The following is a 143578-nucleotide window of genomic DNA, read 5'->3' as shown; positions in this document are numbered from 1 at the left end:
TAATGAAAGAAGACGAGTATGATATTGCATTATGGATTTAAACTATCATACTCGTCTTCTTTCATTAAGAAGATATATAAGATATGATCTCCAAGGTGAGCACTCTACTTGGCGAAGGAAGATTAACACTCTATGTATGTATATATATATATATATATATATATATATATATATATATATATATATATATATATATATATATATATATATATATATATATATATATATATATAGTTGTCATACGAGATCACGCTGTAAACTGAATTCCTTACGTAAGAGGAAAATCAGCTGTTACCTTTCTCATCCACATCTGTGACAACTGTGAAGCATATAGAAGCATTTTCCGTCAATTTGCCTATTTTGCACCCTCTGTTGATATATGTGGGAGCGGGATATCTATGCATATCTATATAGCTGTATTGAGTATTCTTCTTTCTAGCGTCAAAAGTCTCTTCTATTTATTATGTAAATATTCTGGAGGTGGGAAATGATCGATTTACCGTACATGTAGTCATGGTAATACGATTTACTCCTCAGCCCACCAACTTAACACCAGCCAACAACATTTACACAATTGATATGTACACATTGTACGACTTTTGTGTGATATAAGTGTTGATACGCAGTATAAATGTAACGATTTTTTAATGTTTGATTAGCACTCTGTGATACGATATGGTGCTGGACGAATTATGGTATTCTATCCCTTCTTTTTACTCTGTAGGGTAATATTCATTCGTATGTAGTAATGAATACGTTTTGAAAGTGGTAGCACTACTAGTAGTGTAGCATTAGTCCTTCAAGTCCACATATAGGCTAGAGAGATGTTTAAAACAAGGATAATTTTTATAATCTTTAATATTCTTTATTGGAAAACCAGCCTTGCAAATACAGTTTTTAGGTTCTTATTATAGCACTTTTATACAAAACTGTGTCTGTGTCTGTCTGTGTATGTGTCCGTGCGTGTGTGTGTGTGTACATGTGTGTGTGTGTGTGTGTGTGTGTGTGTGTGTGTGTGTGTGCGTGCGCGCGTCAGACGTTATATAGGATATCAAAGAAGATATTCTGATCTGAATATATATTTACATTTATTGTGTCGGTATTATAATGTCAATAACGAGGGTGTGTTTCCTTCTTTATTTTTATTGTTATTAGATATTTGAATACAAAACTAGTACAGATGCATACTCTATTATATTTTATCATTTGTTGTCTTTTTTAAACCTTACCCACCCCCCACCCCCCCCCCCACCCCCACCCCCCCCCACACACACACACACATAGGTATACCGAAAAGCCGGGAAGGGACTTCAGGCTATCGTAATGTACGTATATCATAATTACGTATATGTTAATCACCAACTCAACGTTGGTGGCGCGTATCCGTTGATATCAATCTATATTTCTGTATAAACTGAAGCAGACGTTGAGAAATTCTTCATAATGGCAGTTTACGCTTTACTGTTAGCTTTTAACAAGAGGTGAATGCAATTTGTAAAAACGGATTAGGCCTAAAAAAATAACTGTTTGGTTCCGGTTACCCGACCCCACCTAACTTTTCACTGCCGACCCTAAACTTGTTTTTATCGTATTCAATTCTAGAAAAATATAATAAAATCGCAATAATTTTCTCACGAGAAATAGTGAATGCGAAAACTGTTTAAAAGACAAAATAAAACTGTTCTTCCAATCTGTAATGGCTGTACATCTGATAGGAAGAAATAAACAACACAGAGACAATTTGGAAAACAATGGAAAACATGAACTAGACACTCACCCAGAAAAATACATAATTACATAAAATAAAACATCTACCTATTCTAAAATTGAGCGTAATCGGAACCACATTGTTAGGCCCTTAAGTCACACAACGTAGGAAACTTTGCGTATACATGTGTTGATGACTCCTTTTCCAGGTATTTAGCAGCGTAATGGGATTCAAATTACCGGTCAGAAGTATATATTTCAGCCAGAACACATTAGTTTAATGTCTACAGTCATTCTGTCAGTCAAAGACTCGGAAAATTTGAAAATCGGCGAAACTACATTTTCGAAAAATCTCGGGAAAAATTGAAAAGCGGCAACTTGGAAACTACGTTGTACCAAATGTGGGTCAAAGGTCGTAAAATGCGTTCAAAGAGGGGATCCAACTTCTACATATAATGCCTAAACTTAGTAAAGAAAAAATCAAATGTCTACGACTCAAAAAAGGGAGATCAAACCGTTGAAATATACCCTTGCTTTGTGAGTAATCCCCACTTTTATACCGAATTTACCTTCGAAGATTTTGAAAGGATAAAAGATGCAGTTGACGTACGTCTTCAAAAGCAAAGCATTCAAAACATTTGTCAATGGAAAGGAGAAGTTTAAATACCCAACAGGTAGCAGTCAATTTGCTAAATTGCAAAACAGGCTAGTAATCACGACGATGTACTCCATGGGCATAAAGTGTTAACCAATCAATATGACAGGCAATCAGTTGAACCGTTTGAGGGCGATCTTATATGACTTTCCTTTCCTCCTGTTGACGAAGCGATAGATCGTAGTGCCTTGATTATTCAAAATGAAGACAGCTGAGTTGTCATGTTGTTTGTCTTTAGTTGATCATTACATGCCCCCCTCCCCTTTTTTTTACCGTATCTATACATTGACCATACTTAAGTTTCAACAAGTGAAAACTAAAGCTAAACTTTGGCGTTTAAAATGTGCATTTCATATTTTCTAAGAAAACTTTAACTTGGCAACGTATAACATATTTATTGATAATTGTACACAAACGTGTCTGGGTTTCCGGTTAGTAGATAATTTGTCTATCATCATGTTTTTACATTTGTATCATGGTTATAAATAATATATCATCGCGTTGATGTCGCACTTGTGAACGTTCGTTTAGAGGGAGGGAGGGAGGAATTTCAGTACTACACGAACGAAGTTTGTTTATTGAGCTCATGTGAAATTGTGCGAACGTCTGTAAGAAAAGATAGATTAGGTGACTAATAATGCTTCGTTCTGTAATCAGATCAATGTTAAGATTTTAAATGGGCTTATCAGGGAGCCTTCAGTAATTACACGGGCTGTGTACTTATTAAAAACCTTAATTATATAAATGTATAACTAATCTTCATTGGATTTCTACCAAAATTTAATCGGTTCTTGTGTTTAGACAAAAGCATAACATAACCTCTCCTTACGGAGGTAAAAAAGGGATAACAATTTTTGCAGCCAGCGTGACACTCAACTAAGGGATGTAACGGAGTATTGTGTAAATGAAACGATAGAGAATAACGTATCAGTTGAGAATACTGTATTTCACCAAAATAACATTACATAATTTCATTTGATACAGAACTTGCATTAATTCAGTGATACATTCGTCAATTTTGAGCGAAATAAACACAGAGCTTCGATACGTAATTATGGTGATGACAGGCCATACTACTAAATCATCTATCGAATTATAGTCCACGTGGCAGCAACTAGTTATAGACGCGAAATGTGGTTCGAGTGGTTTTCACACTATCCGTATGGTATTGTATATCACTTGTCCGCAAGACGAAAATTCACCTTTGTACATGGTAAGTCAGGAATCCAGTGAACCATATTGACAAATTACGTGTAGTGTCCCGTTGGCGTAGTTTGCGAGTTCCTTGTGTCGAATGCAATACTTGTTCACACAGTACATGGATGGCCAACTTGTGGCATCTACCAAGTTCGCCCTTCTCAGGGCTTGATGTTATAAGAAACACATGTCCACTTATTTAGAGAGTATTTATAGGTGTATGTTTAACGCTGATTAGGGTGTACACAAAAACACAAGCAGATTTTTGTAAATTACAAGCCTATCATCACAAAAAACGCCTCTGACCTATACCTGCCATCACCATTGATCAAAAGGTCACTAGTATAGTAAACTTAAGAGCGTATTTATTTAAAATCACAATCCCGTAAAATTGCTCCCACATTTCGAAGCAAAACATGGGGACCATTTCTTTGTCTTATATTACCGATTTAGATAGTGTCACATTTACTTGATAATCGTCCAGAAATGTAAACACTATTGAAATCAAATAAGTAAAACTATAAAAGTATAAGTTGTAGTCTTATTGTAGGGGATTTCTAACTTCGAAATTCTACACTACCTATCTGACATTGAATTTCGGCTTACAAAACGGGCTCGAATATTGTCTTTATTTTGGATTGCATACATACATACATACATACATACATACATACATACATACATACATAAAAAACATACATATATACATATATGCATACATGCATACATACGTACAGACAGACAGACAGACAGGCAGGCAGGCATGCATACACACACATACATACATACATACATACATACATACATACATACATACATACATACATACATACATACATACATATACTTACAATCTTGAACACGAGTGATATAAAGTTTGAAAATTCAGAATTCTTAAAATGATTGACTTTTTTCAGAAAAATTACTGATAAGACTGTAGTCTGTAGTCTCTAACTTGAAATTCCAATACAATGATATAGTTAAAGCAATAACGGTATTAAATCTACTTTGGGCAATTATCAATTCCATAAATCATTAACACACAAATGATTACAGTAACAGCTGTCACCAACTCACAATTAACAAACGCCTTATTTGCTTTGTGCCATGAGGATTTTTTCGCCATATGTGCTCAAATGTTCCTACAATTTGTTTCTTTTCTTTGTGACATTTTTGCTCAGTACACATTACAATCCAAGTTATCTCTAATAAACACATAACATTGTCAAGAAATTGTTTCGCATAATACATGGATACTATATTTGAAAACTTTCCCACTTTGTTCTACCTACACACTCCAATAAATGTATATGTAACCCTACCAAATTTTCAAGAAAGGATTCGTAATTTTGAATTTAATAACTATAATTCACGTCTAAATTGAATGAATATAATAATAATAATAATAATAATAATAATAATAATAATAATAATATATATATATATATATATATATATATATATATATATATATATATATATATATAGTGTGTGTGTGTAATCAAGTGTAGTTGTGAGTGCTTGTGTCTTAAAGAGTCTTTGAACCACGGCACACAAATATTTGCATCCCCTCAGGTGGTCATCCCACGTGTTTTCTTCTGGATGTCATTTAACTATTAACAGCTGTGAGACTACGTCAGACGATTACACAGACACAGTGTTGCTTTTGTAACCAGTTTAAAGAGAACTCTGTGAATGAAGTAGAGAGTTGTTACTTAATGTAGGATGGATGAGTAACCATTCTACGGCAAATCTTGAGGGAAATACAAATAACAGGCAGAGAACAAAGTTTCTCCGTTCACTCAAGAAATAGTTTAATGGAATCTGCTTAAAATAAAATATACAATAGACAAAATAATATATAGACTTTACATAATGAATCTCTCTCAAAATAAACTTGATTCATCTTATAAGTACAGCTATGCTAAATTAAGATACAAGTAATGGTGTCAAACTTATATAATTGACTCGCCTCTAGGTGGCAGTGTAACAGTACAATGATTCAGACAGTCAGTATGCTAGGCAATGTATTTTGGCAAAACTGACAGGAAACTCTATGCAAAAATACAATAGACGCTCTAAAAGTACTCATTACAATGAAATAGAAACTCGTAATCATCATTTGGAAACCATCGCTAAAGTTACAAGTACAAAGTGTCTCAAACTACAATATGCATCAGTTGACTCGTGTAACGGCTATAAATAGAACACATGTAAGAACTGCATGGCGTCGCTAACTTTTGGAGGCAATTCACACGATCAAGTTCTAGTTCAAAATGCTACACAATAAACACTATAGATAATGTCTAAACATACCTGTGAATGAAGTAGAGAGTTGTTACTTAATGTAGGATGGATGAGTAACCATTCTACGGCAAATCTTGAGGGAAATACAAATAACAGGCAGAGAACAAAGTTTCTCCGTTCACTCAAGAAATAGTTTAATGGAATCTGCTGACGTAGCAAGACCCCACGCGTGGTTGTCCTCTCCCACCCTGTCACCTGGTGGCGTCACACAACCCTCCGTTACAGGCTTGTACTAAGCAATACTTAACACATGTATACTTAATAACAACTAAACCTTATACTCAAAAAGTGAAAAATGGAGTAGGTTACACCCTCCCCCTCTTAATGGAATGGCGTCCCGACATTCACTTACAATGGTGTACATCACATACAATGATTATCCATTGGAAACAATACTAATGATAGCACTACAAACATTATGCTTTGACTCTTCACCTAAATCTTGTGTTAGAGATGACAAGTCTAGAGATGACAAGTAGTCTGCTTTCACCATCCAATCTGGTTTCACACAAACCTGGGTTAAATTAAGGCGATCAGGTGGTTTAATCGTTCTTTTCGATCGTCGTAAGGGTTCTCTTTCTGGTTCCTTGTTGGGTTCTTCTTGTACTTCCTTTTCAACATAAACACTACAATCAGGTTGAGCTTCTTCCTGTGCATCCGGAATTGGAGACGTCACCATTTCTGCAGTAATATCCTGCACAGATGTTTCCACTGTAGACGTTGGAATCTCTTTCTCCACAACCAATGTCACAGAAGGTGTCTCAACATCTTCCATAGGAATGGTTTCATCAATGTGTCGGTGTCGTATAGATACATTACTAGGATTTACTTCACCTAAGATCTCGATCTTCTCTTCTTCACACAATTGCTTGTGTTTATGGGAACTCACATCATGTGGTTTACACTTAGTAGATACACGGACAAAATCAATATCTTCACAGCTATCAGAACCATCATCGTCACTGCTGTTGTCACTTGCTTTGTAGCTTCTTGTCTTTATTCTTGATCTGGTTCTAACAGTTTCTTTGGAAATGGCTGGTTTCATGTCTGGTGGTCTCGGCAGAGAAAAGCATGGCAACAGCAAATTTCGATGGAGTGTCCTCTCTCGACCAGAACCTGTTTCAGGGCGAACTACATACACTGGTATGTCAGGATTAGGTTTGTTGATGACAGTGAATACATCTTTCTCCCATCGATCTGCTATCTTGTGCTTACCTCTGATGTTGACATTTTTCACTAGCACTCTATCACCTAGCTCTAGAACTGAATCACGAACCTTACAGTCATATCTCCGTTTGTTATCTTTAGACTTTCTAGTTGACTCCTCCGATGCTAGACCATAGGCATAATCTAGACGATCCCTTAACAAGGCTGCATAGTCATGATGTGTGTTTTCTATACTGTCTGCAGGCTCCAATCCCAGATAAACATCTATGGGTAGTCTAGGGTGACGACCAAACATCAAGTAGTATGGTGAAAAATGTGTAGAGTCATTTCTAGTACAATTATAAGCATGTACAAGAGAACTCACATATGACTTCCAGTCCTTCTTCTGTTGTTCACTGAGTGTACCAAGCATATCCAGAAGCGTCCTGTTGAAACGTTCGGTCTGCCCATTACCCTGGGGATGATACGGGGTTGTTCTAGACTTCTGAACTCCAGTTATCTTACATAGCTGCTGAATAACCTCTGATTCGAAATTACGACCCTGGTCAGAATGAAGTCTGGCTGGGAAACCGTAGTGAACCATGAAATTATCAAACAGATGCTTTGCTGTAGTCTGTGCTGTTTGGTTACTGGTGGGGATAGCAACCGCATAACGTGTAAAATGATCTGTTATGACTAAGATGTTTGTTATACCTCCTTTACTCTCCTCCAGTGTCAAATAATCCATGCACACCAATTCCATGGGCTGACTGGTCTTGATGGAAACCAACGGGGCAGCAACTCTGGTACCTGGTGGTATCTTCCTTCTAGTGCATCTCTCACAGGTCTTAATCTTGACATCAACATCACGAGACATGTATGGCCAAAAGAATCTAGCTCTTACCAAGTCCAAGGTGCGTTCTTTACCAAGATGACCTATCTCATCATGAACACCTCTTAAAACCATTTCCCTGTACTGCCTAGGTAGTACCAACTGGTAGGCTTTGGTTCCCTTGTGCAAAGTTCGACTTCTGTACAGCACACCACTCCTAAAACATAGTTTATCCCATTCATGTAATAAACGTTGTACCTCAACACTTTCATTCTGTCTCTTAGTACGAGATAGAGACTTTCCTTCCTGTTTCAGGATAACAACACGTTGGATACTTGGATCTCTTTGCTGAGCAGCTATCCATTCCTCCTTGGTCAGTGTAGGCAATGATTCACTCCCTGGCAAAGGTGGTGGTTTGTCTAGTGTATTAGGAATTGCCGTTGCACTCACACTTACGGACTCTACCAATGGAATAGAGGTCTTGGCTAGGTAAGACTGGCATACTGCTTCAACACACTCTGACGACATTCTATTGCTGTTAGCCTCCATCCGTTCCATGAACTGTCTCACATGGTCACTGGGTCCATCATCATCATTTCCATCGTGCGGTCTGCGTGAAAGACCATCTGCATCCGCATTCTGAGAACCTGGACGATATGCTAGGCTGAAGTTGTATGTGGAAAGTGCTGCAAGCCATCGGTGACCGGTGGCATCTAACTTGGCACTGGTGGTTACATATGTCAAAGGGTTGTTGTCAGTAATTACCTTGAAATGGTTTCCATATAAATAGTCATGGAACTTCTCCGTCACAGCCCACTTAAGTGCAAGAAATTCCAGCTTGTGAGCAGGGTAATTTCGTTCACTGCGTGATAGTCCTCGGCTGGCATAGGCAATCACTCGTTTCTTACCATCCTGTTCCTGATATAGAACCGCTCCAAGACCATCATAGCTAGCATCAGTGTGCAGCTCAAAGGGTAGATGATAGTCTGCATAAGCCAGAATAGGTGGGTTAGACAACTTCTCAATGATGGTATCAAATGCCCTTTGACACTGGTCAGTCCAAATGAACTCTGGTGGCTTTGCTGGCTTCGAAGTCTTCTTCTGTCCTTTCTTCCTTTTTGATGGCATACCAACAGTCAAGTCGTTAAGTGGTCTAGCGATATGGGAAAACCCTTTTACAAATCTCCTATAATACCCAGCAAATCCCAGGAAGGACCTCAGCTGATCTACATTCTTGGGTACAGGCCAGGACTTCAGTGCTTCAATCTTGTCAGGATCTGTCTGCACACCATCAGCTGACACCACATGTCCAAGATACTTGACTTTGCTTTGGAAAAACTGACATTTGGAAGCTTTCACTTTCAAGCCATACTGTTGTAAACGGTCAAAGACTGCTTCAAGCCTCTCCAAGTGTTCCTCAAAAGTAGATGAAAAGATAATTACATCGTCCAAATAAACAAGACATATTTTGAAATTATAATTTCCCATACACTTCTCCATGAGCCTCTGGAAAGTACTGGGAGCATTGGTTAAACCAAAAGGCATCCTGTTACACTCATAGTGACCAAATGGTGTCGTAAAAGCTGTTTTGGATTTGTCATCATCCGCCATACCAATCTGCCAGTATCCACTTTTCAAATCAATACACGAGAACCATTTCGCTCCTTTCAAGGCTTCTAAACTTTCCTCTATTCGTGGGATTGCATAAGAGTCTCTGATAGTCTTAGCATTTAGTTTTCTGTAATCAATACACATGCGAGTAGACCCATCTTTTTTCTTGACCAGCACTATGGGTGCTGCCCATGGACTATGCGACTCACGAATAGCTCCACATGCCAACATGCCTTCAAGAAGAGATCTGACTTCATCATACATAGCAGGGGGTAGACGTCGATGTCTCTCACATACCGGTTTGTCATCAGTCAAAGGAATCCTGTGTTGCACAGCTGCACAGAAACCAAGATCATTGTCATGTTTGGAGAATATCTCAGACTTACGAGCAAGTAAATCTTGGACTTGTTTACACTGTGATGTAGTAAGTGGAGACTTACTCAGATCTATCTCTGGCAACAAAGAGTCAGATGTGTTCACTTCACTAGTAGGAGTAGCTGTTGCTAACTGTTGGTAGTTGTTTGGTGATCCAACCCAAGTCACGGCACTCACTTCACCAAGTACATCACCAGGACGAATAGTCACTGCCTTGGTTGACAGATTCTGCACCTGCACTGGCAATCTACTTTTTCTACCATTACACTGTAACTCTGTTGCCAAGGGGCTGACAATTAAATTACCAGAAAATCTTCTTTTGGTAGCCTCACAAGTAACCAGGTACTCATCACCCTTTGGTCCAGGTTTTGTCTTACCAACCAGGTTCAAAATAGTGTTTGGTTCTATCTGTACTGGTCTACGCAACTGGGCTCGTGCTACTCCAATCTTGCCATTTTCACCACAGAACTTTTCTCTGGCATCTAGATGGTTATATGCAGCTTGAACAGCAGCTGATATTCTCAAACTCTGTACATTCTTTGACTTTTTATACTGTTTGGTCTGTCTCCGGCAATAGTTGATAAGATTTGTACCAACACAGAGGGGAACTTCCCTATTGTATGCTGTATCAAGAACAACTAATACCAGGACATCCATTCCATTAGCAGTACCAAAGATCCTGCTTGGAAAAGAAATGTTTACTTCAATATAACCAAGAAATGTGACTGTCTGTCCCTGTGCACCTGTAATTGTTAACAAATCTTCAATAGGCTGAATGGAGCAAGATGATGAAAGATGTGTCTTATAGAATGACTCACTAACAGTTGTTACTTGTGATCCTGTGTCAATCAAACTGCGACAATGAACTCCATTTATGACAGCATCTTCCTCATTAGGATCTCCAACAATACGATCAAGGACGGACTGACTATGTACAATGATGCTGTTTCGGGCTTTCTTGACTCTAGTGCCTACCACTTGCCCACTAGTGGAGGCACGTGGGTGTTTAAAGATTCAGTACTGGCAGTACTATCAGTAGTGGTTGACTGGTTGTTATCAGCTTTAAGGTTTCTACAGCCTCTTGCTATGTGACCATCTTGACCACACTTGAAGCAGCGAATATTACCATGAACACGACCTGCTCCTTCAGGACTTCTCTGTTGTGCACGAGGTGACCGTTGTGAAGTTGTTCTGGTTCTTCCCCTTCCTCTACCACCATCTGTATACTCTGTCAGCTGTTGTTGACCATCCACTGTAGTTGGTACCTCTCTTTTCTCTAACTCTGCCAATTTGGCTGTCAATAACTGTACACTCTGTTGTAATTCTTTTACCATGGGATCAGCTACCTTTGTCACATTAGACTGCTCAGGAACTGAAGACTGGTGAGTAATGCCTGATCTGTGCGGCTTAGAATAAATGGCAGATTCTCTTACTTCCTGTTCAGCCACTCTTGTGATGCGAAGTAATTCATCGAAAGTCTTGGCTTGATCATACCTATGTCTTGCTACATTCTTAATCTGCTCACCAAATAAACCCTTCCAGAAGACAGTCTTTAATGCTTCATCTACAGCTGGTGCAGCTAATCCACCTCTTTCTCTGGCTTTATTGATAGCTACTTCCAAACGACAACCATATGCAGCTACACTTTCTCTTTCCTCTTGTTTGCTGTTGTAGAACTGCTGCAAGAGAGAAGCTCCAGATTCTACCACTCCATAGATACCAACTAGTTTCTCTACAATTGCCTCTATTGATGTATCAACACCCATATGCATGACTATTTTACTGGCCTCTCCACGCAATGACCTTCTGACAGCCGTCGTAAGAATTTCTCTGCTATGGGATCCATCTCTCAGAAGACAGTCAACTTCATACTTCCATGCCTCAAAATCAGAATCACCCTTGTTTTTAGGATCACCCGAAAATGTGACAATCCGTGGTGGTTGAAACAATGATGCAGGTAACATAACACTTGATTGATCAGAAGACATTGGACATGTTACTGATGGGCCACTGTACCCTGTTTTAGTCGAAGTACCGCTGGGATTGTTGTGCAATGGAGTGACATCATGACCTGCTTTTCTTACAACAGATATCATATGATCGAGATCTGCTTGACTTACTACATTATCATAGTCTAATGTAGGTGTAGACATGCTAGGACCTATAACAGACTTGGTTTTACGTCTATAACTAGGCATCATGAGTGGGCTTGTAACATACATAGGAGACATACAATACCTAAGTTCATCCTTCATGTTTGATGGGACAAGTGACACTTCGACTTGCTTATCCATAAACATTTTACCACTCAATATTCCAAGAGCAGTTTTCGCTGTTGCAATATCAATGAATTGACAAAATGCATAATCTCTATTACATGATAACTCTGGGTCAAATGGTCTTTCTATTCTAACAACTTCACCAGCAGATGAACAAAAATCTCTCAGTTGCTGAGAGGTTGCACTAATAGCAATACCCTTAATGAAAACTGTACTGTCTATTGGGTTATGACTAGGTGTACACGGTGGTGTATCCATGTTTAGTTTCACTTATGATTAAAATGTTATACAAAAGGGTGAAATGTAGCAAAGAAAAAAAATATTACACATCAAACTTCAACCAAAATTATTGTACATACACTAGATGACTAAGAAATCTATATCAATGTTGTAAATGCAGCAAGGGTTCAAATCTGTGTCACTATTTATCAGGGTCCTTTTTAAATTTGATAATATTAACACAGTATTCAGCTACAAACAGCTAAAAAGATACAGGACTTCTTGATCGCATCAGCTTTTGGTCTTCTAGCTCCAGTGTAGTGGTAATACAGCTCCACAAAATACAGCTCCACAAAATAGGAATCTGGGTTATCATGCAAGTATCACTTGGTCAGTAGCAGCAGGCTTTACACATCAGCAAAGGAGTACTGCTAATATAGACCATTCAAACTTCCAGTTCTCCAGTTAACTAACAACAGTCTGTATCGAGGCACCATCAGCTTAAGTATCTTGTCTATACTTTAGCATTAGGGCCCCACGTTGGGCGCCAAATTATGTAACCAGTTTAAAGAGAACTCTGTGAATGAAGTAGAGAGTTGTTACTTAATGTAGGATGGATGAGTAACCATTCTACGGCAAATCTTGAGGGAAATACAAATAACAGGCAGAGAACAAAGTTTCTCCGTTCACTCAAGAAATAGTTTAATGGAATCTGCTTAAAATAAAATATACAATAGACAAAATAATATATAGACTTTACATAATGAATCTCTCTCAAAATAAACTTGATTCATCTTATAAGTACAGCTATGCTAAATTAAGATACAAGTAATGGTGTCAAACTTATATAATTGACTCGCCTCTAGGTGGCAGTGTAACAGTACAATGATTCAGACAGTCAGTATGCTAGGCAATGTATTTTGGCAAAACTGACAGGAAACTCTATGCAAAAATACAATAGACGCTCTAAAAGTACTCATTACAATGAAATAGAAACTCGTAATCATCATTTGGAAACCATCGCTAAAGTTACAAGTACAAAGTGTCTCAAACTACAATATGCATCAGTTGACTCGTGTAACGGCTATAAATAGAACACATGTAAGAACTGCATGGCGTCGCTAACTTTTGGAGGCAATTCACACGATCAAGTTCTAGTTCAAAATGCTACACAATAAACACTATAGATAATGTCTAAACATACCTGTGAATGAAGTAGAGAGTTGTTACTTAATGTAGGATGGATGAGTAACCATTCTACGGCAAATCTTGAGGGAAATACAAATAACAGGCAGAGAACAAAGTTTCTCCGTTCACTCAAGAAATAGTTTAATGGAATCTGCTGACGTAGCAAGACCCCACGCGTGGTTGTCCTCTCCCACCCTGTCACCTGGTGGCGTCACACAACCCTCCGTTACAGGCTTGTACTAAGCAATACTTAACACATGTATACTTAATAACAACTAAACCTTATACTCAAAAAGTGAAAAATGGAGTAGGTTACACTTTGGTATTGGATCTCGGAGACACCTACAGAGTAAACATAAATATTTATGCATTGAACATTGTCAAATGCTTTTTTAATATTAAGATGTGAGCCTGTAATGACATCATGATTTTATATTTTAAAAGTTACATAAAAAGCAGAAACATAATAGGCGTGTTTTATTTCATGTGTTTACTTTTGATTTTAATATCATGAATAAACTTCGAGATGTATTTGTCTGCATGCTATGCAGATTATTGACATACAATTTCACTTTACGAACACATTATTGCAGATAAATGTGTTATCATCTCTTACCTTGCACACATCATGTCTCCATCGTCCTCCATCGTCACTCCAATAGTCACATCTATGCTGAGTCATATCTACAGTAAAGTTGGTCTGGATGCCTGTAATAGTGAAATTTGGTGTTATTTCAAAATCGATAGCTTTATATATACAAACAGAGGATGGACTTAATTATGTCGTGGTTGTTAATTGTGAAATACAATTAAAGAATCAATTCAAGTTGCATCATGAAAGAGAGCGAGTGAATGAAATTGCAAGTTTAAATTTCAACATTTAATGTGTTCTATCATCACTTACTTGCTGGCAAGTCAAAGTTAAATGTATAGTTTCCATTATACCAGATTTCATGTTCTGGAACGAATACGTCGAACGCTGTACCATTTATCTTGACGGCAGTCGAGTATATCCATTCACTGCCACTGGTGTTTCTACCTGTGTTCTCATAATAGACTGTAACCATTGTGTTTTCAACAATGTTCGTTGAACCAACAAGAGTCAGTTTCAAGGCGGCGAATGGTTGGGAGACCTGCAAAAACGTATATACTTAGAACGAAAATTTCCAATAATTGAAAAAAAATAATATTATTCAATCAACACAATCAATTTTGTATCTATTGACACAGTTACCTGTCCACTCCAGGTGTAATTCTTCCAATCGTCAGAGTGGTTTGCCATCACACTTTCACCATGAAATATTCTAGGAGTCTGTCTTCCTAACCATACTCCAATATCTTCCTTTGTGTCAGTTACTGTAATAGCAAGGCAATTTATTATCAATCCGAATTGTATTTTGTATTTTAAAGAGCAAGTAAAGGTTGATTATTCAGGATGGTCGAATGGTTAGAATACAAATCTTCGAGTGGACATCCACTGTGGACGGCTTTGAATCTGCGGGTTGCAGGTTCAACGTGCTTTGATTCTTATGTATTTTTGATGATGTTAATGTGAACTTTATTATTGTATTATATGCACATAAGCATTTTCAAACATTAATGCATGTCTGCAGCACGCTTAAAAGAGAACAATTATGACACTGATTTCTGGGCCCTAAAAGGGCATTTTCACCTATCTTACATCACGTGACCTTTCTATATACAGATTTATAACATGTGCAACCCCATTCCAGCATTGATCTGCCATAGTAAAGAAACTAATGAACAATTTGAAATGACTGTTTCTTGGAGCCTTGCCAAAACAATGATGATGCAATTGTTCCCTTCCTGACAGTTTAATTCCCAGAATGCCCTGCTGTAGTACATGGGAAGACTTGGACACTTATAAATATAATTTAGAAAGGTTGCATGATGCAGGATTTGTGAAAAATGGTCTTCTGGGTCCCAAAGAAAATACAGTAAAGATAAAATCAGCGTCACGGTTAAAATAGATCTTACAGTGACCATTCTATAGCAATGCTGTGTGTTTGTGATGAGTATAGATTCCATGACTGATTAGTGATGCATACAAGCAGTGCCATTGTAAAGTTATACTGCGATACCTCTGACGACACAGAAAATGAAACTTTCAATATTTCTTGTAAATTGGCACTATTATGCACAAATTGCATATGAAGCTTTTTCCTATAACAGTTGTTTGATTTATCAATATATTTCGTGATTTTAGAATTTCGACCAGTTTTGAACATATGCACGTCTACAATACGTAATTTTAGTCACGTGACAAGTGTAATTAACTCTGTAAATGTGCACATATATTGTCATACAAAGTTGTGTACCATTTATCTTTGTCCCATTGGGGAAGGTGAACGTTAAACCAAGTACATCATAGATACACTCCTGACCACTTCCACTGAAGGGGTTGCCAGTAATTCGGTAAGCCTGTGGTATAACAACATAAGATGCTTTAGTTAGTCGAATTTTGTTGTCATTTGTCGTGCTTTGTAAAACAGAAATGGGGGAAACGATTTGTTACAATCTCACCATATTTGTAATATTCTTTGTTCACTAATAGAAGGGAATGATATTCTAGAACTTTTAAGTAATTACACAAGATGGTCACCTACTCGGTCCACAGGGAGTTCAGGCTCAGTAAACAAACAAAACAAAAACAAATAAATAAATAAATAAACAAACACACAAACAAACAAACAAACAAAGCAAACAAACAACATAACAAATAAACCGATAATGAGTAGATAAATACATTTATCAAACAAACAAACAAACAAACAAACGCAACCCCCAAAATAGTCATCAATAGAGATACCCATTAGTGACTATTTCAGGGGTAGTGTTTGTGTGTTTCTTTGTTTGTTTGTTTATTTGTTATTGTTTATTTTAATGTATTTATTTGATAATTTATCGGTTTATTATTATTTTTTGTTTTTTTGTTTACTTGTTTATTTATTTATTTAGTTATGTATTCATTTATTTATTTGTGTTTTGTTTGTTTACTTGTTTGTTTGTATTTGTATGCAAAACTGAGCCTGAGCTCGATCTTTTGAACGACTCATACATCCCGACAAAGACCATATATTACCAATCATACTACAGTGATGTCGTTACAACATAAAAGTGGAACACCGCTCCAGGAATTAGACACATTTTGATAAACTATATGGCCGGGATTTGGAGAGTCATTTCACGATTTTACATCAACTTCAATTACTTTCGATTTCAGAGAAACATGAAGTCGATCTTATGTATACATCAGGATATTTGCTATAATAATGGGCCATTGCATCATGGGAGTCAGCAGACATAAGTATTCATGTTGAACACTGAATATTCATGACTTGTAAGAGCTTATTTCCTTCGGTGTAAAAAATCTCTCGAGAATAGTTATCATTCAACAATGAATATTTTTTCTGCTCACTCTCATGATGCAATGACCAATAGCAAAGATACCCCAACTTTACGTTCCTCTGAAAACGCAAGTTTTCACCGACGTTCAAAATTAATTTATCTCTTAGTTTGAATTTTGATAATTACCTTCGTATATATAGAATTGTCGTTTCCAAGCTTTGGGAATGTTGTCTCAGCAGATGGCATTTCGAATCCACTGTTATGGCCTAGGTCAATCTTTTTGTAACCTGTAGCTTCAATAGACCCGGACTCCATATACAACACCACACTTGTAGTGTTGATGAGTACAGTGGTATTTTCAAATTCCATGTTATTCAGAACAAACGAAGCTGTCTTCTCCATGATGTTCATGGTTTTCTCAGTCAAATCTCTGACGTCCTCAGGACTCACAGTTTCGTTGTCAGGTGATGATATCATAGTGGTTGAGCTGGTATCCATCAGGTTACCAACAACTGACACCAGGGCTGGACAAAGAGTACACATGTATTTAAAATTCAGAATTTGTGAAAGGGTATTTATTTACTTTTGGAAGGAGTCAAACGCACAGATGACATGATGTGTTGCTTTCTTTGCAAAATGAATCAACATAAAATATGACATTTTGAAATGCATTGCTCTGAGGTCCTTACCTTCAGCGATTTGTTTACTTTCTTCTAAAGTTACAATGAATCCTTGAAGATTCTCAGTGATATTGTATAAGTCATCCATTCCTTCTTTGACCTAAAAAGTAAATATGATGACAACGTCTTCTGGATATTTTTTTTCACCAAAAGGCGTAGTTTATAAAGAGGTGTCATTAAATAACAATGGTAATTTTGGCTTACTTTTTTAAAAATACGCGAATTTATGTTCATTACTATTATTTATCAACAAATTTTAGTCTGATCGACGGACAGCTTAATAACGTCACCACATTTCATCATTTGACAACAATTTTCTACCTATTTTGCTACATTATATTTGCATTATTCTTCAAAACAGCGAGAAAAACAGTCCTGTTGTGTATAGCATTAGGTTGGTTAATAAATTGTTTAGTTTGTTGACATTTTTGTTTGTTTGTTGTTTTTTATTTGTTTTTATCATTTATGTATCTCTGTTTCTGTTACTTCTCTTTCTTGTGTACCTTCCTTTTATTTTGTTCCTCGTAAATGACATTTTAATTTTAATCATTGTATTTTGTATTTTATTAGACTTGCACAACTTTTAGGACTTGTTTTATTCATTAACTTTGTTTTTGTTTTTTATCATGCTTAATTTACTGATATGTTGACTCAAGCAATATGACCATTTTACTCTCAGACTGGTGATAATTTTCTTTTACTAAACCACGTATTATTATTAAATCAAGCTCTTTGATAGACTTTCAGACTTCGTGATGGATATACAGTGTAATAAGTTGCCATACCTGTTGTTTTCAAACTGCTTCAGTAGAATTGCTAGGTACCAACGACAGTATGTGAGAAATCACTTCTCCAGTATCCATTGCTAGTTTCGAATTGAAATTACGATAAAAATTACTCGTCCATCACAATACACCAAACGTAAATGCTCAATAAGGCATACAGGTAATTATCTTCTCTTTTTTTAATTGTGTATATGTAGATAAATATCTTATGCTATGACTCAACACTTATGAAGCCAGTTATAGTGGAGATCACAGAATAGTTGGAAAAGAAATTACCCAACCTTGTAATGGAATCGCAAAAAAATAATGCAATGCTACCTGCCTGGGATGTTGCAGGCATACTACTAGTCTGTAGTTTTAAAGGAGAAAATGAACATCTCCTGTACAAGACATTCATAAGGCCAAAAGGTTTGATGGGGCTCAGCGAATTGACCTTTGAACCTACAATCGACGGTTAAGGTAAAAGGTCAGTTTCTAAACAGAATGGTCACCTCTAAAAGGATGTATAAACTTGAATTATGTCTATACGGGGAAAACTTCATTAGTATGGTGTAAATTGATAATTGACCTTGAAAATGGAGCTCAAGGTCACGGGTTAGTTTATTACTAAAAAGCTCACGTCTGGTAATATTGGAGTACTCAGTTGAATAATGATCTTTTGAACAAAAATACTGATGTTGTTGGGCAATGGGTGACTCCTTTATCCCCATTCGTTCTATGGGATATTATAACCCAAATTTATGGAACAATTTCCTGATAATAATAATGAAGTTATGCATCTCCTGATCTACAAACAGGATTCTGTGCTTTCACAGTCAGAAGGTGATATTGGCAAAAGGCTGGTTAAACATATTACATATATATGTATTGACAATGTGATTAAATTCTGAACAAACATTAAAGAGTATAAAATAGACACTGAAAACCTCACAAATTATGCAATTTTATTTCATCGAAACGTTTACTAGTTAGCATCTAAACCGGCTTCACTAGGAGGTAGTATGGTCAAGCACAAAGTGTTAGCGAACGACAGGGTAGAATTCCAATCGCCACTGTGAAAAGCTGGATAAACTGATGGAGAACACATGGGCATACTAAACATCAATTGTAACCAATCAGATTTTCTTTTGGACCATCAAAACCACGACCACATGCACTTAATACGTAGCGATGGACTTTTGTTTAAGAAAGATGTCATCCTATTGGTTGCTTCTTAAAACATACAATCGATCGTTTGGCTATTTGAAGGCCCATGTGTAATTTATTTCCATATATGCTAAGAGCGACTGAATATCTTCAAATGAAACGTTGGGTGATATTAACGGCCAAGAACCCATGACCCGGCCCTTATGTGTCCGTACATTTAAAGCCCCACTCAAGTAGCGAAAATATTCCGCTAGATGCCAGATAACGAAGTGTGTTATCGAAAATTCCAGTTATCAATTGTAAAATTTGAGATCAAATACAAACTCTCTATACGATATGCATATTAGTTATTTTGAGAATATATAGTTTGTAAAGATAAGGTCCTAATTATGTTAATTTTGTGAATATTAAAGCAAGTAAAATCATATAAATAAAATACCATAATAGATAGCTATAAATGTGATTTGAAAATAAAAATAAACAACATTACGTTATACTTCAGTTTATGTATGTGTGGGAGGGGTGTATGTGGGGTGAGGTATGTTCATTTTTCTTCGTAAAGTATATAATCTTCTTTCGTATGCGTTTCGTAAATTATATTAGTATATACGTCCACTGACCTGTCAACACTTGTAATTCACATAGGTAAATGTTCCTGGTGCAACAGTTCCTCCCCTTATACACTATGACATATCTTCCGAAGATGGCACCATTAATACAGTTTGCGGATAATATTCCCTTTGGCTGCCCAATGTTGATATTCAAACATACCGTGCTACTCATAGCAGGATCTGTTGTGTTACCCACAACTACATAGCTGTCAGCAAAACCACCTTGGGTAGAAAGAAGAAAACACGTGAGTGTAAATGTAAGGACAAATGAAATGTCAAGGATGGCATTATAATAATGTCGTCAAACGTCGAATATGAAGTTTTGAAAACATCATAACAAAACTTAAACTGTTCAGTTCATATAGAAGTTGCATGAAAGAATTATAACTTTTATGCTTCAATTAATTAATTCTAAGTCTATACATTTCAGTCTTTTTTACGAGAGATATCTTTCAGTTGGTCTTCATTATCAGGTATTGAGATATATCTCGATTCCAGGTATTAAGCGGCTAGTCAGATACCGTATATTTGCATAGGGACGTGTAGTATTTCTTGGACTGTTGTTTTTCTTGTTATTTATATAGGCTCAAAATATAATGGTATAGTGTTGGTCTTAGGCCTTTACTCAAGTCAGACTGGTTGTTTGGCATCTACAATATCAGCATTATCAACTTAACAATCGTTCAAACACGCCCCACCTTCCCCTCGCTCCCCATCAAGAAAATAAACTTACATCCTTCTTTACAATCAGTGCCAAAATCTAACACTACGCCTTCTACAACATAGTGTGCCTGTAGATCGATAATTAAACCGGGTTCACGATGAGAAACATCCGTAAGGACACAAGTTAACGGATCATTGTCCACAAGCAATTGGTAATTCGGATAGTCGGGAATGTTGTATCCTGTGACAGGTTTATTCAGTGCGATATTAACTGTAAAATAAGGACAAACATCACGTTCCAGATTAGTACACAGCATTCCGAATTATAATAACTGATGGTATTTTACTATAAAAAAGTACAACCCCCAACTAACGAACAACAAGTCTTCATCGAAGAGATCATACAAAAGAGAATGAAGTACGAATAAAATTTTCTATTCTGTTAACGGCCGAGGCCGATGACGGAGCACGATTCAAATTTGGGCATAAAAATATTCTGACAGTGTAATTGAAAAGTGATGGGTAAATAGGTTAAATATGATTATTTTTCAAAAATATTCTCGACAGCTAAACGTATTTATAATTTCATGCTCTCCACTGTTGTCCTTTCTCATCTATTTAATTAATTATCCTGACATTCATTCCGTGTGTTAAACTATCGGGTAATTTCAATAGTATGTGGACACTGACACGTTTCAATTCAATGGTCAATTAATCACACATCTAATCAATATTTTGTATGCATGGTTGTATGCGTTACCAATGGCAAAGGACATCGGCGCCGGCTGACAAAAGAAACATGATATATTAGTCGTGTTCTTGCTCAAACTAGATATATATATATATATATATATATATATATATATATATATATATATATATATATATATATATATATATATATATATATATATATATATATATATATAACACATATTGCCGGGTCATGAGGGCTATAGCACCCGTTTATTACACCCGAGGGACTGAGTTACCAGAATCACATGCTATTTCCCGAGGCCAAAGGCTGGAACTGGGTCGAAATCTTTTTTATATGTTTCACAATATCTTCATCATTCAGAATGGAATTTCAAATTGCATGCCTGTATTGGAATAGTTTGGTCATTGGATGACGACCCGTTTTGTTGTTAACATGTGTTTAGGATAGTATGTAAGTTGCTTGTATAGTTAGACGGGTTACAGAAGTAGTTGTTAATCATTTACATGCATATAAAATATGGTCTTATAATCATTTCAGAAATAATGTTACCCTTTATGATATTAGTGTACACAATGTAGTAACAAAACATTCAAAGTTATTGAGCAAATGGAAATGGAAATTGACCAACATCAAGGTCAAAAGTCTGTTAAAATGGTAAGCTTCCTGCTAAGAATGTGCAGGTAGATAAAGGTCAAGGGCAAAACTTAGTGTCTGGCTTGAAACTTTACCAATTGTAAAACACAGATGCAAACATATGAATGTTTATAAGCGATTTGCTATGATTGGATGTTGAAGGTATAGGTCAAGGTCAAAGTTTCATGGTGTAAAAAGAAAATTTACTTTTAGTAATCTGGGTGTAGTTACTTAATGGAGTGTATATGTATCTCTTGAGGTATGGTAGACAAACAAATTTTGGCTATTTTACCTTGAAAATGTTGGTCATGGTCAAAGATCAAATGCACATTACTATTGATAATGTGGGGTAGACACATCAGTGTTATCTGTTTGTGTCAAAGTTTTGTCATAAAGATCATAGTCGACTGATTCTAGCGAATCATGGCACAGCATTATCACTGGGTATATTATAAATATATATATATACATACTCAATAGTTTATACGTCCCTCCTCAAACATACCTTCTTTAATTGATGGGACAAGGTACGATGATAAAATAAGCGTCTATTCCTATGCTAATAATAAGCTATTACTAGCACTCAACGGTACACTCCGGAGGGGGTATAGGAATGATGGATGTCCGTCCGTCCATCCATCCGTGCGCGTGTGTCCGCCCGTCCGTCCGCCCGCAGGCAGCCATATCTCTGATGACCATGACGTTTTTCAATCACCCCTATCTCAAATGTCAGACACTTTCAAGTGCATTATGCACGTCACTCGCGACTATGATCTTTATGACAAAACTTTGACACAAACAGATAACACTGATGTGTCTACCCCACATTATCAATAGTAATGTGCATTTGATCTTTGACCATGACCAACATTTTCAAGGTAAAATAGCCAAAATTTGTTTGTCTACCATACCTCAAGAGATACATATACACTCCATTAAGTAACTACACCCAGATTACTAAAAGTAAATTTTCTTTTTACACCATGAAACTTTGACCTTGACCTATACCTTCAACATCCAATCATAGCAAATCGCTTATAAACATTCATATGTTTGCATCTGTGTTTTACAATTGGTAAAGTTTCAAGCCAGACACTAAGTTTTGCCCTTGACCTTTATCTACCTGCACATTCTTAGCAGGAAGCTTACCATTTTAACAGACTTCTGACCTTGATGTTGGTCAATTTCCATTTCCATTTGCTCAATAACTTTGAATGTTTTGTTACTACATTGTGTACACTAATATCATAAAGGGTAACATTATTTCTGAAATGATTATAAGACCATATTTTATATGCATGTAAATGATTAACAACTACTTCTGTAACCCGTCTAACTATACAAGCAACTTACATACTATCCTAAACACATGTTAACAACAAAACGGGTCGTCATCCAATGACCAAACTATTCCAATACAGGCATGCAATTTGAAATTCCATTCTGAATGATGAAGATATTGTGAAACATATAAAAAAGATTTCGACCCAGTTCCAGTATATCTCCTATATCCTCTCACGGCTTATTTTATTAACTGTAAGCCTTGCTCTTATTTTCGACATTAGATAATGTCAAGTAGTTTGATATCCTTGGTCTCACATTTAACAACGAGTTGTAGACATGTTCACCTTGAATAGTTTTAAATGTAGACACTTCCAGGAACATCATTTAAACACCAAGCACTAAAAGGTTTTAACCACATAAGGTATTTCCGGACTACTGGACAAATTTACTGTTCAAAACCCTTTATCCATTCCAAAATCCAAAATTCCTCATCTGAAGCAATGTTTTTAAATAGATATATTGTACTTATTCTGATGGGGATTTGCACAGTATTTGACAACTGATGGGAACGCAATGGACCTTGGTTTTGAAATCTACCTGAACTAGACAAAAATGAATGATCTAACATATCGTTATGGACGCCATTGAATTCGGCTTTCTACGGGTATTTCGACCAAACGAAATGTCTATCGGTCAGTTTACCCTAAAACATACCAGCGCTCGGATGGTAAAGGGTTCAAAGTATTTATCAAAGGTATGTCAACGCCGAAAGTGATTGTTGAGTACTTCTTAACAGGTGGTTTTGTGGAGTGACAAAATCGTCCAGACAAATAGTCTTGTGAGACACTTTATATCTCTACCACAACTAAATTCTAGTTCAATTAGAACTAACAATGATGTCATAAGGCAATAACATTTTCTACAAATATTTGCCTTTTATTTATTATGGTATAATATTGATGACGGAAGATCAATAGATAAGATAAGACTGCATGGTCGTTTCTTAATCTAACTAGCTTTTCATTTACAAAATGATATATTAGCTAACTCATCACAGTGACTATACCTACCTGACCTGTTATCTCTATACGAAAGGAGGTGCAGCCCTTGAAAAGAATATACAAGTTTGACTTTACCCATAGTTGCAGCTCCATCCGAAAGTAGGTACACACATACAGAGAAGAGAATGATAGTCTGCGTATTATAAAGTTCCTTCATATTTCAGGAGAGTTGGGTCTTGAAGCATCCTCTGCGTTCTCTTCAGATGGTGAAATAATGATGACGATTGAGCAGTCAGGCATTATATTGCGTTTTTATACATGACAGCTCATTATACGTTTGAAAATGATATAAGGGACAGGTCAGATTCTTCAGCCTTGGGTAGGGCGGTGGATTTGTAGGGGGGTCAACCTATTTTGAAATTGGCAGTAGGGGGTCATGCTGTTTTGAAAATTCTGGATGGGGTCATTGTGTTTTGGATTGTGAGGGGAGAAAACAAATCCTTTAAATTTGTACAGTGGCATATAGCCTTGTCTAAAATGAGGTACATGTTAATATTTGTTGTTGTCCATGTTTCTTACATGAATTCTTTAAAAACATAACTGTACATAGTATACATTTCACTTTTTGCAAACCAGTCCTCAAGGGAGGGCCATATTTTAGAAAATGGAAATTAAAGGAAGGTCACATAATACTTTGACTCTTTTGACTTTTTTTATCTAACTTTTCATTATTTTGTGATTTTTGCATGATTCCATTGCTGCCACCAGTTCCAAATCTTACAGCTTCCACAGATCCTCCTGAATACTAATATTGAGGTTTAACAACTGCGCCACATGGAGGCGGTATTAAAAATGCTTTTCATTATTTGAACAGGGGGATGGTCATATTTAAAAAAAAAAAAAAAAAAAAAAAAAACGGGGAGGGTTAAATTTTAGCACAATGGACTGGAGGAGGGTCAAAGGTTATGCCACAGACCGGGCTTGATTTTACCCGCACCCTGTAATTACTGTAGGCCCCTAAGAACAGCTGTATGTAAGAACACCTTCGTTGACTACAGTTGTATATGGTTGGTTTCATATATTAGTTGTATAAAGATATATTATAATACAGTTCCAATGAATTAAGCACTTTTTAAGTTGGCAAGATATACCATAGCACCTTGATAAGTCTACTACATACTTAAGACAGCCCCCACAAATGCTAACTTGAGGGGGGGGGGTATCTAATGTTAATGTAACCCTCCTCCAATGTTACTCTCTCTCTCTCTCTCTCTCTCTCTCTCTCTCTCTCTCTCTCTCTCTCTCTCTCTCTCTCTCTCTCTCTCTCTCTCTCTACTCCGTACACGGGATCGACTTGGACTTTAAAGGGAATTAGCTCAGACTACACACAATGTTCATGGTTAACCTGGATCATTTAGAAGTGGCCCAGTCAGGGAGCAGATGGACGCTCCTGGCCACAGACCGTTTCTTCCAAAGAATGAATCCGAACTTTATTATTCCATTAAATTCTTATAAACATGAAATATACAATACTCAAATGATTGGGTGATAAAATAATCAGCACCATAAATGAATAAAACGGAAGTGTTGCCGTCGCCTTAATTCAATGCAAATGACATTGACAAATATGAAAACTAGTTAAACAATGTGATCACGTCATTGTTCTTCCAGCTGTTTGTAATCTGTCATTATTACGTCCCCGTCACACATTAAAATATTCAAAATAATTGCCTTTCATAAATGAAATACTTTTATGATTTTGTAAATCGATAGAAAAGGAGAAAAGTACAAGCTAAGAAATTAAACTTGGAATAGTTATGAACGTGTGCTCATTTCTTGATCAACGGTCTGGTTTCGAGATATTCAGTTTACTGTCAAAGATTGGAATTGCAGCGATTATCGTTTTCATCATCGAATAAATTTTGAGGGGTTATTCAAGAAGTACCTTTAGAGTCCTCTATCATACAGTGTCTGGCCAGACTATACATTCACTCACACAGTCATGCCTATCTTTTTCCCAAGATAAAAATAAATCCGTTTTGAGTTTTGACTTGCAAAATCAATCATACAGGTACTCTTCAATGACAACTCAAAATCATGAAATAGCTGATAATTGCATTAAACAAGTGATATCATTCTTCTTTTATAAAAATCCACTTTACGATTGAAAAAAAGTTGGACTAGCAGTTTATCATACGGATTTTTTAGCATTTGAGGCATTTCAGAAATTCTTGCGGAATTTGAAAGTAATTTGCATAGGCAATAATACAGCTCATTTCGGTCGGATCTCTGTTTTACACTCAAATTTGAATTCAAATATTTGTCTTGTACTGCAGATTCAATAAAATACTATATCAACATGGTTCCTTTCTATACCGTAGGAATTTTACATCACATAGTCCGACTCAACGTGTGAGCAACGCATCTATCTGTAGCGTTTCTGCTCACTATAACTCAGAGTCAGTAAAACTTCGAGGAGTTTCCAATACTCCATACTTCGATAAATATTCGTTTTTAAAACTAATTTTTTTTTACATAGATAAATCATCATTAGTATTCTTTCTGCTTGTACGCGACCGTTGAGATGTAAAATAGCATCACTGAAATGGTTTTGATAAGAAAATAGATTTCAAAATTTGTTCGTCGTCAAAGTAAATCGCGCATACAATTATTATTTCTTACACATTTCTCTGTACACACAGTAATCAAAATGCTGATCATGAATAGAAATGAATTCGAGGAATAAAATAATGTCAATCTTTAGCAAATCTCTACTACCGTATGATTAATGAGTTGTTTGTCCTTCAAAAGTCTGAAACATGTATTTCACATGCGAACTGCTTCGTTCTGCATCAGCGTCCGATACGCGATATCTCCAGTCCTCTGTCAACTGTTCGGTCCCCATTAAAGGTTTCACTGCTACAACGTTTATCATAATCTCTATTGCTGTGTATTTATTCACAATTCCACGCTTTGAAACACGATCCCTCCTTGTGCGATGTCTTAGTCCGTCACTGCAATATTTTACCAAGTTCTAGTTCGAGTTGAATACCCACCATTGTAACATAATCATTACATGTAAAAGTTTCCTTTCGAAAAGTTCTCGAGTCATCGATTTGTCACTCACCCAGCGAGCGGCGTTGTTTTTTCTTCTTCTCAAAGGTTGTCAATTATTCTTCGTAAAGTTTAAATTTGTCTCATTATGCACACAATGGTCCTTCTAGTCCAATGCCCGTTCTTCCACCAATGTTACGACGCTGAATTAGGCTGTTGTGGATATTGACCTATATTCAGTGGTAATCACAACGCACACAGTCTATCTCAGAGGTACCAGATCTCAGGACACGTACTCTGTGGAAAAAACTCACAAAGCACTCAGAATATTACTTTTGGATCGGATAACTTATACGGTTTCCAGCAGTAAGAGTCATTCAATCGAACTCCTTGCGTTGTTTGTAACCGGGAATCAAAGTTCGTTGTGATGTCCTTGTCTCTGTAAAGTTCTCCTCACGGAGCGCATTCAAATCCCTGCTCCTCCGTGAAGGCCTCCCAGCAATCTCACAAATATGTTTGAGACAAATTCCATTGTGCTTCAACCGTATACGTCACCAACATTTTATTTAAACTAACATTCATTCCGTAATACAAATATGGTTAACAAACAAGTTGTTTACAACAAAATTCACTCTCTTATCCTTATTTAGAAAGTATTCATCAATACAATCAATTCAGTTCAGAAATAGATAGTTGAAAGAACTCTCTAGAATATTCTTACTTAAAACAGCTGTTGAAATCAATTGGGGTACAATTTATCACTTGTTGTGACACCTACGGCCTCTACTTATTAAAATAGAATAACATGACTTGACCTATGGCTCTGTCTCATTAATCAATGTGACCTTACATGCGTCTTCTTGTCATTGCAAGATAATATTTACTTGACACAATTGTTTACAATGTGTGACTCGTAACACTTGAATAGACAATGTAATCGAGCATGTATGTATTAGACATGTTTATAGATGGGTGGTATTAATAGCTTTGATACGGATGGTTGGTTGGTTGGTATCGATAGCTTTGACATGTTTACATGCCAGTATAATCATGATGAAAGCTTGTCATTGGGATTCATTTTTTACTTTTAGCAATAATGATAGTAGTAATGATCATTAAGCGAAATTGAAGAGACGTGACTGTACTAACACTGATATGGTTTGATAAATAAGCCATTCTCCATCATTGTCACCTTGTAATAGTAGCATGCATAAAACGTACTGTTATACGGACATGACACTCACACACACACACACACACACACACACACACACACTCACCCTCACACAAACATGAACATGAACACAAACACACACGCTCTACCACAACTAAATTCTAGTTGAATTAGCATTACAAATTTGGTGGGAATGTTCTTAGGGGTGTGTAGATTAAGATTTGTTCATGGCATGATGTAATATGCAAATAGGGCTAAAATGTGTCTTTTTGGTCAGAGAGCTTTAATTCCAAAACTCCTGAGCAGATTGGGTCAAAATTTAATGGGTGCATCTGGGGGTGTATAGATTAAGAAATATTAAGCATATACTGAGCTCATCAGCGATATGCAAATTAGGTGACATGTGAAGTTTGGTTGGTGGGTGGGTTGGTTGGTTGGTGGGTGGGTGGGTTGGTTGGTTGGTTGGTTGGTTGGTTGGTTGGTTGGTTGGTTGGTTGAATTAAAAGTATTATTTTGAGATTGAATGTCCTTACCCATTTGATAAATTTAACAAGACACCTTTTGGGCAAACATTAGGTTTTTTGTACGAGTTGTGCATAATGAGCTGACTATATTAAAACCTGCACTAGCTGCAACTGGGATGTTTCTTTCTCCATCTAGTAACCAAATATATATACCCTTAAAATTGGTCAATCGTTTATAAAAAAAAATACATTGTTAATTAGTGGTCACTATTATCCAAAGATATTGTAGTGGCAAGTTTAAACCTTGACCGAAAGCTTGGTTTTGAATTTGTCACATGATATTAATATTGCACTAATTTGTAACTGGAATAGTATATTTAGATCAGACAACCACAATATATTCACTGTAAATTGTTAAGTTATCAATAATTATAAATTTTACTTGTTACATAATCAGAGGTTGTAATAAGTAAGAGGTTGAAATTGTTATCACAATTGGAGCTCTAATTGTTTTGTGCTGACCCAAAAATCAGTTAGATTGAATTTGTTATGTACACATCTGCACAAATACAGGTGATTCAATTACTAATTATTCATCATGTACGATATTACAAGTAAATCATTGTATCTAACAAAATATGACGACATAACTGATGTTTTCTCCAAATGTATCCTTTCTGATAGAAGGCGTTCTATCAATATATAGTATAGATATTGTGTATTTGCTGCTCAAAAGGTTGATATTTTTAGTCCCTGCAACGGACAGTTACATTTGGTTAAGGTTTTCAATGTTCAATGTTCAAAGTTGATTTTGATAATTGTTCTATAAGCCAGTTCTAGCATAATGGTGAAATATTGTGTTGTTTATATTGTGTACGTTTCTCCTTTCTGTCAAGGGACATTCATATCTTGAAATAAACCGCATTTAGTCTTAAAGTACAAGATCTTTACGCTCAAGTCATCACACAACACTCAAGGTTCCCAGAACAAGACTTAAATGGTATGGATACCGATCTTTCATCTACGTTGCCGCAATTCTGTGGAAGCAACTATCCAACACTGTCCGCTCTGCACCGAGTACTGAGACTTTCAAATTAAAGACTAAAATTTTTGAAAGAGCTTTTTTAAAGTGAATCATTTGTTTGTGTTGCTTTTGTTGTTTTTTGTTAAGGATAAAAAATAGAACAAATCTAACTGCGTTCACTAGTCATTTTATGGGTCTCGCCACAGAAAATGATTGTGGGTTGGACCAAATACTGCCATATATACCCATGACTGTCTACTTTTACTATGTTTTCTATACAAATAGAAGCCCTACAGATAATTCAGTTTTACCTATTGTAAATTTTAATTAGCTTTCAGGCAATGTCTATTGCAAACAATTTAATATATAGAAATTGTCATTTTTATGCAGCAGGTGGCTATGTTCAAATTGAAGTTCAAAGCAAAGACTTAGGTTTCAACTTTAACAGTTAAAAGTGGTGTTTGTTCTCATTAATGTAATATCATTTTTAAGAATATTAGACATAAATGCAGCATTTGTAGTGTATGGTCAATTGATACAGATTGTTTGTATATTTCCAAAATAACTGCAGTGACTATCTAGAGGAACTAAAGGAGTCTTCATATGCTGAGTCTTTATTTGTATATATTATTTTCAAAACACAAGTTCACTACATGGTCCTCTCATCGATAGTAAACCTTGTTTAATTTTTTTAAGTCCTTGGAAAGCCTGAAATTCGGCCCTAACACTGAAGTCCTCTTTTCCATAGGCTGTAGTCAAAGTTTATATATCAGGAATTCCCACAAGCCCTGTAACCTACAGTAGTCTAGGTATGCCAAATTATCACATATTAATAGCTCATGACTATAGCCCATCCTCAAATTGCTGTTTACAGTCACATTGAAAAAAGTCCTCGTTATGGGAGCAATGTAAGTATGTGTGTGTGTGTGTGTGTGTGTGTGTGTTTGTATCTGTATCTGTATCTGCATCTGTATCTGTATCTGTCTCTCTGTCTGTCTGTCTGTGTCTGTCTGATTGATTGTGTACGCATCTGTGTATGTGTGCTTATTATCCTATGTACAGTGTACGTGTATATATGTGTCTTTTCACAAACATGCAACAGATAATACGGCGGAGTGTACTCTGCAATGATTTGGGCTATTAAGCATAGATGGCAATCATTTTATCTCCTACGTTACTTCCCAAACAGACGGTTTCCCCAGGCAATGCAATGAAACAAATAAACATGGTATTGTGTATCGGTTGTAACAATTAACATATTCAATGGTCGGGACTGGTTAATATGTGACAAAGGTGAATATATGATAAAACAATTAAGAACATATTAATTGACGTATAAAATCGATCCAGGTTTAGTTTGTCTCATTTTATTTCTAAATTCGTCTTAATACTTGTATGTCATGTTATTTTAAAACAATTTACAAATGTTATAGTACAGACGCAATGTAATATTTGTTAGACAAGGGGGGTTGTCCCATAGGTGGAACAGCATAGTACAAAAGTTTGAAATCATTTATGATCTTTCTCCACACAACCTGTCGACATTTTTCTCACCTTGATGCCCTGGTATTCGAAGTTATACAGTTCACATATTTCGAAACTGTGGCCTTGAGGACACAAAAAGAATGGCAGACGACCATGTCAATGTCACTTCGAACCGAACTGGGCTACGGGTCCGTGGAAAGATGGGCTTCGGTACGTACAATATGAGGGGAAACATATGGCTTCCGGAGAATCGACTTACACGTAATGTTCTGGGCAAACTATTTTGTTTAGACCCCAAAACAATATTCTTAAAATCAGATAGAAACAACGCATTAGTTGGTCCGGAGAGTGGTGGGAAATTCCCACTTGAAAGATTGGAGTCAATGGTTGAATATGATGTGGAAGGAGAACCGGCCAGGAAGGTAAGATTATGTCTAAATACTAGCTGAAAGCCAAAATATTAAGCAAAACAAACATCTACGTCAAAATAAGAAATCATTGTGTGTGTGTGTGTGTGTGTGTGTGTGTGTGTGTGTGTATGTATGTATGTATGTATGTATGTATGTATGTATGTATGTATGTATGCATGTAACTATGTATGTATGCACGCACGTACGTACGTACTCTGTGTTTGTTTGTGTGTGTGTGTGTGTGAGTGTATGTAGATGAATGGATGTAGCTACATATTTAGATAAATATCTAGGATTGTTATTAGATATCAATATCTAAGTTGGTTGGTTGGTTGGAATACGTATGAGTAGGAAGGTAGGTAGGTAAGTAGGTGGGAAGATGCCTACATGAATGTTCATATATATTGCTGTTCTGGGCATCATTGTTGTCTGAGTTATGAGTTTTCCTGATTAGATATTATGATAAAAGACGTTTTTCATGAATACGGAAATGTTGTTCGTTCTACTCGATGACATGACTACACATACAATAACAATACTGTTACTATTTCCTCATAATATATATACGCATGTTGAATGACCTTTCAACCTTCAGGAAAAAACTTCAATAAGCAGAACCAGAAGTTATTGCATTACATGTTTATGATCTGTTAATTAAGTTGAAATGTTCAAAGCCTATATTATCCATATATGTTACAACATCGTTGATGTGATCTTCCTTTCTAACAGTATGGTTCATTTAATGCTTACACCAGTGTAAAAACAGCAGCGGTTGGAATCATGGATTTTGGACTTTTCGTGACTCACGTTTGCCTTTTGATATCGCTTGTCATCTATACCTACCCTGGTGCAGATAACGGACTGAGAACATTCACCCTCGTTTTGTTTAGTATCTGCCTTATATTGGAGCTCTATGCCGCCGTCTTACTCTACATGGTGGGAGTCGTCGATATCGACCACGGAGAAGGCCAGGAAACGATGGTGACTATGTTTACATGCGGCAGTCATAATGTGTACAGGAGATCCCTCCGATATTGGAATAACGCCGTGACATTTGTTATTTGTGTGTTGACTGCTTTTACCTTAGTGTCTACGAACTGCTATATCGTTATTTTGGCCCAACAATCGGCTTATGCCAACAGTGTTCTACAAGCCTTAAATTATACTGTTGCTGAGTCATGAAGAAGTCGTGACAGAACTAAAAATGTCTCCCATTAGAGTAATTTTAAACGTTACACAACCTAAATAGTAACTAGCTAGCTAGCCATTCATATACGTCAATGGTTTTGAGATAATGATTTCACTAACACAGACAGACAGACAGACAGACAAACAAACAAACAAACAAACAGACAGACAGACAGACAGACAGACAGACAGACGGACAGATAAACACACACCCATACACACAGACGTTGCTATCCCAACACCTATCCTTAAGGTAATAAACTGTATTTCCAGCAAATTTTCTTGTGAGCTCAGTTAAGGGGGTTTAATTTTCAACAAATACAAACAGATGATAAAGTTTTAGTTTAGTTTAGTTTAGTTTAATTTAATCTAGTTTAATTTAGTTTAGTTTAGTTTAATTTAGTTTAATTTAAATTAGTTTAGTTTAGTTTAGTTTAGTTCAGTTCAGTTTAGTTTAGTTTAGTTTAGTTTAGTTTAGTTTAGTTTAATTTGGTTTAATTTAAATCATTTTAAAATTTAGTTTAATTTAAATTAGTTTAGTTTAGTTTAGTTTAATTTAAGTTAGTTTATTTAGTTTAGTTTAGTTTAGTTTGGAATACATTTCATGGAAAGCTCTTCACTATTGCTATCACTGTATCCATGGCCTACATTCCTACGGAATGAGAATTTATATTTTCAATGGAATCGAGTTTCTATACATATCTAGCATATAATATTTCACAATTTACCATGTCTGTCATCAAATGTCACTATTTACTCTCTAATCGCACATCGTGCAATTATTTACATTGTGTTTTCATCAAACTCTTGTTGTTATTGTTATTGTTATTGTTATTGTCATTGTTATTGTTATTGTTAAAGTATTTCCAGACTGACAAAGCTGTAAAATTTATCTCAATCAATGAAGATAAAGTAATTACAAGGTGCAAAACAGTTCAAAAGTCATGTGCTTCATTTTCATCGAAAATGGTGACTAATTATAAAATTGTGTTCCAACCTAAGAGTGCAGTTATTTACACCTGTGCCTTATTTGTAAAAAAAAAAAAAAAAAAAAAAAAAAAAAAACCTATTTTATCCAAGATTTCAGAGCATTGTTATTTTAAAATTGTGTGTGGACACGTGTGTATGTAGTGTGTGTATGGATGGATCGTATGGGTGGTGTGCGTGTGGGTGTGTTTAATGGAGATATATACATAGCATAATTGTGGCTTGGTTGTAAACATACCGGCCTGTATATGCATGGATTCCGAAAATGGAACACCAAATTGCCATATCGGCTATCTCCTTCTATACATACATGTAACTTGAAATTAATTAGTCAATTTCATGTATATTTATCTCTCAGATAGTCTTAAATACAAATACAATATTCAAACTCATTCATTAGAAAGGTTTTTCATTACAGTTGTTTTCATACCTTCTAGTGTAGACTTCCTACATGTGCTTTATTCACGTTTACAATTGTGGATGTTTTCATCGCAAGGCAAGACTTTAGCTATCCCTTTATTACCAGTAAGAAAGATAGTCATTCGGAGGGTGTGAGGACAAATGGTGGATCATCAAATTGTTTAGAGCACATTTCGGACATTGGATCTTGACGACATCACGTACATATCACAATATAGTATAATAATAGTATCACAGTGTAAAAGGTTAACTACCGATCTGTTCAAAACAATACAGTACTTCAGTGTTACAAGTCATCTCTGCCAGTATGAGAACTCCGTATGCGAGATGAAGTACGTGAGGTGTTAGCTAGGTAGGAGGACTCGGCGGGGCGAAAGAAGGGTGATTTGCTTTGGAATACAATTTATGATGATCACTCTTAGTCTTAACGAGAAAGTCTTGACTGGCTTGAACTGGGCCGGACTGGACTCCAAGACAGAACTATACTGTACTGTACTGTACTGTACTGTACTGTACTGTACTGTACTGCACTGCACTGCACTGTACTGTACTGTACTGTACTGTACTGTACTGTACTGCACTGCACTGTACTGTACTGTACTGTACTGTAATGTACTGTACTGTACTGTACTGTACTGTAATGCACTGCACTGCACTGCACTATACTGTACTGCACTACACTGTACTGTACTGCACTGCACTGCACTGTACTGTACTGTACTGTACTGTACTGTACAGGACTGGACTCCAAGACAGGACAAAACAGAACAGAGCAGGACAGGACTAGACTGGACTGGACTTGACAAAAGTGCACTTGATTTGAACTGGGATATCGATTACTGTAAATAGTTTGTGTACTTCCTCGACACAATAATGAAAATAACGCCACTGCCATCTTCAAATATGTAGACGGAGTAAAGTTCATTTGTTCACTTAGTCAGGGCCCCTACATATACGGGAGAATAATATAAATCACGCATAGTTTCATCAAAGTTCATTTATACTTTATTCACAATCGTTCCATATATATTATAAACTTGAAATCCATAGAACTTTAGGATGTCTCGTATTACATGTCTATTTACAACAAGCATTATAACCCAGAGACTTGTCTTGGCGTTACTATATATCCAGAAGCGCTCTACACGAAGCCAAGACAACTGTTTCGAATTTGAAACTACCCTCAATACTTCTGCTAAATCTAACTGGGTCTTATATTAACTAAGTCTAGATATTGTGTACCCAGTCTCTCACCGCTGGAGACCATCTAGACGTAGTCTCGGTTACCCAGACTCTCGCCGCTGAGAGCTCTGCCTATGAAACATCCCCAACCTCTGTGCTCTTCTGGGTGGATTCGTAGAAGAGCCCCTGGCGACGAGAGTCTGGGTAACCGAAACTAATAATATTAACCCAGACCACTCTCCTTTTCAGACACATGTCGCTATATTGCATAATACTAGGGTTTACATGTAATTAATATCACTTTAAGTTTAGCAGTGGTCCAGTGCTATGGATGGAACTTTCAATTTAAGGGCCCGGGCACACGGTCTTGGCTTGAATCTCCAACCTATTCAGTAAACGTACGCATTCAGTTTTTCTCCCCTAAATAGATTGCAAGGATGGTGGCTAATTTGCATAACGATTTACATATCACTAATATTTTAATTTGCATAGTCGTATACATATAACATACATGTCTTAAACAATGAAACGTACATGGACATTGAGATCAGCCATTTTTCTACGTGAAAGTATTTTCATAATTTTGTCATTCAAAGATTACTAAAGCTTAAGGGCAGTGGGACACTTTTGAAGCACATCAGAAACCTACCAAGCATGTAGTGTGGCCTGAGTGGTAGGTAGTGTTAAAACTGTGTTTTCTACATAGTGGCAATAACACAGCTGGGCCATTGAATCAGTCTATTTTACTATGGTTAATTTCCATTTTGTACCCCGTCGGATTCAGAAATCATTTTTTTAAGATCGGGATTATCGTACACATCCATGTCAATCTGAATTTCCTGGTCAATTGTCTTTGGATGATCGTGATCCTTAGCCCAATCTAACTCGTCCACTTTCAAGGTAAGTAGAACCGCTATGCCACCGATGACGTATATCGCAGCCGACAGCCAAAACACTTTTTGCCATTGGGCCCGCGAATTCTGTCAAAAGAATGAAGACACGTTACCATTGATTATTATTGAATATCATGTTAAAGTGTAGTCTTGCTGACCTTCAGACTTTCTTCCGATACGATAAGCAACCAAAGGTCACTTTATCGAAGTGGCTTACCACCCTCGATAAAGCTTGTCGTATCAGATCGGAAACAAAGTCCAAAGGTCTAGCAGCGAGTTAAAGTGTTGCTTGATAATCAAGCTGTTCAATGTACTAATTATGTAGTTAAGTCCCAATATGAAGGTAGTTATGGATTTGTCACCGAGTGGATCATTTTTCGGTCAAACAATTCCCAATACACGTAGTCGACAGAGATGGGTACTATCGAAAGATGGCATCGTGTCGAAACAGCCTTGAAAATCTTATGGGTGAAGTGGCGAGCAATGACTACAAGATATTTCCAGTGTATAGCTCCCCCAACGACTGCTTCCCACCCTTGATATGCATGGGTCCTGCCTGTTTCACCAGTGACATATGTCGATCGAGCGACCGACCGATCGATCGATCGATCGGTGAGCCAGTCGGTTGAATAACTGGTTGACTGACTAACGGACGGATGCATTGATGAATGCATGTATGTATGTATGTATGTATGTATGTATGTATGTATGTATGTATGTATGTATGTTTGTATGTATGTATGTATGTATGTATGTATGTATGTATGTATGTATGTATGTATGTATGTGTGTGTGTGTATGTATGTATGTATGTATGTATGTATGTATGGATGTATGTATGGATGGATGGATGGATGGATGGATCTTCTTTATTACCTACTTATTAAATTTTACATTTGTAGAAAAAATAAAATAATGTTTTGAGGTAGGTAAAAGGAGACCATAAAAATAGCTACTTGCTAATCAAGTATGTCTCCTTAGACACTGTAAATAAAATTTATAAATAAATAAATAAATACATGACAAAGTACAAAGAGGGCAGTGAAAAAAAACTAAATATCTATGAAATTATATATATTGTACATCAACATGAGTTGCAGTATATTCATATCAGGTGAAGAAAATCTTTTAGTGAGTTATGAAAAACATTGATAATTTGGATCTAGCATCAAGAGGTAAGTTGTTCCAGTGTATAGTATGTGTGTGTGTATGTATGGATGGATGGGTGGATGGATGCATGGATGGATTTAGGTGTGTGGAACCGCTATGTTATGTCCATGACAATAACTGTAGGGTTGGATGTATTTTTTGCTTTGCACGGTATTACATAATTGTATTATGCTCTGTATTTAAGATATATTGATAAGACCACGTTTTTAAACAAGACAACAACAATAACTGGCTGTATGAAACACACAACATTACAAACGGTCATAATTTAAGCATAGAATCTTCAAAGTCTCCATACATACCTCTATTTCAGTTAGAAGTCCAACAAATGCCGGTGCCATAAACCCTGCTACACTGCCCGCTGTGTTGGTAATAGCAAACAAAATGCCTCCGTACTTAGGAGCAATCTCAACGTGGTTCACCTTAAAACCGGGAGTCCCAATGCCACTGAATCCTGCAGCGATTGTGATGAGTGTCACTGCCAACGCTCTATCACATCCAATATATCCACCCATTATCAGAAATACCGCTGGTAGAAACATACCTGTGAGTGGAAGACAAATACATGACAAGTCTTTTTTTTCTAGATTAATTTCAACCACGAGATTTAATCTAACTTTTGTGTTTTTAATGCATATGGATGTAAGAAACATTGTATCTGGTGTTAAATATCCAGCGAAATTGGTGACATTGAAACACTTTATAATATGCCAAATGCCAAAATAAAAAAGTGTTATTATTCATAAGTATCTCAACATGTATAATATGTGTAAAATGGCATACTCTAAATTTACTCACCAAGGCTTGTCAGGAGCCTTCTGACTGTCAATGTTGACATGATTTGATTTCTTCTAGCAACATCAGCAAGCCAGGCATAAAAAACGGTGAATATCCATATGGCAAGGGATGACAGCGAAGACAGAAATCCACTCTATCGATATAATTACACGAATGTATTATTCAAGTCTCTCTCAGTCTGTCTGTCTGTCTGTCTGTCTGTCTGTCTGTCCTTGAGCATCTCTTGCGCTCCCTGTATCTGTCTCTCTCGTAGTCTGTTTCTTTCTGCCCTATGTTTGCCTGTTTCTGTCTCTCTTTCTCTGTCTCTCTCTCTCTGTCTCTCTCTCTCTCTCTGTCTCTCTCTCTCTCTCTCTCTCACTCTCTCTCTCTCTCTCTCTCTCTCTCTCTCTCTCTCTCTCTCTCTCTCTCTCTCTCTCTCTCTCTCTCTCTCTCTCTCTCTCTCTCTCTCTGACATAATGTCATGCGAAGTATCTTACCGCTCCGATATCAAAGCCAAGTATTTGATCCATATACAAAGGAAGACTGGTTAATAGTGTATAATTTCCCCAATTGTTGCAGAAATGTCCAACCGTCAAACCCCATACTTGTAAAGACGAAAATATGGATTTCCAAGGAACCTTCCAACTCTAGTAGAGAAAGACACAATAAATGTAGTAAGAAGGTTGAATATTTTCAGAGTTTGACATAAGACCAATGTACAAAAATGCTAAAATCAACAACTTTTAAATATATTGAATGCTTCAAGATACATTGATAGTTAGACTTTACCCATTAGACAAAGACACTTGTCGAGAGAAGGCAAACATTATTTATATAAATAAACATATACGTATGTATGTATGTATGTATGTATGTATGTATGTGTGTATGTATGTATGTATGTATGTATGTATGTATGTATGTATGTGTTTATGTGTGTATGTCTGTCTGTATGTATGTATGTATGTATGTGTGTATGTGTGTATGTATGTATGTATGTACGTATGTATGTATGTATGTATGTATGTATGTATGTATGTATGTATGTATGTATGTATGTGTGTGTGTATGTGTGTATCTATGTATGTATGTATGTATGTATGTATGTATGTATGGATGGATGTATGTATGTATGTATGTATGTATGTATGTATGTATGTATGCATGTATGTATGTATGTATGTATGTATGTATGTATGTAGGTCCACACGTAGAAAGTAGGAAGGTAGGTACGTATGTACACACATGTATACATTGTAATTGTGGTAACATATGCATATCTTATAATTTGATTATTAATTTCTCTACCACGTACTGTCTGATGGACGTCAGTCTCTATTGAATCCACGATGTGTCTTCGTTCTTCCTCGGATATTCGAGGATGTTCATTTGGACTATCCCATATCAACCAAAACCAAAACACACACCATATCAAGTTCAGCACTCCTGGAATAAACAAACGGTGATACGTAGAAATAATGCCAATTGGACAATCAAAAATATAGGAAGTTTTGGTTTGTTGATGTATTAACAACGCTAAGACAGGTCAATTTGTTGTGCTTGTCACGCAAAATTCAAAATGTAATTTTATCCTTTAGGTACTCTTGCTGATAACGATGGAATTGTAGAGTTACCAAAGATATAAAAGCAAGACTCCCATCCGACATCAGTAGCCAGGACTCCAGACACGGTGAGCGCTATAATACTGCCCCAGTTTATACCTGAAATAGGAATTGGAATAAAATGAATGTCAAATTTCAAATATTTAAAATCTTAAATCTGACAGGATCTTAGCCTAGCAAGGGCAAATAGAAAAACACCAACACTACGGACAACAGACTACTACCTGTACGAGTAGGCTAAATTTGCCTAGAGTGATGAAATATCGTGTTCCAGTGAGTCAACCATACAATCCGTGTCTAAAGTTATGTGAACTTCCATGAGCATGGCTGAATATGTGTGGCGTTACGATTTACAAATATAATAGTGCTATATATCAGTTAGAAACGGGTTTGCATGCATATCAGAATGCTATAATGTCGTTCTGTTTGTCCGTTCCTTGCACACACACACACACTCTCTCTCTCTCTCTCTCTCTCTCTCTCTCTCTCTCTCTCTCTCTCTCTCTCTCTCTCTCTCTCTCTCTCTCTCTCTCTCTCTCTCTCTCTCTCTCTCTCTCTCTCTCTCTCTCTCTCTCTCTCAAATCATTTTTGTTTTCTGTTCAAAGTACATTTCTCTAAGCGTCTGTGAAATCATATATGGCTATTACTAACCTGACTGGCTAAATGAGATCAATTTTGTTCTCTCGAGTGGCGGTGACCACTTTCCCCACATACCATGATGTGATGGAAACAAAGGTCCCTGGATGAAAAAAAGGAATTATAGATTGTGTACATGTTCAGACTTGTTTTATGATGTCGAATATGCGTCTTCGGGACTTCTGAAAGCATTCGAAAAAGGTGATCGACGTAGCACTAATATGCGTCATGTCACGTCACGGTCATTCATAGCAATTTACACTTTTCAATATGCTAATTTTGTAACTGTTAGGAATCGGTAGGAGTAATGTTCAGATAATTCTAAGCTATAGCGACATATTACTTATCATTCGTTCACCTGGAAAAATCCCTGCAGAACTCTGCAAGTAAAAATGGCCCAGAAACCTGCCCACGCTGCTGCTGGATTCAAAAGATTCAGTAATGCTCCAAGCAGCGAACTTATTCCATACACCATTCTACCACCAAATTTCCTTTCCATCCAACCACCAATAATTTGAGTCAAGGCGTAACCGTAGTAAAATGCACCTAGAAGGAGACCCTGTTGAGTACTGCTCCAGAAGAAATCACCGTACTGTCAAGAGAAGGTGTTGCGTTGGTAATCAAATAATCTGATACATACATTTACATAAAATAAAAAAAAATCAGACAGAATGAGAAGTATTGTAAGATTCATTGCAACGAAAGTTAGAAATAATAATGGCGTCAACTTTATTTATTGCTGAAGCCAGTGATATATCCAATAATAGTTGAGGAAACTGAATTGTTGAGTGCAACTGCAATTATTTTTATTACTCATGATATCTGGAATGATGGCATCCGATGCCCCACACGCGGGCGCGCGCGCGCACTCACACACACACACACACACACACACACACACACACACACACACACACACACACACACACATTCAGATTCATGCCCCTTTTCATCTTTCCTGTACATTATGGTAAGAACTGAAAACGTATGAAGATTAGACAACTTACTTCATCTACATACTCATATTCTGTTTCATTATCCACCAATCCACACTCGTACGCAGTTTGGTATCGGTCTTCACTTTGTCCAGTGGTGTTTACCATGGCAACAATTGCTACATTAATGTTGTTTCGAATGCAATGTGCATTAACCATTCCAAGGAAAAACCAAGTTGCAAGTACATGACGAGCATCCATCAAGTCAGAAAACTAAAGAAAAAAATTAATTTACCATTTTTACTACATAAAACATTACAAAGAGTGTATGTGTATATAAAAAATATATATATTTTGTCGACCAGTCCGTCTATCATTCACTTGATCACTCATCAAATTTGATTCAACCACTTCCACGTTTAATTAGTCGATCAATCAACAAATTGATCGATTTCAGCCGACTGTTCGTGTGTAATCCAGTAAATCTTAAGGAAGATACTTAAAATGTACGTGTTTTGTATCCAATTATAAATACCCACCTATGTATGTATGTATGTATGTATGTATGTATGTATGTATGTATGTATGTATGTATGTATGTATGTATGTATGTATGTATGTATGTATGTGTGTGTGTGTATGTATGTATGTATGTATGTATGTATGTATGTATTTATGTGTGTGTGTATGTATGTATGTATTTAAGTGTGTGTATGTATGTATGTATGTATGTATGTATGTGTATGTTTGTATGTTTGTATGTTTGTATGTATGTATGTATGTATGTATGTATGTATGTATGTTTGTATGTATGTATGTATGTATGTATGTATGTATGTATGTATGTATGTATGTATGCATGCATGCATGCATGCATGCATGCATGCATGCATGCATGCATGCATGTATGTATGTATGTATGTATGTATGTATGTATGTATGTATGTATGTATTGAATTTGAATTTGAATGTGTACTTATTATATGTTTATATACAATATATTGCATGTGTATATGTACACCCAAATGTTTAAAACATATCTCACTGTAATATCGTTATCATATAGCACTGTAATTTCTTTATCATATAGCAATGGTTGCTAACAATCCCATTGATAGAAATATTAAGATAAACTCTACCATCACTATAAGTGATTAGTCATGCATGAAATATAAATCCTTATCATCTCTGCTTGCTTAAGCTTGTTTGTTCGGGGTTTTCCGACAAAACTAACAAACATTCTGGATCCCAACAAGCAAACATTTAATACTATAATTTGCTTAGTCAGAGTGTATGTTTACTCTTAATGACATGTCTAGTTGGAGAATCCAGAGTATCATAATAGCATATACAGTAATTTATTGGCATTTTTGTCCCACTACTAAGTGGCTGTTTACACTGCCTGTTTGCAATTGTTAATAAGTCAATATTTGAGTACAAAGTTGAACACGTTTGTTCGAAGTTTTTAACCCCTTCAATGTACTGGCTCATAGAGGTCGTTAAATTACTAGTCGACCAAGCAAGATTCCACGGCGATTAGTGTTTAGAAACTTCGTAAATTTATATCAAACGATGTAACATCTGGCAATTGCGGTCAAAATCATGAATATTTCATTGTTTATAAATAAATAAATAAATAAACGAATAAATAAATAAATAAATAAATAAATAAATAAATAAATAAATAAATAAATAAATAAATAAATGGACAAGGTGTCGTTATTTAGTCAATAAAGATAGAATTGTATACAGCTGAAAGAGAGAAAGGTAGCCAGGGCCGGAAAGAAGTTTTATGTCACCACAAAACTCGTCAATTGATCAATATCACCCACAAAATAAGTCACATATTACACCACAAAAATTGATCATTCAATCGGTCAATTATTCAACCAAATAATGAATCAATCAATAAATCGATCGATCGATCGATCAATCAATTACATGCTCGCTGGGCCCTGTGGTTATACACTAGTCGCTCCACTAAACTGCAATCTGTGTTGATATATCCCGTTTGTTCACTTTTTCAATCAGTGTAAGGTTGTTTTGAGGAAATTTAAATGTTCAGTTTCAAAACATTGACACCACAGTCAGTTGCAATGATATATTAAACCGCTAGTTAGCATATTGCATTACATATAAGATACACAGATCTAGAGTGGAGACCCCGGAATGTAACAAGTGGCGGCCCCGCGTAAAGTTATGATATATGATATAAACCCAAAAAATATTAATGAGATTTTCATCAGTTCTCATGTATATCAATTTTGAGGGCATGAAGGGAAAGAAATATTTCAATTACCTTAATACAATAACGCTTACATGTATTTGAACTACCCTGGATGAATATATTAATCTATATAGTGTTACTGTTAGGGGCAGGTCTCATAGACAATTATTATTATAGTGGTCTGAGGCGTACAAGTATGGTGTGTGTGTGTGTGTGTGTGTGTGTGTGTGTATGTGTGTGTGTGTGTGTGTGTGTGTGTGTGTGTGTGTATGTGTGTGTGTAGTATAACTGGGTTTTACCATGTACATTTGATCGTGATAACGAAGTCAACCGTACTCGTTTCTGTTGTACATGATTGTATATGTGTCTGTGTCTGTGTCTGCGTAATACTGTGTAAACATCCAAATACAGATTATCACATATAGAGATACGCAACAGGCTGCTGAGAAAGACTTAAGATTCTCTAGATCTTCTTATGCAACATGTTGCGATCTAGTTTGCCCATATGTGAGAGTGGTTATGTATAAGTGTGTCTAATTCGTGTATGGCGGCTGTAGCGACTGCAATTATGGTTATATACACGTCATATAAATTGTTGTAGATTGTCACTACATTTACATTTAACAGAATAGTTAATAACCCAAGTCAAATTAGAACAATGGATTGAATTCCCTTTACATTATTGTATATTGTATCTCTTTTTATTCGGAGATCTTGTTTTGGAGACAATTTGAGTTTAAACGGGAATGGGCTGGGATGCTGCGCCCTGTTCGAATTCGTCTCCGACTCCGCCGGACCCAGCCTAAATGTAAGACGTTCTATCTGCGGTAATATATGAGACATGACATTGTATGCAAAAAACTTGGCATATAATATATTGTCTATTGTCTTGACACCCACGTGAACTATCCAAATAAAAGATATTCAATATTTAACTATAGGTGTTTGATGACATGTATATAAACCGCATCATGTCTGAACCTCTAGTAATTACAAATTCATAACATTGTTTTTGTCTTTATTTCATAAAATTACTGTTCTATACTCTTACCGTTTTAGTTTTTGTGCATCCTCTTTCATTTTTACGCAGGTTTATTATTGGACTCGTTTTAGCTTTTTGTTCATTTTCTGTATACACATATAATTTTATGTACTCCAATATCCATATTTACTTCATACTTGTTTGTACTTTAGCCTTTGAAAAAGACTGATTGTGACTAGTCTATCAGCTAGCCCTCGGATGTTCTTCCGATAAAATACAACACACCGCCGAACAACGCTATCGAGGATGGAACATCCGAGGTCTAGCGAATGTCATCAGGATATAAATAACTGCCAATCAGAGAACCGTATTAGCGAGAAGCACAAACAGAGGACAATAGCTAAATTTTCATGCATATTCATCTTAAGGAGGGGCTTGTATAAATAACCACCAATGCGTTAACTGAAATGTGTGAATGACAACGTCTACACACTCATCAAACTCACAATTACCATAAACCGATAAGCCATAGTAATGACGTAAATGTGTTTGTCAACACTTGCATGCAGAGATTCCCCGAGGTCATAGGTTAAAGAATATATTAAAGTATATATATATATATATGCATAGATGGCCCAACCCACCGCTCAATGTAATCTCAATGGAATGTCCAGTCTGAAAATGACATTCGCTAGACTGTTCGGGCAGGCCCTCACATGCGAACTTCGTTCGCTTATAGTTATAGCATCGAAAGAAAGCCCGAACGTCTAGCAGCAAGACTAGATTGTGACGTGCACAGTCGAAACGTCGGGATTCAAATAAAACAGAAGTACTCAAGTCCATCTGTGTTGAAATGTTTATCGTGCCATATCACTTTAGTTTGACCGATACTTATTTAGTACTACGAACTCGCTGTTCTTTCCCCTCCAAGGCTTGCCCCAAGCCGTATAAATACAAATGAAAATACGACAATATTATCTGGTGTGTTTGTCTTGGATCCTAAATCTGTAAAAAGATCTTCTGTATACATCAAACAGTAAATCATTTATCTCTGACTACTACAACGAGTGCCTTTATGCTTACAATTGGAAAATTGTTTGAATAACTTTGATTTCATACAATATACAAAAAACGACTTACCCGAGTACGTTTAAACTTTCTGATGTTCATGTTGAAAACCTTGCCCGTCTATAACCCTGTAGTTGGTAACAGATATTTACACCTTGGTCGATGGCAGACTTGTTAGGTAATGCTATAATCTATAGCTACACGCAAGACTAAGGGAGCGATCAGTTTTTACGGCCGGGGTGGGCCGGTGACTTCTTGTTCGTGTTGTACTTAAAAATAGTGACCCCCTGCTATTCATCCACAAAACAATCCCCCCTGACAAATAAAAAACACTGACCCCCCCCCCCCTCCCCCTTACACATCTGTTGACAAGAAACATTCTTCTTGATCTTGCAAAAGACACTCTAGTTTCTCAAAGCACAATACAGCACACTGCATAGTTAATTTTACTTGTTACATTTACAGTAATTTTAAGTGTATCTGGTAAATTGCTATCCCAAATCCATTGCTTCGCATGTATAAAGCTCTTTAGACAGGAACCCTATGAGAAGTATGATTGTCTGTTCATGGACAAGCAAAATTCATGGTTTAGTAACCAAAAGTTCTAGGATATCTCTTAGATTAAGTGAACTATTACCATTATAGATTAATTCAGCTAATTATAAAGTACAATATTAGAAATGGAGTTAATATAATTGTAAACCTAGGTTTTTTTATAAGTTTCAAAGTAGGGAGAGAACTGGAAAAAGTATGGGGAGAAGTGCACGCTACGCGTGTGCGCGCCTACAAGCGCGGTTTTTTTTGTGAGGGGGTGTCCCCTTCCCAAGTAAGAGCTTTTTGAAAAATGAATACCTTTTGGAGCCCATTTAGAGCACCACTCGAAGTAAAACACAACTTAGTTATATCATAAAAGTATCACTAATTTTAGGGTTTCAAATGTTTAAATCATTTCAAGTCGTTCCCCCTATGCAGGTGTGGGGGAGGGGTGTCGCCCCTCCCATGGTAAGAGCTTTTTGAAAAATGAACACCCTTCGGAGGCCATTTAGAGCACCATTCTGGCATTCAGAAATAAAACACTATTTAGTTATATCACAAAAGTATCACTAATTTTAGGGTTTCAAAAGTTTAAATCATTTCAAGTCATATTGACACTACTACTAATAAAAAAAAGATCAAGTAGAAAGTGAGAAAATTTGGGGAAAACATGATACAAATTCAATAAATTATTTGAAAGTGTGTCTCTATTGGCTATGTTTGTGTGCAATTCAACATGTTCAGGTCAATGGAGGGACAGATTTTAGAGTCAGTCCATCCAGTAAATTTCAAGGTATTTCATTTCTTATGTGTTACGTGTACAGTTACACATGCAAGTTTTTTTTATACCACATGATGACACAATGCAACTAATGGCCTGCAATATTGAGAAGTCATTTCTACAAAATTTTTGCTTAAAAGGTGCAATGTTATGACTCCATGTCATATGTTTGGGATGTATCAAGAGACAAAGAGTTTATGTTACATTTGAAGGTAAACTATAATAATAGCCATTGTTTATCGTGTATTTTATGCACATGTATTTGTTTATGGAAATTTAAGTATATCAGGGTGGTTCATGATTTCGTTCAGCTGTTGAAAATAAGGTGACCCCCATGTATGCACTTTGTAAAAATGATGACCCCCCCCCTCATTGAGTCCCAAAATGAGGTCCCCCCCCGCCGTAAAAAATGATGGCTCCCTAAACTAATCCTCTTGGCTATCTTACCAGGACGGGCTGATGTCAATGGCCTCAAAGACGCAATCGTATGTAAGTTACAATGTGGAGAAAAAGCTCAACCTGTCGAGTGCTACAAATATAACTTGAGACCAAAGTACTGTGTTTACACCTTTGAGTTGAGCCGTGTTAAACATTATCTTCTTTATAATCGGACTAAAGATAAGTTGGTCGAATCGTGTCACTTTGTTCTTATCGAACAATAACACTCGACAGATAGAGGGGTAGAGACGTTTCGACCATTCGGCGTTAGTTGTTAACGTTGTCTGTATGATACAACGCGTTGAGCCGCTCAATCAGTCAGCACTCATCATGCATCACCCGTTGTGGGCCGAACGACACGACGTGTATAATCAGTCTCGTATGAGAGGGTGAAGAGGCGATACGAGGGCTGGTCAGTTTTAAATAGCTGTTGTTGTTGTTGTTGTTGTTGTTGTTGTTGTTGTTGTTGTTGTTGTTGTTGTTGTTGTTGTTGTTGTTGTTGGGAGTATCATGAATTTGTAATTACTCTGTTTGGGTTCAGACATGACGCTATTTATACACGTCGCTAAACACATAGTTTAAATAACTAAGTGACTTTCATTGCAATAATAAGAAAAGACAATACTAGATATAGTATTGTCAAGACAATATATAGTAGCCTCGTTCCTATACGTACAACTAAGATCATCTCCACACCGTAGTAATCGTAACGTGTACGTATAGGAACTAGACTAAGACTATACTATACGAATCATTTAGTCTACAAGTAGCATCTTTGAATATTATTAAAACATGTAAAAGATGTACACAGCTACAGGAGCTATTATTGTCATCAGACGTTTGATGATCGTAACGGCCACACACGCACGCACGCACGCACGCACACACACACACACACACACACACACACACAAACACAAACACAAACACAAACACACACACACACTCACACACACACACACACACACATATATATATATATTAGATGAAAGACAGAAAAAAGGGGAGAATAACGTCTCCCCAATCCCTTTCTCTAAAATATTGAAATCTTATCTCCATTTCAATTAAATAATTATTTTGTGTATTTCAATTTTGAACTTGTAGAATGTTTTATAATAGCACAACCAAATGTTGTTGTGGCCACTATATATAACATTACAACTTGTTTTGTATATTTACAGAGACTTGTACCAATTACGAATATACTTGTAATAAAGTTGTTGAAAACTTGTAACAAAATTGCCGACCTTTGTAATAAACTAACGATAATTGTAATAAAATTGACGACATTTGTAATAAAATTGCCGACATTTGTAATAAACTTTGACATTTGTAATAAAATTGCCGACATTTGTAATAAACTGACGACATTTGTAATAAAATTGACGACATTTGTAATAAAATTGCCAACATTTGTAATAAAATTGCCGACATTTGTAATAGCATTGCCGACATTTGTAATAAACTGACGACATTTGTAATAAAATTGCCGACATTTGCAATAAACTATCGACATTTGTAATAACATTGACGACATTTGTAATAAAATTGCCGACATTTGTAATAAACTAACAACATTTGTAATAAAATTGACGACATTTGTAATACAATTGATGACATTTGTAATAAACTAACGACAATTGTAATAAAATTGACGACATTTGTAATATAACGTTGCCGACATTTGTAATAACTTATTAACGACATTTGTAATAAAATTGACGACATTTGTAATGACATTGCCGACATTTGTAATAAAATAATGACATTTGTAATAAAATTGCCGACATTTGTAATAAACTTTGACATTTGTAATAAAATTGCCGACATTTGTAATAAACTGACGACATTTGTAATAAAATTGACGACATTTGTAATAAAATTGCCAACATTTGTAATAAAATTGCCGACATTTGTAATAGCATTGCCGACATTTGTAATAAACTGACGACATTTGTAATAAAATTGCCGACATTTGCAATAAACTATCGACATTTGTAATAACATTGACGACATTTGTAATAAAATTGCCGACATTTGTAATAAACTAACAACATTTGTAATAAAATTGACGACATTTGTAATACAATTGATGACATTTGTAATAAACTAACGACAATTGTAATAAAATTGCCGACATTTGTAATATAACGTTGCCGACATTTGTAATAACTTATTAACGACATTTGTAATAAAATTGCCGACATTTGTAATAAAATAATGACATTTGTAATAAAATTGCCGACATTTGTAATAAACTAACGACATTTGTAATAAAATTGACGACATTTGTAATAAACTAACGACAATTGTAATAAAATTGCCGACATTTGTAATAAAATTGCCGACATTTGTAATAAACTAACGACAATTGTAATAAAATTGCCGACATTTGTAATAAAATTGCCGACATTTGTAATAAACTAACGACATTTGTAATAAAATTGACGACATTTGTAATAAACTAACGACAATTGTAATAAAATTGCCAATATTTTTGATAAACTATGACATTTGTAATAAAATTGTTGACATTTTTTATTAAACTAATGACATTTGTAATAAAATTGATGACATTTTTAATAAACTAACGACATTTGTAATAACATTGCCGACATTTGTAATAAAATTGACGACATTTTTAATAAACTAACAACAATTGTAATAAAATTGCCGATATTTGTAATAAACTAACGACATTTGTAATAAAATTGCCGATATTTGTAATAAACTAACGACATTTGTAATAAAATTGACGACATTTTTAATAAACTAACGACATTTGTAATAACATTGCCGACATTTGTAACGACATTTCAAGTAAAACTGACAGTAAAAATTTACAAAAAAAGTGCCTCATCTTCACCAATCCTAGATTTCAACAAATTAAACACCTGGATCTAAGAAACTTTATCAAAATTCCCTGTGTAAGAACTTGTTCTACAAGTTAAGCCAGGGAAGTTTTGCGCCGGTATTTCGCACCAAAAATTGATACAGAACTATATTGTTATGTATTTACTTCTATGATTCAAATCCAAAATTCTTCCTTTATATATCAGAGTTTATCGTTGGTTGGCCTGTCATAGGTTTGTGTTAATAAAACCATCAGGCAAATATTGGCAAGCGATTATGTTTCTTTTTATACATAAGTACAATTAGTTCACAGATAGACCAACAATAATCGAAACTGGAAACTGGTATGTGTGTCGCTAGATTTTGGTGAGATATAGTGATATACAGTATCCATAACACCAAGTGTCCGTAATGTATGATGTCTGAAATATTCGCCTTTATGCATATCAATCTCTTCACACTCACGGACAAGAATATGTCCCTCTAGACTTATTGATATACTAACTAATTTGTTTTTAAAAATTACTCATACCAATTACTTCTCAAGCCATTATGAAGCTTTCAATTTTTGCCCCCAAATGCACTCTAAAATTGGTTGTGAAATCGCCGTTTCTAAGATTTCTAGAGAAATCAGTTTGTTGGTAGTCAACCGACCAGCTAACCAACCAACCAACCAACACTTTGTCCGCAATGATTAAAATATATACATTCGATCATACAACCACGAAGTGTTCATCAAGTGATGGATTGATGATGCTAGTTCGTATATTCACTCATCACTCAGAAGCCTTCACAATCACAAACAACTCATACATTCGCCGCTTGTACACTAGAGGAAGTAAGATTTAAGAACTAGATAAAATCAGGTTAGAAAACAGATTGAAATTACTTTTTAGCTACCCTCCACACGCCCGTCTTTCCATCCCTCCGTCAGTCAGTCAGCCAGCCAGTCAGTCAGTCATTCGGTCAGTCAGTCAGTCAGTCAGTCATCCAACCGACCAGCCAACCAGCCAACCAACCAGCCAGCCAGCCAGCCAACCAACCAACCAACCAACCAACCAACCAACCGACAAGTTATCTTTTGACAAAGTCAATTTAACAACACGTCCGCCAATGATCAAAATTTACATTCGTTCAATAAAGCACGACGTGTTCATCAAGTGAATTATGATTTGAACTGATGGGTTGGTACATGAGTACTGCTGGGTATATAATGTAGGTACTAGTAGGTAAGTAAGTAGCTAGGTAGATAAGTAGACTTATTATTGACTGATCGCATGATTGATTGATTGATTGATTGATTGATTGATTGATTGATTGACAAAGACTCAAAGATCCAAGTGGCTGACATAATTGTTGTAAATTAATTCTAGGAAGCCTGTAATGACGATATTTTAAATCCCTTCTAAGTTTAGAATGAGTAACTCCATTTCTTTGAAAGTCAGAGAGGAACCCCCTTAACCTTTTTTTTATTACAAATTTCGGCAGGTTTATTACACATTTTTTTCTGAAATTTATTACAAATATCGGCAATTTTTATTACAATTGTCGTTCACAGAATTTATTACAAATGTCGTCAGTTTATTATAAATATCGGCAATTTATTACAAATGTCGGCAATTTTATTACAAATTTCGGTTTATTACAAATTTCGGCAATAGGTTATAGTTAGGTTTGAACTAATAAGTAATGTTAAAGAATTCATGTAAGAAACAGGGACAAGAACAAATATTGACATGTACCACATTTCAGACAAGGCTATATGCCATTGTAGAAAGGATTTTTTTCTTCCATCACAATCTAAAACGCAATGACCCCCCCTATCCACAATTTTCAAAACAGCATGACCCCCCTACTGCCAATTTCAAAAACAGGGTGACCCCCCTACCAATCCACCGCCCCCCCCCCCCAGGCCGAACAAACTGACCGGTCCCTAAGGTATCTACCATAACATGCATAGTGGAAAACGTGCCACAGGGATCGATTTTAGGGCCGTTGTTTTTTCTACTCTTCATCAACGACCTCCCTCTAATTTCTGAAAGAACAGATATGTACATGTACGCTGACGATACCGCAGCACAGGCTATTAGTCCTAATGTTTCTGAAATTGAAACCCGACTCAACCATGATGTAAATTTAATCACACAATGGTGTGAAGGTAGTAACATGTGCCTAAATTTGCAGAAAACCAAGGTGATGGTTATAGGAACATCGCAGAAAAAAGCGAGGACGAATAACTGTATCAATGTTACATGTGGCAGTACCAAGCTAGAATGTATCTCAAATGAAAAGCTTTTAGGTGTAAATATTGATGATACACTGACTTGGGAAAAACAAGTGAACACTGTATGTAGTAAAGTTGCTTTTAAACTTCATCAACTTAAACGTATTAGAACTTTTTTAAATCAGAGAGCAAAGATTACTTTTTACAATTGTTTTATACTACCCCACTTTGACTACTGTTCTAACATATGGGGTCATTGTTCAAACACGCTTTTACTCCGCATTGAAAGACTTCAGAAAGCTGTTGCAAGAGTGCTTTTAGACACTAATTTTAATACACCTAGTACTGTTTTATTTGAATCTCTTCAATGGCTTCCTTTCAGAAAACGTATCATTTACAATGAAGCTGTTTTAATGTACAAAGTCCAGAATAGCCTGGCTCCAAATTATCTGAATGATTTTAGAGGCATTCGAGAAGTGCACACTCGTAACACACGTGCAGCAGACAGAGATGAACTTTACATCCCAAAACATAGAACACAGTTTTTTAGGAAGAGTTTTTTATATAATGGTGTTAAAACCTGGAATGATTTAAGTATTGATATCAAATCATGCTCCACTCTTCAGTCTTTTAAACGTAATTGTAAATGTCATCTTTTAGAAAACAGTTAGTTTAGTAGTCGCCTGGCTGTTCTTCTGGCTTTTGCCATTTTACTCACCCTTGTATTTGTTTTAATGGTTTAGTATTTTTAATGTATATATTGTATATTTTTATCTCGACACTGTGTGAGAAGAGCCTTTGGCTCAACAGTCTATCGAGTTTAAATAAAGTCTAATAATAATAATAATAAAACATAAATCCAGATTTGATAAATTCATGGCTACATTGCAGTAGAGTAGAGTTCTAATTGTTATATTTTCTGACAACTGAGGCAAACAACTAAGACAGGGAACAGTCAGTGCATTGCGTCCATACATAATTTACCTGTGTTTGTAAACGGGACTATGGAAAACCATATGCAAAGACTAGCTGGGTCCATGAGACACCCATATACAGTGGCCGATGTAAAAAGACATCTGAAGGCGCTGTACAACACAATCATAAAACATACAGTAAAACTCACTAAAATTAAAATCAGAACCCAAAAACATAAGGGGGAATGAACAGTACAATTTCAGAATGCTAAAAATCAATTACTAAAATGTCTTGTTGAAATACGAGTAGCTGCGTTGCACAATATGATCTTCCTGAAAAGGTGAGTTTTTAGACCAGACTGAAAACATTCAAATTACTAGTGCAACGCATGCGCAGTTCTTGTGGTAGCCCTTTCCACAGCCGTAGAGAAAAGAGCGAAAGATCTATCACAATAAAATATGGAATTCCCAACGGCTAGTGTAAACTGAGTGCACCCTCAGACCGAAGGGTGCGGCCAGGATTGCGAACGCTTTAAAAATCCCGGGGCCTTGCACCACATCATTTAAAACCTTATACAAGATGTTGAACTCTGGTTCGCTTATATGAACAAGAAGGCAATGCAAACTACGCAGTACTGGTTGGATATGGTCAGATTTCTTATTTTTTTGAAACAAGACGTACTGCAGAATTTTGAATGAGTTGCAATTTCTGGACTTGATAGTTCGGAAGGTGGAAGAGTAAACTGTTACAGTAATCAAGTCTAGATGCGAGGATGAACTAATTTTTCCGTTGAACTCTGATCAAGAAGGTTACAAATTTTACCAATTCTCCATAAAGCAAAAGATGCGGATCAAGTGTAACACCAAGGTCACGAACTGCAGAAGATGAATGGATGCCGACTCCCTTAACCTGCACATTACAGGCACGTTGCCGACCTGAACGTTAACCCCATCACCAGACTTCGAGGTGAATCTTATACCACCTCAGTCTTACTGTCATTCAGTGCCAACACATTGTCATACATCCACTATCGGAGTTCCTCAATACAATTCTCTCAATTTTTGCAACAAGGGCCGATTCACTAGAGCAAGTAACATACAGCTTGGAGTCATCAGCAGAAGACACACCCTAAACCATGCCTAGTTCAAGATATGTGTTGTGAAGTAGACTTAGCAGCACAGATCTAACGGCAGTATTCGTTAATTAAGAGTAACGCACAAACGCACAATTAAAAGAAATATAAGCCATACCATACCTCTTTCAGGTGCAGCAGTTTGTGATTGCATCAAAACAAGCGACGGTGGTGCAATAATTTTAGAATCTGAGTAAACCTAGTACCCGAATGATTAATACTGCAATTGTATAGAAGCCAACATTAGGTATTTTTTGCAAAATTAAACACAACTGACAGTCTCATAAGAGATTGGTCGCACACTATGATACTAGTATTTTGGTTCGAACCGTTTCGTTCTTGTGTCTAAAAATTATCAACACACACAAAAAACAATTACTGTAAAAGCCGAGTGTGCATAGGACAGGTTCCAATACTGTGCACTGCATTTGCCTTGAGAGACTGATCGCGATACATAGCCGTAGTGTGGCGAATTTCAACCTGTTTTTGTAACTGGAAAATAAGTCGATCTACTGGTCAATTAAAAACGATCTTATGGTATGATTTTTATGATATACGGTAGGAGTTTCAGTGTGTGATGTGTTTTAACACTAGAGATGTATGAATTTAATACAACGTCACAACACCCTGCTTGCAGACGGTTGCAGTGTCGCCAAAAAATCTGCAAGTCTGTCCACTCTGTTGTGACGCCAACGATAATCAGACTTTGTGTATCGTAACAGCCCGTCTGCAAGGATAACAGAACCCAAAGTATTCATGAACGATTTATTTGATTTCATGATACGTTTTACCACTTATTAATTCAGAAAGTATACGAAACGAGGTTTGTTTATATTAAATTTGGTATAGGACTATTAGTACATATGCATATAGGCCATCATTTACTATTATTTCACTGAGGACTTGCGTCGCGTCGTCAAATAATGTAATTGTATTAATCTTACGTGGTCTGACCTGCCATCTCAGACCACATAGAGATTTTTAAAAATATATTTTAGCCAGAGATACAACACAATGAACAGTAGTTGTTGAAAACGTCACGGTTCTTTACTATGGCTACCTGGTTTCGATACGTGACTAGCATGCGCCTTTCAGGTGATTCCGTCGATAAGCGCACAATACGTTTACTCAAAAATGTGTCATACAAGATGCATTTTATTGTTGTCAGGTATGTGGTCAGGTTGTGATCTAGGTATTGGTCAGAATAATCGAACACGGAAGGGTTCTCAGTTAATCTCAAATTCAGTAACGGTGACATAGATTTATGCGATAAAGTCAATACTGCTGAATGTATGTATGTACATATTAAATTTACATTTGAGAATTTGACATATTTCCTTTAAGCATAGAGAATTATTCTCGCAAACCAGAGCTATTGTTTCTTCCGCGATGACATTGTGAAATTTATAGCGGTGGGTCTTGGACGGTGCCGTAAAAGAGGCGATGGTTTACGACGATGCGTAGAATAGGAAACGATCAATATCGACCCCATATGTTTTAGGAATATTTACGCGGAAAAGTGAACCTATGTTCAGTGGTTCATTTGAGTGAGACATCATTGGCCCATCGTCATAAACTACAGCCTCTTTTACGACACCGTCCAAGACGCCCTGCTGAGAGGTACAGTTTTAGAAATACGTGCTCTGGCTTGCGAGAATATACCGGCCCCTTATGTCTTTCTAGGAAGCCTCGGCAGGTTCAGCGCTAAAATTGCATTGGCGCCCGAAGTGCTTAAATCTCTGGAAACTATTGGAACGATGTATTCATATATACGCATACAAGGCATATTAAATGCTGCAATAACCATATATCGCGCATCACTTAGTTCTTACTCGTCTGTGGTTCTATTCATGGGGGACTGCAGGGTGTATGTTTAGTTCCGCGTCTACCTATCTGTGAGCTGTCATGTGGCTCAAACTCTACCATACACAATTTTTTAGTTGTTTGTCAAACGATGTAAATAACCACAACTCTTTCGATCAATTTAGTGCGAATATAACGCAGATACAGACGTAGCGTATCGCGTGTGGCGAGTGAGTGATTACCGCAAAGCCTGACAGTAAAGTCCGTGAAAATTTGTATCGACTGCGTAGCAGGCTATGGACTTTCACGGCAGATATACACACGGCCGTGTATGTAGTTGATTCAGGGTAGTTTCAGAAGACGAGTAAAGCTACGTTGTCAGACAATAATGAAAATTAGGTGATCATTTACACTTATAGTAAAAGAAAATAAAACTTACCTTATATAGTCGCCAGAGATGGCCTTTTCTTTCCCCATATGTCTATTGCAGCTCTCATTAAAAGTTCCGACTTAGTTTCACCTAGCCTCGATTCAACAGGTCTCATTAAAATGTGCGCGTGCGAAATGATTAGATATTAACATACTCAGCTGGTGGCAGCACAGGGAGCCAAGGAACATGTTACAAACAACAAACAAACAAACAAACAAACAAACAAACAAACAGACAGACAGACAGACACAAACAAACAAACAAACAAACAAACACACACAAATAAACAAATATATAATGGGTAAATGGATAACCACAGGGGGCAACGAGCATGTGATCGATCGTCGATTTACTGATTGATTTATTATTTGGTTGGTTGGTTGGTTGGTTGATTGATCGATTAAATGATTAATGTTTGTGGTGAAATAAAACTTTTTCTTCTTCTTTCCTGTCTACTTTTCTCTCTTTCAACTGTATGTAATTCTCTCTTTATTGACTAAATAAAGACATCTTGTCCATTCTTCTCTTCTTATCTATATTAAATTTAATTTAAAATCAAAACACCTTTAATCATGTTAATCTTATAATTAGCATGGATGGATTAATGTGAAATTTTGTTTTATGTCTTATCTTCTGGGAGATCATCACACCAAACAAACAGTCAATCATGCACAAACTAGTATCTTTTACATACCAGTTAATACATGAATGAGTATGATAATCTCCCAGAAGATAAGAGATAAAGCATATTTTCGCAGTAACTGATCCATGCTAATTATAAGATCAATCAATCAACCAAATACTAAATCAATCAATAAATCGATCGATCGATCAATTAATTGATTAATCTATCACATGCTCGCTGCCCCTGTGGGATAACTATCAGTTATACTCTTTTCAATCCATCCCCATTTGTTTCAACTGTGCTCTCGATTTCATTGAGCAGAAGACCAATGGTAGCAAGTCCCATTTACAGGCTCCTCAGTAAAAAATGAAAACCTCGAGAAAAAGACAAGAATACAAAACACACAAACATGTCAAACAAACAAACAAACAAACAAACAAAACTAACAAAAAATGCACATAAAACCCATTACAAAGCAAATATATAGCAGATTTAAACTGGATGTCTTCCGTAAGGGCAAAGTTTTGAGATTCTCGTTCTTACAGACAACTGCTGGAATACAACAGAACATATGCAATAATTTTTTTTCCTATTGATTGCTGTTTGCCCCTTGCTGTAGCTATCTCCTGGCCAACCAGAACATGTAGTGTGAAGCTTTGTAGAACGCTGCAGCATAGCACTCACTGTAGAAAGAGTTTTAAAGGCCAAAAAAGAGAGAATTGTTTCTGGTCAGCGCGAAACTTAAATACTTCTTATTTGTGGCCTACTGAAAATATGCCAATAACTTATTAAAACTAAAAGCTACATCGATAATATTTTTAGGACAGATGTGTTTAGGCATCGCAAATGTATGTTTTAAATTATATTGAATTTGAAGTGTGCATTCATGAGATATACTCTAATTACCGAAAACCATTAATTACGTAAATTGCTCATTAAAATTCATGTTGTTTACCAAAACCTAATCATTTCTTGCCATTACCTACGGAATACGTGTGCCAAATTTCGTTTGAATTGAGCCAGCCGTTTTTCGAAAATGGTGATAGATACAGACAGACAGACAGACAGACAGACAGACAGACAGACAGACAGACAGACAGACTCACACACACACACACACACACACACACACACACATACTTTTCATCCCTAATATATAGCCGGGCTTGATCCCCCCACCCCTTGTAATTACTGAAGGCTATCTTAAACCACCTTGTATATTATATTATATTATATATATATATATATATATATATATATATATATATATATATATATATATATATATATATATATATATATATATTGGTTGCACTATGATCCTTGTGCTGGCCATCCTCATCAAATATTCAGCATGGTGAACTACTCCCCTCCCCCGTAAAGAATAAATGACCCGAACCTAAACAATTTACAGCCTCGAGGCCCTGCAGACCGGTGAGGACAGTGACCTGCGACTTGCAAAACTGCTACCTGCGACATGCGATTTGGAAAATTGCCACCTGCGACTTGTCAGCCTCGATTTCTCCTGCAGTATTCATTGCTTGGTGATGGTAGCCGACAAGGAAGTAAGACAACGCGTCCGGTAAAGTTTATTTTTTTGTAGAATCAATACTACTAAATCATTGTTTCTATAAGAAAGCATCAAGAAATGTAAGATCACAGCCATAACTCACTAACAAACTCATCTCCCCTCCCCCCAAAACTGTTTTCAATTTCGTGTTTTGTTGTGTAAGCTTAAGGTCATGATAGGTCGTGTTTGTTGCATACAATGGGTATTCTCACGTAATACAGGCGCTCGTAAAGTTTTTAGCTCACATAGAACTACGAAAATATCGAGAACTACGACAGTGAGACCGCCAGGCCGAACATCGAGCCCGTTAGGTGCTCCATGTTCGGCCTGACGGTCTCACTGTCATAGTTCTCCATATTTTCGAAGTTTTCGTCTCTGTGATCTAACAACTTCACGAGCGCCTGTGGCCGGTATCCTGTTCCGATAGTCTGAGACTGGCTAGTTGTATTGCCATGATAAGGATAGTTTGACATCTGTGTGAACTGAAAACTGTTCTTACATGTATATGGTAGATTTGGTTTGGCTGTCAACACTAATTTATTTTCATCACAGAGATTGAAGACTGAAGAAAGACACTCTAGCGACGTCGATAGTATATACACGGTCTGAATCTGTCAAGAACGTGATTTAAAAATGGGGGCAATGCTGTGGTTGTTGAAAGTAATACTCCTCCTGCTGTGGGGCCAGCAAGTAAGAACTATTTGTAGTACATATGTACAATGTGAATATATATCTTGATGAAGAAGGTAAAGTTTCGGAATAATCGAACGATGTTATAATGTATTTTTTGAAAGTGCAAATCCAGGAAGATGACCATGTAATTTTGAATGGTAATTTGAACATTGTTACTTTATGTCGGCAATGTGAATGATGATATTCGGGTGCATATAAATGGAATTGAGTGGTGGTGGTGGTGGTGGTGGTGGTGGTGGTGGTGGTGGGTGGGTGGGTGGGTGGTGGGGGTATGACTAGTTTATTTTGTAATTCTGGTTTTTTTTTTAACAATTCCATTTTGATAGACATTAGCAATCGATATTGATAACAGTGTTAAAACATTCCTTCTGTGTGTGTACGTAACATGTTGACCTAGCTGGTATGACCTAGCTGGTATGACTTAATTACAAGATCTGACTCTTTCCCCAATAGGTCATAGCATCATCTGTACACAAGGAAGGCTACTGTGTATGGTATGGCATGGATGATCTTTCCGAATTCGTCCGTGCTTACAATGGTCCCGCAAAAGAACTTAAAGAAGAGCAGGGAGTCCAGCTATTGGCGCACCTTTGTCCTGAGATTGCAAACAGTACAGATGAATTGTCATCAGACCATCGATATCCGCTAACTTGCTGTGATTTTGGTCAACTGAAGTTACTCCAAGGAAAGTTAGGGGAAATGCAAACCCTAGCTAACTGTCCAGCATGCTATTATAATTTCCGTCGACAAGCCTGTAGTGTGATGTGTCATCCTTCTCAGAGTCTGTTTGCCAATGTTGTAGATGTGGAGCGACGAGATTCATCTGGTCCCCAGCCAGTTTCAGATCCAGCAACCTCTAGTAACATTGTTCTTCCTGAAGTGAAAGCCAAGACAACTACAGCTCTTTATGTTAACAAGATTGATTTCTTTCTCCAAAATAAAAGTGCTAATACTTTGTATGCCTCGTGTAAAGATGTCAAAATGTTAAGCAGTGACATGACGGTATTTGAAATGTTTTGTGAGATGGCATCCATCAAACAATGCACTCTTAAACAAGTGCTTGATAACTTCTGGTCATCAAACTATAGCCATATCTTTGCAAACTTTACCCAAGTTGAGGAAAGTCCATTTGGTGGTATAAAACCACTAGATATTGCCAACATTCCATGCAATGACACCCTGCAGTGTTCTCATAAATGTCTATGTACGGACTGCCCAGCTTCTTGTACACACCCTTCATACATTGTAGAGGAAGCTCTCATCTTGGCACTGAATGCATCGTGGACAGTGTATTCGCCATATCCATTTGGATACTTGATCCCCTTTGGACCAGTGCTTTCCAAGGACATTCTTCACCAGGTATGGATATAATAAGATCACACATTCATATTAAAAGTGCACTTGATGTCCAGATGAAATGATGATGATGATGATGATGATGATGATGATGATGATGGTGATGATGATGACAGTGGTGGTGGTGGTGGTGGTAGTGATGATGATGGTGATGATGATGATGATGATGATGATGATGATGATAATGAAGGTGGTGGTGGTGGTGGTGGTGGTGGTGGTGGTGGTGATGATGATGATGATGATGATGTTGATGATGATGATGATGTATGTATGATGATGCATTTACATATCAATCTAAACTCCTCCAGATTAAGTTGATTAGGTTGATGTTGGGTAATCTAAAAAAATGTAATATATACACACCATTTTCCCAATGAAATGACATATAGAGGTATAAACATGGTACAGCTTGGAATTGATGCAAGCTTCAGCCATATTTGGTATTAGTTTATCAGAGCTTGATACATAAAATTACTGACTCAAATACAAACGCTTTCATTTTCACAGCTTTCATATACAACTTTATTTATGTTACTTTAGTGTGTAGTTATGAGCTTGTTCAAAGGAAAATGACCATATTTGTTACTGGCTTTACAGTTATGGTCATTCACTTGAGATAAAAAAAAATGCTGATTATTTGGAAAGCAGAATTTTAGCCCATATCGAAGTAACAGGCATTATTACAGCAGATTTCAAAATACAGTTCAGTGGCTCTGAATGATGCAACCATGCAGAAATCAAGAAAATAGCTGCATATGCTATGCTTTAATATAGTAAGATCACATTTTTATTGCTACATTTAGTCAGAATGAAATTAACAAATTACATGTAAATGGAATGTAGCATGAAAGATCCAGGTGCTGCTTCCACTTATACATAACTCACTCACTCACTCACTCACTCACTCACGCATGCACGCACACACACACATGCACGTACTCACTCACTTACTCACTCACTCATGCATGCACGCACACACACACGCACTCACTCACTCACTCACTCACTCACTCATTCATGTGGGTAGTGAGTAGTTCCATAAGCAGACCAACAGCTGGACCTTTCAGACTTAAACCAAAGTACTGTAACAAGATGCAGAGTGTTTTAATGTCTGCATTTGATGTTTGCATGGTCACCATGGCACATCAGTTAATTTCATTTTGACTGTTGCCAGAAACTATGTTCATTCAATCTTGCTATCTTAACATGTAGAATGCATAGTTTATGATTAGTTTCTGCATGACTGTATCAACCAGACTAACCACTGAATGGTCATTTTTTAATCCACTGTAAGGCGTAAAAACATTTTTTTTGGTTCCGATTACATTCAATTTTAAAATAGGATGGGGTAGGTAGATTATCTAGGTAGAGTGTCTAGTTCAGGTTTTCCATTATTTTCTAAATTGTCTCTGTGTTGTTTATTTCTTCCTATCAGATGTACAGCCATTAGAGATTGGAAGAATAGTATTATATTGTCTTTTTAAGTTGATGTCAGTTTCTGAACCCACTATTTTTTGCGAGACTTCACGATTTTATTATTATTTTTCTCGAATACATAAAAAAAAAGTTTAGGGTCGGCGTGAAAAACTAGGTGGGGTCGGGTAACCGGAACCAAACAACTTTTTTTATTTGGCATAATAAGAATCTACATCAATATTGAATCCAGTCTAAATCAGGTAACTTTGTTTTCAGGTGCTGGATATTCAGGAATTGATCATGACGGAAGACAATTCAAGTCAATCGTACAACAAGCTATGTTTACGTATAAATGGAAAGTGTGTAACGCACAGTGTACTAAACTATTACCAGAACAGTCGTGAGAATTTTGACAAAGTGGTGTATGACAGAAGTGGATTTTGGATGGTGGCTGACTATCACGACCATTTCATGTCCTGTGTCAGGTAAGATCATGTCATTCTAATTATGTACATCTCAGCAACCTAATTAGTCAGAAGATCAGAAGACTTAGGATGAAATTTATTTTCAAGGAGAGAGTTATATTTTTGAATTGATACAGTTCAGGGAGGTATGATTAAAAAATTACTCATAAAGGAAAAACCAGTTTTTTATAATGGAAAATAAAAAAAATGACTATCTGATGGAAATAAGTACTTAGGAATCATGAATATTCAGTGTTCATCAAATACATATTCATGGATGCTAGACCCATGATGCAATGGTGCACCACTGAAAGAACAATAGAGTTTCAATTTGGTGTTTCTCGGCAACCGAGTGAAATTTGTATGATGTGAAATCATGAAATGGCTATCCAACACCCAAAGTATATAACAATACCATTACTTCTTGGAGTTGCATTCCCTTTTAAGTAATTATAAGCTTTTAGCATATCTGAACCAGTTCAGTTACTAGTGCTGTATGTAGGTGTATTAAAGTGTCTGTTTATCTGTGTATGTATATAACTCAGAGTCCACAGCCACAGGGCTAATTATTGATATCAATATTGATATACCTTCTGATCTATTTTGGGTTTTTATTTTCTTAGTACTAAAATGTGATAAATTTAACATCATAATCTTCAAGTTTTGGTTATCTCCTTCTAAACTTACACTTCACAACTGATAATACTACAAAACAATAATTGTTATCAAAGGTTTTTTGACATATTGCATTTTTATCAATAAAATATTTTTTTTTTAAAAGTGTAAGAAAATAAACCCACTATAGATTAGAACATACATGTGGATGTTACTTTTAGTGTCTAATGATCAGATTAGGTCTAAAAATATAATTTTTTGTGGAAACACTTCAAATAAAAAAAAACACAGAACAAGATAGTCACACATTTGCATATGGTTCCAGGGGTTGCTAAAATATTAGACTTATGACTTCTCCAAGATGAGATGATCACATTTGTCATATGCATATAAGGTCTACAAAATTTAAAATCTGAAGCGGCTTATCAGCTTGGTCAGAAAATTAGAAGGGATGTGTCGTGATGAGGAAATCATATCATCATCATGATGTAATCAGTGCACTGGGGGACAACCTGTTATACCCTGTTATCAGGGTTTGATGGAGCTAATTAATGGACCACTAGGTAACAACCCATTGCCCTGTTTTCAGGGTTTGGTTGGGATAATTAATGGACCACTAGGGAACAATCCCAGTTATCAGGGTTTGGTAGGGCTAATTATTGGACCATTACACAATGTAGGTAACAACCCCTGTTATGCCTTAATTGTTATCTGGGTTTGATGGGGCTAATTAATGAACCACTAGGGAACAACCCCAGTTATCAGGGTTTGGTGGGGTTAATTAATGGACCATAAATGTTGCCAATGTACACGATGTAATCACAGCTTATAGATTATTGTGTTGACATATAGTTTTAAACATCCTCAATCAACTCCTGGCTCTAACTTCACTTTGAGCAATGTTGACATAAGAATATAATCTGATTTGTTTGATAGCAAATGGGGCAATGATTGATATGCATGTTATCATAAAGTTATTAAATTGTCTAAGTATACTATGAGTTGGTTTAATTCTAAGACAAGACAGGTGGGGTTTGAATACCATTCTTTTACAGGAACTGTTAGCTTTAAAATGACAGTGGGGAAAATTGGCATGAAATTTAATTTACATGTTGTTAGGGGTGAAAAGAATCAGGTAAATGAAGCTGAAATTTGGTGCTTTTTAACAGCATTTTCCTGGCCACATATGGTACAAAGCACTTATTACCCCAGTACAGAGCAATAATCGCACAATGTTCCTATATTCGTCCTCTGAGGCCTCAAGGAGTATACTCTAGAATATGACTGAACATTCACGTAGAAATCTCTATTTTACCAGGTCCACGGTTGTAGAGTGTTAGGTTGACTGCAAAATCATTTGAAATAGTGTGACATTCTTAATTTCATTCTTCTACTTTTCAGAGATCCTAACCAGCATGATGACCACACTGCACTTAACATGTCTTGCCTTGGTGACTTTGGTGGCCCTATTCAACCATGGAAAGTACTACGTGGCTATAATGGTAACTTCTAAAAAGTGACTTTAGAGGCATGCTACATACAGTGACTGTCACTCTCATTATCTGAAATAAAATTACTACATAATATTCACGTCTTTAAGAACTATACATTACCTGGCCTACAGAGAACCCTGCAGATGGCAGTGCTTGAGGCATATTTTTCACCAACAGCCATAATTTGTGCATGCTGTATCACAAGGTCACTTCAATTCGCCTTGTAAACAAAGCTCACAGACAACCAGAAATCCAGCCAAAACCATCATTTTGAATGCAAAATTTAAGCTGTAATAAAATATTATCGTTTTATACATTGTAACATGTTTTTGAAATATCACAGGGAAATCATCAAAAATTCAACCACAGAACAGCAAAAGTGTGGCGACAGCGGATTCATGGTTGTCATGTGGTCATAAATGTGAATTCCTAAATTTGAATTTGTGCCACAGAGGGTGCAATTTTTGTTTAACTAGAACAACAAATTGAAAGCATATTATGAACATTTCTGTACTTTTGATGGAATACAGGGTGCAGTACAAGGACGCACACATTTTTTTTCAGCTGAAGTTTGACCTTAACTATGAGTGATACGCAAGGCATTTCATTATATTTCCTGATTATTCATAAAAATTATACTTGGGGTGGCATGATTATTATTCTGCATCATTTTTCTTTAATCATGCATCCTAAGTGTTTTGTCACTGGGAGTCTTTCAGTGAACAGTGACAAGACCCCTTAGGCCACTCATATTTTCCTTGGCTAAATGAGGGGGAAATATCTGGGTTATATATCTAGGGGACCATTGCAAAATGTCGCACAAGCTCAACAAACGAAAAGCGTTTGTTTAGTATAAAACCCCCTTCCCTAAATGAATGTTCACAAGTGCGACTTCAGACGTTTACATATGATGTAAACCACAATGAAAACTCACACCACTATGATCGATGCAATTAATGTAAAAACATGATGGTAAATATGAAGTTCCGACCTTATGAATCTGTTTACTGTGGTGTAAACTTATCAAAATACTACCAGAAACCCAGCAATATATATCACATTAGAAGTACATTTAATCAACTTATCAACATCTCGGTCATAAATACAGAAGCTGTTATCATTGCAGGTGTGAAAGTTTGCAAAATTTGGTTAGAAGTGTGAAAATGAAGTTCAGCAATCACATTGACGCCAGATCCCCTCCCCCCTCATAAACCAACAAAGTTCACTTATTGCGCTTGTGTGACATAGTGCGATCATCCCTAAGTAATACTATTTTGTTCTCAGATAAAAGCTACACAAATTCAACTGCATTAGTCATGTCCTTCCTGATGAAGACTCCAAATACCAGTGATGAAGAAAAGAAATTGAGATTATGGGAGAACGAGTAAGTACATCAAAGTAAATGTATCAAGAACTTTTCCTTCTGCAACTGGAACATTGTTTTTTAATGTGTTTTTAAGGTACAGTAACTTACTCTTAACACATGATACACTTGATAACGTATTTTTATAGCTGTTTATAGCTGTAATAAAGAATAAATCAAATCAAATTGATTTTGCGTTCCTCACCCAAAAATCAGCACCCTCAATGGCGATCACAATTTCAACCTGTTTCTGTACTGCTTATGAATAATATTAACCACTGGTTAATATGTACAATGTCTGATTATTGGTATTTTCACAATTTTCAGTGAATATATTGTGTCTGATTGAAAAATGATACTCCAGTTACAACTTGTACAGTTTTGTCATGGTGACATTCAAAACCAAGCTTTCGTTTCAAGATTAAACAATGCCACTAAACTATACCAACAGATAATATTGACCACTAATTAACATATACAATGTCTTTTTTCATAAGTAATTGACCAATTTCTAGTGAATACATCTTTGGTTATTTGATGGAAAAATATCCCAGTTGCAGCTAGTGCAGATTTAATACTACAGAAAGCAAATGAAGATAAACAAATGCTATGACTATATTATTGCAATGTGTTAATAGACCTGTTGCCATCTCCAAGATGCATTGTGCGTCTCTCCATACAATGCCATGTATTGTGTACTCGCTGGGAGGTTTGCATGCGCTACTCAGGGGGATGGTCATCACCTGACAGTACCCTGGATTCACCAGTAAAATCCCCCTCTGTCATTGATGACGTTTAGTCTTTTTTCTATAAAATCACTCATAATCAAATAGGTTAACGTGTCTTTCCATCACTTCCTGATGAAATGTTATTTCAAACGTAATAAAGACAAAACAAGGCTAAATGTAACAACATAAGCGACGTCGTCTCACGCAATGCATTTTGGAACCCGAAAATCGACTATATCATGAGCTATTAATTAATGGACATTGATGTAATAGGGTACACTTACAGAAGGTTGGTTTCTCTGATAGCAAGTTTTCCTAAAGTACATGGCCACATATTTAATTTCATTTAGTGTTTACACTAGTTTGATTAAATGATGATTATACATGTATATACCACGGGGAACAGGAGGAATAGTCAATTTTGTTCTCACAATTTTCCAGATTTCTAATACTATTTTCTCTATATTTCAACCATCATAACTATTGTTTCCTCTCAAAGTTTTTTTCCTATTTCCTACTTTATCACTGTCTTATCAGAGTTTATCAACTTTGCATTAATTAGTAGAATGCTAATCCGAGAACAAACTCACAGGTTATTATGCAGTGAGTGTAAACATCTACTGATCTGACTAATGAGTCCTTGTACTTCCCGAAAACAAAATTGATTATTCGTCCTGCACCCTATGTATATACACTCAGACCACTAAAAGTGTCTGTCTGTCTGTCAGTCTGTGGACATGCATATCTCAAAAACTACTTCATAAATTCTAATGAAACTTGCTACACCACTTCCTTATGTTGATAGCAGGAACTTATAGATTTGTAAATATCCTGTGAATATTAATAAGTCATTTGCATAAACTAACAGTTTTGAGTAATCAGACTATGTCTTAATAATGCAAGCTTCAAATTCTCTGTAATGTATTGGTACTGCATGTATCAACAATACCAAAGCACATGGGTCCTGTAACAGTGTAAAGCTTTTATGTAACTTTTGGTTTTTACGAGTTATTTGGAATGCATAATTAATGATTTTCAGTAATTATTTGTTTTACCTGTAGATTCCGTGAGATCTTGCAGAATATTTCAAGTCCAGATAATTTGACCTTCATTGTAACAACTCATGTAAGTATCTAGCCTACAGTTCAATATACAATATGCATGGAGTTAACAGTGTATAATTAAATCAAAGGGTGACAGCATGTACATGTACTAATATTATGCCATACACAAGCCGACTTGAACAAATAATATGGAATATATACTCTGGTTGTTCTACGTCACATGACAACATGCATCTATGTCACTGGTTCTGCTGTGTTCAAAATACAAGTCAAAACGTTCAAAATTACCATTACTTTCCCCAATTTTCCTTTGATATTACTGGTGCTGGTATAGTGATGTCATTCCCCAATATTTTTCTTCATTCAGCCAGAAAATACTTTTGATCTAAGGGTTGTTACTTAGTAACTCATCTCGTGACTCGTAGTGACAAAGTCCCCTTAGGTCACTCATATTTTCCTTGGCTGAACAAATAAAAATATTGGGGCAATAACATCTAAGAATTTGGAGTGACCACTAATTAACAGCTACAATGTCTTTCTTATAAGTAATTGACTTAGTGAATATATCTTTGGTTTACTTGAACTTGAAAAAAAAATGTTCAAATTGCAGTTCAGTGTAGGTTTAAGAATAGTAATTACGTAACATTTATCCAAATTCCCAAGGTAATTTATCTGAGAGTTGTTGATCTTCACCAAAAATATAAATAAAAATAAAAATAGGGTACAAGGAAGTACATGTATGGCAATCTATGGAACTTTTACCATATGTAAACCCCCCCCCCCCCATCCCATTATAGGGGTTCCCAAACCTTAGCAAAAACACTGATTTTATTGATTGATATTTATTTTTCTACAAGATTGCAGCAGGGAAAGATGGACATTTGCTTGACCCAATGGTAACCAACTCATGTTCTGCCTCCTTAGTTAACACAGAGGATAAACCACCACTTGTCAATGTGGATAAATCGGTAAAGGATCACGATTCAAACATACATCACATGAAAGTGAAGGCAGAGAAAGATAAAGGTATTGACAAAGGTAGTGTTCTGAAAATATGTAACGTTTCATTTCTGTAACCACAGTGTAAAATTATGGTTGATGTGAACTCTGACCTGACTTGACGACCTATTGCTTAGATTTAGTGGCATGAGGTTCTTTGGACCATATGTTATAACCATAGATGATAGAGGGAGTCTGAGACTCTCCAATGTCTTGCTATGCATTTTAGAACTGTAACATGAATCTCTATAGTGATTCCCAATTATTGCTGTGTGCAGACAATCCACATGTAACTTATATCACAGTGATATCGAACTCAAAAGTATATTAAGCAATATTCACCTATACATGATTTTCTTGTGATAATTAATTATGCCACACAATGTGAGACTCAACAATGTTTCTGAACTCTTTGAGTTCATGTCAAACATAAACTATCGCTATACTCAGTCGGAAAATTATTGAAAATAAGGTAGAAATAAAAGAAAGCAACTGTAAAGTTTTTACTGTATCCTTGGTAACAGTAGAATCGTTATTTACTGATGTATGTTATTGTTTTCAGGTATTGAGGTAAATGAAGTGATGAAAATGGACGACAAAAAAGATTGAAGCCTTAGCTCATTGCAAAGTAGTTCAAATTAAGCATATAACATATCTTATCCAGAATATCAATTAACCTTTCTCACTGTTGGAACTTTTTGAAATTTTGGGACCATAAGCATGTGTATGTTCTGGTGCCATATTGATGTGTTCACTTAATTTGATTAAAAATACATATTTCTGATGACATTTGAATATTCATTAATGAAGAAAACTCAGAAAGTATTACATTGTATAATTCTGTATGCCATACCTAAAGTTTTCAAAACAAGAGTGAAAGGCAGGCACCTACTATAGTTTCAGTAAACTCACAAGAGCATCAATGCGCAACCATTACAAAAATTAATAGGATATCAGAAATGTTAATAAGTAACTCATATATGCCATAATACAAATGTACTTCAAAACATACACATGCTCCATCATTCCAAGCTATTGGGTGATGCATACTATATCTGCTGTTGTACACCACAACGTACGGATGAGACCTGTATTTTTGCCCAACACTGGAAATAATATTATTCAAGAAAAATATGTACATGTACTTATATACTATGCTTATGCTGACGATTTCATCTTTGACCTGTGACCTGACCTCTCGTCATTATATTGCGCTTCTCAACATATGTCAAATAATTAATCATACCATTACATCAATTTTAAATTTGTATATCTAAATATCGTGGCCAATTGTAAATGGTCAAACTTTTTTGTTTGCAGATATTAATCAAAGCTAATGCACACTAAGTAACCCTACACAGAAAATTATGTTTGCTGATGGTGTGAGATTTCATGGCTTTTGGCAATTAGTCACCTCACCTGCAAAAAAACTGACAATTAATCGTTCATGAACAAACGTTTCAATTCATCCATGACCATTTTTGTCTAATGAATCACCCCAGGATTTACATCAGATTACCTAACTGTTATACTGCTTTCTATGGGTGCATGTATGTCAGAATCACATATATTCTAGAATTTCCAAATTTTTAACTTTTAACCATAAATGCTTCAACTATACTCTGTAGTTATATTATACAGTGCACAAGAGAACATTTGTACGCACGGTCAATAATCAATAACAAGAAACACAGAATATGTCTATATTATTATCCGCAAGTACATATGGCAGCCTGCATTATTACTATGCTGGCTAAGGTATACAGATCACACCATAGACCCTCCACGTATGCTCACACTACATGTGGTATATAGTGGGTTTCTTGGAGGAGGTAAAATTCTGCAGGATGCTCGAGACAGAAACTTTTTAACGTATCAATTTTTAAAATCATGACATCCGCATACAGTAAGTGTTGCACAGGAAAAGGACGCATGATAACTCATGGCGAGTATTAATATGTAGAGATATTTGCTTTTGTTTGTTTTAACTGATGATTTTAATTAGCATACTAACAAAATATGATTAATTTCAGTTTCTACTTTGGCATTTACTATCGCAATAAAAATTATTAACTCAAACTGCCCTTGTCTGATGATTTGGATGGAAGAAGGTGCAACATGGATGAAAAATAAAGTTTCTAATTAAAGAATAAAACTTTTGACAGAATGACTCAAACTTCTAATAATACAGTTGTAAAATGGGGAGAGATTTTAATGCTTGTCAATTTACTGTAACAAATCTGAAATTTGACTTTCCAGGTAAGAGAGTTGGCCTGAACACATATGCTCCAATTTCCAACATATAAAAAAACCAGTGTTTATGTTCAATCAATCAATCAATCAATCAATCAATCAATCAATCAATCAATCAAATCCAATGCGACGTAATGTTCTATGGCGCTGAACAGGAACAATAGTAGATCATTGTAAAAAGTTAGAGAAAGCTGTTGCAAACATGTGTCTTGATGTCCTTGAATTTATCAACAGCTGACGAAGATTATGCAGTTCAATACTGACATGCTTTTCTTTTGTGTGTGTGTGTGTGTGGGGGGGGGGGGGGGTAATTAAAAAAAATACTTGCATGATATTGTAATCAATGCAATTTTAGCAGATTTCCTTCCCTCTGTTACTAAGGTTTCCCATCAACATTTATGTTCCAAGATGGAAATCTATGCAAGACTTCATAGATTCTCCCTACCCCTAACTGGTGTTCATCACCAAAATTATGAAATAAGATGGAAATCTAAGCAAGACTTCACAGACCCCTCTCCCACCATGCTTACTGGGGTTCCTTACCAAAATTATGTTACAAGATGGAAACCTATGCAAGTTTTTACATATTCCCCCCTCCTCTATTGGTGTATCATTCAAATCATTCATATAAACATACTGCTGATGCAATGTGCACAACTGAAATCTGATGTCTGACACACATGCAGTGGGAGAAACACTCTTCAAACATAAAGAATCCCTACAGGATAATAGAACATGCCATGGACTTTAGTCAAGTGATTATGTAACATTATATGTGATCATACCTCATAGACTATTTTGATACAGAATCACTCTTTTGGTTCACAGGGGCGTGTAATATTGCATAGATTGTTGTTTTCCATGTCTACAGACTAAATATAACAACCTTTGAATATATATTCCTACCTGTATAGGGAAAGAGTACGTAGTACTATAGAGATTGATACATTTGTAGCAGCAAAATTTGTATGATACCTTCCTAAGAAAACATAAATGTAAGCAATAATACACGCCCCTGTGTTTTGGGTGTAACTTGAAAAACACTGATTGGATCACTTCAATTTGAAGAATTTTTCATCTAGACATCAAAAGTAATGTCTCCACCAAATCTCAAGGTAATCGTTCAGCCGGTTTTTAACTTTAAGTCATTTACACACACACACACACAACCACACATACACACATTTTGTGATGGCTATATACAGCCCAACTGAATTACTAAATTAGTATTCAGTTGTGCTATAAAGTGAAAAATAATGGTCCCAACATTGACCTAAACAAAGCTGGAAACCAATATCGTCTCCATCCACTATCTCAGGAAGCACTGTACCAACACAGGTCAGGTCCCTGTAAACCAATATCAGCCAGCTTTTGTAACAGAATTGTTCGGTCTAATGCTTCTTGGGGTGAGGTAAACAACACCTGTAAACAATCTGTCTATTCATATTAGCACAAAAGGTACAATATAACAAGCAGTCAACCTTAAACATACCATTATATTGCATCAGACATTTCCTTTCCTTAAAAGTATATATTGAAAGAACGGCATAAGAGATAGATTCACAGATAGCTATTTTTAAAAATGGTATTATACAATGCATTTAGAAAACAACCAATAAAACAGACAAATAAATTAAATGTGTTTTTTCCAACTATTCTTGCAAGACAGAGCACACATTTCTTCTGAAGCAATGAAATATGGCGGCAACGTTTTGGACAGTGCAAACAAATACCCCCTAGTAGAAAGTGGATTAAAGGTCATGTTACCATGACTACTGCAATGGATGCACTCGAAGCATGACCTCATCAGTAAATCTTATTACAAATTGTTTAAGAAAGCTATTAAACAGCATTTTAAAATGTTTAAATTTCAATGGGTTATGTTCCTTGATATTGAACAGACTTTTCTGCCATCACGTCATCACTCTATTCGCATGCGCACATATTAAATGAAGCGCAATAGGGGTAACCCTATTGACACATTCATTGCAACCAGGGCATGCAAGCAAATGAGCTGTGAAAATCTCTTGCATCTTAAAAAAATAAAGGGTAAGTGCACATACAATGTATATACCGTACTACCTATTTATCTACCTAAACTTTTATTGCCACATATTTTCCTTGTAGTATGTAGTAAAGTTACTGTAGAAAATTCTGACTTGTCAACCTTCAAATTTGAGTCTGTAGACAATAATGGTCCCCGCTATATTGTAGTGGTACATTGTCGTTGCTGGCAAATTCCAATTTCATTTAACCCCAAAACATTGTTTAATAAAGTAAATTCTGCTAGCACATATGTTGCAAAAGTAGTAGGATGATGACATGATTATTCTATATGCTTCACCAGAGCATGAACAATAAACAGGCCATGCAAACGCCTTGTCTTCCTTTACAGCTAACATGGCCCACATGGAAATCAGCTTTTATTGTTTCCTGGTTACATATCCTGTTTATAAATCAATTTTACTGCTACTGCTGTTACTTCTGGTGACCAGGTGCAAGATAACAGACTAAATATAATAGACTACGTACAAATTGTAAAGGAATAGAGGAAGAAGATTGATACATAGCAAACTATAAAACAAAGATATAAACTATTTAGTGTCATTTATAATATCAATTCAGAATTCAATAATATAAAAAAGAAAGAGCAATTTCAATTTATAATGCAATCAAAACAAAAAGAGATTATAATTGCTCTCTTTATATCTAAACTCATGTAAAAATCAAGAAAATTGTTTTACATAATATATATATAGAGTTATATTCTTCTTTCGCCAAGTAGAGTGCTCATTCATAGTGTAAATCCATAATGTAATATCATACTCGTCTTCTTTCATTTTTATATATATATATATATATATATATATATATATATACTTATTTTATATATATATATATATATATATATATATATATACTTATAACCGTAGTGTTCTTTATATTACACTAATGTATCCAAATAGAATTTGTCAATGTTCAACACAATTGTAATATAGCTGTATCACATCTTATCTTATCTATACACATTGTATGATGTATTTTAAACCCTTTTGTACTACAGTACTAGCAGTGACTGTCTTTGATACTTGAGCCTAAAGATAATAACTGACTTTTTGGCATACTATTACTAGCATTTTAGAATCAACCTAATACTATATCTCAGCCTATAGTTGAAAGTGGGATAATTTATCATATGGATTTGAAATGACACTGCAATGCATACTGTCATGCCATTCAGTCAACAGATCCAACGACCTTAAAATGCCATATAGTATTGATACAAGATTTTAATAGTCATCCAAACGCAAGAATCAGATATTGACTTGTTTGTATTTTGCTCTTTTTGTATATTAGACTCACTGAGTGACATATAGTGGATTATGGCTGAAGGAGGGCAAAGCATGAGCAGTTGTTGTGATAATGACCTGCCTAATACAGGACGAGAATGGAGACAAAACAATCCATATCGCAGTGATAGGACTTCGGATATCCCAAGGTACATTTGTGTGATCTTTGAGAGTTTGAAACTTACTTAGATATCAGCAACTTGTTCTCTTGAATGAGAACACTGAGTGACCCATTTCATTATTTTCATCAGGTATAAAATCAAGCAAAAATGTATAAATACTATTGTACCATAAATCTACAGCTTGTTGTAGAGTGAAACTCATTCCAGTACAAATGTTCTCATTCCGGAATGTCCTTACAGTGGCCATATGGATGGCAAAGGGTACCAAAAAAATGTACTTATTTTTGATTTTCAATTCATAAACCAACTCTACTATGTTTTTAAACTTTTGGAAAAAACAATGTGAAACAACATATACTAAATCCTTGTTTGTAACTCAATAAATTGCAAAACATTTCAAAATATGTAAAATATTTATTAAACGTAAAATAACAAACTTTTAACACAATTTTTAGCTTTTTATAATTTATTGAGTTACAAACACAGACTTGGTCAATGCTATTTCACATTGTTCTTAAAAGTAGGGAAAAATATTACAGATGTCATTCAGCCACTAAATTCACCTGTCTTTATATTATGCAAATTAATTGACTGGTACAGATTACACAATATTAACAATAATTATATTATTAGCTCGCGCAGCGGCAGCAAAGCTGCCGCGAAGCGGCTCAATGACTAGTACGCATGCGCGTCGTATATACTATTCAAAAAAAATTGGTGGTTCTCCCAATGATGCATTGCGGCGCGCACTGACTATGCATGCGCCTTCCATATACTACGTGCATTCTCCACGCGCTACCGTATCATCGTATATCATAGGCGACATAACATCACCATGCATTGCAATATTGTAACAGTAGGCCTGTTGGCACGATTATCGTAACATTGTAACGAGTATCGAGGCATCACTGTACCTCAAGGAGAAATTGTTACACTATTTGGAAGTTTGATGCAAGGTGGTACGCGATACGGACCACTGATGACATAGCGCAGTTTAATTTCCGGGTTGTGGAAGTGTGGTTTTGATATTTATATTGTCGATATTGTTTTTTTTACATGTTTTAAAAAGAATATCTACTTTCCTATGTTTGTTGGTACAGTAACATTCCTAAATCATCGAGTTGAATTGTCCAAAGACCAACGTACGTTGGTGGATGGTCTATGATAAGTTGGCTGATTGAAAATGAACAATATTAATCTAATGGCTATGATGGTTTTTGAAACCAACAACTGCATAGAGTGTTGACTTGCTTTACTAATTCTCGTCCATGTCAGAGAATTAGATGTCATTCAATAAAATAAATTTTGATGGTCAATACCCCTGGAAAATGACCCAAATCAAGTGTATCAACCCTGGCCCAGGCAGCCGGTCACAAATGAATCTACCCTGCGCGAGCTTATGGGCTTTGCCTAGTTATGATATTATTTTTTTTATCATTACAGATTATCAGCTCTCTTACCAGGTACAGATGATGAGACACACATTGGTTTAGAAAGCCCTCACAGTACATTCAATTCTGAACACTGTCAGGTAATTATGACTGTTAAAGGATAATAAAGTGTGGCTGGAACTATCATACGACTGCTGACATCAGACTGTGGACAGACGTAACCTGTTACAAACAGGGAAAGTAAACAAATGAATTGGATTAATAACACTTGGCACAACATGTTGGAACAGCAGAGACTTATATTACACAACATGGTTTGATAACAACAGTTTTATGACCTCTTTATGTGTACATGAAATGCCAGGGGTACTGGAAATTGTTTGTGAACATGACTATTATGTAATGTGGCCATAAAACTGTTCTTATCAAATGATGGAATGTAATACAAGTCTCTGTACTTCCAACATGTTGTACATGCCAAGTGTTATTAATCCAATTTAGTTGTTTACTTTCCGCGTTTGTAAGCAATGTTCCATTTGAAAATATAAACGATTTTTAAAAAGGCTTTTAACCATATTATGGAACATACCATAAGTACACCACTCGAAATCACACCCATCTTGCTATTTTCATTCATAAAACAATAGAAGTGATAAAAACCAAATTTTAAGTACATCGCCTGAAATCACGTCTTTCAATAGCACTATAGTAGAAAGTCGTGAGCATCCTTGGTCTTTTCATTTGTAATACAATAGAAGTGATGCCTTTCTTGGTTGAGTCGTGAGCCATAGTCCATAGTCCGTAGGCATTTGTTCGGGGGGCATTTGTCCTACGGGGGCATTTGTCAGGGGGGCATTTGTCCGGGGGCGTTTGTGCGGGGGGCGTTTGTCCTGTTACCATATAGCATAACCAATTTTGCTAATAATTCTTTGCTTCATTTGTCATGTAGGTAAAAGACAAGCCCTTTCTGCCTCATCACCTTCAAAATGTGGAAAATCGTTCACATTTCAAGGGACTGAATGATCAATCACTTTCCAAAGAGGTTGAACAGATGGAGAGGTGGGTAGCAAAATTACGGTCTGAAATGGATGCAAATGAGCAAACACGAAGCGACTGTGATAAGGCTTTACGAGAACTCCAAGGCACAGCTAAACATATATTTCGGGTGGTTGATGCAACCCTTAATTTGTATACTGAAAGTGCAGGAAAACAAACTGAAGGAGTGACAAGACTCCATGAGCTGTGTATTGATTTGCAGATGATGCAATATAGGGGGAATGAAGCAAATGACGAGGTGAAGCAAGAAATGAAAACTTTAAGACATCGGGTTGGCAAGTTAGACAATTTGCACCAAACTGAAGTTGAAAAATTAAAGATGGAAAACAAAGATCTGAATGACAAGTACAACAAGTTACGGGATGAGATACCAGCCATGATAACACACGCTACACTTCCCCTTACAACAATGTTAAACATGACAACTGATAATCTCCAGAGACAGATGGATAGGATGAATGATATGCTAAGAGATAGTCCGAAATCATCTCACGTGCAACCAAGTCCACCGGTAAATGTTCACATCGAAAACAAACCAAATACTAGTGTCTCTGTTCCTGTAACTATACCCTGTCACGGTGCGTCAAGTTCTGTTACACCCCAGCCAAACTCCTTGGGCATGCATGTGCCTGCTGATAGACACAAGGTATCGAAAGCTGAAGAGCCTAGATTTACAGTAGATGAATCAAAGCCTGCAAACGCCTCATATTTGTGTGCACAGTCACACTCACAGCCAGCATTCACGATAACAGATGAGGCAGGCATCAGGGACTCTCTCACAGATGGAACCCAAAGTAGGTGAAATCTTATTTGTTGTATTCAAGGTATTCAAAAAGTGGACATATGGATGACAAGTTGATAGTTATTTGGGATTTTTCATTCATAAAACAACTCTATGTGACACAACATATACCAAGTCCTTGTTCGTAAAATTGTACAAAATATAAAAATATAAAGATACTACCAATGGCAATGTGCGCAACTGAAATCCAATGTTTGACATGCACATAGTGAGAGAAACACACCTCAAATATGAAAACACCCCTACAGGATAATGGAACATCCCAAGGACTTTAGCCAAGTGATTATGTAACATTATATAACCATACCTCATAGACTCCATCATAATTTATTATGATGAATTATTTTGACAGAAAATCACTCTTTTGGATGTGCATTGAAAACCGCTCATTGGATCGGTGTGAACAATTTTTCATCTGTACACCATAAGCAATGTCCCTACTAAGTTGAATCGATCCAGTGGTTTCTCACTTTAAATTGTTCATGCACACACACACACACACACACACACACACACACACACACACATACATACACACACACACACACACACACATACATACACACATACATACATACATACATACATACATACACACACACACACACATACATACATACATACATACATACTACACACCCACAAAACTTGACATCAATAGCACACTGAACCTCATGATCAGTTCAGTTGTGCTAAAAAAATGGGTAAAATGCATGTTAATGTACGTACAGTAACAATTTTATACCCATTTTTTTTTTCAATTTATTAGTTACACACACAGACTTGGTATATGTTGTTTCACATTGTTTTTTCAAGTAGGAAAACATAGTAGAGTTGTTTTATGAATGTAAAAGCCAAAATAAAAACCCATTTGTCATCCATATGGACACTTCAGTGGTGTCAAGAATAACATCTTAACCATGGAAAATCATATGCATGATGTACTTTTACTCCATCAGTAAAAAACATGGTATAAATTACATTCCAATCGAATACCTTTCAAATATAGGAAGAGGTGCACTGTGTGGGGATGAAATCTGTTTGTTAGTTTTATTCTTAGGAATTATTACATCTGAAAGTTATTTCTGTTCTATTTTATATATATATTTTTCACACAGTACAACTTCTCAACCAATGTTCCCCCTGTAATCTTTTTGCAGGAAAGTCACCAGTGTGCATGTCATCAGAGACAGAAGACGCATCAATAGGCAAGCCACCTGATCTTCTAACTGACTGACATGACAACCAACCATAACTTTATATTTGAAACAAGATTTTGAGTTATGATTTTAGATTCATTGTGAACACCTATTATGAACAGCTGAGTACACGCAGAATGACATAGCAAGTACGGCACATTATGTGGTAATCGCTGCCATCTTGGTTTGGCTTCTGCCTTCCATCGTCCTGGGTAAGCCACAGAAAACTATGACAAATATCACTTCAAGAACAACGCATTTTAAAAAGTGCCCCATGCATTCAGTTCTTGAACATGCAGGTGAATGTCCACTAGACTGTAAGGTACGCCGTGACGGTGCGCCTTCAAACATCGACCAACCCCTATGAGGAGGCCGGTGAGGGCGAAACGTCACGACGTATCTTACAGTCTAAATGTCCACCAGCATCACATATATTCTAGAATTGCCAAGTTTGAACTTCAAACCACAAATTATATTACTTCAAATACTCTGTAGTCATATTACAGTTTATGAGAGAAGATTTTATAAAGTGAATAATGAACAAGAAACACAGAATATGTAAAAAGTACCTTTTTTATTTCTTGATCAGTTGATCAGAAAGTATGTATGCCAGCCTACAATATTACGATGCCAAGGACTATGGTATACGAATACAAATGATTGCCTCATTTCAACAGTTATTCACACTGCATTACTAGTACTGTGGTTATAAGTGCTTTAACTGAATTTACATGTAAAGTATGATTTAGTTTTAGATTCCATTTTGACATTTATTATCGCCATAAATGATTAATTCAAAATATCCTTGTCTGATCATTTGTGAAAGAAGGTGCAACATGAAGAAAACAAATTTTCTAATTTGAGAACAAAACTGTTGACAGAATGACGCAAATTTCCAACGGAGAAGTTGTAAACGGGGGAGAGATTTGAATGCTTGTCAATTTAATAAACAAATCTGAAATTCAGACTTTCTAGCTAAAAAATTTGGCCTGAACACTAATGCTAAAATTTCCAACACATACAAAGATCAGTGTTTTTGTTTTGTTTTGTGTGAGAAATAAAGAAAGCTACCTAAGTATGTTCCTGAGGTATTTTACTGAGTTTCCCGGGAAATTATGGTACATGATATGGAAATCTATGCAAGGTTTGCAATATTTCTTTCCCTCTGTTACTTAGGTTCCCCATCAAAAATACAAAAAAAGATGGAAACCTATGCAAATCTTCACTGATCCCCCAAACCTTACCAAGGTTCCCCACCACAATGATGAAACAAGATGGAAACTTATGCAAGTCTTCACAGATTCCCTGCCCCACCCCACCCCTTACTAGGGTTCCTCACCAAAACTATGAAAAAAGCTGGAAACCTATGTGGGTCATCACTGATTCTCCCTGTCCAACCCCACCCCTTACTAGGGTTCCGAATTCCACACCAAAACTATGAAACAAGATGGCAACCTAGGCAAGTCTTCACAGATTCCCCCCACCCCACCCCTTACTAGGGTTCCTCACCAAAACTATGAAACAAGATGGCAACCTATGTTGGTCATCACTGATTCTCCCTATCCCACCCCATACCTTATTAGGGTTCCACACCAAAACTATGAAACAAGATGGCAACCTAATACATGTACAGGTCTTCCCAGATTCCCCCTGCCCCCATCCCACCCCTTACTAGGGTTCCCCACCACAATGATAAAACAAGATGGAAACCTATGCAAATCTTCACTGATCCCCTACCCCTTACTAGGGTTCCCCACCAAAACTATGAAACAAGATATGATAATCCATTCAACTTTTACTAAAATATCCTTCTCTCTATTACTGGGTTAACATGGGTTCTACTGGATATAGGTTGATTTTCAATCAGATTGATACCTAGTGTGACATCACTTTTTTCGTTTCTTTGTGACATACAAGTGCTGTCAATCTTAACAGTAGAACTATAAACATTCTCAGTACAAACATATACACATACTACTATGCTACCAATTACGTCACGGTATCTATGACAACTGACTGAGATTGGTCTTATTCCTATGTTTCAAATGTTTGGTGATAATTTCTCCAAACACATCACGGCGTAATAAGGAGTAGGCCAAGGGTAGTAAGTTTTCAATCACTGTATGAAATATACTAGACCCATAACAAAACAAATCTATGCCTAACTCGTAACCTTCGCCGTAATCACACTCATCATTGGCAAACTGTACTAAAGTAATGATTTCTTGCAAATCATCAAATTTCATGGTTCTTTCATCATCTGTACTGCTGTCAACTATAGCCTTCAAGATGGCCTTCAGAGATGCTGTGAAAAGAAAAGGAAAGGTAAAGATGTCATACACATATTATTTCTGATTTCTCTAAGGATGTATGTTTCATATTTCTTAACATCCAAGACTGTAACATTGTCATTTAGTGGTGCTGTTAATGTTAAACTTATCTCACTACATAAACATAACATGCAGCAGTGCAACATCCATGATGTTTTCACTGAAGGTAATAGGTATTTACATGTAGCAGTCATGAATATACATTCATTGTTCACCTACTACATATACACTTTTTCTGACTCCCATGAGGCAAACATAACATGTGTAGCACTACATCCATTATGTTTTCACTGAAGGTAATACTAGATACTTAGCAGTCATGAATATTCATTGTTCACCTATTGCATACACGTTTTTGCTGACTCCCATGTTGCCCAAAGGATAGACAACTTCAACTTGAGGTTTCCCTGAAATCGCACGCAATGTTGGTGATACAACACCATGAAATGACACTCCAGAACCCTAAGTTCATGAAAATTCCTATTTTTTCCGGGAGTGACATTCCCTTTCAATATTAATACAAATAAAGTTTTGATATATTAAGTACTGAACTTACCATCAGTTTCTGGTAATTCTCTGTATCCGATATCATCTACAACTGGAACAACAATACCAGCTTTATGAAATGTCTTTGTCACTACCTTTTTGTCTCTGGCTTTCATATTTTTCGTCTTGGCTTCTAGAGAATACTTTTCTTTCTTGGCCCAACTCGATAATGCCCCATCTAATTTTTGCAATTGGGTTTTCTTTTTCTTATCCTTGGTTTCCTTGGCGAGCTTGTCAAGATGGATTCTGTTTAAAGAAGAAATTTGATGTATGGGAAAGCTTGATTACTGATTTATAATAATATATGATGTGATGCAATATACTGTGATGTAATGCATCATTTAATAAATAATACAATACAATACAATATCAAATACAATACAATACAATTACAACACAATACAATACAATGCAATACAATACAATTGCAACACAACATAATAATATATAATGCAATACAATACAATATATGCAATACAATAAAATACAATTACAACACAACAAAACACAACACATTACAATACAATAACACAATACAATACAATACAATACAATACAATAACACAATACAATACAATACAATACAATACAATACAATACAATATAAATATATAAACGATAACTGTTGTTTGCATGTAGAAACTAAATGTCTGCAAGGTATGCTATGACAGGGCGCCCTCACACATCGGCCAACCCCTTTCATGTCTACATCAATCATTATCTTTGCTGGTGCTTTTCCAACCAATTCTGGTTGGAGCCAATCAACTATAGTTCTGTGATAAAAGGTGTTAAAATGACAACGATTTATAGCCATTTGTAGCTAATTTACAGCCAACTTGCTTAACTGATACAAACATAACTTTCCATCAACTCTTGTATCTCATCAACTGCAAACAATTGACAGATTACAATCAGTCTCATCACCAGAGTCAGACACTGATATGTGATTTCTAATCAACATAATGACCTACAGTTATGTTTCATCTTTTAGTCACTAGTTTAAGGCAGAGCTTCAATCTTCTCATCTGTATGCCACAGACCTATTAAATAGTAATAGGAGCAAGGCAAATAAGGGCTGAGCAACAGGATGTATCTTATATTCTAGAGTTGAAAGTACTTTTAAAAAAATGCTTACTTGACAGCAGCAAACAGATTCTCCCCCTGTGGTTTAATGGTACAGCCCACAGCTGCTGAGTTAGCAGCGACAAAGACAGGCATCTCATTGGGATCATCTCTGTAATATCCAAGATGGTGTTGGCTTGTGTCATCTCCCTTGACAACGGTCAAAAACTCGGGTGGGTCATAGTAGTATCTCCAATGAAGGACGTAACATGGTCTCTTGCCTTTATGACTCTTAAATTTACCAGCTAATATATCAAAGGGTCCCACCAGCTGTAGGCCTAGTGTTTCCATTAATGCATCTGTAAGAGTAGACAAAGAGGCCTATTAGTAGTAAATGACCATGCATGTCCAATAATTTTTATGGACTTTTGCATACCGAGGTTGTACGGCATTAGGGCCTGACTGTAAGCCGTATTGCTGAGGTCCGCAAAACCCATATAAGGTCTGTAAAGATTTTATCACATTATACCCTATGGAGCATTAAAATACATTTATTTAGAAAACATTATTTTGCTTGTTTTTGGAGAATATAACAATTCTCACAACTGATCTTATTTTTTTTTACAATGTTAAAACTTTAACCTTTAAATTTATATTTGTTTAAATAGAAGTTATGTTTACATCTGCAAATATATCATCTTCTGAATTGGACGTTTGGGGTACCAGTCAGTGTGAATTTCCTATACACATTTGTATGTAGACAAGAGCGCCACCATGTGGCATCAATGTAAAAGGTTAACTTTACTCCACACACTACTTTTTTTGGATCTTGAACGATGGAGCTATACCAAGTACCACTACTTCCATTCGAGAAATTTCATGCAAAAGTAGCATGAAAACTAAACTGAGAGACTAAAATGAGAGTGTCCTAAGTTTACCTAGACACTTGATTGATTGATTGATTGATTGATTGATTGATTGATTGATTGATTGATTGATTGATTGATTGATTGATTGATTGATTGACTAACTGACCTTATTTGGGTAAGTATGCCTTGGTGTGATATAGCAAATTACTGTAGGAATGTGAGGGCTCTGTTGCTCACTGAATTAAAATGGAGGTGACATGTATGTGACACTGGGTATATGCTATTAATGACCAATAAGAAAATTTAATGTATTTTCACATATTACATGAATTCATTGTTGAGATAGTCAAATTCACATTGCCCAAACTGTATGTCACACACATATTTTCATCTTTAACAGTGGTAGATATAAGACATACTAAAATAAATAAAATACTTTGTCAAGAAGTCTGGTGTAAATGGAAACTTTACGCATGTATATAATTATGTATACTGAACTTTACTGACTTCAATGATTACAATGTGTTAGATTACTTACATTTTGCTTTCATTTGTAATGACTTATCATGTCTGAAAAGTTGTCCTAAACTACCTGTATATATATATATACAGAAGTATCAAAAATAAAATGTGTGTGACACATACTGCAAAGTAATGGCAACGTCTGATGAAACTGATTCTTTTACTAAACATTCACCAACGCTAAAATTGCCAAAGTAATGATCTCATTTCAGGAACATTCCTATGCACTTACATATGTATTGTGAGATTTGGATGATGAACATACACACCTTTTCTAAATCCTATTTCAAAGTAATAACATGATTCTAACTTGGCAGCCCAATCCAACAATGATAAACTTTAAAAAAAAAACCTATTTAAGACATGAGACCTTACAATGTTGCATATGTACCAGAGATTACCTGCACTGGTGTGCACACATACTAGTGGTAGTTGCACTGCTGAACACATTATTGCGTACCTGCATGCAAATGATATGCAAACGAGTATGCAGTCATACGTTCTACACAAATGCGCATGATGGGCATAGTGTCATTTTTATGGAAATTTGTTGTTTCGGATAAACATATGTAGTTATAACATAACCCCATGCCATGTGAGTGCAAGTGTGGATACTTAGTATTTGCACTCATGCTTGCAGTGGTTTCTGCTGCACTGTCACTCACTACACTCAAGAAAGTACTGTCGCAGAGAACACTGCAAGCATTCATGTAAATACCCTGAGTACACCACACTTGCACTCACACATCATGGGGTGGTTCTGTCATATGATTACATGTAGAATTTTATTTAAACACACACTCTAAAACTGTATTAATTAACCATAAAAAACTGATTTTTCATGAGGGGAACATTGCCTTTACCAGCAAAATGCAATTCTTGCACTTTCTTACCAATTCTTATCAGCTCATTACCATAACTAAGTGTTTGTTTTTTGTAATTACATCTGATAAGCCTGAGTTGTAGCTGGTACAGGTACTAGGTCAAGACTAAAATGCTGTCGACCGAATGTGTGCAAGTACTAGTGAGTGTGTTATTCCGCTGTGAGGCACAACTGGCTTGGGTGAAAGGTCACGATTTGGCTTGGGTGAAAGGTCACGATCCGATCGCGAGCATAACATTAGGATACATTGTGCACCGTACATTGACGATGTTACATGCGGTATATGGACATCAGATATGGGAATTTGCTATTTAAGTATCTCTGTGCTTAATTTTTCAAAAAATTATTTAACTAACTATGGAACGAGAAAAACTGTAGTTCCGAGTGCAAGGTTACTTTCAAGGAGTGAATGTTTGTGTCAAGGGACGTTATCAGCTGTTACAACCTTTATAATCCTATTACAGTTGACATTGCAAACAGATTAAGAGATTGTCAACAACCCGACTTGCCCATTGATGAACTCGGGTTATCCGTAGTTTGTTTTACTGAGGCATTTCCGACATGTTGAGCAACCCTTCAAAACTGTACACGGAATGTAACAATGGGGAACATAAAGTCTCACTATCCAAGAGATTTGGGCATATGCTCATGGAAAGGTGATTGGCAAAATGTACATGAACAACCTAACCATGACAAATGCTCAATCAAATTATTTTCTTTCACTTTTCTTATGTTATTATATATTCAAATATAATATTAGTGCATCATTGTGTATATTAGCAATTTTCCTCACCTGTTGGTGTTTTGGAGTTGAGTGATTTACAGAATTCCCAAAATTCATAGAAGTCTTCTGGCATTTCAACTTTGAACTTCATCTTGATTTCTTCCCTGACATCAGATGGTGTTGGTGGTAGATCATCATCATCTTCTGTAAAGATTATCAAATACAGTACTTTATTTAAATGTTATCTTCACAAGTGAAAATCTACCAAGAGTATATCCCATATCATTTCCCATGAGGTTTCTGTACTGGACTTTTATCATATACCCAGTATTGCCTTCCAATATAACCCAATGGAGAGCATGTGCATCAAACCATGCAATAATTTTCTGTATCACATCCAGCACACTTTGCCCAATATGACAAGTGGCACACTCATCAATATCCATTTGTACAGTTATAAGTAATACATTGTACTTTAGAACCTGAGACATACACATACATATACGTATACTAAAGGGAATGTTATGATCCATATATTCACAAAATGGTATATACCAAATATACTCTTCAGGCTGTGATTATATCAGGCTCTATGGTACATGAATGCCCCACTTTAAATAGCATCATTCAAATACATGTATAACAACTTAGTGCAACTGTTTCTAGGACATTGCATTTTGCAGCCTCGTTCCATTTTGAAGCCTCTGTTGAAGGCTGTGTGGTCAGCCTTGCAACAGTTCTCTACACTCAGTATTTGAAGGCATTATCAAAGTCAGTACTTTTGGCCATACCTCACGTAAAAAATGTACCTCATTATGCAGAAAATTTGGCATAAAATTAGCATATCACCTGTTGGCTATCAAGGTTAACATGTATTTCTACAACCACATTTTTGTTAATTTCACACCATTACAACATGATATATACATCATGTGGCAAATCAATAATTTACCTGTATTAAATAATTATTCTTTTGAGGAATACACAATAAACCACGCTGGAGTCTTGAGAATTGTAATAATTCTGCTGGAAGTTTTTCTATTTGTGGCGTGAACGCATAATGGATATTCTAACTTTTTAAACTGTGAAGATATGTTTTCTTTCCGCAAGTGTAATGCATTAGAATTGTACCATTTGTATCTGCTTCTGTGTCCTCCTCTTCATTCACCTCCTCAATCTTCTCTCCCTCCTCCTCTTTATCATCTACAACTACATCTTCAAGTTCCACGTTTGTTTTCTTTTCTGTTGGACTTGGTTCATCTTTGGTATCAAGGGGTGTTTTCTTAGCCTTCTTGGCAGGCCTCTCCTTAGAATCCTGAAAGACAAATTCATGTAATCTTGGCTTTATACAATTACAATTTACATGATGTATACATTACTTATTCCCACATCAATGACATTGGGCCATGTACTACCAATGACCGTCAAGTTAAAAAGTAGGACGTTGTCCCGTGGAAAATTTGCGAAATTGTAAGTTCATTTTTACTGACCTCATCTTCTGCACTCTTCCTTTTCGGATGACGGAACCCGGACAGATGTTGTTTATTCTTTCTGTAACATTTTTCTCCGTACTTACAGACTGGTTTGGTATCATCTTCACTTGAGCTTGAATCAGCCATATTTCGCGCGGTGGAGGGACAGAGGTCATGACCTGGAATCATTCATTGTCATTTGGGTTTATTATGTTATTGTAAAATCAAAGTAGTTTTCAGGCCATTGTTGGACATATTTTTAGATTTTGAGTGGTAGAATAAGATAATAGAGTAATATCCTAAGAAATCAAACGTAAAAAATAACTTTTCAACGACTGTTGAAATTATTGAGACTTTTGAAAGTTTGTACCTATGGTATAGTAGTATCGCCTGAATTTCCCATCAACCTCCGCAAATAAAAAATGGCGATGAGCAGTAAGTGATTTCCTGTGTAAGAGTATCCGTGAAGAAAACAAAATTTCGGTGAAAATTGTGGACTTCCTGATTTTCTACAAATAAGCAAACCAATAATCTGTGTAGTGTTTATAAAGATGAGCACGGAACGGCTGTGAGTATTCGAATTTATCGGTCTCTTTTTATTGGAGATACTGGAAATCTAAAATTATGCAGAAAACGCAGACGATATATAATATGTACGTGTACGGTGTACGTACGTACGTTGGAGTAACAACGTCAAAATATAAGTATGATGTCCCGGAATTAATATAGTCGACGCCCCCATCTATCGCTCTTTTTAAAACTCTAACAAAATGTCTGGAATTTCCTCTTTCATAGTATCTTTATCGGCAGAAACATGAGACAGGTTTGGGGACACACGTCGAGTATTACATAACGTTTGCCTGTGTGGAGTTGTGTTCATTCATGAGTTCAATATATTATATTACACTTTCATAAGTAATTCGAAACTTTGTGAATATGTGTGGCAGATATGACTTTATGAATTGGGAAAAACAACTTATGCTCATTGTTTCAGAATGATTCTGGAGCTAGTTTACCTCCTGGTAACAGTTGCCAAATATTGTCATTTGGTTGTGAGTCATATTTTTTCAATAAGTTAAACTTCTATTGATATGTATCATGGTATCAACAAACCAGACTTTAAGTTTTCATTACAAATTTTCATCACCGATTTTCACGATTTTTGATGTTTAAAGTATGAACAAAAATAAATTAAAACAAATTAGATGTAAACAAGTACATGATGTACATTTTGTAGTCCATACTCAAACATGGCATAGGAAGAAATCAACTACATTTTTGTATTTTGTAATAATAATAAGTGGTTTATTTACCTGAATGTATAAATGATTAATTTGACAAAACCTGGGTACTAACAATGAATCAATGATCCTCCCGAACACAGTCAAATTTTAGTCTGTTCACGTTCTGTAGATACATAAACGTTCAATTGACATACATGTATGATTTACAGTAAGATATAAAGAGGTACAAGCTAAGGTTATATATTATAGTATACAGTTTTCAGCATCATTATTGTTGCATATTCATTGGGTATAGTATACTTAACAATCCCTTGCAAGTGACTGAACTCAAGTCTGGTATTAAGATATCATTTATAAATAATCTGTCATAACTTATTACCTGTATATGATTTTAAAAATGTTGCGGAAATTCCTAGTACCTACATAATCAACTGTTCTAACAGAATACAATTGTAATGTGAAAAAGGAATGCATCGACATTAACATTACATTAAAAGTTTAATCTGGATTTACATGTATGTAAGTATTTTCACACAAGTAAAATGCTTATAAACTAAAGCTGGTGCCAATTTGATGTACTGGTATTAATATGTGCACAAACTTAGTGCATTGTTCATATACATATCAATACTGTAAAGTGATGTTAGAAACATTTCATGTTTTGTAAAATATATGCATCTTTACATGTATGTGTGCCAGAGGTCATATATGTACATATCTGTTTGGCCTTTTAATGAAACTTTTGAAGATAAGTCATTTATCCCAATTTTTCATTACTGGTAAATTTGGTTTTATACATGTAGAACAGGTTGTAATGGTTCAAAGTCATGTACTTTAAAGAGATGTTACATTTGATTGTTTCAGGTTCTCTTCATCAAGTCCATGTGCATATTATACCACATTTACATTGCAGTTACAAACCTTTACATGTTGTGCTAAATTCTAGCTTTTTATTTTCAATTTATTTGTAACTTTATCACCTGCATGGATAAGTCTTCATTATAATTACATGTACACTGTACATGTAAAGTGTGGATTTATTTCATTATTTCGTCAGTGCATGCAGCAAGCATGTATACATTACATATACACACATTTTCCTACCATGATGCAAAGGCTAGGCTGTTTTCTATCAAATTTGGCACAAAGGTTATCAGTTAAGATCATTCAAGTTTGCGACTGTATTTCTTAAACTGATCAAGCATGAGAAAATGATAGCAGTACATGCATAAATTGGAAAAAATCTGTACTGTATTAGCATTGATTGTGTATGACATTTTTAATATGCAAATAATCATGTTATGCCTATTCATGAGAGTAATACTTTTCCTGGCAGTGTGAGTCTTAGTGGATTGACAAATTTGTGAAAGTGTTTTACTAGGTACATGAACTTGTCAACTGAAGTTAACATTTCGTGACTTGCTGCATATGATATGAATCTGGTACCCATAATCCTCCAATGTTATGATAAGCATGAACATGATGTTCGCAACATGATGTAGTTTCTTGACAAAAACTGTTACATTGCCTGAAGCTTGAAATTCACCCAAATTAGCACAGAATAAATGGCCACAACATTTCAAAACTTAGCAATAAACTTGCAATTGAAATAAACTTTTGGGAGTTATGAATTGATATTTAAGAACCTAGAATTGTGTGATTTGTGGCTATAGACCAAGACTAAATTGTACATTACATGTATTTTGGTATCAGGGGTGACTATTTCACTGAAATTTACATGTATGTATGTATGTATGTATGTATGTATGTATGTATGTATGTATGTATGTATGTATGTATGTTTGTATGTATGTATGTATGTATGTATGTATGTATGTATGTATGTATGTATGTATGTATGTATGTATGTATGTATGTATGTATGTATGTATGTATGTATGTATGTATGTATGTATGTATGTATGTATGTATGTATGTATGTATGTATGTATGTATGTATGTATGTATGTATGTATGTATGTATGTATGTATGTATGTATGTTTGTATTAACTTTTTAAACTGATTCCAAAGGCAAGTATTTTCTTTCACATGTACATGTACATAAATGTATATACATGTACTGTATGTACTAATCATTCATCAATTGGTAGAGTTTATGAAAGAAACTTAAAATTGAGCTTTACCTTCAAGGATAGTGTACAAGACATTACTGCTTGCTTGTCATAGACATTAGATTCTGTATCTCTGTATTTATTATTTGTACAGTTGGAAACCAATATGACAGCACACAATGAAACCATATGCTACACAATAAAAGGCAGACTTTTGTTTTCTATTGTACTTCTATGATAGATATTAATAGTCCTATTTAAAGCTCTCACACTTACATTATACCAATACCAGTAACTTTATTATTGTACATTGTGACTGTGTACCATAACTCACTCATCTGCCCTGATATCTCAAACATTCCCATTTTCTGGCATTAATTCCACCTTCTTTGAGAAAGGGCTACTTATAAAGATAATGCGACTATTTCCATTCCTTTAAATTTCATAAATTTTAATTTGCAATGTGTATAAAATTCATATAGATTTGCATGCTGTTCAATCTATGCATACTTGTCAATTGTTCATATACATGTACATGTAAAAGGAAAATACTTAATAGTATTTGGTTTTAAAGCTCCACTACTGAGCTGAATCTGGAACCATTTTTGAAACTGTTTTGTTAAATATAATGACTTACTCAATGATTTTTACACCCTGCACAGTATTGAATCACCCACCATGGGTAAACATATTTGTGTAGCAGTACGTATAGTATGGGGCAATATACAATGTATAGCCAATCAAATTTATTTTTGTGTCCACACCCAAAAATCAGCTCCCTCCTTCATGAATCACTGTCTCAACTTATTACAATACTACTTATAGATGAAAATAGACCTGTAATTGATATGCACAATGTCTAATTATTGGTATTTTAATAATTTTCAGTTACATGTAATATTTTTTGGGTTATCTAATTGAAAAAAAAATTCCTCAGTTATAGCCAAGTGTAGGTTTAATGGCTCAACATCATATATTTTCACTGACTAATAAAATGAAAAATCAATAAATGTAATCTCTCAAATAGAACATAATTCTTCATTGCACATGTTCATTTATAAAAAGCAACTTGGTCATCACAAATGTAGCTCATATCATGTCGTTCTCCACCATGTACAGTGTACAAAATGTAAGTTTGTTAACCTCTTTGTCAGTGATGCTTATCTTCCTTCACCTTCATACATGTACAATGTATGTATGTCATTTCAAAGACCTTCTACTGTGATCGCTTTACTTCATGGTCATAGTTCTTTCATGGTGTACATTTATTTAGAAACATAGGGAATCCTGGTTGATATTCTACAGACTATACTTTCATTCCTTCTCCCATTTACTTCTTCTTCTACCTTTCTGCAGCAGGAGCTTTGAATAGAAAAATGAATATGGAACAGATTGAGTAAGTGCATGTCCAAATATTTTCCCCCGTGGTGAATCATTGTAATGTTGTAACTGTACATGTAAGTGTCCTATATGATATAAATGGTAGTTGGATCATAGGTGCTAGATAAACTGTACAAAGACAATAAACATAATGTCATACATTGTAAGTGCATGTAAAATGGATGCCCATAGTTTGCATGCATAGAGGCTTGTATGTACATGACTGTACATGTATCACTAACATTAGATAAAAAGTGAACCTGCATGTTTACTATCTGCATGTGTTTTATTATACAGTATGGTACCAGGTCACATCTTGTTGTATGCTTGTTAGAAGTATAATAATTGTTCTTGGGTCTGTAATCAACCTTAAGTTCTTGCATGTCTGTTGCTATCAATTGTATTTCTAACATGAGTTTTTGTGTATGTAATGATATATTGTAGGAAATGAAATCCTTTATGCCAGTGTCCGTTTTTGTATACTGGTACAGTCAATGTACATTAATTAAGTTGTGTGTATGTTATGGATGTCTTGTAAGTTGATACACAAGATGTTGGTTGTAACATGTTTATCTACATGTACATATCATGTTCAGTGTTTCCTGTGCTGACACAGCTGGAAATGAATTTTGTAGATTTTTTGTGAACTTTGCTGAGTTTGCATGCATAGATCATTGGATGCAAAGGAAATTGTGAATATAAAACCCAATTTTGACCTCTTTGTGCTTGTTTGGGGTTAAATCCATTGAAGGAAAAACTGTCTGTGTATTGAATCTGGTTATATGTACAATGTATATACATATATTTATTGCTGTTACAAAGGCCACCAGCCCAAATTATACATTTACAGATATGAGCGAAATATAAATGGTTACAGCATACAGAGAGAAAAGGGGAAAAAAATACATAGATGAATGAATAAATAAATAATTAAATACATTCTTTTCTTAACTTGAATTATTTGCACACAAAAATTGCCAAGTTGATTATTACAGAATCCTTATTAAATGAAATGAGGGCATAAATCTCTCTGTAGTAGGTTGTCTATATGACCACTTTGGTAAGTATTTTTCCCTAGATTTTGGTACAGAGGGCAAACTGAAATGAAATGAAATTCGTCCTCAACATCTGTTGACATACAAATTTTGCTAACACGGTTTTCAAAATCGATGCCCAGTGACCTGCCTTCCTCAACTGCCAGTCCAAGGCCAGAGCATCTCAACTGGCTCATATACCCTACGAAGTTTTATATCCATACATGTATTTAAAGTCAAGTACATGTAAGCTTGAAATTTTGATAAAAATGAATCAATTCATACAGTACATGTACATGTACACATACAAAAAAATGTGATCACACAAGCTCCATTGTAGAGGTGTCTTACATCTTTGTAATGAATTGGGTTGAGCATCATTTCCTTTCAACCCATTCCTGAATTGTAAAAATGCAAAACAAACTAAACATTAATTTAGATAACTTCATTTGACTGTTTTTGTTATGAGGGGAAAGTATGTAAAGTCTGTGGGAGTTCATCACCATGGTTACTCATCAAATGGAAGAAGTTTTACCAGGTTTCTCTTACTGTTAGTGTTACCAGGGTTATCAAACTATATTTAAAAATGTTCACGACTGTGACACAGACACGTTTATGTATGATGTAAACCTTGATTAAAATTGTACATTTTGTAAAGGTCACACCACACCAGTCGATGCAATGTAAAATCATGATAGTACAATAAATGTATTAAAATACTAAAAACAGAAACCCAGCATTATATATCACATTGGAAGAAATAAATTTTAATCATCTCATCAACATCTCAGTAGTAAATACAGACTTGAAGGCCTGAAAGTTTTCAAAGTTAAGTTAGAAATGTGATAATGAAGTTCAGCAATCGCATTGATGCCCCCCCCCCCCCCCAACCCTAGCTTTTGCAACACTGTGCAACTGTCCCTTAGTAAAAACAAAGTAACAAAGTACTTTGTACTTACATGTTGTGCATGTGTAGTATAAGGAATCAGGATAGATTATATTGTTGCTCTTGTCGGCCTAGTTGTGTTTGTTTATTGTAATTTATAACTTAGCTGTTATTAGGAAATGATTTATACTGACACATATATTACTTTTGGTGAACATTTCACATGCCACTCATTGACAAGGTAGTTGTTCTTTCAAACACCACCAAACTATGGGCAGTTGTTGGTACTCTACACATATGGTATACAATGTATCAACATATTACAATACATGTGCCTTTATCAGTCTGTGTGGTAGTATTATAGGTTAGTGCTGGACAGATTCTTAATCTTAGGGTTACTTCTGTTTGATAAAATTTTAAAGTGAGATGTCTTAAGTCCTTTTGGTGGTCTCTCATAGCCATTGTTGTCATGCCACATGTATGTTTTAGCTCATAGACTCTTATCCTTCTTAGCTGTAATTGATATGATATGTTTACAGCAAAAATGGCATGATGTATGTGAATGTACATGTACTCTAAAACACCTGTTAAACCAACAGTATTACATTGAAGATTTTGTCACAACAAACACCATTTTATTTGCTCGAAATATATGCACAATTTGTATTTTTGATAGGGAATTTACTTTCTGTAATGACCACTTCACTAAAACAAAGCTTTTTTTATGTCGTTCAAAAAATCCCAGTTTATGAATTCTGAAGTTTATTTGTTTAAGTTTTAAGTGTAAAGTTGTCTCTGGGTAAAGCATCCACAAGAGTGTTTTAGACAAATTTAGGTTCAACATATCATTAGAACTTAGAAGCATCAGTTAGAATGAATTCTATTGTGTATGATTTTGAATGTAATATGTACTATTGTAGCATGAGCATATTACAACGGAAATCATGAGAACTTGTCAAACAGGTATATTGTCGTGGTGGTAATGAGATTTCAAAATTGTACTTTTGGGCACTGTATACTAATTTACACCATCAGGAATATGCATTTTGCTTTTGTTCACACTGCAGTGCATGACATGCATTCAATCGGTAGTACAAAATCTCACAATGGTACTTTGGTTGTTAGTATCCTCTATATATGTACACAACAAGTGGTTTGCCTACAGATTTTACACTGGTATGTCATAATGGTATGACACTCTAATATAATGTTGTTAAGTGTACAAGTGATAAAAATACATTTCTATATAAATCACTGGGTTAGCCAGCATTGATAGTTAATATACATAGGATGAACTTTACACCTGATGACTAGTGAAGATACAAATTGAACTCTAGAGGGCGTCTGTTCATGTTATCAAGAATAGGATTGTCAATTTGTGTAAGGCTGAGCAAAAACTTGTTTCGTTACTCGTCCTATAGAAAATGGAAAATGGTTTGTTTATTTATTTATTTATTTATTTATTTATTTATCTATTTATTTATTTAACTTTGACAATAGTCAGGCAGTCCACACAGGTGACGAACACCTATAAATATGGACCGCATAGAAATGAAAGACAACTGGCAATTGAAACACTACAGTTTAATACAAAATCAATGAGAACAACTGAAAGATACCTAAAAAAGTACAGTAAACGACATTTTGTACAATGACAAACTGACACCCAGGTACAGGGATTTTGTACCATGACAAACTGACACCCAGGTACAGGGATTTTGTACCATGACAAACTGACACCCAGGTACAGGGATTTTGTACCATGACAAACTGACACCCAGGTACAGGGATTTTGTACCATAACAAACTGACACCCAGGTACAGGGATTTTGTACAATGACAAACTGACACCCAGGTACAGAAATTTTGTACAATGACAAACATACACCCTGCTAAAAGGATTTTCATGATCAAACTTGTTCACGAGTAGCTCATGGTAATGGTTGCAACATGAGTATTAAAATTCTGTAAATCCTTGCTTCTAATGACAAGTGAAGTATCAAATTAGTTCCAAATAGAATAGATTGTGTTAAAAGTAGAATGTCCAAATTCTTGGTTTTAAAATAAGGAACTTTCATTGTTAGGATGTCATTATGCCTAAAAGAAATATAATTATCTACATTAACATCATATTTACCATGCTGCAATGATGTGGTAGGTTTTTTTTTAAAGTACCATCATAGTGATCATGAGGATTATATTCAGAGATACATGTACATGTAAAACGAAAGATATCACAGGCACAGAGGCTATCAAAGAGTTTTTCAATTCTTATTTGTTGAATAGGTATGTGTCTTATTACTCAAACCTACATTTGTAATGTTAAACTGTACCTGTGATATTCTTAGGGTGCTGGTGCGTTTCTGTATATTAAACTAAGACTTTGACAGTATCACAGAAGCAAAAAAAGCACTGACTGTGTTTTTGCTAAGTGCAGTAATTAGATAAAATCTACTAGGGTTCCATGTCATTTTACCTGGGTTCCCATTGACATAAAATCACCATAGACTCTATGGAGAAACACTGCCATTTTTACTCCTTTCTCCCTTTCTGTTACCGAGGTTCCCCAACCTTTGCAAAACACTGACTGACAAGAATCCTGTCACTTCACAGGTGATATGTGCAGGGACAAGAAACAAAGCAGTATTTTTTCGTGGCATAGCTTGCTTTACCCTTGAAAAACATGTACATTGTATTTTAGAAAATAATAATTGAGTAAAAGTGAAAGTGAAAAAAAATTAAATTGACAAAAATGAAACAAAAATAATTGAATGTTATCCAACATGCATGTCACAACATACGTTTACTTGAATTAGATTAGAATGTCTTAGAAATATTTGTTTTTTTAACACTTGTACTACATGAAAATGATCATTTTATAAGCTGTGATTCAGTGTGAACAACGATATTGCATTTGTTTCCCTACCAAAACAGGCTACTTATCTTTGTTATTTACATTTGTAATTATGTGGGTTTTTTATGTAAAATTAGAAATGAAAAACATTTTGAAAGACATCAGTAATGGATACAGGAAGTGAGGAAGTAAGAAGTAGTGTAATGAAGATCTCAATCCATAACTCCTCATTTTAAACAAATTAATGTTTCATTAATATGAAACATGCTAGCAAGAACAGTGTGCCCTCAAATGAAAGCCATATATTTTTTGTTGTTGGTGGAAATGATAACAACTGGGTTTTCTTGTGAGTCACCACATAGTAAGGGACAGAGGAACACCAGATTTTAGCATGGTACAAGAAATCACTTTGCACCAGTGGTATGGTAAATTGTGTTACATGTAGAGGGCTCACTGAGTCAAAAATATATTTATACATGTAAATGTGCATACACTTGGATTGCTGGTGACTAGTGTGCTATTGAAGCCAATTTTATGCACTGCTAACAGTGACACACTCTCAAGAAAACCCAGTTTCGTATCATTTTTAAACACAAGAAAAATGTTGTTGTTCATGACATCAGAAGATACACTCATAGTCACCCACCTCATATGTCTGTACTTGCTGTTACCCACGTGTACAGATATGTATGTAGCACATATACAATGTACATGTACGTATATGAGAGTGCTCTCTTGAGGATTCTCTCACCACATAAAAGCTAATTTGCATAAGAATATAATCTTTTGTTATGTTTATTAATTTCTATTGTTCTGAAATTATTGGATATGCCTGTCTCCCATAAATCCAATAAGCTCTTTGGGGCGAACACTGCATGTGTATACATTATATATTGCACATAGCCATTTGGCATCATGTCTGTGTAGGAAATGGAAAAATAGCCATCGGCCTGCCTAGTTGTAATTTAATGATCTTACATGTAGAATGAATGATTGCAGAGACACAGACAGTCCCTGAACACCAATTCACAATGTGGTGCATACAGAATAACCAATGTCACTGCTGTCTATTTCTTTCAGACTAAATCATCGAGCATTATCAGGAATGGACAGTGAAGTGCTTATCGATGATCTAGATTCACCAACACACGTTGATAGATACGAAAGATTTGGTAACATACAAGAAGATGAAGATGACGATCTGATTGATATCACAGATGAAGATGGAAGTACAGGCGGCAAATCAGAAAATAACTTCAGGGATTCCAGCCAAGGTTAGCTGAAATTTGCATTCTGTGTGTCATGATCTACGCATGTATTGTATGTGATATATATGTAATGATGTGCATGTACCGGTACTACTTTTTTGATTAAACGGAAATGACAACTTTGTCTGTATGAGTAATTCAACCTTACTCATCTGCTACTTTCATTCTCCCACTTCCTGTTTTCCTTGCTATTCCTGAAGGATATTCCATACTTACATATGTTGTTATCTATGTGACTTTTTTCTGGAATCTGTTTTGTCAAATTGGATTACCTGATTTCAGAAAATGAAAGATTAAATAAGAATTAATCTGCATCTCTGTGAAAAACAATGTGGATGTAACATGTAGCTGTGATCAGCAATATGACTTGTATAAGATTAAAATGTTAGAAAAACTTGTGTATTAGTTTTTGGGTCCAATTTTATCTACAGCATTGACTGCAAAATACCCACACTTAGGTGTGAGCAGCTGTGACTTCTGTAATAATGGTAGTTTTGTGTATTGAATACTGGAAGTAGCAAATGCCAATTCCATCCTCTTGAAGATAACTTCTGAATTTTTTGAGGATGGATGTCCTCTTGGGGCTGATGACAGTTCTGATATTTGTGTTTAGGAATTGTTAAGTTAATCTACTATCTTATTGAGAGATCATGATCTAGAGATCGAGATCTAGCTAGAGAGACAGATGGGAGGGGAAAAGAGAGAGGGACTCGAAAGTTACAAGATGGTGTCAACCTGTTTGCAAGAATTAGTGCTCCCCGATGAATTTAATATTATTTGTAATACTGTATTGCCAACACTGTGACCTAGATTTGAATGTGAGTAGAAGTGTATAAAAATGAAAATTATCACCACAAAGGGAGACATAATATAGTAGGAAGTATACATTTTGTAACTCGGCACTAGCAGTGTATTTCCTTTACTTATACAGCCAGTCAAACTTTAGTTCATATCTTTGTCAAACAGGCAGCAGGGTTTATATACACAGATAGACAGATAGATGTTGATGTACATATATATGTTATTGTTAACACCTTTTTTCATGTTTATGAAACTCATTACTATAATTAGGTGTTTGCATGGCCAGTTTTAGGTAATGTTTCTGAAACTGTTATAAAAGTGACCCCTTCCCTTTCGTAAATACTATGTTAGTACCATATCATATTGCTACCAAAAGAAATAACAACAGAGACTTTAAGTGGAAATCGATAGATACAAGGATTGTGCAGTTCCAGTCAATGACTTTTTCGCAAAAAATCAAACTAATTTGAAATATTTAGAAACCTTTTCATGCCTTATAGAGCATTGACCTTCTCTTTCCTAAGTTTTTTACCAAAATTTGACCAAAATGTTTTTAATGGAATGTCATTTTCTCTGTTAAACAGAATCACTGACAGAAACTTTACAGGAGGATGTTTTCATCAAAATTTTTTTTTAAGTTTTGAAAGTTAATAAGTCCCTGTAACCAAAAGTAAAGTAGATCATCAATGAACTATAAACCATTTTGTTTTTAATGCTTTCAATAGGACAGTTTCACATCACATAAAGTTTGCTTGATGATTGTCAGAAACATGAAATCAAAACTCCATTTTACCTCCTTTGCTCTCACAATGGTCCACCCCTGCATCATGGAATGTAGCAGACGTATATATTAATTTATAATATGACCTGTGCACTGAATATTGATGACTTCTAAATGCTTATTAATTACCTTTAGATAAATTCTGAATAGTTATCAGTTGTGCATTGATGAATGACCATGTCCAGACTTTGTGAAATATCAGTACTCTGACATAAACAAGTAACTGAATAATTAGCTATAACAACTGTATTTACTATGTAAAATTTGCATATTTGTAAAACAAGATTGCTCGTTAATAGAATTATCCTTCAAAAGTTGATAAAACTATGGAGAATTTCTGATTGGAATTTTATCAGGAAAATCTTAATACTGAAGATACAAAATGTACTCACATCAAAACCATAAAGGAGTTCTGGCTGAATAAAGAAAAATTTAGAGAATAATGTAATTAGTCATGTACCTGCAGCATACTGTTGTAAAATATTTTAACTTCCATTTTAAGCACCTCATAATCAATATTGTAATGTACATTGCTGTGGCATAGAATGATCAGGATATAAATCCAGTATTTTCTGTTTAAATGTGTACAACATGACTTTTGTCGATAAAATACAGATTAAAATTTCATCAGCCAAAAAAAAAACATAATTGTGTGTTTCCAATAACATGGCCTGAGACAATAGGGTAGGTAGGGCAAGATTTGAATTGTTTTTATTTTTGAAAAATATTGTGCTGACCCAAAATCAAATGAAAGCTCGATCAGAATGCTCCTTCTGTGATAATCTGATGAAATATGACATTACTGGGGAAAGAAAACATACATACATACTACATACATACATACATACATACATACATACATACATACATACATACATACATACATACATACATACATAAAGGTCAAGAAATCAGAAGACAAAGAGTTTTGTTAACTTTTTGTTTTAAATGTTTAAAAGATGTTTAGGGTCAGCAGTTTAAACTAGGGTTGGGTTGGATTTAATTGGAAACACATATTTTTTTTATTTTGCCGTAATAGGAAAAACACTTCATTGTTTATATGTAGTATCAATATTATAGTACAATTTACAAGCACCAACAAGTAACATACACTTGGTATCTGTGCTTGTCTGAAGTTATACATTACATTTATATCTTCATTATTCAGTACTAGCTCTGTTTTCGTCCAATATAATGACTTACATAATATTGTAGACCCTGAATGGTATTGAATCACATGTGGCTAAAACATACATTTTTGTATTTGTCTAGCTGTACACACAATATAGTGCAATGATTTCTATAAATTGATTTGTGGTCCTCACCTAAAGTAAAATCAGTGTCCTCATCACGATTCCAACCTGTTACTGTACGTGTACTGTATTTATATATGGATGAAATTGACCTCTAATAAAAATGTACAGTATCTAATTATTGATATCCTAACAATTTTCAGTCAAAATTTTGTCGATTGTCTGATTGAAAAAATAATACTCCGGTTACAGCACTAGTGTAGTTTTAAGAGAGACACAGAACTAGAATTCACTCTAGGCCTCCATATTAATTATGGAATATGTCAAGACAACCGTAACGCTTCATGGATTGGATTGGATATTATAATGAAATAGTTGATCAATATTGAATTAGTCTCCTCAATGATAAATCTAGGACATGAATTTATTCAAATATAAGACAATAATGTCCTGAATATTATTTCTGTCAATTACTGTTCTTTCAAAGTTTAATTACTATTGTACATTATGTACGTTCACTTCAAATGAATATTACCCACACATCGGTAACTACGGTTACAACTTGTCACTTTGATTCTATCAATGAGTACTTCTGTATTTAGTTAATGCATCAAAATTATAGAAGTGTAACTCTGTAAGACTGTTTATTTATTAAACTCGCATGACCTTTTCAAATTGCTCCTTATACAAAAATGCAATCTGTTTTAAGTGGCAATATTGCTATCTTATGAATATTTGCGGTACTTGAAAAAAACCTTTAACTCATAAAACATTTGGCATTTGGACTGCATTGCACCATTTAGATTCAATCAAATCACAAGGCTTTTGATAGCATTCCTCCTTGATTGTTGTCATGGGAACAATAAATCGCATTCAAAAGTACAGGAAGCAACCCCCTGATTTTTTTAGAACTCGGAGAGAGACTGCAGTAATCAGTTCTTTGTGGCCATGTTATATTTTAACTGAACTGAGTGCTGGTAAAGTAACTGATGCAATATGCATTCTATTCTACCTTGGGAGGTGGCTAGTGTGTGTATGTAGTTTATGTATGCGTGGGACAGCATACTACTACTGCAGTTGACGCTAAGCAGTCTACTGATGTACATGTAGGTGTAGCCTAGTCTAGTCTATCAACATTATGAGCTGGTGTGCATCGTTCTCAAAGCCGGCACAGGATGAGGACGCCTTGTTAGCCCATGATGCTAATGTTGTCATCTCAACATGTACGGAGTATATGCTGAAGGGACATACTACTAAAGATGCCGTAGATGATGGTGATGATGATGATGAAGGTCAGGCCAGCCATTGTTTCATTCTCTTTAATAGTACTAGTCTAGTCATGATAAATTCTTAGTGTTCAAGAATTTGATATGCCATGCCTGATTCAGTTGTAGATTTAAAATTCAGTCCCCTACAGGTGTTCATAATTGAAGGCGTCTGATATACAAACATCCATATCTACATTTAGAATGAACCTTTCTCTCTATTTATATAGTTCAGTGTAATGCGTAACTGTTGATCCATTAATATATTTGTTATTCTCATTGAATGTATTCTGTACAATAGGTATTTCATGTAAAAATAACATGATAGATCGCGTCTCAGTTATTCATAGTTATACTAGGTAGAGTAAAAAATGGCACCCCTTCTCCTGCTGTGAATGAATCAGATGAATAATGAATGTGGGTTGACTCATACACCCTAATAGGAATCAAAAACCGTACAGAGATGTATGGATTTGTGAATTTAGATACAAATCTAGTTTCAGTTTTGCTTCTCAAAAGTATATTTTTTGTACATATTTCTAAAACATGAATTTGAATTTATGTGATGTTTTGCATGTTTTTGTGTACAATTAAAACCCTAGATCTAAGGTATCAGTACATTTTAAATTATCAGAAAGAATACTTTATGTATAGAAATTGAAATGTAATGTAAAATGGGAAATGCAATTTACCTAAAGTTGATTCTTTATTCCAATGTATAAATTGTCAAGGGGACTGAGAGCAGCACAGCTAGCTATCCTGTGATACAATTATTGTACATGGTGCTTGGAAAATACTGTGTGCTCAAACTTAATCCTCCCAGGCATACTGTGGGAGTTAGATGTAAGACTCAGAGAAGCAATAGTTTGAGCCCACTCAGATGCCATCTTTTGAATAAATTGATATCATTGGCGGATTTTGAATGTGATTATACATGTACATCCTGATAACATTTGTGTGTGAATTCCCTTTGAAGCTAAGGTGGGTAGAGAATACCCGATTATTTCAGCATTGTTGGTTTTACGATGGAATTTTGAGTTTTCTCGGAAGAGAGTACATTTTTGTATACATGTACAAATGTAGTTAGTACCAGGAGGGGACGAGACTATTACAATTGCTCTGTCCGTCCGTGCATCCATCCTTGTGTCTGTAGTACATCATTTGTCTGGCACACAATATCCAATTTCAATCAAACCTGGTATAAAGGTGACATATAATGCCTGTCACTTTGTTTCACGACATACATGTAATGATGTATGCAAATTTTACTGAATGGCTGCCATATTTGTATAGTTAATGATAGATCACATCTCTATTATTCATATCATAGTCATACTAGGTAGAGTAAAATATGGGATCTAATAAAATGGGAAACAATAATCATTATATTATATCAGTATATTGATGGCACAAATCGAGAGATCTGATTGGTCTAGACATCGAACTAGCATGTCTAAAATGAGCGATAATGCATGGTTGGCATGCGTCCAAATTTGATGTTCACTGTTCGTCTACGATCATTGTAGTCCATCGTGATACTGTTAGTGAACTCTGCAAATTGTCAGAGGAGGATTTTCTCAATGAGACAATATTTTTATAGGAAATTATGAAGGAAATTTCGAAAGCAGCCAAGTTATCACATATTTGTACAAATCATCGCCTACTAAGGTCAAGACATGCATGTGATCGGTTCTAGTACCCTCTAGCCTCGGCTGGAGTGGAAACAAGTGAGCTGTCCTGTCATAAAAGTGAAGCAAGTGTAAGCGCTTACACTTACCATTAATCTAAATAGAATTTGTCTGGGGTCCTGCCCTAGAGTATCAGTCATCAATCCGAGAGGGAAATCCTCAAACCCGAAAATCTAATGAGGTAACTTCCAGTAATATATTACATAAATATCAACCTGCCACCATGTCTATCATCTCACTACACCGAGTGGCAAAGTCGGCCGGGCACGAAGCATGCTGTATTCAATAAACCACTTCAAGTTTATACCTTGTCAAACAGGTTGTTTATTCATTACTGTACACTTTTAATGAGCTGATCAATGTACAGATTATCCATAGAATGTAGAATCAGTGTTTTTGCTAAGGTTTGGGAACCCCGGTAACAGAAAGGGGGAAAGAGGTAAAACTGGTAGTGCTTCCCATGCAATGTATCATAGTTTAGGTGGGGAACCCCGGTAAAATGATGTGGGAACCCCGGTAGATTTTACCTACTTACCGCCCTTAAATAAAACACTGAGAATGTAGAAATGACTAGCACATAAAATAAATCGCTGCACGATGTTCATGTCATGGTTGAGGCCAAGATCAGCTGTCTTGAAAGCAGTGTTATTGTTACGCAAATTTGTCACAGGGACGCATATCAAACGAGAAAACATTGGTTCTCATCTTGTTTCCGATATTTTCAATATACTGGTATAATATAATAGCGATAAACCACCCCCTGGGGATGATATACCACTCGGTTTTGACCAGTGAACTCAATATCGCTCGTGCATATATTTCGTTCACTGGTCAAAACCTCTTGGTATATCATCCCCAGGGGGTGGTTTATTGCTTAAATATTGACTGCATAACTCAAAAACTGTAATACATACATGTAGACACTCCAGTCAAGTGTGTACCCCATGTTACCATCAGGTGCAAGTTTTCTTTTAAGACTTTTACCTTTGATCTCGACTTTGATCTTTGGGGGTCAGTTTATCAAAATCAAGCCAGTTACATGTATTGAATATCATAGACTCTTTGCAGTATTTACATTTGTCATGCCACCACTGCCACATAGAAATCAAGTGTCTGAGGGGACTATGTGTTCTATGAGGACCAGTTGACGGGATCGATAATCACTTAGTTTACCAAAGTTAGCATAAATATTAGTTTTGTAGTCATACATGTACATGTAAAATGATTATGTCTACAACACACTGAGATGATGCGAGATTTGAACTGTTATATAAAATCTGCTGTAAAAAATTTTTGAAGCGAAGATTTAAACTCAATTGTGGAGTCATGATGGTCGAATGGTAAGCATGGCCGGTTTGGAATCTGCAGGTTGCAGATTCGAGCCCAATCACTGTCATTTGTTTCCTGAATGGCTGAAGTCCTTTGGCAAGATTTGAACTACGATTGTGCCTCAGTCAACCCAGCTGTATAATTTGGGACCTGGTAGGATAGAGGTTGCAATGTAAATGCTTTAATCCTATGCGCTTATAAAAGTTGCAATATATTGTATGCTCCCAGGGGAGTTTACAAAGTATAAAGGGCTGTTGTGCCACTATAGATCTATGCCAGGAGTGATAATTGTAAAGCACTTTAAGCACAGAGTGGGAAAGTGCTACATGTATATAAAAACCAACATTATTATAATTATGTTTGAACTGCTTAACTTTTTATGGTGGGGAAGGGGGGACTTTACACAATACAGTTGACCGCTGGGTTTGATTTAAAATTTAACCAGGTCTGTATGAAAGAAGGGCGATACTCAGTTTGACCCTGCCAAACAACACAGGTTTTCCCCAGGTACTCCAGTTTCCTCCTGCTTCTTCAACACTAGGGCAATAGGGCGCTGCTCTTGTGGCGACCAGTCAACAAATTTCCGAATTCATTTGGATGAATAAAGATTGTTATCATATTATTATTATTATTATTATTGTTACAAAAGTAACATGTATAATTATTCACTGTGTATGTAAGAACAGTGCAGACTTGAGTGAACTTTCCATTTTCCACAGCATGCTTGTCCATACTTTTTTGCAATGCATGCATGCAGGAAGAATACACAGAACACAACAGACATCCTTTCAATCCTGTCTATTTGCCATGGCAACATTTGCATTGTGTACATTGTATGTCTGAGAAGGACAATTTACTATGTACATCCGAGTGCAATATTTCACCAGTTCTGTTGTGTTGTACAATGTACATGTATCAGATTTCTAGTACAATTCAAATTGTCTATGTCCATGAAGCGAATGTTTTTGATCAGAGTGCTGTTTAGTGATTGCATACACATTTAAATTGCCATGGTAACATCTACCCTCAGGTGCTATCAGTAACTCGAGATGTTCTTCATCTGTATTTTCTCCACGTTGCAATGTCTTATATAGTTTACCATCCAGAAGATTTCAATGAATTGTCTGTATAAATTATCCCTTGATTGTCCATTATAATACTGTACAGTAGCGTAAACTTGAGGTATGGAAAAGAAAGATTAATGGTTTTCAGCTACACAGATTCAATAGGTACATACAATGATAAAGCCTGGGATGATGATAACATACAGTATAGTTTTGCTAAGGGTGTTAAGTTGGTGTTCTCTCCATTGTCTATGGTAAGCTATACCTGGGTTCCCCTGAGGTTTCCCCACCAAAATTATATGTATATGTATAGAAATCTATATAAGATTTACTAGATCTCCTTCCTCTGTTACAGGACTCACAAGCCTCAGACAAAAGACTGTCATACGGTACATGTACTTTACATGATGTGTATATTATTTCTATCATCAATATTTTCAGCATTTTGTCACCAGACTAAAGTGGTACATTTGTATCTTTGACAAATTGTGAAAATTAAATATAGACTATAAACAAATCTATTATGTTTGATATCAAGATTACAAATATCATCAGTCATTAGAGGATCATTCTGTCCCCCCCCCCTTCCCAAAGCCCACGTACATACTAATAGGTAAGCTGGGGGGGGGGGGGGGGGGGGCTTCACTTTATAAGGTAACTGTTCAAAGTATTCTACTCACTGAAGCATACATGCACTTTCATGATTTGTAACTATCACTTGCAGTTTAGTAGAACTCATGCCAGGCTAGGGTTATAAATGATTTAATGACGTCATAATATAATATGTGGAGGAAAACCATGATATCATGACATCAACTATGTCAGAAGACAATTTTTATTGCCATTGAAAGCATTCACCTCCATTAACATTATACTTGAATAGTTTAATTACGTTTTTTTATGTATTACCTGAACTGTGTGCCCTCTAAGCCAGTTTGACATACCACTGGTGCACACTATTTCTAGTGTTGCACCAAAATTTGGTGTTCCCCTATCTCTTTCTATGTGGTGACTCACAAGAAATGTCAGTTTTTCTCATTTTGACTGACAACAACAAAATTTGGCTATCATTAGAGCCTAGGGGCATACAAAAGCTTATAAACTCAGCTTTTGTGTCACTGTAAGTAATTCATATAACATTCCTGTATACACTGTCATAATATCAAATATAATTCATATTTTATGAACAAATGTCTTAATTATTCATCACTAACAAAAAAATGTATTATATCATGTTTGCATTCATTTAAAATCATGTAAAGTGGCACAAGCTGAGGTTATAAGCTTTTCACTCAAATGAAACTTGAAATAAAACCACTTTCCAGTTAGCCTGGAAACCATGTGGATGGGGATTTTGGTTTGGTTTTAGAATTAACAAATTCAACACCCCCATTCGCATGGATTCCAGGCTATATTACAGTATAATGTAATTATCAATGTATGTCTTCTTTATCATTACAATAGGGAACTTGCAAACCCGCCATGTTGAATTTTGCATCATGGGAAATGTGATAATAAATACTTTATTTTGTAAACAATAATGTTACATTGTTTGTAACCACAAATGATCAATTCATAGTTACCCTGATCATTGTGGGAGGTTTATTTTATTGATAGCTCCAGATTAGGTATTGCAATAACCACAGATAATCCCATCTTCCTTTGCGTCTGAGCATGCTCAGTCTGGATTTCAAGTTCCCTATTGTCTTCTGCGTTTGTTAGAACAGTTGATTGCAATGAGTAGGAATTTCCTGAACATTTTTTATATGTTTGATAAATTATATCATTGGATCATTTGCGAATTATATCTAAATACCAGGTTTAAGTTCAGCCATTTTCAAGTGGTTGTGTTATAAGTATGCTTTAACAGCACGTACAACATTATTATGAAAACATTGCCCAAATACATTAAAACTCAGCTTGTGTCCCCTTAATATTATAACTTAATTCACAGTTACTTAGGCAATCATGACCCTCTAACCTCTGTAATATATTTCATCAGTTACGACACTTTGATATGTTGATTGTTACAGTATACTGATGAATCAAATATTCCGTAATTACATCTTTTGAGTGTTATATTAAAATGTCAAAAGTCAGCTGCATAGAAATTGTGAAGTGTTCAATCATCTGAATGTAAATATTTATACTTCAACCAAAATATGAAAAACCAAAGTAATGGCTTATAGTATAAGATTGACATTTTGTATTTAATGTTTGCATGATTATTTAATCTGTAATGTGATCGTGATTCATGTATTTAATTGTAATAATAGTAATCTATCAATGTTTATCAGTGTGGGGTCATAAATTGACAAAGCTGATAATTTGTTTAAAGTGTACTATTTGCATGCATGCAGGTGATTGCAGTGATTTTAGACAAATATTGAAATATCAACAAATGACACACCTGACCAAATTAGTTTTGTGTTTAAAATTTACAAAAGAAGTGCCATTGTTGAGCAGGGCATACATGTAATGGAAAACCTCAATCATGGGGCCTGTTATACATTATATCTGTTTAATACTGATGAAGCCAATCTCATATTATGTACCACTATAATATTTTTTAGACTCCTCTCATCTGTTAATAGACTACACTGCAGCTAAAAAGATTATATAGTCACTGATGTCACCCCTTAAGCTATTGTCTAGTAGACAAAGATTTGAATGAATTTCCATTCATGAATGAGCAGTGTTTTTGTTAAGGGTGGAAAGGAGATAAAATCTACCTGATTTTACTGGTCCAGGAGTTCCCCACCGAAATTATGCCATGGAATAATGCTTTGGAAACTATGCCAATTGTACCATGTTCACCCTTTCTGTTCCTGGGGTTCTCCAACCTTAGCAAAAACAGAAAAGAAAATTATAGAATTATTTCGGTGGGGTGGGGTGGGGTGGGAGTGGGGGGGGGTTCATTTGGGAAATGGCAAATAGCTGAGATTGAGGTGTCGAAGGCTATACAAACATGTAGTTTACAATAATTGTGATAAATTGGTGTCTGCAGGTACAACTTCTTGTAGCAAACATGATAACTCAATAAACAGCAGTTGCAAAATTTTACCACAATATTTAAAAATAACAAATGTTCCCCTTCGGGGAGCTTACTTGTACGTGAGGTGAATTATAGTTTTGATGTAAAGAGTGGCATTGGTTAACAGTGATGGTTTCATAAGTATATTTCACACAAACATCTCTGATGAAATGAGTAGATAGACTTCAAGGTAAATATAATTTCCATGTCGGTGACAGCCTGTGTTTGATACATAACGATATGCTGTGGTTGTATTTTTCAACATTCAGTGTGTGCACTGATCTATGGCGTCAGCAAAATACTAGACTATTATTTGAATTTTTTGTTGCCTAGGCAGTGGATGAAACTACTCAGACTAGTAGTACTATAGCCAAATTTACATCAATGCATCAGATCAGAACAGATCAGTAATGTATATATTGTAAAATTTAATCACCAAACTTCTATTAAAAGCACTGGAAATGGTATCCATTTCCTAAAAAAAACACTACGTTTAATCATTGCAATATCCTCTCTTGAAAAACGATGTCTTAAAATATCTGCGATTACTTTATCCAGCATATCAGTGGGATTAAATGTACATTATTTTAATCAGTGTCTGCTCGACATGTCTATGCCGCTGGTTACTTCTAGGGACTACTGTGCAGTACAGTACAGGATGTATGTGAAAGTAGATACATGTGCATGCAATGCCCAGATTGATTTCATCCAAGCCATCTAAATTGATCGTACAAAGTCGTGATGTAGAGCCATATCTACCCAGCATAGGGTATGATTTGTCTGATGAGATTGAGGTTTGTCAGTGACAGTTAGTCGACACTGCACTGGATCGTTACTTGCTGAGTACTGTACTGTCTGGATTTTTATTTTGTCAAGAATACGACTTGGTATGACACATAAGAATATATACGTGTCTGGTTAATGTATGGACCGTAGCAATGGAAGAGAGTCAGACAGGTAGTTCTTTTTAATTTGTTTTGCCATGGATATCTTAGGTGTTCTCTGTTTGTTTTTCGGTTTCGAGCAAATGTATCTGTAATAATGTAATGTACCTATGGTTTCAGGCAAATGTAAACATTCAACATGTTACTATACTCTTACACTAGTGTACATGTACGGTAGTATCAAGGTTGTGGTGCGTAGTTGTGTATAGAATGTGTATTTAGTTCTACTACCAATCATGTTCCTTAATTAACACTATGGTTTTGTTAATAACAAGCAGTTAAACTAGGTAAAATATAATAGTTCACAGGTGTTTTTAGAACAGGTATCCTCACTACGATTTTTGTTATGTTAAAATAGGTAAACTCTACCTTAGTTCCCTGGTCTTTTACTAGGTACCCTCACCAGGTTTGTTTTTTATTTAATTATTAATAGTAAAGACTAAGTTAAACTTAGTTCCCTTGCTGTTTTATCAGGGATTAACATCAAACAGAACAACAGGAATAGGATTTGCAGAATGTGTACATGAAGTTTTATATGGCAAGCAAATATAGCATTTGTCAATATGAAAGTAAGTTGATGAGCACAAATATGATTTACAAACATGTAGAATTGATCCATCAATATCAATATTTAAAATCCAGAATACAAATGGAAGCATGAGTAATATCAGTACATTATTGATTGACATGAGGGTACATGTAACCACATGAATACTACATGTTGTATTAGACATTAACAGTTAACACCATGAAATTTATGAACACAAACATTGATTTTTACCATGCAAAGAACAATTTTAAGGATACAAATGTGTCAATGAACCATTGAATGAAAACAAGAATTTAAGAATATGATTTAAGGGATGGAAATGTGTTTTATAACACATGGCCTGCCATATTACTTTGTACATGTCTTTTTTATGTTAATGACAAGAACTGATTAGCATCAATTTGGTAAACATTGAGTATTACTATGAATGAGTAATTTGCATAATTATCAATTCGCAGTTATTAATATTAGATTACATGTATATCTTAAGAATGCAAGGTACATATTCCATATGATTTGGTACATGTATATTGATGATAACAAAACACAAGTGTCCTGTTAAGCTTGTTGGTGAAGCTTCTAGTTTTAATGAGTTATTTACATACCAGTAATCAATGATTTTCGGTAAATTAGGCAATATCTTAAGAATATAAACTTCAAATTACATGTACTTTGGTACATTGATAATAACAAAGCACACATTTATTGTAAGCTTTCAGATGTAGCTTTTGATTTTAATGAGTAATTTGCATAATGAATGATTTTTTGACTACCTTATGGATGCAAGGTTCAAATTTCATATACATGTACATGCAATTACATCGACAGTAGCAAGGTGCATGTGTCTGATGATGTAGTATTTAATTTCATTGAATCAATTGCATGATTAATGTGTTTTAGTTTAATTGTAATATACATAAACAGGATATAAAAACAATGATCTTTACAGATGGTATTCAGTTGAGATCTGATGTGATTAAAATACAGGAACGGAACATGATCACTATCTGAACAGAAATGAATTTTCATACTAACATCCCATTATAATTATGTAAGATAAATCTAAAATGTTCTATTTGTATTATCTGGATTACAACCATACACGTTGACATATGATGAACAATTATTTTCAAACAAATGAGAATAGTTTAAGTAGCAGATTGTGAAACTAACATCCAGTATGAATTCATATTTTAATATTTACATGTACATGTATACTGGGGTTTCCTGTTAAACATTTTCTAATATCATCTCATTGCAGTGCCTGATATTGTGCCTGAGGTGTCCATGGGGTATATATTTGCAGTTTTGTCATCATTAAATAGTTCACTTTGATAATTTGAAATATGATGATGCCATTAGGGATACAAAATTTAGCCTTCAATTTTAAAATGACAATGCAAAAGACTGAGATTATGTTATTGTTACTTAAATGCAGCTAGTAGTTTTTATTCCCCACTTCACCATCATCAAGGCCACTATCATTATCATCATAAGCATAATCACTGTCATCATCATGATGTACATGTAGGATATTCAGTCAGATGACAATTGTAACACAGCAACAAAGCAGCGCATTTATGTAATTTGTAAGAAGGTGTGTGCCACGAAGTCACATGTATACATGTACACTTGTATAACCACCATGGCTCGGCTTCCATCTACATGTAGTAGCATTCCTGATACAGGTTTGGTTGTTCTAGAATTTAATCATTATTTTTTGCCAAGGTTTGGGTTTCTCGTAACGTGCATGTAGGGAGGGGATAAGCTTCTGATAATGTAGGGGAGGGGATGTGGGGATATACATGTATCATAGTAAAACCTACATTATGCATGTAGATTGCCGTATATTGAACCATGATTTTGGTCAGAACCTCCCACCAAAAAATAATTGAATCACAGGTAGATTTTTGTTCACAGGTAGAGTGAACAAAATGTGTTAATTTGAATATAATAAGATTTGATTTTCCTTTTGTTTAAATATTAGCATTTTAAATGATGTTTTGCCTTTCATATGAACTCATCATGGCCACCGCCTAGGTGTTCATGTTTTGCTTGTCTGAAAAGTACTCTCAGCTGTAAGATGTGAGTCTTGCCACCCTATTGTATACCACTTCATAAGAGAAACCTGATTAGGGCTATACAGCACAATGTATTTTACACATGTACAGCCCACTAAATTCTTGTGATTTCAATTCTATTGTTATCTGTGGTTAAGGCGTATACTACAACAGAGAGAATCAACAGTTGTGCTTTCACATAACATATTGACTGGTGTTCAGCAAAATGTAACATCTATTAGTCTGCATCATCAGATGTGTAGCTGTGGCAGTAACCCATTGTAGCACACCCCTGACAATGCTGATGAGGCGTCAGCAAAAATTTGTTATTCGCTTCCAAGAATTTTTTTGACTCTGTGAGTAGAAATTTTCATTACTAAATTTCTTATTGTTGTCGCTATCATTATCTTGTCAGGTTTGGTAGAACCACTGGAAGATTTTCATATCGATACTGGGAAATATGATGATTTCCATACGATAGACTGGCAGAAAGATATCCAGAAGGATAGACAGCGTCATAAGAGGATACATCGAGACAAAGACAAGTCGTTGTTAGATAAATTGAAGGCAGCCCATGATGCATGGTCTGGATGGTTAGTGGTTTTCCTGGTTGGTGTTGCAGCTGGTAAGTACTTTAAATTTCCAAAATATTAAATGTTTCTGAATTGTTCATACCTGTATATGTACATGTGTATGACTCTCTGAAGTGAATTATGTGCTGATAGTTGCCATCTTACATTTAACCAACATATCGTAAACCTAGATATTTTCGCCAATAGAAAATTTTGCACATGCACGTACTATCAATGCCTGTATTTTGTTTGTGTCAAAAAACATGAAATTGCGACTGTTTGCAGTCTCAAAATGAAGCAAAAATAAGTCTAGCCAAAATTTCCAGGTTTACTGTATAGAGTAAATAATATAGAAGCTATCACATGATCAGTGGCTCTGAATCTGAATATTAGCCAAACCATACGTAATTGGCTTCTGCTTGATATGTTTTATGTAATTTGAGCAGCTCTTCAGTAAACATCATGCTTTCATTAGTTATTGATCTTTAGACCATGATAACAACACAGGTCTTAGAAATTTATTAAAATCATTTCATTTAGATAAAAGTCTGCAATGAAAATATGATGTAATGAAAACGTGTGGGAGGAGTGAATGTCTTATGTTCAACTAATTTTTAAAAATCATTTGAAAGGGTGTGTGGAGATTTACATGTATCTAGCATTTCTTTGTAAATTGTCCAAATGTGTATTCTAATTGTGTTGATTGTCTGAAAGCTACATCATGTCTGATTTAACAGTCGGTACATTGTACCTCTTACATATACATCTATCTGTTGTCATATTAAATGTTTGTCTGTTTACCTCATCATCCCTTATGTAGCAGATGTTTGTGTAGTTTGAGGATTGCATGATGTTTCTTTTGTCTCCCTGTCTATTTTGCTCTGTATCATCATCATGTCTCGCAAATGGAATTATTGTAAAATTATCCAGCAACATGTGCTTATTATTTTGCGTAATTATCATAAATCTAAACTGTGACATTAATTTTCCTGTCTCCATTTAACTATGCTGACAATCATGCCATCAGTTTACATGTAGCTGAAAGGCTTATTTGGCGTCGACATGTACATCTCTCTCTCTCTCTCTCTCTCTCTCTCTCTCTCTCTCTCTCTCTCTCTCTCTCTCTCTCTCTCTCTCTCTCTCTCTCTCTCTCTCTCTCTCTCTCTCTCTCTCTCTCTCTCTCTCTCTCTCTCTCTCTCTCTCTCTCTCTCTCTCCTCTCTCTCTCTCTCTCTCTCTCTCTCTGTCTGTCTCATGCTCTAATTAATTGTATCACTCTCTGACTGCTACTCTTCTTCTGACACACACACGTTTCTCATTTGTATGTTCGTGTATTAAAACGTGTTTACATGTAACACCTGTATCATATTAAAAAGTTTAATCCTGCAAGTGTTCTTCATCAGTCAAATAAAACAGTACTGTGATGAATTTTGCTGAGGCTCAAGAAATTTTAGAATGAAGTCAGGAATGAAGAACCCAGTAAAATGTCTAGAATCTTTGAGAAATTGGAAATCTATATGCAAAACGTGTCAGCACACATCAAATGTCACTGATTGAAAAACATCCTGGCTTTACTGTCATGAGATTGGATTGCAGACAGTAGGTTAATGAAATTGTATTGTTGAGTATATTAAACTCTTAGTACTTATTTCTGGGTTAATGTAACCATTGAACCACTGTCACTCTCGGGTGAAAAAAAGTGCCTTTCAGATGTGTCTAGCTTCAGGCATTTCTTAGAAGAACACGCCTCTTTGGAAGCTATCGATTCGACAATCAAAGTAGCTTGAATCACTCAAAACTGTGCCACATGATGGTTAAAGCTTGCACCTGTTCCTTATTTTTTATTCAACATCAAATGAAAATGCCAGACTGTTTAAATATTTTATTTCCTTGATTCTTATACGTGCTTACAGTGTTAAACAGTTTCCACACATGTATATATTGTTGATTGTTTCTCTACAATATGTGAAATCAAATATTAATTCATCTACTTTGTATAACGTTTCATTGCGAAAAATATTCTCAGTATTATTTAGCAAAATCACAGATATGTTATTCTTGACCAAAAATGTTGATCTGCTTGGTAGATTGAATGATTTATGGGTAACCCCAGTTAATATAACATACCAAGCTGTTCAAAGTTTTTACAGTTAGATGTTGTCTTGCAATCTAAAAACTTTTGAATTGTTTGTGCGTTATAAGCATATGTAAATCAGATATATGTTATTCTTATTTTCCTTTCTACCAGCAAAAGCAAAAAGTTAGATGTACATGTGTAATAGGTAGAAAAAAAAGCAATAGTTTTGGAAACTTTGATTTTACTTAAAGTCTCTTTGTTTGTATTTCATACAGGTACATGTGCAGGTATCATAGACATAGGTGCATTATGGATGTCAGATTTAAAGCTCGGTGTCTGTCCGCAAGCTTTCTACTTGAATCGTGAACAGTGTTGCTGGGCTGAGAATGACACAGACCAGTTGAAGTTCAATGACAGAGGCTGCTCCAAGTGGCACACCTGGGCTGAGCTGTTCAATATCCTAGGAGATAATGCCGGCAGTTATATAGTTAATTATTTATTTTATTCGCTATGGGCCGTCTCTTTAGGAACTTTAGCTGTGATGCTAGTCAAAGTCTTTGCGCCATATGCATGTGGTTCAGGTATTCCAGAGGTAAGAATCTTCATTTGACAAGTTCTCTTTTCGAACCAACAACGAATAATATATTTGCTGGAAATTGTAAAAATACTACTTATAATAAGTTATGCATATTAATAAGCAGTGAGATTTATTCAAAAGTAGTACAGTAACATTTTAAAGTACAACATGGATAACAATATGGATAAAGTTTCAGATTATTTTGTGTGTAAGATTTTATTGTTTCTTCTTAATTTGAACTGAAACTGGTTGACTCTGGAAAACCATAATATAGCAAAAGTTTGTCTATTATTTCTGGGGTATACACTACACACAACATTGTATGCTGTGAAAACCTAAATATGTCCAATATCTCAGAAACTCAAACATAACACTCACTGTTTCTCAAGATACTGTTTTATTGAATGAGAAGATGTAAATTCTTTTGATTTGTTAATTATTCTCAGTCTGAAATATCGCTTTCTGTGATAAAAAAAATTCTGGGTAATTAAAACCCCCAATAACGGAACTTATTTCATTTGTCATGAGTCAACAGTAATTCAATCAGACCCTTTTATCCACTCAATAGGATCTGAACAATGTTTATTGTAAGGTTAAACTGATACAATTGTTAATACCTTGTATATCAGTACATTAGCTAAATTGCACTGTAGGCATTACTACTATGTGCAGATATCACGATTATAGCAAATATTTTAAACAGAGATACATGTACATGTAGTCTCCATACATGTTTCTGTTTTAACTCACTAGTATATCGACTGGAGATAAGTGTGTTTTCTTTTTCAAAATTGTTCTTTCATGAGAGTGGAGAACCAGTATAATAATACTAACTAAGTACGTAGGTTCTTGTTATATACCAAACACTTATGAAACAAGGCTCCACTGTTATTAGTTCTACTGGTTTGTTTGTTTGTTTTTATTTGCTTGTTTGTTTGATGTGTTCGAAAGGAGAACACTCCAAACATGTATACAATGTACATAGTTTATTTTACCTGAGTGACTAATTTTATTAAACAAAACAGAACACATATTTCACAAAATGACTGAAATTATACCATGCATAAGCCACATTGAACAAAAAATATGGAATATATACTTTGGTAATTCTATGTCACAACAACATGCGTCTGTCACGACAATGCATGTCTACATCACTGGTTCTGCTGTGTTCGAGATATGAGTCAAAACATTCAAAATTGCCATTACTTCCTGCGATTTGTCTTTGATATTACTGGCGCTGGTATTATCATCTTATTCTCCAATATTTTTCTTCATTCATTCAAATAAGAGTTGTCACTATTCGTCTAGCGGCTCATGATGACAAAGGCCTCTGAGGTCACTTGTATTTTCCTTGGCTGAACGAAGAATGATATTGGGGAATAACAGCTAATTGTTTGAACGTTATGATAGAATACTGTTTTGCATCTTAATATTATGATCTCTGTCTATTGATTTGAGACTGACAGTCACTGTTAATATTGCTATTGAATTTTGTAAAAATGGAAGAAAGATGACACACCTAATGTATCTAAAGTAACAAGCTTCAATTGCCATTTCATAATTCCTTTGAGGCAAGAAGTACCGTAATCACCACAGTTGCCATGGTAAAGCAATTACTGTCGCAAACTGTGTAGGTGGATGGTTTCTTTCATCTCACCTTTTACTCATTTTTGTCTGTCTCCCTGGAGGTGATATTTATCTCTGTGACTTCAAATAACTTGGGATGTCTGCTTGAAAGATGACTATCAAGCTAATTGTTTACAGAAGTACATGTACTGTTATTCCAAAATCATCACACATCAAAATAGCCTTCAATTAAATGTAAATTAATTTATGTCAAAAATATTATTACAACATATAGATAGATTAAAAGTTTATAGATAGATTAATATCAAAATACTAGCAGACCAAGATATGACTATCTTTCTAATTGTTTTAGAAAGTATTATTATAGTGATTAAGATTGAACAAATTTTTGTTTTTTGTAGTGGGAGGTTTTTGACACTATCTTTAGCCCTGGAAGAAGGGGGATATAACAATATTACAAAATCTGTCCATCCATCCATCCATCCATCTGTCTGTAGTACATCGTTTCTCAGACATGCAATGTCAAATTTCATTCAAACCTGGCACAATGGTGACATGCATTGTATTGGCAGACATATATTATCAAATTTCCATCAAACCTGGCACAATGGTGACATGCATTGTATTGGCAGACATTCAATATCAAATTTCATTCAAACCTGGCACAATGGTGACATGCATTGTATTGGCAGACATATATTATCAAATTTCCATCAAACCTGGCACAATGGTGACATGCATTGTATGGGCAGACATGCATTATCAAATTTCATTCAAACCTGGCACAATGGTGACATGCATTGTATGAGGAGATGGGCAATGCATCTTGGAACTGGCAACAGGTCTATCGTGAATATTCTGAGTGAATTTCTTCAGTGAAGGATGACTTTTATCTTTCTGATTTTCAGATCAAGACAATCTTGAGTGGTTTCATTATACGAGGGTATCTTGGCAAATGGACATTACTGATCAAGTCAGTCACTATGATGTTAGCAGTGTCTTCAGGACTAAGTCTCGGTAAAGAGGGTCCACTAGTACATGTTGCTTGTGGCTGTGGTAACATATTCTCATACTTATTTCCCAAATATGGGAAGAATGAAGCCAAGAAAAGAGAGGTGAGTAGGAAATGTAGGCCAACAGTTATTTTTATTATGCATTTGTTAGTTGTCAGGTTGACATGACTGTTTGAATGTAGCAGAAATATATATGAAATTATTGATTTAGAACATCTCAACAGTTTGTATGTATTTGTCCCCAGCTCTGCAAGCACAAAAGGCTGAAAGATGAAAGAAATAAGAATATTTGGAAAAACATCTTGTCCAAGCAAACTGAAAGTTTCAGCTTAAAATAGTTTTAAGTAATGGCATAACTCTGTGTGTGTGTGTGTGTGTGTGTGTGTGTGTGTGTGTGTGTGTGTGTGTGCGTGTGTGTGTGGATGTCTGTGTGTGAGTGTGTGTGTACATGCATGCATGCATGTATGTGTGTGTGCGTACATGCATGCATGCATGTATGTATGTATGTATGTATGTACAATATATGTACATGTATACATGTATGTATGTATATGTATGTATGTGTGCATGTACGTACGTATGTATATATGTATGTATGTATGTATGTATGTATGTATGCATGTATGTAGGAATGTATGACCCATGAATACATGTGTGTATTTAATATTATTCTGTGATTATAGTTTCATAGACTTCATGTATCCTACAAAATAGAAGACTTTGTCATTGTTCACCCTAATAAAACAATTTCACTGATACAGAATATTCCTCAGAGAAGAATGATACAGTAATAAACGGTCACTTTAATGTACCATTATTTTATGAAACATGGTAACACAAATCGTGGCATTGTTATAACATTGTATATTGATATGTTCTCTTCCCTCATTTCAGGTTCTATCAGCGGCGTCGGCAGCTGGTGTATCTGTAGCTTTTGGTGCACCTATAGGAGGTGTACTTTTCAGTTTAGAAGAAGTAAGTACATGTATATACTACCTTTACTGTATTTCTCCACATTTACAATATCAAATGCCTCCTTATAGCATATATTCTTGTTTTAAAGGGCCTGTAGAGATTCCATCTATAATTAGACATAATGGGGGGGGGGGGGGGGGGGTTGCTAATTAATAGTGATGTTATCATAACTTCAGAAGACTATCTGTGACTCTGAAGAACACAGTGCACAAAGTCAGAAATAGCTTTAGTGACTATAGTAGCACTTCCTACCTATAATTGGTTGTATACAAGCTTTTGGAGTTATAGTTATAATACATTTTATCATATACCCAGTATCCCTTCCATTGCAATTCAATGGAGAGCATGCGCATTGAACCCGGGCAATAATTTTCTGTGCAAGCCCCAGCTCACTTTGCCCGAATATGGTAAGTGGCATGCTCATTAATATCCATTTGCTCAGTGATTTGGCTTTCTTCACTATATTTACGTTTTCACGAATAAAATAATAAATCAAAGCTAGTTTTATAATATGTGTTTACATGATTCAAATGATATTTGTGTGCCACTACATGGGGTATGATAAAATCTTTATGGCTCGGATATGGGTTTTGTGGACCTCGGTAGTACGCCCTCCTAAAGTCGGGCCTTTCTGCTGTACAATCTCAATCCAGAAAACCCATATCCTGGCCATAAAGATTATTACTAATTGTAAATGCGTTGAATTCAGACCAGAATTACTACATGCAGATTAGTGAATATCAAGTACATATACATGTGCAGTGAAATTCTGTGACATGTTTATCATGGTTTCTCTACATAGTATAATTGTATACTGTGCTAATTATGCACAGAAATACTAAAAGAACATACTTGCCTAAGTATATCGGTAACTAAAAGAACATACTTGAATTTAGTGTATTTTTGTATTTATATTTCAATACACTGATAAAAACTTCATATAAATGATTAATTAACAAACAAAGATTACTATGTATGTACAGTGTTAATTGCATCTGAATGCATGCACACTGCTGTGTAATACCGAAAATATAATTGTATACCTGTATGCAAATGAAATGTAAATGAGGGTACGGTAATTCCTTGAACTCAAAATCATGTGATCGCACAGTATGATTTTACAGAAATTTGCCGTTTCAGATAAACATAATGAATTAATAAGAGAACCCCATGCCATGTGAATGCCAGTGGGTACTCCGGGGTATGTGCACTCATGCTTGCAGTGTTTTCTGTTACACGTTCACTCACTACGCACAAGAAAATACGATGACAAAGAACACTGCAAATGCTTGAATGTACAAATACCATGAGTACACCATACTTGCACTCATGCATCATGGGGTTCTGTCATAGTACAAACCATTTCCTGATTCAAAGTAGCAGATGTACGTGGTGATGCAGCATTGAAGTGACAAGACACAGCAAATAATTCATGCATTCACAGATAAGAAATCTGTTAATACCATATGTCATAATGGAAAGCATATTTGAGGAAATTGCTCTATGAATGTTATTAAAGTATAAAGGGCTTAACTTTAACTACTTTAAATGAAATTGGCATGCATTGAAGCAGATCCAAATTACTTGATGTCAAATCAGCCCAATATTTTATAGTTTGAATATGTTTTCAATATTAGAGGCTGTCATCTGTGGAGAATACATGTATAAATGTCTGCAGCTGATGTACTGACAAATGCTGGTTTATTACATACATTATACCATTCAAATCATGTCCTTTAGTGTAATATACATGCATTGGTAAAGTTCTTGTTAGTGCGGATGATGCTAAATTTATCTTTTTAGCAAAACTGAATTTCTAAAGTTCAGTAGTGCTATTGGCATGGTGAAATATGTGTATGTGTATGTGTGTGTGCATACATGCATGTAAGTACATATGTATGTGAACTACTGAAAGTCACAAACTACCAGAGAGACATATCTAGCAACAAGACCACATCCATAGCAACAGTCAGTGATGATGTATATGACAAAGTTAACCGTTGGGGTAGTTAGGCAAGTAGATAAACATTTGTTTAAATATGGCATGTCACTCAACAACTAAGATACAGTAACTGCACATGGCAACAGCAAAATGGTGGTGCATATTACATACATGTAGGTAACAACAGGGATGAATGGCATGTAAATAAACATTTTAAAAAAGTTATCACATAAATAAACCTGTACTGTTATGCCACAATTGTCATTGGCACCATATTTTACATGATAGTGTCAAATGTAATGTCAAAATGATAGCTAAAACAATGATGATGAAAGCATGTGGAACATACTTCTCAGAAATAAATTTCCTCATTGTTGTGTTAAACCCTGGGTATTTAAGATCAGAGCAACAGCTGTTTATGGCATATTGAATTAACCGTTGATAACTTCATTTTGTTACCTTCCCCAGGGCTTAGATTTGCCAAACACAGCTGACAGCGTGTGTTAGTCTGAATGCTAATTTGTACATTATGTATATCCCATGCAAAACAAGTTAATACAGTATTATTCACATGTGCCATATATTTTTTTGAACTCATCAAAAAAAGTTCTGAAATTTAAACAATAATTTTCTGATATCCTTAAAGATATTCATCAGTTTGACAAAGTCTGTTTATCTGAACAGGCGAAACATTACTTGTAAGTCATAAGTACCCTTGGTCATGGTACAAGAACACATAGTAGTACTAATAGTTTTCTGGATTGTGTTGCTTTGTAATTTCCATACTGTTACTGATGTTTATTTGACAGTTCTTAGCTTCATGTCGTGGTGACATTTATACAATTTCACAAGAAATAGTGTATTTATTCGTATTCATGTACATTTCAGCTGGTATCATTCTAAATTATTTTATTATGAAATATACATGACTTTGTACATACTGTGTACTTCATTAGTATTCATTAAATGAACATCATTTCAATGATTAGTTTCATATGATGATATCGTGTGTATTCATTTCACAATTGTCACTGCATCAATCATGTAAGTAGAAACTTTAGACAGTATGCATATATATATACTCTACCAGTATACGTTGTGTGAATGTTAATGCTAGCTAGCATAGTCATTAAAATTGGAATATTGTGTTCTGTGTCAGGATTTTTTGAAATTATAATTGTAATGTTGAGATGCAAAGTTTGAGTGTACTAGGCCAAAATATATTCAAATTGAATTGAATAGGATATGTATGATAGCCTTGTGGCATTTTAATGTGGCCATATGGATTAGGATTAGGTATTTATTTTGGACTTTATAAAACAATTTTATCATGGCTTTCTACTTGTGTTAAACAACATATGCCAAGTCTGTGTTTATAATTCAATACATTGCAAAAAGCTGAATCAAATGTGTAAAAAGTCTGTTATTGTACGTACAATAACAAACTTTTGACACATGTTTTAGCTTTTCACAAAGTATGAGTTACAAACACAGACTTAGTCAATGTTGTTTCACATTGATTTTCTAAGTAAATTAAAAATCCAAAATAAATACCAAAGCCTCATCCATATGGCCACTTTAAACTTTCTTTCTAAACACAAAATTGTGTACTTGAAATTTTGACTGCACACTTCGGTCTTTGTTTTACTATGATCAAGACAGATGAATTTTCATTTTCATTTCATATAAATGATTCTACTCTTTCCCTGTAAACCTACCTCATTTTATTCAATCACACACCTCTCTCTTAGAAAAGAGCTATGTGTCAAACCCAGGTCATCTCATTAGTAGATACTCTGCCTAGTGAATGTTCTATAATCTGTAAAGATTAACTTTTATCACCATGTTCGTAAGTGAATTGTCATGTAGCTTCTAGCATTGGATATAAAATGTAACATGATGCCTATCATAGAAAATATTTGGCCATAAAAATGTCCATATCTATTTTTCAGCAGTAAAGGAGAACAAAAATGACTTGATTCTTTCACTGATTTCACATATCAGCAGACATTTTTAAGAAGTTTGATTTTTTTTATTTCATTTCTTAGTACAATAAACAGTATCAAAGTTTCAAGTCAGCATGAATTGTGCTAAGTCATAGAATTATACTATAGGTACAGGGCCCTTTTCAATTACATCTTTTACATTGCACACTGATTTTAAAGTTATGATAAAGAGGTCGTCGCCAAAACATGAGCAGTAGGATAATTTCTGTTGACAGAGAATATTACATTTTACCATGCATCTGTAGCCATAACTCGACTATAAAAGCATCTACTGATGTACATTATCTTTTAATTATCTCCCACCAGGTTAGACCAATAACATTCAATTTTACTATCATGTTTTTTTATAGACATAACTGGACTTTTCTCTTTTTATTTGTCACCAGGTTAGTTATTACTTTCCTATGAAGACTTTATGGAGGTCTTTCTTCTGTGCTTTAGTAGCAGCCTTTGTGTTGAGAACCATCAACCCATTTGGTACTGACCATCTAGTTATGTTTTATATTGAGTTTGATTCACCGTGGTTGTTCTTTGAACTTGTGCCATTTATTTTACTGGGAGTATTTGGGGTGAGTAACACTTAGTTATTTTATTTACGTAGGTTATAACATAGACAGTGGAGGGGAGAACCTCCACTGTCTATGGTTATACACATACAAGCAATTCAGAGCTTTTAGCACTGAGCTTTTAATCTGTCATGGTCTATGATTCTCATCAGAATGACAAAGTCCACAGTTTGAACTGCTTGTGGATTATAAGTTGTGTAAATAGTTTGATCTAATAAGCTGATGAATATTTTTTATCAATACACATCGTCTGCAATGTTTAGTCTTCTATGTATTCTCAGTCGCCACGTTATATATAAGTTATTTGATCTACCAAGCTGGTGAACATTTTTGGTTGTAATACACATTGTTTGGCAATGCTATGTTTAGTCTTGTACGTATTCTCAGTCGTCCAAAAACTCTGAACTGTTTGTACGTTATAACCTATGTAAGTCATTTGATCTACCAAGCTGATGAACATTAACTTTTGGTCATTTGCATGACAGTCTTGGACAGCTTCATAGTACATAGCTATTTAAGATGAGTAACATTTAATTGTGATGGAGCATTCATGAAGTCACTCTCCAGAACCCCTAAGTTTATGAAAATACATGCGTACATCTATTTCCTGGAGTGTAGTGGCGTTCTCCTTAAACCCAAACCTAACCCTAGCTCCCTATAGCATGAATCCAAGTTTGCATCCATTGTACAGTCGTTCCACAGTTCTCCATCTTTTCCTCGAAAGGCATATCTAGTGAGAAATGTTGACACTTATAAACATCTTCTGCCAAAAATAATTAAAATTATGAAACAAATCTATGCATGTTGGTCTAGAGTAACTGGTGTTGATAATATGTGTAGGGATTCTTACCTGATTTATAACATAACATAACAGTAAAGCATGTAGGAATAAAATTGAAGAAAAATGATTTGCCAGATGCAAGAGTGACATCAATCTGATTAAAATATTCAATGCGTACATGTATGTCCATGACAAGTAAGACACAACCTGATTGGCTGTGTGTCTCACTGAGCAGAAATTCGTTTGCATGTGCGCCAGTTCAGATGTAGAGGAGGCGATCAGGCTAAAAAATGTAAACATGTACCAAGAAGGTCAATTCAGTCAAAATAACGAAGGTAAAATAGCAATGAACGATTAACCGACATCTACATCGGATTTTAATCAGATTGGAGTGACATAAGATAGATAGCTAAGGAGTGAATCTTCTTTAATATGTGATCGGAATGAAAATCTTTATGAATTTGTTTTCATATTTATATTCAGGGGCTGTATGGAGCATTTTTTGTTAAAATGAATATAAAATGGTGTAGATTTCGCAAGACAACAATATTGGGAAAATACCCAGTACTTGAGGTAAGAGAATTAGCCAAGCCAAGGTACACTGTAGAAGTGTTTGTGATTGATGTATTTAATACTTTTATTGTGGGTACCTGGCGAATTATACTTTACTAAAATTATCACCACTTTGTGACAAGGGTTATTTGCACTCATACTTAGAGTGGTATATGCTACACTTTCTCTTGCTATGATCAGTAAAGTATGACCAGAGAAAACACTACAAGCACTCGTACAAATATCAATCAATCGTTTATTCAGTACTTTTGGCCACCGGCCAAAAAATACAAACCTTAAATATAAAAAAAAATGAAAAAATGCACTCGTACAAATATCCCAAGTATGCCACACTTGCACTCACACACATCATTGGATTCTGCCATTATTCTCTCAAAAATTTTTGAAGTCACTTGGTCTTCATAGCATGCACCTATGATATTCAAATACTGTTCTTTTTGTTTTCAGGTTATTGTTCTAGCGCTAATCACAGCAATAATTAGTTATCCCAACCCGTATACCAGAATGAGCTCAAGTCAGCTTATCAAATTATTGTTTCAAAAGTGTGGACCTGAAGACAATTATATGTTATGGTAAGAAGTATTACTGCTGTTTTTAAAATTGCAAGCTTTTTGTTGTGATAGTGTTGCCATGTACACATCCATGGTAAATGAAAGAAGAGTCATTATGACCAGGACTCGAAATTAGTGTTAGTCTTGCGTCAGTTGACTACTAATTTCTCCCAGGTGACTACCAATTTGTAAAACTTGAAGAGATATTCAATGTACCTGTGTCATTAGAAAAGTAAATTTAACACTTTTTAACACAGTATGCCTTCTGTTGTTGATAATTTGTACTGTAGTCATGATGGTTGAATGGTTTGAGTTGTATATGGATTGTAACATGCTATGACCACGGCATCCATTGTGGAAGGCATTTTATAAAGATAGATGTACTATTAATATTATAATTAATATTTAATATTCTCGCTATTTTTCATTTTGATGACAGTAATTATAAAAGGAATCATACAGCTATGTTGCATACTGGTAGTATGTCAGGTGCTGCTGCAGGTCCTGGTATTTACACCTCTCTATGGTTACTATCACTAGCACTTGTATTTAAAGGTGTTGTCACTGTCTTCACGTTTGGTATCAAGGTGAGTATGCTCTGTTGAGATATACAACACATAACAGATAACTAAAGCATGTCAGCTACATGTACTTGCCCCAGGGTCACTCAGAATGTTCATATCAGGTGTAAAATAACAATGTACTTGTATTGACTGCTTTAATTATGAGCTCAGTATTAAAATGGTTGCTCTTCTTGTAATTTGTCTGTAAACAATGTTTACTCATTGGGAAGGGTAGACCCTAGCTGATTGCTATTAGTGAATGAAGTGTCGATAAAATTTGTTATATATTCTGTGGTGACATTGTTTACGATTTTGTATATTTAGTGGGACCACTACTGGACTGATAATTAAGCACTGTTATTTTACACCTGATGTGAACGTTCTAAGTGAATGGGGCAAGTACGGTAGCTGAAACACTTTAGTTATCTGTTATGCGTTGTAAAAACCCTTTATAACGTGGGGAACCTGGTATTTACACCTCACCTTTGGTTACTTTCACTAGCACTATCACACTTTTCATGTTTGGTATCAAGATGAGTACACTTTGTAAAGATAACTCCGAAAACCCAGAATGAAGTAGGAAATGTAGAAATGAAAATGTTGTCTAACTATTATTGAAAGTAATAATTAAAAACATCTTTTGTAATGGTGACATTCTAATTAGATTAAATTTTAATTTAAAATTCAATTAGATTGGAAATAACATTGAAGACAAATGTGTGCTGTGTGACAAGTAATTAATATTATAATGAATTTAATTACATGTAGTTCTGGTTCTGGTTGAATAACATTGAATGAAAGTAATACAATCAACTGTGTGCAGCCACTCTAATGAAAGACAACATTGCTTGTTTGGGGCCAAAATGACAATGTTGATAATTAGTGGTAAACATCACCAAAGCTTTGTGTGCCACTAGAAATTTCAATGATGTACATTATGTATATTTGCAAAACAGATATATTTATCCTTTCTGTCACATTGGGCAAGAATCCAAACTGAGCTCAGTGCCCTGTATAAATTTCTTCACAGAATGTATGTTTCATCTAATTATGATATTTGTGTCACTTATCTGTGGACTTGAAGGACTTAAACAACCATCGCTACGATATTCTGCTATATCCTAACTGACATTTTGATTTTTTGAATTTTTGCTATTTTTCCTAGTCTATTCTGACGACTATTCAGAGCTAGTCTCAAATCACATTCCTATATACAGCATGATTGGTCGAATACATAATTAAACATTTAATCGTGCAATTAGGTCACACAATGAATTTATAATTAGAGGTCATTGACCCACATACATCGATTCTGTTCAAATTTTTTGCACACGATATATGTATAGTGGGACAGAGCTTAAATGCTCTGAATTAGCCATCAGGGGAGACGTGGGAACAGAGCGAAAATTTCGGAAAAATTGAAAATGTCAGTTAAGGATAGCAGAATAGTGTAGTACTGATAGTGGGTTAAGTCTACAGGTACATGTAGGCTAATACTTATATTTGTGTTATCTATGTAGGTACCAGCAGGTTTGTTTATTCCCAGTATGGCTATTGGTGCCTGTGCTGGTAGACTTCTAGGTATTGGAATGGAACAACTTGTGTAGTAAGTGTTCACAATGCACAGTTCATTTCATCAGACATTGTCAAAACAGTGTGTGTCACACACACACACACACACACACACACACACACACACACACACACACACACACACACACACACACACACACACACACACACAGTGTTATCAGTGTTACTGCAATGCAAGCAGAATAGAAGCTAATCTTTTCAGATCTGACGTTAGAGGCAGACAGATCAGCCATTGTGGCAATGCTCTAATCTCCCTTTTCCCGAACATGCTCAGTGATAAGCCTGGACTGATGATGTCATGACAATCTAAGAACTAGAGTAACACTGTACTCCGAGAAGTCTCTGGGTTAGGGAAAACATGTCTGCAATCAAAACAATAGCGTAATTCATACATGTTATCCAAAATAGATGTTTCTGAGCATACCAAATCTTCCATCATTGCATTCTTTGATTGTTTACAATGCAGTGCCTGTATGTACAACAGCAAACTTTTACACAATTTTTTTTTTTTTTTAAAAATTGCAATTTATTGAGAAGCAACTATGTTGTTTCATATTGTTTTTTCAAGTAGAAAAACGTTGTTTTATTAATAACAAATCTAAAACAATTATACCTATTTCTCATGCATATGGTCATTTTCATAATTTTTATAATTTGCTGTATTTATATTACAGTTTAAATTCTGACTGGAATGTGTTTGATTCACTGTGTCAACCGGCAACACCATGTGTCAATCCTGGGCTGTATGCTATCATAGGAGCTGCTGCAGCACTAGGTGGTGTGACACGAATGACAGGTAGGCCCTGATAATAATAATGATAAAGTGAATTTATAATTCTCCGAAGAGCCCTGGGCACTCGCACGGAACTACTAAAAAAATGAAACGATACAGAAGAGAAATGCGAAAACCTATAATGAAGGAGAGAGAAGTGTGTAAGATAATAAATAGTACCAGTGTAGATGCTATGCGTGGCATTGAATCTCAAGATCTCTCAGTAAAAATCTGGAGATTCAATGTCATGGATGGCATCTACACTGAAGAAGTATATCTGTCATGTTCAAAGAATATACACAGTGAGCATAGATGATGGATTGTTACAGACATCAGCATTGATAAAACTACAGTTATACATATATTCAAATGCTGAAATCATATCAAGATTTATTTTTTGTTGTTTTACAATAATATCCTGTAGTGTGTTGTTAGTAGTACACTTCACCATTCTCCAAAACAGCTTTTCATTGAGGAATTTAGGACAGTTAACTTAATATACATGTACATGTACAAAAATGTAGTTACTTTACTGATATGTTGGAAATGAATGTGACGTTTTGATCTGTCTGCTATGGGCATTGATTGCACAATGACATTAACACTGAATAATTAAATCATTTGTGGGATCAAGGTCTGTAGTAGACAGATCAGATCATCACATTCATTTCTAATTTACTGTTCTGAAGTAATATTTTACTGATTGATACTTTGAATCATGAACAATATATTCTCCATAACCTTTTATGTACTTTTCAATAAATTGAAAGTATACTTTTAAATTACAGAAGTTACCAAAAACAAAACTTCACCTGTATAAGTTTTAAAAATAAATTTGTTGTATGTACATATTGTTAGATGAAGTAAAATCAATGTTCTGATTTGATTTGCAGTGTCTCTGGTTGTTATCATGTTTGAACTAACGGGTGGCTTACAGTATATTGTACCGTTGATGGCAGCAGTTATGACGGCTAAATGGGTTGGTGATGCCTTTGGTAGGGAAGGAATGTATCCTTTAAAATCATACTGACTTTTCATAGGAAGTATCAGAACATTGTAGATTATGGAATGATACCTTGTACAACCAGTAACACCCAAGTAAACCGCCAAAAACACATTTCAAATACAATAGGGCTTCTGTACAAGATTTCAAAGTGATATTTGCTATCAAAAGTTCCCAACATGAGTCACTAGAAGTCATATTCAGAAATTTTACTTTAGAAATTTTAGTGAACATTAAAGTACACCTAATTTTCATTGGGAACCTTTTGTTTGTGCACTATTGTTTGCGCCATCTTACCAATCTAGGAAGTTTCCTTGACTGTGAAATAGTTATGATGGTCATATATACTTAAATGGCTATCCCTATCTGGACAGTAAAAGAGAATTTGTACATAGTACAATTGCATCTGATGTCATGAGACCAAGGTATGTATGAAATAATTTGTATCTTTTCCATCAATGGATATTGCATGCAAAATGCATGAAACACTGAATGTATTAAATGGCTCTATTTTTCAATATGTCAGTCTTACATACAGAATACAGAATACAGCTATTGTGAAACTAGCTGTAGAAGTAACATGACTCAGAAATCACAATTCCAGCTAACATTAATTCTATATAGACTTCACTTGCACGCACAACCAGGTCCATAGTTTGATTCACAGTAAATGTGAAGTTGGAAGTGTATTAAATGGTTTGTGGCACAAAAAGATCGATGTAAAATTGGTATGCAGTATCTTAAATAGGGTTTTGTCTTTCCATGATATTATGTGTTATAGTCTTACACAAAAAAACATTAAATGTGACTTGGGGAATGTATAAATGAATGCATAGCTACATCTTTGCCACAGTCTTGCAAAGAAAATTCCTATGTGAAATTACATCTTTTTACAAATATATATTTATTGAATAGGACAGTAAAATATAGTTACTTTGGAATGGTAGTTTGGAAATGAATGTGACGTTTTGATCCATCTACTACAGACCTTGATCACACAAAAAACACATTTGTACATCCGTGATCTAAGACAGATCAAATCATTGTATATACCCTTCCAAAGTAACTATATTTAGTGTCCTATTGATTCTTAAAACCATGAACAATATTCTCCATTTCTTGAATAGCTTCGCAATATGAAGTTTCACAACAGAAGAAAAATAACACTAGAATTTAGTGTGTTGTTCATGTATATTAATTATCAGTATGGATTTGCTAACATATACTATTTGTCATGTTTGAAATGTGTAGGAGAGCTGACCCACCATTGTCTGTTATAACACAGGATGGTATGACAGTAGAGGAAATAGGTATGTAGTAGTATTTTTGTCAAATTGACTAAACTCTGATATGATGTCTGTAAGGTTACTTCAAGTGTATATTAACCTGTGAACAGTACATTATATTTGTTTTTTTACCAGCTCTGGTTGTTACTGCACGATAAAATTACAACAAAATTGTGAATAGATTAGATGTACAAGGATTTCAGAACCACAAAACTTTTCTGTGTGTATTTTAAGAACATCACACCCAATGGGAAAAGCTTAGTTTTGATATGTGAAAAGATATATATTGACAATTTTTGTATTTTTTCTGTCCAAAACAGAGCATCTTTTGGGTGAGAACACCTATAATTCTTACCCAGTGGTGGTGTCCAAAGAATCTCAAAGACTTGCCGGTTTAGTTTTAAGAAAAGATTTGAATATAGCCATCAGTAAGTATCATTAATATTATTACATATGTACCAGTGATTACTTGCACCGGTGTTGCACTCGCATACTAGTGGTATTTTCACTGCAGTGCAATACCAAAAACAATATTGCATACCTGCATACAAATAAGGACGCAATCATTCATTCTAAACAAAAGCATGTGATCACATAAAGGTCATTTTTTGGGAAATTTGTTGTTTCAGATAAAAATGTAATAACAGAACCCCATGCTGCATGAGTGCCAGTGTGGGTACTCTGGGAATATTTGCACTCATGCTTGCCGTGTTTTCTGTTGCACTTTCACTCGCTCGTGAAAGTACTGCGACAAACACTGCAAGCACTCGTGCAAATACCCCAAGTACGCCATGATTGCACTCATGCATCATGGGGTTCTGTCACATTTATGTACTCAGCTGCTATCATTTTCTTGTAAACCTAGATTTTTTCACCACACGAAAATTTTGCCATTTTATGGTCTTCAGCCCAAAGTATTTGTTGTGATTTACTGAGTCTGGTGCATTGTGGTTCAATGTATGGTACAAGAGGACACTTTAGTTACTACATACTGCAAAACCTAGATATTTGTAGTACTAGAAAATTTTGCAATTTTACAGTCCCCAACTAATTCTCAAAGACTTTTTTTCACAAATTTTTATGCCAGTATTTTAGACTAAAATGCAAGTAAGATTTGACAAGGGCAGTGAAGATTACTTTTAAGGTGTCACAGTGAGGGAATTCGTACTTGTAGTATTTATTCACCAATATTGAATGCTTTGATTTTATGTTAATGTAGGCAATGCTAGAAAATATCAAGAAGATGTAGTGACTCAATCCAAGGTCTATTTTAGTACTCATGTTCCGAGGTACTCTATAGCGGGACAACCCTCACCGTTAAAACTTACCAAGATCTTAGACCAGGTAAGGAGTACATACCTTTGAATAAACTAGGTAAAATTCACCTACTGGAAACTTATATATTATTAGCTGCAGCATGTGTTTGAATATTGTATTTTACTCAAACAGGTATATTTGCATGCTTTTGATCCATAGTTTCTGATTTCTGAAAGTGGGTCAGGCACATTAACTTTCCAGATTTTCAGTTTTCAAAGTGTGCTTTTTATAACAAATTGTTGTGACTTTATTGGGTGTTATAAGTGAAAGAGTTGAGAATGGTTACAGCATCTGTTTTTGGAAGATGTGAATTAATGTTTGGGGTTGTATCCCTAGCAGTATGAATGAGTAGACACACTGTGGAAGATTATGACCCAGACAGGGTGTTGCCACTCTTGCATCTAATAAAACGACTTTATAACCTTGTATCCTCGACAGAGTCCATTCCAAGTTACCGATCAAACACCCATGGAGTCAATTGTAGAAATGTTCCGTAAACTTGGTATTAGAACATGCCTGGTCACACACAATGGGTAAGTGAAAAGTTATACAAACACACCACCCCCCACCCCAACCCATCCCCCACCACAAAACAACTAAAAATTGATATTACTTTATCAGAAACAAATTGAACAGCATTTTTTAACTGGTTGAGAATATCACCAACCTTTGCCATGAAATACTCAACTATCAGGGCCCTCACTTCTGGTGTAAACATTACTTCTGAACAGCACTCCAAGTGGCCAAACTATATGATCTTTTGTCTTTCAGACAACTGGAATATGGCATTCATTCATGTTGATTTTATATTTTTTGCTCTGTGTGTGTGTGTGTGTGTGTGTGTGTGTGTGTGTGTGTGTCATTGTGTTTATGTCCATTGTTTACTTGTAGTTATGTGATGTCAATCAATTTCACCACCTGTTACAACTTATACACCAGAGTTTTATTCATTCTTTTCCATGCTCTCTCTCTGTCTCCAGACGATTACTTGGTATCATCACAAAGAAAGACGTCCTTCGACACTGGGCAATGTTGAAGAACCAAGATCCAGATTCTATCATGTTCCACTAAGAGCATAAAACTCTGATTTATGAAGCGTTCTCAGTTATTTGGGAGAGGTACTGCAGACAACTAGTTAACAAGCATGATAAACCATCCTGGCATTATCATCTGATGTCCTTGTAAATAACACCGTGAACCCATCCTGTAACTCTTCTGAACGACAACCTTCCTATTGACTCCTGTAACCCTTCTGAATGACAATGTACCTAAGGACTCTTGCAATCCTGCTGACAAAGGACACCCACAACGATCTCCAAAGTTCCTACCAACTTAGGACACCTACCTAAGGATACCCGTTTGACTTATAAAACCTACCTAAGGACTCCTGTAACCCTCCTGACTAATGACAACCTACCTAGGGTGTCCTGTAATCCCCCACCCCTACCTAACTCCCATACTCATTTGGATGTACCTTAGATAGGCCATCCAAGAAAGGTGTCCCGAAGCCCACCTGAACTATTTCTGAATGTATGTGCGGTGACACCAGAGCATTTTATGTGTATAGCAAAATGTGTCCTCCCAAAAGTACATGTACAGGAGTCACAAGTAGGAGACTTAACAATAAACATGTGTATGAAACCCGGCCACAGTACGTTATCAAACCGATAGATGTCAGAACTGCCATCTAAGGTGTTTAACCTCGTCTTGTAACAAATATTGTGTCAAACTTTCAAGTCTGTAAGTGGCAGCTTTATCTTGAGTTTCAAGAAAGTGTGACAATACTAATGTCATCATTTGTCACATCAGTAGTTGTTGTGAAGTTTAGTGTAAATGTGATATATTAAAGATATATAGCCTATGATATCTTCAAAACATGGTATACACACAGAAATTGATATATAGCCCACATTCTATCTATCCCTTAGTTAAAAGACATGGTATACACACAGAAAATGAAAACATATTGCCCATGTTCTATCTTTCCCTTAGTTACAGGCTATGGTATACACACAGAAAATGAAAACATATTGCCCATGTTCTATCTTTCCTATAGTTACAAAACATGGTACACACACAGAAAATGAAAACATATTGCCCATGTTCTATCTTTCCCTTAGTTACAGGACATGATACACACACAGAAATTGAAAATGTATAGCCCACGTTCTATCTTTCCCTTAGTTAGTCTATAAAAAAACAGGGTATGTAAACAGAAATTTTGTATCCTGTAATGATATAAATCATGAGCAGGATAACGGTTAATGGTGATACAGTAATGAAATCTAGTGATGAATTTGATTAACCTGCTCCCACATCAATAACATAAATTAAAATTTCTTAAACAGGCAGTCATATTTATTTTCCATATACTTCTTCTTATGTACCCGAGTCTCAAAAAAATACCTTTTTAATGGACTCTAACTTTATTATTTAATTTTTCAGCATTCTGTAATATTTTGGTGCTTCGGCAATGAATTTATTTCACTTGTATTAGATTTTTCATTTTATCTACTGTGTATAGTTTGGATATTTTCACACATTTATTTGGATCAATTGCACGAAAACAATTATTTATCTTTTGCTTGATTTGAGTTTTGTATGATTATTATCACTTTATATCTACTCAGCGATCACACATGAATTTCTTTCGTTAATTTGAGAGCATCGTGTAAAGTCAATGTGTTGATTTCGGGGAAATTTATACAGGTGTGCATGTATGTTAATTATTAGGTATATAGAACTGAAGAGGTAAGTCAGATGCGGTCGTATGACGTTCATTGCAAAGTCCCATGTTGGATTACTTTGAAAGATTCATCGTCGTGACGTTTTCGCAAACAAGAGCTGATATTTCTTTTGCGACGCTGCAAAATATCTTGGATGGTGCCGTAAAAGTGGCTGTGTTGTCCGCAATGAATTGTGTACACATGTTTTATGAAATGTATTCAGCTCATGGTTAACTGGAGTGCCATCATTATAAATCTGTCAATCTAATATTGGAGAAGGATTAATATGTGGATGTAAAAAAAACAGACCTGTGGCAGACTGTATAAAATATTAGTCCTGAAGAAAAGAATGATCCTTTGTAATCCCTTGTGGCTCCACTGATATTAATCCGAGACTCAAAAATTCATTATTCAAACATTGGTGTTAAAGGAGACACAGTGATTGTAGGAGGAGGATGCTAATCCCCTCTCCCTTACTCTACCAAGAATAACTTTACCAACCTAGTGTTTCTCGTGTCAAAATAATCCTCAATCTGACTTGCCCCTTGGACGTACGGTATGCAAGAAAAGAGGCTGATTTATCCATCCACCCTTAGTGTTGAATGGATATAATGTGACCAAATGAATTGAATTATTACAAGTAGTAAGCTCAATTTTAGCATAGTATATGAAGTAATGTTCAGCTATTCAGTGTATTTACAAGGGACTAGATTTGCAATAGCATTTGGTCACATCATTCCCCCCCCCCCCAGCTCTTTCCTCCCCTGCTAGATTTTATTTATAAATCCTGTGCCTTCTCTAGACAATGAAAAAAAAAAACAAAGACAAGAAATTTTGTAAGCAAATATCAGTGATGCAGATATGGGAACAAATTGGTGCCATAAATGAATTCTGTAGAATGGAAAATTTGGAATTCAAGTACACACATCCACCCTGGCCCTCACCCCAACCCCAGCCTAATGTTTGCTATATTACACAGCAAATAACAATATATTGATCTTCTACACACTGTGTTTGTTGACAAACAAATGTTGTTATTGATTGTTGTAGAGGTAGATGTAGTAGTGGTTGCCGTAGTTGTATTTTGAGTTGTCTTTATTATTAGTCTGTAAGATATGAGGTATCGTACTACGCTGTCAATTAGCCAACACCGTAGCACAACACATCGTACCATACAAACTAGCAAGGTATCTTAAAGTGGCCTTCGATTTATGGAATGAACTAAAGTCCAAGAGTATCACACTGTGCAATGATTGTTGAGAAGTGATGGTTTTTAAAAAATATTTCTTCATCTTCTACAATACTTACAGCTTCTATCATAGGAAGGAAATGACCTCTGCTTATAGAATAGTTATTGAAGCTTGAACATGATATGTCCTTTTGTTAGCATCGATTTCCTCCTATTCTGCAGTATTTATTACCATTATATGTGGAAACTTCTGTTGACATCTCGGCTTTACAATAACTTGCACAAAATGTGGCCTCACATGCATGGAATAACTTAGTCTGTAAGGTACGCCGTGACGGGGCGCCCTCAACCATCGGCCAGGCCGGTGAGGGCGAAACGTCACGACGTATCTTACAGTCTAGGAATAACTGCTAAAGACAAAAAACAACATTTTTTGATATTCTGTACATTTCTGGTTACTTGTGTAAATAATCTCCTTCCTTTGTTATGCAAACCAAAGAAGTCTTGTATTTAGTGAGAATGGTAGCTAATGTATTTTTTTAGGAGAGAGAAAAAATGGTAGTGTAATAAATTTGCTATGATATGTAAGTGATTCCTCATTCTGCTTTTGCTGGGAGGACAAACAAGCAAATATGCAGTATAATAGTTACAAGAAAACTTTCCTGGTTTATTTCAGTGTTCATGTTATGTGATAATGAAGAAAATATAGAAAGTTGAATAGTGCAGTTTGAAACTTTTGATGAAATCCATCAATTGATGTAACAGAAATTATATGTGGAGAGAGATATTTTAAGATGTTTTTTTTTTTTCGTTTGTAGCTTGGAGTAAATATGTTGCCTCGGTGATATAGCATTTAGAGAGGCTAATGCAATAATATGACATTTATATATTCCTACTTGATTGGTATACTGTTTGGGTGTCTGGTGAATCATAACATTTGTGATCAGGTTATTTTGGGATAACTTACTGCCTGTTTGATGTTACCATTCACTTGCTGTGGTGGATGCAACCAAATTGTACATACTACACTTTAAGATAGCAATATTCCAATTTCTTGCTACATTTTGTGTTAATTCAATAAACCGAAATGTGCTGCTACTAGACACAGACATGCAGGCACCAATATTTTGATGTCTGCATTTTAATGTGGTGGCATGTTAGTTTATTTCATTTAGACAAAATGTAGCAAGAAACATTATTGATACAACCTTGCTAACTAATAAAGTGTAGCTTGTGTAATTTCTTACTGGTTTCTGTGTGGTTGTATCAAACAGCCAGTGAACAGTAACATGAAATGGGCTGTAAAAATGAAACTCTAATCTACAGCAAATAGTCTTGTCAGATTATTTAGAGATATGCTGTCTAACTCTAACACAAAGTAGTGATGCGCAAAGTATGACTTGCAATGTAGTCAGATGTCCATCTTTGTATCTTGTATAGTTTTGAGATTTGATACGTTACTGGCAGTCTAGTCACTCATTTTGTGAAATGATGATGTGGTCCTATCAATTTGTATTTGTTTGGGCTGTTGTGGTCTCTGTGACATCATTAACAATGTGTATCCTAGTGATACATGTATTGAAATTTGCTAGGAATTACACTTTTTTGAATGGTGTGCACCAATATTATTAGTCCTGAAATTGCCAAGAATGATACATTTTTGAATGGTGTGTGTCGAATATATTAATTTGAACGTCATAATTGAATGTTGCCAAGCATTAGAAATGTTGAACGATGGAAAGTATCAAAAATCCTCATCGAAATTTGTCATGAGTTAAAAATGATGTAGTAACAGTACATTCCAGAAGTAACCTGCTTGTTTTTTGTGTCACATTTGCTGTAACAGATTTCAAAATGTATTGATAATATGCAGTGCTATACTAGAAAGATGTCCAACTTAATTTGGTCTCTCGGTAAACTGTAAGATACGTCTTGTCATTGCACCCTTTGTGAGAGGTTTGCTGATAGGGTGGTATGACCCAATCTATCTCTCTAACAGACTAACCTGTCAGCTACATGAAAAGCAAAATGACCAGTTCATTATTATATAGATTACAAGAACTGTAGTTCATTGTGCTCTAATTAATTGTGGTTAAAGTTGGAATTTACAAATTTGTGTAACATTAGTTCTATCACCATATGACAATACATACCCATATTAGTTGTGCAACACTAGATGTTTATAGCCAGTGTTGTTTTAAAAATGACATATATGTATGTATGTATATATAAGCATATTTTCTATAACACCTACTACACGTATGCAGAGAAATGTATACCTTCCTGATGTATTTCCATAATATTTGTAATGAAAAACATATAGATGTAAAGTTGGGTTTTATGATTCTCGGTGACTTGTACTCACAAGACCCCCTGTAATGTTACCCTTGTTTGCCTTAGAAGACTGTCGACAGTCGTTCATGCCTTTTTTGCTACGTTTCATCTAAAACAAAGTCGTCGCCTCGCTCCGTAGCACTGACATACTAATGCGTACTGATAGGAACTGTGATTGCAGAAGGCACGAACTGTGAGTGCCGCGGGCAGCTCATGCCTCTGGCACTCGCTGATCAGTACCTTGTTTATAGTATTGCTCCAGAGCGAGGTGGCGACTTTAGTTTTAGATAAAATGTAGCAAGAAAGGCATGAACGACTGTTGACAGTCTATTGCCTTAGCTGAACAAACATGTTGATGTCGGATGATATAAAGAATAACACAGAGATGGTAGCATTATAACGAGGCAAGTTTTGAAATGTAAAACAAGACAGAAAAACTGAATTTTTTTAGTAAATTATGGCCACAAGCATCCACTGTAATATCTCTGGATGAGTCTTTCACAGACCTTAAATACACTGTATTTGGTGAGAACAAATGTACCCATATTTTGTTGTAGATTAATATGTACTTTATATTTTACCTGATACATATACAGCCCTTTTCATGTTACCGTTCACTGACTCTCTTTGATACAACCACACAGAAACCAGTACGAAACTGTACACGCTACATTTTAAGATAGATTGTATGAATACAGTTTCTTGCTACATTTTGTCCAACATGCCACCTAGTCTAGGTCCTATATGGTATCATTACCATTTACACCTCCACTCACTAGTCTAGTTCGCATACGGTATCATTACCATTTACACCTCCACTCACTAGTCTAGTTCCTATACGGTATCATTACCATTTACACCTCCAAACCACATTGGCATCCAGACTACATGCCGCCATGAAGACTTACATAATTTAAGGTTTCTGTGTGGTTGTATCAAACAGAGCCACTGGACATTAGTTTGAAATGGGCTGTAGGTTCAGGTCATTGTAGTTACTTACGGGTTATTTTTCAAACAGTTATGTACATAGAATACCATTATTTCCAGTGTTTCTAGTGTGAATAGGAATACTATAAAGGCTGCTTTCAACCACAACAGACATAATGCATGCTCTAGATAATTGTTCATCTTTCTAACTGTGAGCTTCAAACCAGAATAGACAGTACTGTTACAAGACTCCACGTCTGTCCACAATAAGCTGTTATAACTTTCACAAGGTTGTAAAAAGAAGTCATTTGGTGATGCTCCATGCATTGTTCTACTTACCTCACCACTTACCTTTCATGGTAAGGTAAGCGGAACATGTGGAGCACTGCCAAACAACTGTATTTTACATACTATACTTCCCCACATTTGAGAGTTTAATTATTTCAGAGCATGTGATTGACATCCACTACACAGTGTATTCTTCCATTTATGGGAAAGGGGAAAAAGCCAATCAGAGCCAAGGAATTTGTAAACATATAACTGTATATGGAAAAGGGGACAGCCAATGGGCACCAAGAAATTTACCTGTCGGTTGACCTAGTAAATTGTACATTTCTAAATATGGAAATGGGAAAAAGCCAACGAGAGCCAATTAATTTGCATACATATAACTGTATATGGAAAAGGGGACAGCCAATGGGCACCAAGAAATTTACCTGTCGGTTGCCCTAGTAAATTGTATATTTTCATTATATGGAAAAGGGAAAAGGCAGTGAAAAATGATAAAATTTGCACAGGTGACTTTATAGAGTGTCTACAATTATCAATACCTTTAACCTGTGATAGTCGGGTTACTTTCCATATGTTTTAAAACACAAGTGAGCTGCAGTGAACAATTTTTTTAAAAGGAATCTTTAAATTTGTGATATTATTTTTGAATGTATGTCATGTTATGAAATGTTGTATAAAGACAAACCAGATATAATGATTGTTAATTCTATTGTACATATTGATATGTTGTATATGTAATCTTATCCAAAAGTGAAATAAATGGCTCACAACTAGCAGTATTTGTTAGTCCAGACATATGTTGTCTGTCTGTCTGTCTGTCTGTGTGTCTGTGTCTGTTTGCCATTGTCTGTGTGTGCTTCTGTCTATACTAGACTGTCTGTGTGTTTCTGTGTATACTAGACCATCTGTCTGTCTATCTGTCTGTCTGTCTGTATGCTAGTGTCTGTGTTTCTGTGTATATTACTAGACTGTCAGTCTATGCCAATGTCTGTGTGTGTGTTTCTGTGTATACTAGGCCATCTGTCTGTCTGTATGCCAGTGTGTGTTTCTGTGTATACTAGACCATCTGTCTATCTGTCTGTCTGTATGCCAGTGTCTCTGTGTGTTTCTGTATATACTAGACCGTCTGGCTGTGTGTTTCTGTGTATACTAGACCATCTGTCTTTCTGTCTGTATGCCAGTCAGTGTGCGTGTTTTTGTGTACACTAGACTCTCTGCCTGTATGCCAGTGTCTGTGTGTGTTTCTATGTATGCTAGACCATCTGTCTGTATGCCAGTGTCTATGTGTGTTTCTGTGTATACTATACCATCTGTCTGTCTGTATGACATGGCCAATGTCTGTGTATACTAGACCGTCTGTCGGTCTGTCTGAATGCCAGTGTCTTTGTGTTTCTGTGTACACTAGACCTGTGTATTTGATGCAATCAGAGAATAATTATGTAAAGTCAAGAGTCTAACAAATAGTATGAAGTATGAAAAATATCTAAACCAAAAAGTGAACACCTGAACTTGAACTTGAATTTATGAACTTTGAAGGTAGAGATGCTTCAGAATGAATTTCACCAAATACGAATATCTCCAATGAAGTTTAAGGAGACTGATTTAATGCAATCTAACGTGCTACCTCAGATTATATGTAGACAATCATGATCTAAAAATAGAAACAGGAAAAACACACTAGAAAAACTGCAAGATGAGTAGAGGATGAGAACACTTTCTGTTAATTTGCCCCTCCCACTGGGGGAGCTATTACAATAGCTTCCATACATCCATCTGTAATACGCAATTTCTCTGACATGCAATTTTTAATTTTATTCAAACCTGGCATAAAGGTGATATATCGAATGGGACATATGTATGTTACTTTGTTACATAACTTAAGTCAATTTGACTGAATGGTGGCCATATTTGTAGTTAAAAGTTCACCGTTTGTACAGTAGTGCAAAAACAAACAAAAAAGACAAAGGCACGTCATTCAAATATCTGCTGTCATTATATTTATCAGACATGACCTTTCAGTTACTATATATATTTGATGCCAACCTTTAACTTCAGTGTGCAACCTCTGTGTGCAACAAAGTATTCCTAGTTTTGAAAATTTATCTAAGAAAATTATTCTGAGATATGAAAATTGATAATTCTAATGAATGATATGCCATATGTTACAACAAACAAATTATATGAAATATCTTCACAAATTTGTAAAAGGTCACAACATTTTAATTTTTTTTCTGCATTTTATTTCTCTTCTTTACATATTTCTTCAGGCATTCATAGGTTCCACTGCACTGGGACAGATTTGTCTTCAATAGCTCTCTTGATTATCCATTTACTTAATGATCGGCAGAAAGTGCAAAACCGATAGTTAAAATTTAAAGAAGTAAATTTAGCTACTAATTTTATCAAAGTCGGATTAACGCTGTGCCTAGGTAGTCTAGCTCTGCTAAATTTCATTTAGCTAGGAGGCGCAAACTTTAATGCGCATTGAACTGTGGGTTAAATATGGCTGCTAGCATACTCAGAGTTCCAAGCAAATATTTTGATATTTCATTATCTTGAAGAGTACAGTTCCATCTCCGTAGCTTTTACAGGTTTGTATTTTACCATATTCTATTTTCATGCGTACATATTATAAGTTTACGGATCAACCACACGTCGGGATTGTCC

General features: G+C 35.4%; 5 protein-coding genes across 6 annotated transcripts; 3 read left to right on the top strand and 2 right to left on the bottom strand.

The window, feature by feature from the left end:
- Positions 1-35957: 35957 nt before the first annotated feature.
- Positions 35958-55126, bottom strand: LOC144438788 (sialin-like). Its single transcript, XM_078127959.1, has 10 exons — positions 55105-55126; positions 41900-42100; positions 41251-41484; positions 40908-40995; positions 40269-40355; positions 39950-40080; positions 39132-39281; positions 38656-38788; positions 38160-38401; positions 35958-36774 (listed from the first exon to the last, which is right to left on the bottom strand). Exons 2-10 carry the CDS (start codon positions 42086-42088, stop codon positions 36547-36549), a joined length of 1482 nt encoding a protein of 493 aa, XP_077984085.1. The 5' UTR covers positions 42089-42100; positions 55105-55126; the 3' UTR covers positions 35958-36546.
- A 4916-nt stretch (positions 55127-60042) lies between these two features.
- On the top strand, positions 60043-70480 carry LOC144438787 (NPC intracellular cholesterol transporter 1-like). The gene is made up of 8 exons (XM_078127958.1): positions 60043-60099; positions 60556-61461; positions 63151-63359; positions 65355-65455; positions 66731-66830; positions 68599-68662; positions 69459-69639; positions 70163-70480. Exons 1-8 carry the CDS (start codon positions 60043-60045, stop codon positions 70207-70209), a joined length of 1665 nt encoding a protein of 554 aa, XP_077984084.1. The 3' UTR covers positions 70210-70480.
- A 3353-nt stretch (positions 70481-73833) lies between these two features.
- On the top strand, positions 73834-80122 carry LOC144439002 (uncharacterized). The gene is made up of 5 exons (XM_078128241.1): positions 73834-73902; positions 75211-75352; positions 76769-76856; positions 77666-78566; positions 79735-80122. Exons 2-5 carry the CDS (start codon positions 75237-75239, stop codon positions 79809-79811), a joined length of 1182 nt encoding a protein of 393 aa, XP_077984367.1. The 5' UTR covers positions 73834-73902; positions 75211-75236; the 3' UTR covers positions 79812-80122.
- Positions 80123-81490: 1368 nt separating this feature from the next.
- Positions 81491-88330, bottom strand: LOC144439461 (histone PARylation factor 1-like). Its single transcript, XM_078128747.1, has 6 exons — positions 88200-88330; positions 87841-88024; positions 86779-86913; positions 83785-84070; positions 82660-82895; positions 81491-82078 (listed from the first exon to the last, which is right to left on the bottom strand). The coding sequence occupies exons 1-6, from the start codon at positions 88326-88328 to the stop codon at positions 81777-81779; spliced, it is 1272 nt and encodes a 423-aa protein (XP_077984873.1). The 5' UTR covers positions 88329-88330; the 3' UTR covers positions 81491-81776.
- Positions 88331-88620: 290 nt separating this feature from the next.
- LOC144439094 (H(+)/Cl(-) exchange transporter 3-like) lies at positions 88621-141700 on the top strand. 2 transcript variants are annotated; one of them, XM_078128355.1, is made up of 19 exons: positions 88621-88749; positions 98733-98926; positions 114105-114314; positions 116612-116928; positions 119412-119618; positions 120411-120491; positions 124826-125008; positions 126270-126359; positions 126807-126931; positions 127350-127497; positions 128994-129079; positions 129741-129862; positions 130732-130846; positions 131171-131266; positions 132093-132151; positions 132448-132555; positions 133347-133471; positions 133883-133977; positions 134425-141700. In XM_078128355.1, the coding sequence occupies exons 1-19, from the start codon at positions 88733-88735 to the stop codon at positions 134513-134515; spliced, it is 2469 nt and encodes an 822-aa protein (XP_077984481.1). In that variant the 5' UTR covers positions 88621-88732; the 3' UTR covers positions 134516-141700. The 2 variants fall into 2 exon arrangements, with proteins under 2 accessions (XP_077984481.1, XP_077984482.1); XM_078128356.1 differs by lacking the exons at positions 88621-88749; positions 98733-98926 and adding an exon at positions 102935-103047.
- The last annotated feature ends 1878 nt before the right edge of the window (positions 141701-143578 follow it).

This window comes from Glandiceps talaboti, chromosome 8 (assembly GCF_964340395.1).
Source record: "Glandiceps talaboti chromosome 8, keGlaTala1.1, whole genome shotgun sequence".
NCBI lineage: Eukaryota > Metazoa > Hemichordata > Enteropneusta > Spengelidae > Glandiceps > Glandiceps talaboti.
Note: the sequence above shows the minus strand (reverse complement) of the source record. Positions and strands in the feature narration are given on the sequence as shown.

Excerpts from the sequence above, each read along its gene's own strand:
- LOC144438788 (XM_078127959.1), bottom strand. The coding sequence starts at position 42,088 with ATGGATGCTCGTCATGTACTTGCAACTTGGTTTTTCCTTGGAATGGTT. Across the intron at positions 40,081-40,268 it reads GTCTTGCTTTTATATCTTTG|GAGTGCTGAACTTGATATGG; the intron begins GTAACTCTACAA and ends TGTTTATTCCAG. Across the intron at positions 38,789-39,131 it reads TTGGCTTTGATATCGGAGCG|AGTGGATTTCTGTCTTCGCT; the intron begins GTAAGATACTTC and ends TTATATCGATAG.
- LOC144438787 (XM_078127958.1), top strand. The coding sequence starts at position 60,043 with ATGGGGGCAATGCTGTGGTTGTTGAAAGTAATACTCCTCCTGCTGTGG. Across the intron at positions 65,456-66,730 it reads AGTACTACGTGGCTATAATG|ATAAAAGCTACACAAATTCA; the intron begins GTAACTTCTAAA and ends TTTTGTTCTCAG. Across the intron at positions 68,663-69,458 it reads CCTTCATTGTAACAACTCAT|ATTGCAGCAGGGAAAGATGG; the intron begins GTAAGTATCTAG and ends TTTTTCTACAAG.
- LOC144439002 (XM_078128241.1), top strand. The coding sequence starts at position 75,237 with ATGGCTGAAGGAGGGCAAAGCATGAGCAGTTGTTGTGATAATGACCTG. Across the intron at positions 76,857-77,665 it reads TCAATTCTGAACACTGTCAG|GTAAAAGACAAGCCCTTTCT; the intron begins GTAATTATGACT and ends TTTGTCATGTAG. Across the intron at positions 78,567-79,734 it reads TCTCACAGATGGAACCCAAA|GAAAGTCACCAGTGTGCATG; the intron begins GTAGGTGAAATC and ends ATCTTTTTGCAG.
- LOC144439461 (XM_078128747.1), bottom strand. The coding sequence starts at position 88,328 with ATGGCTGATTCAAGCTCAAGTGAAGATGATACCAAACCAGTCTGTAAG. Across the intron at positions 88,025-88,199 it reads GGAAGAGTGCAGAAGATGAG|GATTCTAAGGAGAGGCCTGC; the intron begins GTCAGTAAAAAT and ends TTTGTCTTTCAG. Across the intron at positions 86,914-87,840 it reads CACAGAAGCAGATACAAATG|AAGATGATGATGATCTACCA; the intron begins GTACAATTCTAA and ends TAATCTTTACAG.
- LOC144439094 (XM_078128355.1), top strand. Across the intron at positions 114,315-116,611 it reads CCTGGTTGGTGTTGCAGCTG|GTACATGTGCAGGTATCATA; the intron begins GTAAGTACTTTA and ends TATTTCATACAG. Across the intron at positions 120,492-124,825 it reads TACTTTTCAGTTTAGAAGAA|GTTAGTTATTACTTTCCTAT; the intron begins GTAAGTACATGT and ends ATTTGTCACCAG.